The sequence below is a fragment of the Pinus tabuliformis genome, chromosome 1_2, assembly GCF_031772625.1.
Source record: "Pinus tabuliformis cultivar Carrire ecotype Pingquan chromosome 1_2, CPIR1, whole genome shotgun sequence".
In the NCBI taxonomy this organism is placed as follows: Eukaryota; Viridiplantae; Streptophyta; class Pinopsida; order Pinales; family Pinaceae; genus Pinus; species Pinus tabuliformis.
In genome coordinates, this window is record NC_142298.1 from 481,229,051 (window position 1) to 481,373,229 (window position 144,179).

A 144,179-nucleotide genomic window follows, 5' to 3' on the forward strand; every position below is an offset into this window, starting at 1 on the left:
TGATAGATTGGTCCATTGGGTAACGAAACACTTGGGGTCAGATCAATGGAATGCTTGACTTGATAGTGCATAGGCACCCCTGCGGGGGAGGTGAAGATGTCTTTGTACTCCTCCATGACCTTGTCCATCTGTTGTTGTCCTATAGAGGGGAAATGCCTAGAGGTCGTGGCCACCATCTTCTTCTTTCCTTGAGGGCGTATTTTCAAGAAAACAAATCTTCCGATTTTTGAAATGAGCTTACTGCATTGTTTTGCAGTAACCAGAGAGATGGTGGTAGATGGTGCCACCTCTGGTATCTAGTACAAGTTATTTCCCAATGTAACAATAAAAATGTGAGGCCTTGACTCATACACAGCATGTTGCTTCCACAAGTATGGTTGGCCTAATAATACATCACAAAAATCAAGGGGAGAAATGTCACATAATACCTCATCTATGAAGGGCTTGATGCTATATGGAAGGTGACATTGTTGGATCATGCACAGATCATGTCCTTGGTGAAGCCACCCGATGGTGTACTATTGTGGGTGTGTTTTTGTCAGTAAGCCTAGCCACTTCATGACCTCCACTACAATGAGGTTATTTTAGCTCCCATGTCGACAATGAACTATAGCAGGGATCCCCTTACCCACATCTGGGAGTGGAAAATATGCTCTTCCTCTTCTAGATATTTCCGGTTCCTCCTTCTGGATCTTTGTGGTGGCGATGGTAGTGTTGGGCTTTGCATCAATAATCTGCTTTCCTTTTTCATTCCCCTTGTCGGGTTCTGACTCAGAGTCAAAACATGCATCTGATTCTGAAGCCCTCATCTCATTCACCAGTGACTGTTTGGCCTGACACTCACATATGTTGTGGGTGGAGCTCTTATGGAACTCACACCACTTTCTCGTGTCCTTCTTCAGCTTCATAGTGTTGTACTTTTCTTGTGGCCTTGGCAAGTTGTCCTGGGTTGTCTCACCTTGTCTTTGTCCTTTGTTTTGCGGTTTGGGGGCACCTTTCCCTTGCTTTGATTCACAGATACAAAGTCTCGCTTCTTCTGTTTAAACTTCTACTCATTCTTGATGGCATATCGGTATGCCATTCTGAGCGAGGAGAAGTCCAGGAACTCCATCTCTTCCTAGATGTATCTATGTAGGCAGCTGCGGTACTTGAGTACCAAATGTTTCTCAGAATCCTTGATACCCAACTTTGTGCGAAGGGTATAAAAAACATTGGTAAACTCTGGCACATCTTGGTCGCTTCCCTGTCGTAGCATGGTCCACTTTATTTCTTTGTCCTCGTAGCTCCCGACATGGTATTACTGCTCCTTGATGGCATCCCGGAATGAATTCCAAGTGGGTGCAGCTAAAACAATGAGGTTGTACTTTCATCCTTTTGCTCACAATAGGTTTCCCACCAGTCCTTGATGTGGGGAGCGGCTTTGAGAAGAGTAAAAGTAGTCTTTTCTCGGTTGGAAAAGTCATGAATAGAAAAATATCCTTCTAGCAGATTCAACCATTTATCTATGGTGTCTACATCTATTTGGCCCTCATATATGGGAATCTCAAAGTTTACTTGTACGTTAAAAGGTGTGGAGCCTCCAGAGTAGCTGTTGAATGTGGATGCACCACCGGTGGGCAACCGTTGAAGGATTTGGGCAATGTTATCCATCATTGCGTTCCTTTGTTTCTCGACAGCCTCCTTGAGCAATATTTTGATAGGATCTCTAGCTCCCTCATCTTTCTTTTCTTGCCCCATGGGAGGCCATCAGGATTTATGAGGATGGCCTTGAAAAGGTTCGACCAGTTCAAGCCCTAACTCATATCTCGACCTCATTGGGGACATGGAAAGAAAAGCAGAGAAAGAGTAGATCGCTCTAATACCACAGATCAGAATTTAAATAGTAATGAAACAAATTACAGATATAACCATAAATACAGAGATGCAGCGGAAATAACACTTCCTTTAATTAATACCAAATAATGAAGTATGCATACAAACAGAATGGAAATGTGACTAGCTCGGGCGCTGGTAGCTTATCTCTGAGAAGAGATGTGGCGGCTACATGCCTCTGAACTATGTTTCAATGAGGCTCAAGGGATTTTTTGTTATTGAACAATAAGAGAAAACCCTAAACAACCAAAACCCTAACCTCAGGATATGTAACACCAAGAGTTTATGGGCCCTGTTGGGGTTATTTGGGCAGCCAACTTCTAGAGGTCGTAACATGGTCATCTTATCTTATGAGGCTCCGAAAGTTCAAGACCCAAAAAAACTTCCAAAAATAGGAAAATGTGCTACGATTAAGGAAGCTAAAAAAATGAAAGAAAAAATGGTGAGGGTCCAAATGGAATAGGCAGGTGGCCACTAATATCTTCCTGGATCATCAAAATTTCTCCATTTTTGTTATACCCCTCTCTAGACATTCCCTATGCCTTAACGTAAGACAAGACGACATTGTAGTTTCAGTAACTAACAATATACATCAAATTATAGGTATTCTGGTGGGAGCGATAAGGCTCCTCTATGAAGGGATGATATTGTAGTTGGAAAGCAATCTTAAAGAATATGGCATTACTAATGATACCATTGTCCCCTTAGTTGTTCGTCTACGAGGAGGTGTCAGGAGAGGTGGGGTATCTTGTTCTGCTATGCCCATGTCTTTCAAAGAAGCCCTCAAGTTGAATCCCAATCCCCATATTCCCAAGGAGCTTGTTTGTCAGGCTTTTGTGGTGGAACAATCCTCAGAATTCCCAACATAGAAGGTGGATGAGGCCATTAATAAGAAGAGAGAAACTTCTTTTGAAATCCAAGTGATTATATGTCATTTTAATGGCTCTTAGCCTTCAACATTTTCTCCCAAGGATTGGGTCCACTAGAACTAGTCCAAAAATATTGATATGTTATTTTGTATGAAGGGATTCTTTATGGTTTTCTTCAAAGATGTGAAAAACCGAAAGAAGGTTTTCGACCTAGGGCCCTGGTTTTGGGGCTGGGTTGGCCTTTTGATTTAGCCATTGTTTCTAGATTTTAATCCTCTTACCATGAAATCCTTGTCAATTCTTTTTTGGGTTAGGCTTCCTAACTTGCCTCTTCATTGGATCTGACTAGGGATCCTAGAGGATACTAGAGACTCTATAGGAAGCTTAATCAAGGTTGATAGTGACAGATTATCACAGGGTTTTGTAAGTTTCGTCAGCATTTGTGTGGAAGTGGATCTCAACAAAAGGTTACCATATAAACTCATCCTTCAGTGGGAAGACAAGGAATATATCTAGCTATTGGATTACAAAAGCATTGTCTTCAGATGTATAATTTACCAACAACATGGAGACCTTCATAATGTGTGTACCTCTTCCAAAGGGGATTTTAACAACCAAGAGCTGAAAAGAAACCACTATGCTTGGAGAGATCAAAAGGTTGAACCAGAGTCAAATATTCTAGAAACTCAACAGAAGAAAAATCCCCAGAATCAGAAGACATCTCCCAACAATTCAACCTCTTAGGATACTAGGTAGCCCTTAGTTGCATCGACACAACCCTCAACCAAGGTAACTATTTTGGCGTAGTCCAATGAGATATATTTAGTGGTAATTGTGCCTATAATTTGTTGGTGGAAGTGGAAGCATTTGTTTGATCATTCCGATAGCAAGAAAGATCTATCTAATTCGGTCAATCTGGATGCTATGAAACTTTCTCAAAAAAATGAAGAAGTAGCATTATCCTGTGTTGTGAAGGATGACTCGATAGGATGGATTGAATTTCATAGGAGAAATGGTAAAAAATAAAAACCCATGGATCACCTTAGTTTTTAAAACTAGGGTTGTAGTAGATGGTTTTTGAAGTATCTGATTTAATTATGTAGTATCGTTTTTATGGAATTAATAGAATTGCAATTTACAAAATAAAAAAATAACCAACCATGTAAGATGAATGCCAAAGGTCGCTCATTTATATTATATAATTCTATTCTCATTAATGCAATCACATCCAAGTTTGGGACTTACTTTTCCCAGCCTAACATGGTATATGTGCTAAGTTTAGTCATTATCACTCAGCGTAACTCCTAATCTTGACTCTCCTTCTACCCATCAGTTTTTCCATCACTCTAAAATATGTTCTCTTCACATCTAATGATGGTATTTTATAAAAAAATATTTCATATGATACAGTAATGCTCCCCCCTATAACTCTAAAATCGAAGTGGATTTGGTAAACTCACCAGATTCTCCTTGCTTAAAATATCAAGGCATTTAATGGTATTTGGGCTGGTCATTTTGGAAACCTTCCCAAGTTTAATCACTCGCTTTCTATGTTTTTTAATCTTTCTTTGGCATCATCATCTAATCCATCTTTGTTGTCACAAGTAGTTGTGTTCTCGCAATCTATTTAGAGCTTGCTTAGATCATTAGGATCATATGGAGTGCACCTTACCTTTGGGGGTTATGGGCCTATAGTGTTATTGGGATTTATGGATGTTATACTTGAAAAAACATCCCCATAAACTCAAAGTATAAGAACATGTTTTAACTGGAATAAACCCTGATTACAAGCCTATTTTCCATAATTCACCACCCTGAAAGATCTACAAAAATCATGGTAACGCGAGCCAGAGTTTGGTAACCTGTGTTACCCTGGCAATTGACGCTCTAAATCTTCATTAAGGCCGTGTTACTTGAATTTTATGAGCCCACAAGAAAAAATCATGAGTTAACTCACATAATCTTCATTGCTTAATCAAAGTTGACTCTAAAAAGCTGGAAAATATCACCTCAATCCCATCTATGGATGTTGTCTATCCTAATGGAGACTACTAAGCTGGGAGAAAGCAATAAAGCAGAGGAACCATATTCCATCCTCTTGGGTTTTCCCAAAGTGAACTGGTGAAGCAATTGGTAAAATAAGAGCCTCCCAATGCCTATATATTGGAGGCTAGGTTATTGAAATCAATATCGAAATTCATGTGTTGTTATGCTTCCAACATATTGATTGAGAGAGAGGTTGAAGAGTTAGGATTTGGAGGAAGTTATGTTGCAACCATCTATGGTTGTATTCTTTCATCACAAAATGCATAGATTCACTGATGTTTCATACATATCATTGTCTCAAGCTTATGTTCCTTATGTTTATGCTATACTGGTTTAGATTATGATTGTTTTTAATGGTAATATGTTGTTTACTTGCTAATGATTTATATTGGTGAAGTATATATGTTGTGAATATCACGTTTTTCAGTCTTGTGTGTAGTTTTTTCCCTTGGAATTGGCTGAGGAACCTTTCTCAACCACACTGACTATTCCAACTAAGTTGTGCGTAAGGACAGGCAAGTTGTTATTCACCCTTCCATTGTCAATTTTAGTCTAATGATAGTTTAATTGAATGCATCTACTTCTCTTGCAGTAGATCCCTTGATCTGTTTGCCTTAGGTTCTGGGAAACATCAGAGGGTTTTCTAATTTTTCTAACTGAGAAGAAACCCCTATAGCATAATTGGTGACTCCAGTGGGGATTGTTCTAATTCTCGGTTTTGATTCTATCTCTAGAACCTGAACCTATGCCTCCATTTGGTCTTGTCACCTTTGAATTCCTATAATTTGTGTATCTATATGCTATAACTTCTAGTATGAGTCTCTACTATATCCTTGATTTTTATTTCTATGAGAAAAACCATAGTAACAAACCTACTAGTGCCTTCCTGTGTGTGTTAACACAAGCTTCCTTCTTACATAGTGCATTAGTCTAGCTGTTAACGCACTATAAAAGATAGAAACCGCTGCTAGTGCCCTAAAAAGGTTGTTTTCCACCATGAATGTGAATTTTATTGGCTTTTTCCTATTTTCTAGTATTGGGATCCTTTCTGTTTCAACTCTGATCTTTTTAGCCACTTACATATAGTTTTCTTTCAAAAGAGTAGCTTAATTACATTATTTGAAAAGAATATATATATATATATATATATATATATATATATATATATAATTTCATTTTGGCTTATTTTGATTACTTTGATGATGAGTTTTTTATTTTGAGTTCTAGATATCTCCATGTGATGAAATATATTAGAATCTAGACTAGGATTGTTTTCTTTAGAAAAGACAGTATTACTCTCTCTTTGTAAAAACTTTTTCATTGAATTCAATTAAAAAACATTTTTTGATGCATGGTTTGAGTCAGGTCTCATGAACATCATATGTCAACACCCCTCAGAAGACACTAATAAATTTCCTTTAAAATAAGCATAATAAAAGTAATCTATAACTCTTTATTTCAGAAGAACACACATTAGCTTAGGTTAGGGTCTCGGGTTAGGCTGTGAAAGTCAACTCCCTAAGGCTGTAAGACTAAACTACTCAAAACATTTGGGAATGCTCCTTTAAGACAGGAGTTAAATGCAAGAAAACATCATAGTGTGAAAGAAGGTATCCCACCTTTGATTACATTTCAGTGGGTATTCTGTGTATTAGGGATCCCTTTGGGGATATTGGAGCCAAGTTGGGGACTGAGTTATCCTACCTGCACAACATGTTGTCTATTCCCATGCCCCCCCAGTGGTGTCTGTGATTTGAGGTGAACTTAGTGGCCATATTCCTGGGGGATTATAGAATGCGACTAGGGTGAGCTTCCCTGGTACCTAGACAGAAGAACCAACTTCATCTTTGGTTTTTTGGGAGGGTTATTGTCTTCACGAGAGTACTTGGCCCCTTATTATCATGGTTTGGGCACAACTCAGGAGTACTCTAAACTTTCTAATTTTGGCCAACTTTCTCTTATAGTTCTTTGATACCGAGTTTCATCTCTAGCAAGTTGTGACTATCAAAGAAAGTCTGGTTGCTTGTTGATATCATAGAGTTTTTATTTTTTAGGAGTGCATTGTTTTGGTTAGTGAGATGACATAAGAACATCAATTAATAATTTTTTTGTAAAATCTATATCATTCACCATGGATTACACTGGGCCACGTCATCAGTCTTGCCGACTGCAAGGTCTTCCTCCAATTTTTGTGGAGGAATTTTCAAGTGAATTAGATTCTCCTTTTATACAGGGGATTTGGTCTCTAGTTTCTAGTTTTAAATCATTACAGACTGACCTAGATTTTACTCTACTAGAGTACCCTTTCACTGAAGGTTTTTTACCCCTATATAATCCTCCACTAACAGATCCTCATGGGCCTGTTTTGATCTCGGTAACACTTATTCCTACGATTCCTTTTCCTGTTTCCATTCAAAACATCCCAATGACTAATAGTGAGTCATGGTATTTTGTGGACACTTTTGGTCCATTTCCATATGTACCACATGTTTTAGTTTATATACCATTTTTTGGTTATCCCACTATCCAAACCATGTCTAATCCTAGAGCCTTAGCTATGCCAACTATGAGTAGCAGGTTGGAATTTTCCTCTTACCAACCCTTCTCCCTTTGTGTCAGCTCTTAGACCTTCGACTCATACCCCACTAGGTGTGGAAATTACACTAACCTTCAATAATCCTTTCAGTTGGAATGTGCTTCTAAGTTCAACCCCACCTCCACTGCTAGGTGGGGGTCATGTTTGTGGTACTTATATGATAGTTCAGGGCATTCCTGCACCCATACAACCCACGGTACCATAAGGTATTTCTTTGATAAATTATATTCATGTTGGTGGTTATCCTATAAATGTTATTGCAATTATCATAAAACATGGTATTCATATGCCTAACCCACCTTATGTGGCCAGTGGTGTCTTGTATCCTGGGCATGCTACATCTCCTTGGGGCCTTCCAACTCAACCATCAATACCTGTTGGAGGCAACCTCTATTCAAAGGGTAACCAATTTACTAGTAACATCCCTTGGGCTAGGGGCATGCCATATGGCCTAGCACTTTATATGACTCCACCTCCACCACAAGGAAATTACTATCCAACCACACCCATGTACCCTTCTAGAAACCAGTTGATGGATGGACCCTCTAGTCCTTCAATCCACCCTAGTTTACCCTAGTCATATTTTTTGGCGCTTACTCCATTACCATTTTTTGATACTCTTGAAATATCGGATTTGAAAAAGTTGACTAACAACCCCATCAACCACAACTTGTTGTGGCATCCAACCCCACAAAAAACTCCTGCCGACTTTCTAATGTTTTAAGGAAAGCAAGGAGATGACACAATAACAAATGTCACTACATACCATCTTTGGTGTGTTTCCAATTCCATAATTGATGACATTGTCTGGCCCAGTCTCTTCCATCGTACCTTGATTGGTAATTCTACGAAGAGATACATTGATTTGCCACATGCCTCGATTAACAACTTTAACTCCCTTGCCATGGAATTTCTTAAACATTTTCAGTTACCAATCCATTATGAAACTGAAACAGAATTACTAGCTACTCTACGCCAGAATACTTCCACCCATATCTCTGATCATATCCATGAATGGAGAAGATGAGGAAGGTTAGTGAAGGCATCCATTCTAAACTACCTACTTGCTGATTGGTTCTACAATTCACTTTTACCTACCTTCATGAAGGATGTTGCCATGTCTGAAGCAGTCATTAAAGACCAGGTCATTAGAAATTCCCAACATCTCGATATTATCTATTTGTAATCGGGCACTATATATGACTTGATCCTAAATTATTTCCAAACATTGAATGCTCCTACCACTTAGTAGCCTGGTCTACACACCGAAGGGCTTGTTGGTGCTACAAATACAATTGTTTTCAACTAGTTAAGTGGAAATTTTCTCAGTTATCCATTATTGTGGCTCCCACTTCAACTACAACGACCCACCCTATTTCCCCTCCTACTGCTGCGATCATTTTAGTCTAATCTACCCAATCAACCATTAATAAGAAAAAGAAAAATAAGAACAAATATTCTCCTTCTAAGAGGCCGCAAACTGGTCAAAACACCCCAACTTCGAAAGTTACTTCTGCTGCCAAATCTGATAAAGGAAAAGAGAAAGTGGTTAAGTGTACTTTCCAAATTCACGTTGAGGACCATTTAACTTACAATTGTCCTCATTTACAGGAATCCACAGATCTTCTTGCTCAGAAATATTCCAGGACCCCTGTTGTCCTTAATAACCCTTTCCTGTCTTAGCGATAGTAACACCTTATTGCAAACCCACCCCCACCCACACAATGTGGGAATAGTGGTTCTCATCCCCCTCCTTCTAGAGCATGATCATCGATTGTCTATGATTTATGTGATTCACTTAAAAAACAGAGCCAAGAACTTTGTGACTCCTTTCCCTAACTCTATGGACCCCTCGTCAAGCGCCATCCCACCTCCACCTAATGATCTACATATCCAGAGGCCCATTGTAGACCATTTGATTCATCCCCAAAAAGGGACACTTCATTGTACTTTGGAGAATTTGTCTGCTCGTGCTACAAAAAACTACAATATTATAGAATACCTCACATAAGTGCCTTGTGTCATTTCTGCTCTCAAAGTTTTACAAAGTTGTCCTATACAACCAAAGGATTTGCTACAACCATAGGGGGATTTGACCATCAGGATTCCATTTTAGTGGTATTTGAGATGGATAAAATTATACGTCGCCTTTCCCATGAAATTTCATTTCAAGTTTAAGTTACAGATAAGGGAAAATTCATCCACCGCACCATCATTAACAAGGGTGCTTCAACCTGTGTGAGGGCTACTTCTTGTTGAATCGCCTTGGGTTTTCTCATTTTATCCCCGCCATTGAATTCCCTGAAATATTTTTATGGCCACACCTTCACTCCTAAAGGATATCTAACTAGCTTCCCATCACTCTTGGAGGAAAAATTGTATCCATTGATATTGAGGTTGTAAATCGTTTGCTTGACTATAATATTTTTCTTGACTATAGTTAGACTTAATAAACGCGAGCCATTGTCTCATCAGTATTTAGGGTTATCGCTTTCCTTCATCAGGGAAATATTATCACTTTAGATCAGTTATTCCTCTTTACCACCAAGTTTCAACCATTAGCATCCAACAATGTTCCTCTAGTGGGTGGTTCTCCTGACACATTTTTCAGCATCAATATCAATCTGCTGAAGGCATCCTCACTTTTAGGGTGTTTTCCTCTTCTACTGTATTTTGTTCCTCTTAATGTTTCAATGCTATTGACTATTTTTTATGGCCCTACCAATCCTTGGATCTTCTTGACCCCTTCTACCATTAATTTTTTTGGAGACCAGATGCCCTTCTCACCTGCCGTGTTAGCATATAGTTATCCATATGACGTCTGATTCTCCATCTTCCTTGGTGCAAACCAATGATACCACCAACTCTCCAATCATGCCTCCCTCTATTGAATTCCTTAACGACGTATTGCCTTCTAACAAGGATATCATGGAAGTCATGTCTTTATATGAACCACCTTGGGATTAATTTCACCATTGTGCCTTGATGTCTCTCCAAACTAACTTGGGCACTTATCCTTTACAAATCCTTTCTATTGATCACCTTGAGATTGTACCTTCCCCTTTTAAAACCATCCATGAGATCGACACAGAAGGAAATTGAGAGAAAGCGATGCTTATCGATATCTCAATCAAGTCAGTTGTCGTGGAAAACATATAGATTGGAAAAAACTACACTCCCAAGGAGATTGCTAGCTTCACCTATCTCTTCAAAGCGTTTCACGACATTTTTTCTTAGGCTTAAGAGGAAATGCCTGACATAGAAAATTCTATTTTCGAGCATGAGATAAAGACTTATGTTGGAGCCAAACCCATTTGACAACGACTTCGACTAGTCCACCCTCAGAAATATGTTGCTATCAATGCAGAAATTGAAAAACTTCTCAAGGCTAGTTTCATCTACCGCGTAAAATTGATAGAATGGGTATCTAACTTAGTCCCCATAAATAAGAAGCATGGAACCATATGTATGTGTGTTTATTACCATGATTTGAATATCACTTCTCCCAAAGATAACTATCCAACACCTTTCATCGACTAAGTTATCGACAAATGCACTAGTTGTAATGGTTTTTCCTTTATGGACAGTTTCTTGGGCTACAACCAAATCGCTATCAAGCCAGCCAATCAAAACAAAACTACGTTTATCTGTCCCTAGGGTATTCTTTCTTATCGCACACTTCCCTTTGGTCTTAAAAATGTGGGAGAAACTTTTGAGATGGTTATAGACTATGCCTTCCCTGATATCAATCACATTATGCATACCTATTTGGATGACTTCCTTTCTCATTCAAAGCATTGTTCTAATCACCTTGCTCACCTTCGAGCATTTTTGCTTACGTGTCAATTTTATCACATCAGCCTAAATCCACATAAGTGTGTTTTATTCATTGAGTTTAGCTAACTCCTTGGTTTCATAATTTCAAAACATGAGATTTAGGTTGATCCCACTAAAGGAAATCCTAAAATTCCCCCCTCCACAATCCATCCTTTAGCTCCAATGTTTGCAGGGGAAGGAAAACTCCTGTGACATTTTGTTGTTAACTATGCAAAAATTGCGAAGGGTTTTATGCACCTATTAAAGAAAGGAGTTCCATTCTCATGGGATAATTAGGATCAAAGCTCATTTTGATGCCTTGAAAAGGGCTTTGACTTATGCACCATTGTTGAGCCCTTCTGATTACACACCTTTTCATTATATCTTGCGGCATCACCATCCTCTACGGGTATGGTGCTTGTTCAAAAACACGACACTCATAGCGAGCATGTGATTTATTAGCTTTCCAAAGGCCTTACTGGGCCTGAGCTTAGATACTCACATGTGGAGAAGCTTTCACTGGTAGTATTCTTTTCTATTAGTTGAATCTATCACTACATACTCCCACTCCAAATAACTTTCGTTTCTCTGGAGAACCCTATGATACACATCCTATGTTGTCAAATCACTGCAAGAAAGTATTCTAAGTGGATTGTTATACTCCATGAATTTGATTTAGTGTTCACCACCGCAAAATCAAAAAAGTCTTTTCTATTTGTTGAGTTGTTATAGGAGCTTCCTCGATTCGATTTAGATGACATAGACCATGATCCCATTCTAGATGAATTTGTTTATCTGGTCAACTCTTCTGACCTATGGTATGGAGATATCATTGTGTATCTTTGAACTAAAGGTTTATGATATAATATATCAAAAGGAAATCATCGTCGTATTCACCACCATGTGAAGTATTACTTGGTTCTTAACAATATTTTTTATTAGCATGGTGTTGATTCTGTTCTTTGGCGATGTCTCACTCGTGATGAAGTGGAACATGTTATAAATGACTACCATGATGGGGCATGCAACGATCATATTTCATATATGGGTACTGCCCAGAAAACCTTGTGTGCTATATACTATTGGCCATTTCTTTTCAGAGAAAATATTACTACAGCCCAGCAGTGTCATCCTTGCCAAATCTTTACCAAGAAAATGTGCACACCCCCTAGCCCTCTTCACCTGGTAGTTATTGTTGGTCCATTTTCAAAATGGGGAATTGACTTCATCACTTGCAATCCATGGACCCATGAAGCCCAAATGTTAGTGCTATTCTATATTTTGGTCATCTTTCTAGGTAATTTTTGGGATAATTTTGTCTAAAATCCAACAAAGATTTTTGGGAATTGCAAGTTTAACCTATGTGTAGTCTACACAATACAAGTTCCCAGGGTGATTTTAAAGGTGTTTTATCTATTTAATTATTCAAAAATGTGATTATGGGATCAATTCTCTTAAGATGCAAAACATTTTTAAAGTTTTGGACTCTAAATTAGGTTTGCAATTCAAGTGATTTAATCCCTCTTGGCCCTTGATAGAGCCATGGTTAAGATGGATTTACACTAGTCTCTATCTAAAGTTGATATAAAATTATGTTACTTAATATAGACATCAAAATATTTTAATTATGGCAGAGAAAGAAAGTGAAATATTTGTACATCTCATTCATACTAGGTTGTAATATCAACAACGAACTATTAGAATAGAGTAAGAGTGAGATTATTGATGCTTTATGCTTTTAATTAAAACTAACCAAATATGATATTCATTTTCTTTTATTATGGTCGACATTATCTATTTATTTACAAAATATTTTATTTTTATTTTAAAAAGAACATGTTGAAAATGGAAAAAATTACAAATCTCTTTCATATTTAACTATAAAATATATATAAATACAATACGATTTTTTTTATTTGCTCTATATAAATTATAGATATATATTTTTGGTGCTCCTTGTGCAGAAACGTGAAGGAATCGGTCTCTCATCTTTTTATCTCCCAGTCCTACACTCCACATATCTTCTTCATGTGATAAAGTATCCCTGCCAAATTACGTCAGTTACTTCTTATTGAACTTTGTCGCCCGTTATGATACATCCTATCTAGTGGGCAAGAAATTCGACAATGTTTCAAGATAATATTATCCTGGCAACGGTAGTAATACTTGCCATCAATTTCACTACTAGTGCATACAAGGCGGAAGCTAAACATAAGAAGCCAAGAATCTGAAGAATGCATCATTTGAAAGAAAATACTCCATATCTGAAGAATGCATCCTTTGAGAGAAAATACTCCATGGGTATTTTTTTTTGACAGTTGGAGTTAGGGACGTCCACTGATTTGCATGGATGGTGCTTTAATGAGGGGGACGAACAACAAATTTGAGTTCCCATTCCTTTGGGAATTATAGTTCATCCAAAATTACTTTGAAGTACCAAAAAAAATACAGATTTTTGGAAACACATAATTTGTGGTTAATTGGATGCATGACAAGGTAGGCATAGTCTTCCTCACCTGTACCATATCATTCTAAGAAATTGGAGCTGAAGTATACAAATTAGAATGGTTGGAAACCAAACATATTTTGAGAGCTCAACATTGAGGGAGATCTTTTTTGAAGAAGATTTACAAATTTGACTTAAAGGGTTGGAAATTATTGAGTCATTGGACAACTAGGCTATGGAGGAAATAGTCATACAATTTCAAAGTTTAAAAAATGATGGTTTCTTGCTTTTATTTCACATAAGCCTTTATGATAGTAGCATGTCTTTTATGAAGATACCTCAGGTCTATATGTCAAACAAAGGAGACAAGAAAAACAATGCCTTTAAATTATGTCTTTTATGTATCACTAAGATTGTAATTCTTTTAGCAGACCCACTAGTTTTCACATCGTATATTTTCAATATATATATTATAATAAGATTGTAATTCTTTTATAGTTTTCACATCGTATATTTTCAATATATATATATATATATATATATATATATATATATATATAATTGATGGATTTTATTGTTCACATTAAAATATATATATTTTTATTAATATTTTTAAATATAATATATTTATTTTATATTAAATTACACATCTCTTTTTTACTATAAAGTATTTTTTTTTATTGGGATTAACCATTAGAATTATATTTTATATATATATATATAAAAGAATTTAATATACAAAAGTGAAAATATAAAATATTTTTAGTTTAAATGATTTTATCTTTTTTTTTTTAATGTTCTTATAAAATTATTTTATTTTATATGAATGTAGATATATTGATTTTTTTCATATTCATCTTTTTTTTTTAATTATAACATATATTGTCAATTAAAATTTTGAAAACTGTATTCCAAAATAGACTTTTTTATTCATGTAATTAATTTTGCTTATAAACAATAATAATTTATAATTATAGAAAATATTACCGATTAAAATTTTGGAAGTTTAAATAAATATACTTATTTGTGGAATTAATGTATCTTTTTCATATACATTTTTGTTTATAATTATTCATATTCATCTTTGTTTATAATTATTGCAGATATTTTCAATTAAAAATTTGAAAGCTTTGTTAAAAAATGGGCATGCCTATTTGTGTAATCAATAATAATTTTTAATTATAGTAAATATTGTCAATTAAAATTTTGAAATCATATTCCAAAATAGACATGTCTATGCATGTTATTAATTCATTTCCTTTATATTCACTTTTGTTTTTAATTATAAGAGATATTTTCAATTAAAATTAGGAATTTCAAAAGAGACATACCTATTCAGGTAATTAATTTTGTTTATAATCATTAATATTTTTTATTTATAGCAAATTTTGCTAATTAAAATTGTGGACGCCCTATTCCAAAATAAACATGCCTATTTGTGTAATTAGTTCATCTATTTGATCACATATTTTCAATTAAAATTCTGAAAGCTCTATTCCAAAATAGAAATGCTTATTAATGTAATTAATTATACTTATAATCACTATTAATTTTTTATTGTAGAAATCAATAATAATTTAAAATACAATTATAATTTAGTTAATTTTAATATTTTTTTAAAATACCATGAAATAAATATTATAATTATATTATAAATTGTTTCTTAATCATTTAATTTATATAACTATATTAATTTACTTATATTATTTATACACGTTATCATTATATATTCATCAAATCTATACTTATTTTTACTTTTATGGAAACTGATTTTAAATTATTTCAATTATTATATTTTCAAATTCAAATTGGGAATTCCAAAAAAGACTTGTCTATTCATGTAATTAATTTTGTTTATAATTATTAATATTTTTAATTATAAAAAATATTGCTAATTAAAATTATGGAAGTCCTATTCTAGAATAAATATACCTTGTGTAATTAATTCATCTTTTTAATATTCATTTTTGTTTTTAAGTCTAGCACATATTTTCAATTAAAATACTGAAAATTCTATTCCAAAATAGAGATGTCTATGAGTGTAATTAATTCTGCTTATAATCAACAATAACTTTCTATTGTAACAAATATTCTCAATTAAAATCAATAATAATTTAAAATACCATGATAATTTAGTTAATTTTGATGATTTTTAAAATCTTGCAATATAAGATGTACCATGAAATAAATATTTTAATATTTATTATAAATTATTTATTAATCATTTAATTTATATAACTAATTAATTTACTTATATTTCTTTATACAGGTTATCTTTATATATTTATCAAATCTATAGTTTTTTTATACTGGGAAAACCTATTATAACTCAGTCGTCAAATTAGCAATGAAAACAATCATCTCATCATAATTATTCGAAGAAATCAAAAAATGTGCTACATTACATTAACCTTGATGAAGATTAAAAGAAACGATCTTTGATCATTCAATATTATCAGCCACTCATGGATAAAAAATTATTAACTTCTAAAATATTAAAAATATCAGCCACTCATGGACAAAAATTTATCAACCTCAAAAATATCGAAAATATCAGCAACTCATGAACAAAAATTTGTCAACCTCAAAAATATCAAAAAGTATCAACCACTCATAGACAAAAATTTGTTAACCTCAAAAATATAAAAAATAGCAACCACCCATGAACAAAAATTTGTTAACCTCAAAAATAAACATCAACCACTCACGAACAAAAATTTATCAACCTCAAAAAGTAAATTTGTCAACCTCAAAAATCAACCATTCATTGACAAAAATTACCAAAAAATATCAGCCACTCAATTTGTCAACCTCAAAAGTATCAGCAACTCACGGCAAAACTTTATTAACCTCAAAATAGCAAAAGTATCCGTCACTCATGGACAAAAAATTGTCAACCTTAAAAGTATCTGAAGTATCCGTCACTCATGGACAAAAGTTTATAACCTCAAAAATATCAAAAGTTTCAGCGACTCAGGGACAAAAATTTATCAACCTCAAAAATATCAGCGACTCATGCACAAAAGTTTATCAAAGTCAAAAGTATCAGCCACTCACGAACAAAAATTTATCAACCTCAGAAATATCAAAATTATCAGCCACTCATGGACAAAAATTTATTAACCACATGTGTCAATATCTTATCTACATCCAACGTTCGAGGAACTCCGATCGAGACTGCTTCAACACAGCACTCCAAAATTCGCTTACCTTTCAACCAGGCCCTTGTACATAAAGGAAAGGTGGTTCTGAAATTCTTTCAAGTTTTCCGGAGATTGATTTCAATTACAGAATGGCCACCTCCTCCAACATGGTCTGTAATTACAGAGGGGAAATGATTCGCTTCACATTCACCGCAAATTCCCATTTCTGTGTCTCCTTAATGCTTTTTATACTAACATTGCCATTAGTTTTCGATTTCATACACTCAATACCTCCGTCGGATATTTATAGTCTTCTCCGCCCATACCATTGCAGTAACGATAGTATCACGAATGGAAGTGCTCAGCAAAGGAACTTGAACGTGGTTATCAATTCAGTGCTTGACAGTGTTAACAAGACGGGCTTCAGTCATTCAATTCATGGACAGAATAGAGATGAGATTTATGGTGATGCTCTGTGCAGGGGAGATCTGAATGCCTCTGCTTGTCGGGAATGCGTTTCAAAGGCTATAGAGCATTTACGTGTATGTACTGGAAGTCTCAGTTACGCAAGCATTTATCTCAGTGCATGCATGTTCAGATATGCCACTCACGACTTTTATTCAAAATTAAATGTATCGGATGCATCCCACGCTATCTTTACATTGTGCAACAACATTACAATAAACGGCACAGAGGCAAGGGGTGTCACGGAATGGAAAATTATTTCTGTTTTGGAGAGGCTTATCGATAAAGCTGGGTCCAGTAAGTTGGGTTACAGTACACTAAATGATTATGGGGTTTATTCTCTGGCTGAATGTCGCAGGACATCTACTATGAGCGAATGTAGTCAGTGCCTAAACCATATGTACAATTATTTCGGCTACTGTCCAGCTGGTACTAGCCAAGGATTCGTCTTCTTCGATGACTGCATAATTTGCTATGACAGCCACAAGTTTTACGGTGATGGTGTGCCTCTGCTCTCATCCCTAAAGGGAAGTGAAAGTACAAGTGGTCCTTCAATACCACCATCAACGCTAACACAAGGTAATATTGTTACCTTGTCATACATATTTATAGTACCTTTGCAGATTAGTTTAGTGATGCCAATTATTGTTAGCTGCAGGAAAACGTCACGCCAAAGTGTTGGGATTGAGCATTGGTGCTGCGGTTGTTGTGGTGTTCCTGCTTGGGTTGGTTGTATTTTGGAAAAGGAAAGTCACTAATACCGGCAATAGGAAACAGCTTCCAGGTAAGATGAATTTCTTGAAAAAATAAAAATGAAAAACCAAATAATGAAAAATCAATCTCTTTTACCCGATGTTGAAGTAAGCATTTTACGAATTAGGAATATACTCTAGAGTCTATAGTGATGTGTAAGCATTTTACGAATTAGAAATATACTCTAGAGTATATAGTGATGTGTGTTTTAAATATTACTCCCTCATGAAATCCATCTCTACAACCATCTGAGAAAAATGAGAAAATTCAGTAAAGATCATGTTTAGTAAAAATGGCAATCTATCTACCACTTTTTCATTTTCTATGATGGAAGTAAAAGATCCACTTTATACGATGGAAGTAAAAGATCTTTATTGTTAAAAAAGAAACCAATTTGTTACATCTAGTATTCTTATCATTGTTTCACCCCAAAATTAAAGATCCCTATTAGAAATCTGTTTGTTACATTTAGTATTTTCATCATTGTTCAACCTCAAAAATAAAATAGGGCCCTCTTGGGCTCACAAAAAAAAAAAACAATTTGCTACTGATGTTAATCATGACATCTTGTTCAAAAGCGGTGAAGTAGATCTTACGAGGCTCCTTGGAAATACCTCGTTTGGATAGTATATCTGTAGTAAGATTTTGCTCCCTCTAAATATGACAAAATTGAATGTGTTCGAAATTACTTACGATTCCTCTAGTTTGATAAAATGGGTGGATTAAATCGTTTATAATCCTTTACCCAATCAATGATGCCCTTAGTATCACAAAATACCTATAATCTTTCCAACCCCAACCACTTTGCAGTAATAAGTACACCCCACAATGCGATAATCTCTTTGTTATTAGTGTCGAATCCTCCCTCCCACCACGAGTGGTAAAAGTTACCTGGATGAATTACTATAAAAGCCCCACGATGCGATAATATCTCTGTTATTAGTGTCGAATCCTCCCTCCCACCACGAGTGGTAAAAGTTACCTGGAAGAATTACTATAAAAGCTCCACATGTGCATGTTCTCTATATACATGCCCCATCAAAGTATCCCACAGGAAAGTACTTCCATATGTCTTTATACCTCTTTTGTCTTCGTTTTGTGCGCATCTTTTTTGAACCTATCTCACTAAAATATGCCACAACCTTGATCACATCAGAACAGACCGTAGCTATTTTTTTGCTAAAAAAATTAGTGCATTCCTACTACACCAAATGGTCCAAATGATGTAGGATGGAAGCAAGCGATATTACTTTTGATATTTGAACCAATACTAAAGACAAGATCTCAAAGTTTGAAATTGTCAACATGGTGTAATTTTAAGTGCATCTAGAACCTCGTCCCAAATTGCCATAGCATAAGGGCAGCATAGGAGTGAATGATCCATGTCTTCTAGCCCCCTTAAGAACAAATGACAGATGTTAGTACCTACAAATCCCCGGTGCTAAAGGTTCTTCCAGGTTAGCACATGGTGATGTAAAGCCAACTAACTGAAACACTTGAGCTTGTATGGAAACTCTCATTTCCATGCATCCTGGAACCATCTATAGTGGTCGCATTCCTTCTCTAACATAGGCATTCTGTGATAAATTTCCTTGACCACTAGTTGTCCCTTTTTTATCAAACCGTCCCAAACCATATAGTCTTCTTTGCCAGTGATTGTAATGCCAACAAAACATAATTGAGAAAGGTAATACTCCCATTCCTCAGCGTAAGCTCCTTGTAACTCCAACTCCTTCATTGATGTCCAACACTACAAATTGATTTTATTATAGTGAATATAGTAGATCTGGTGAAGGAGGTATGTGCCTTTGTCGTGGATAAAATCGAGCATATGAGATGATAAGGTGTGGTTCCCAATTAATCCCTTCAATGCATCTAGACAATCTTAATCTTCATACCGTCACCAACGTCCCAACGGATGAAACCCATCAACCATTGTAGGTTTTTCATCATGTTGCACCAGATAAAGGACACACTTGTTTTCCTTCTCACACCAATCTTGATCCATGAAGAGAACGATTGGCCATACATGTATTTTTCTCTAATTATGAGAGACCATAGGCCGATACTAGACACAACCCTCCACATGTTTTTGACAATCATTGACTTGTTAAAATTATAAGGATATGTAATCCCCCAACTGCCCTCCTTAATTGGCCTGGCCAGCACTGTCCATCTAACCAAGTGAATCTTCCCCGTATGATTGCTACCTACCCACAAGAATCTGGCCATAATCGATTCTAGCCTATGTATAATTTCCCTTGGTAACATGAATAGCTACATCCATTATACCAATTTTTTTTGCAACACCGACTTCATCAGAATCAGTCGACCTCCCATCAATAACCATCTATGCTACCACCAAGACAATTTTTTTTCAAACCTATCAACCAACTAGTCCAAATCCTTAATATAGTACTTGTTATGTTTAAGTTTGAAACCTAGGTAGACAAGACTAGTGTCAAAATGTTGGGATGTAATATCAAAGTTTTTACAAATGTTCCTAATCTCTCAGTCCTTCCTTTCTCCATAAACCAAAATAGACTTAATTTTTCTCATGTATATACCTGTTGCCTCTCCAAAAGTGTTAATGATCTTATGTATATGAGATCATTCTTCAAGAATTTTCACACCACCAAATAATAAGTCATCCACAAACATTAGACGTGTAACAACAATATGTCTCGTTACAAATACCCCAAAAAGCACTTCCCTATCCCTTGCATCTCCCAATTTGTGACTCATACAATCTGTAACAAGGAGAAAGAGAAGAGGAGACGATGCACACCTCTATCACAAACCCATATATGCCCTGAAAAATTGAGTAGTTAATCCATTAATAATCACTACAAAATTAGCAGTATTGATGCATGTCATTTTCCATTTAATGTTATTAGGGGGCATACCAATTTTGATCAAAACCTAGTTCAGGAACTCCCAATCCACAAAGCCATAGGCTTTGATCAAATCAACTTTAAGAAGACATGCCTTCAATTTCTGAGATTTCATAGAATGTAGGACCTCCTATGCAATGGCAATGGCATCCTATATTTGTCTTCCCTCCACGAAACTGAACTATTCAGGGGTGATGTGTCTCGACAAAACCGGTTTGAGTTTGCAGACACTTAATATAGAAGTCATCTTATAAGTAGAGTTGCTCAGGGAAATGGGTTGATAGTCTGCAAAGGTCCTTGGTTTATCCCTTTTGTATATCAAAGCAATGAAAGTGTCATTAATGGCCCTAGAAATGAATTCTCGTGTCCTAGATTCTTCAACAACTGTGAGAAGGCCCAGAATCATTAGGTCTATGAAAGGAAGAAATAATTCCATCCCCCAACCATCTGGGTCGGGGATCTTCTCCTTCACACAAACATTAAGTACCACTATCAATTCTTCCATGGTAATCGGCATACCCATCATATCATTATCATCCTCAGAAAACATCTGAGAGACATGTGTAATAAATTCCATTTGTGCATAAAAATCTTGGTCTTGTTGCTTATAAATCTTACTAAAGTGTTCGACAACAACCCGTTCTATATCCGATTGCTAGTTATGATGTTGTCCTTCATCATCCTAGATATCCCTAATGGAATTATCCTACATCCTTAGATTGGCATGCATGTAAAAAAATATGGAATTTTTGTCCCTGACTTCAACCTATATAACCCAACTTTTCAAGCGTAAGTCTTCCTCCTGTGACAAGAGAATCTCTTTTTTCTTCTTCCATTTCTAGAATTTTGGATCGATATTGACAAAAAAAAAGAAGAGAGGGTCAATAGGATCATTGTAATTTCGAAGGACATTTTCTATATCTAATGGAGATTTAATTTATGCTTCCCTCTTACCTTTGGACCAAATGAAAACATCCTTTTTCAGGCATTTCAATTTCACATAAATGGAGGACATACAGTCTGACGGGGTAGGATTCAATTCCCAAATCCAAACCTTATGCATCAGTGCCTCAAATTCCTTCAGTTTCAACCATTTAGAGTTAAATTTAAATGGGTAGAATCTTCTCATACCAACCCCTTCCCAGTGTAGCATGATCGATTGATGATCAAAGATAAATGAATGGATGATATGAGATTTGAGCCCCACCAATCCTTTAAACATATATTGTCTCAAGTGAATCCTTCTAGTCTTCGGATATGTCCTCTACACCAGTACGACAATTCCTCTAAGTAGGGGTAATGGCTACCGGAGCGACATCTTTAAGAGTGTTTTCATCCAACGTACCTTGGATATATCCACACAAGATTTCCTCCTTTGCTTTATGTCCCAAAATGTCCCCTTGTCCCATGGAAAAGTTGATATCCCCAACTATAATTAGTGATTTCAGTCCCAACAGGCCCGATCCAGAAACAGGGTCCCAAAACTGTTTACGTCGAACATATGGTGCATAAGAATTGATAATGCATATCCTTTGACACGAGCCCATCAAATGGCCAATCAATATGATGCCTACACATTATATAAATTCCTTCATATCTTTTACTTTAGGGTTTCACATCACCCCCAAACCACCAGAGTAACATGTTGCTTTGGTGGCACATACAAACCAGTCTAGGCAGATCGACAGTAAGGCCTCCTAGGATTTCTCATGGGGGGTCATAGTTTCTTGAATGAGTAACAAAGAGGGAATATGCATACTGATAATACCTCTAAGGGAGCTTATTTGATGGGAAACACCCAAACCCCTTATATTTAGGGATAAAGTAATCATGGAGGCACCAGTCGCTTGGGTTTATCCTCTCTAAGGACCCACATACCATCAAAATCGGAAATGGAACTATGACCAGCATTAAATTATGTGTCAATATTAAAAAGAGACCCTAGGGCATCCATCCTAGGAACATCTGGCCCCGACCTTATCATCATCTTATTTATCATCATCTTTGTCCTATATTTAGAATATAGTAATATTTAACTTTTTAATCTTTATAGGATGTAAACTTTAAGGTATCAAAGTTTGTGTGACTTTAAATGTTTATTTTATTTTGAATTTAGTTATTAGTGGTTAAAATTAAATTTGAAATGTATATTGATATAAGATATTTTGAATTTTAATTTGTTAGAAGGGAGTGTAATTAAGCCTTATTTTTGGGAGATGCATGGAATTAGATGCTCAAATTCAAAGATTTTGAAAGTGCTCAAGATATACAAACAAATATGGGAAAACAAGAAAGATTCAAGGTTAGCTTACATTAAGACAATCCAGAAGAGCAAGAAAATTGGATAACATAACTATTCAAAAATAAATGGAATTAGGAAAGGACTAAAACAAAATGGCATAATTTTTGGAAGGAATTCACCAAGAGAAAGATAAGGTTCATTTCTAGTAATTAGGACCTAAAAAGTTGTGTTAGCGGTAAAAACCTATTTGTAAGTATAACATGAAATAAGATTACAACCTTTCCACTCATGCCAATTCCATTCCAAAGATCCCCTCCTAGATAAACAACTAGAATTAAAATATCTGACCTAAGGTCTCATTATTTCTATGGCTATTAACTCATGGATTTTTTTAAACTTTATATTGTTTACATCGTTAACTTTATATTAACTCAAGGACTGGGGCTTCATCGAATTTATTAAGAAAATTCAGAGGATGCTAATCATTTACTCAAAGTATTTTCTTTTTTTGCTCCCCTTTGAGATAAAGTTGTTGATAATTTCAAACAATGAGATGGATCGAGTAATAACATAGTTCTCACAATAACAAATTGGTAAAGCAAATCATTTTTTCATCCAATCATTAATAGGGCATGACAATTACTTTTGGGGTTAATTGTATGGGATATTTCAAAGGAGAGAAATAAAGAATATTCAAATACCTTTCAACCTTGTAAGATTATTTTTGGAAAAGAATAGAGAAAAGTGTAAAAGACTTGGTGCTCGTGTAAAACTCGTCTACCCAGCACTAGACTTGCAATGCTCAAGAGTTCACACTTCTTCAAGCCCTTAGAATTTCTCCTATAGCTTCTACTCCGATTATTTTTCCCTACCTCTCTTAATGCACTAGCCAAAACCATTAGAAGCCTCCTCCTAGGGGACTCATTAAACATAGTTTTGTGACGACATTTGAAGGAAACCCTCGTCCAACAAGTTTTGGTGGGGTGTTTAGGGATTGCAATGGATAAGTGCTCATATTCTATTCACACATATTAGGAATTTACAATAATAATGATGCATATCTACTTGATTTGGAATTTTTCTTGTAAGTATCCATCAAAAGTCACTTTGGGAATCTTATTATTTAAGTAGATTCTCAATTAACAATAAGGATGATAAAAAATGATGAAATGGATTTTCAATATGTTGGAGGTTGAAGGAAGGTGGAAGGAGGTCTAAAGTGAATTCAAACACTTCTAAAATACCTTTCTACTTCAATAATTAAACATTTGAGAAGGATTGGAAACAAACTTGTCGATAAACTAGCAAATGAAGATAGTAAACATACCAATATCCCTCTAGGCACTTAATGGAATGAAAATATAAGTGATCCACTCAAATCATAATGCCCATCCATTGCACTAGAGGATTAGCCCCTCACAATGGGTGATAATCATATATTTAATGGGATGCGATGGGAAAAGGTGATGAATGTTCAAACAACTAACCACTTCGAATGTTTGACATTCTATGGTTTGATATGGTAGTTAGCTCCACTAGAAAACATCATTTTGTTGAGAAGGTGCTCATCCAGACTATTTTCATGGCATGGATTGTAGGGAAAATTTTAAGGATACAAATTTATTTTAAGTTTAGAAACCTTAGCGAATATTACTAGTCGGTAACATGAAAAGTATAGAATATTTGAATATACCTTTGTGAAAATATTGAAATTTATACTGATTTTATATAGTGTTTGTAAAATTTTGGCAATTTTTAAAGTAAAATAATTTTATAGTATAAAATTTGGGCGAATCATTTTTAGAAAAAATGGAAATTGGCGAATCTTAATTTTTGAAAAAACATGGAAAATTAGCCCACCTGTGAATATTAGCCCCTAAAATTTTCCCTGATGGATTGGAAATCGAAAGAAAGGATAGAAAAATATTGAGAATAATTTGGTAAGACACAGGCCACACTTCTAGATGATTGGTGTCATTTATATATTAATTAGATTCTTGTTGAATATTGATATTCTATTAGTAACATGTAGTTTCAATTTGTTCTTTTTGAGCTTAATTTCATGGGTGAAAGGCATATCTAAGAAGAAGTCTCCCTATATTGATATCATGTACAACAAAAAATCAGAGATAAAAATCAAGGGATGGGCTCTTTGGCCTTCACTGGGAAATCAAATGCAGTTCTCCAAGTGGTCAATTTAGGCTCAGGGTATGGGAGGTACACACAGACACCATGATTTCAGCTTCAAAAGTAATCTAACTCTGTTGTCTAAAACCAAGTAGTTCCCCTCTATTTTCTCTCATCCCTTCATTCTTTTCTTCATCTATTTATCTTTTTCTTTAGTATTTATTCTAAGATTTATATAGAATAAAAAAAATAAAAAATCTATGTCCCTATGTTCAATTCTCTCAATCATATTTCTATGTTTGGCTTATTGTTTCCCTCGGTTTTAGCTTGGTTGAGGCCTCTCCCTTTTACTTGCTAGGGTTTTCTCCTTGGATTCTCTTCATGGATTTTCTTCAAATGAGCATTATACCCTTATTATTTTTGTTATGTTCTCGACACCGTATATCCTCTCAGGGACCTTCATTTTATCATTCCTTGGGTTTTCTAGGCTTTAGCATCTCTCTCTTTTCACTTCCCTTACCTATTGGTTTTCCATTAGTCACAATGGTTCATCCTAGTCATACTCATAATCATAGAGGGAATGAGTTTTGCATCCCCCTTTCCAATTTGAGGGCCTAGCATGTGAGAGAGAGATTCGTTTCTATTTATGTTTATTCGACTCCTCCTTCCCTATGAAAGGAAATTGAATAAGTTGAGTGAAAGGGCATAACTAAATGATGCTTCATCACTGACATAGAATTCAAAGAAGAGGTAGGGAGTTGGGTACTAGATATTGGAAATACCAAAATCAGACAAACAGGGTATATGCGAAAAATGGATATCTATAGGTAGTTGAAAACTATAATGGGGAAAATTTTAGTAAAATGATCATATGCATAACAAGAAATTCTATAATGAATTGAAAAAATGTAGTGCCATATTAAGAAGTTGATGGACAAAGTCTCTATCCCTGCTAAGAATGTGACAAACCTTGAGTTCTCCACCTATGAGGAGAAGGGTGATATACTTGCCACCATTCAAGTCACTTCTCCATTGAAATATATGACTTCTATTTATATTTTTCTTAAATATGTCAGTAACGACTTGGATGGAATAATATATATTGTTAGTTCAAATTTACCTTGAAATTTTTTAAATTGTTTTAGGATAATTTATATTTTTAGTTTTCCTATATAGTTTATATAGTATAAATGGACAAAAGCTCTATTATTATGTTTCTTGTATGGTTTCTCAAGTGGAAGGCTATTGGACATAAAATATCATTTATGCTTTATTTTGTTCAAGTAATATAATCTCTATTTCATATACCCCACCCCACCTCACCCCCCGGAAAAAAATAGATCTTTTGATTCTAACCCTTTAAGGCCTATAACCCTTCTTATGCACGATTACACTTTCACCCCTCACATAGCCATAAAATCTCAATTTGATGTAATCCCTAGATTGTTGAAAAACCATTCAACATAGACCCATCCTTTACTGTTGTTATCGAAGAGTCCTAACCTTCGTTCGACCTAGACCCCTGATATCTTTCCATTTAGTGTACTCACCCTGTTTATTAACAAAACTAAGAAAGACTAAACTTCCACATTCCCTTGTCATATGCATTATTGTCCTCTCAATATACCATCATTGAACCTTCTGAAGTCAATTGGAAATAATTTAAATTATATGACATATTCAACTTAGTGTTGAAAAATGAGAAAACCCACACTCTTCGGCACACATGGAAGTAAGAAATAATGGTCTAAAATTGAGGGATGTGGTCTGGTTAAGGCAGTTTTTTCAACACTGTATCTTTTCCTTGAATTCATTATTTTGTGTGCTCAATATTACAATAAATCTATTAGGTCTAAATATGGGATCCTAATCATGTTTTTATAACCCTAGATCCCCTCAAAAAGATGGTGTGTGTTTCACCAAGTATTGTCCTTATCAACCCAATTGTGCATAGGGACAAATTCTTTGATTTGTCACTCGAACAGAAAAATGATCTATTTTATATATATAAGGAAAGGAAAAGTATTTCCTTAGAATGATCCCTTATTAGGGATTTCTTTTTCTTTTTTCAGAATGAGAAATGGATGCAATTTTTACCATTCAAATCTTGATTTCAAATAACAAAATAAAAGTGCAAATTTAGCATTTTTTGGGTTATTTTGGGACAATTTCTTGCATGTTAGAGAATAGGTCTTCGATTCTTAGGGAAATCACTATGTATGTATGTTTTTATACCACACTATTTCTCTAATTTTGTATAAAACTTCGTCCTCTCTATATACAATACACACTAGTGGTAGTCAACCTAAGTGCACTTCCTCTATTATAAATTTTTTTACCTTGAAAGGGAGTATGGAAATAAATTTTAGAATTCAGTACAATTATAATGGAAAGATGTGGTATTATATATATGAATATACATAGATAAAATTATTGCATATACAAGATATTCTACATATATTATTATCATTTTCTAATATTACATATTTATATAATAAGTTATGAATTAATATAAATTACTTATCTTAAGCAAACATTCTAGTTAATTGAGAGAATATCTCAACTATAGACTAATTTAGGAGCTATCTTAGTTGGAACAAATATCTAAAATCCAGCTAACAAACAATATCCTAAATAATAAAAGAAAACAACTCACATAAATATTTTGTTAGAAAATTATATATTACAGAGCAATGGAACACATAGAATATTGCATAAATATAAACACAGAAAACGCATAAAACCAGAGAGACACAGATATACGTGGTTCACCCAGTTTGGGCTACGTCCACCCCGAACAACCAATCCTTCCTTTCTATTATCCAGCAAAATGAAGAGACACAACCTATAGCAAATCCGCTATAATATCCTCTGTTTTCTCTCACAGTCTCACCTCTCTGTTTCTTGCTCAGAGAATACACATCTATTACACAGCCTCAATACAATGCCCTCATACAAAGAGAGGGGTTGCCTTCTAGGGCAAAAACCCTAAACTAAACATAAGTTCTACCATCAAATCATCTGCCTAATGAACGGCCCAGATTGACTAGAAATTATTATACTTTTACAAGACAATTTTACATCTGTTTTTAGCTTTGGGGGCGCTACCCCCGAAACCCCCACTGGGGGACCGCTGGCCCTTGGACCCCCTAGCTGGGGGGCATTAGCCTCCTTGGACCCCTGCGGGGGGGACAACACCGTGTGGAGGGGTGTACAAACTTCCTGGGCAAAGACCTCTAAATAATCATGCTCCACACCCAACAATCTCACACTTGGACAATGATTGTAGCAACTCCTCCGCTGCTTCATTTTCTAGACAATGAATCCTCTTTAGACCTAGTTGTTTCCCATCTTCATCGTCATCCTTGAAGACCAATTGAAACTGATCATATTCTCAGTTTCTCCCTGGTTACAACTTTTGTTAGCATATCTGTAGGATTCTTGCTAGTGTGTATCTTTTGCAGCTTCAACTCTCCATCTTCCAACACTGATCGTATGAAATGGTACTTGAACTGTATGTGTTTAGTCCTGGAGTGAAATGATGAGTTCTTTTCAAGATGAATGGCACTTTGGCTATCATTGTATAACGTTCCCATATCATGCTTCTTACCCAATTCACCCATAAACATTTGTAACCAAATCATTTCTTTACTAGCCTCTGTAGCAGCAACATACTTTGCTTCTGTTGTTGAAAGTGTGCAACAACACTTTGGATTTTTGAAACCCAACTGACAGCTGTTCCACCTACAGTAAATACATATCCTATAGTGCTCCTCCTGTTATCTCTGTCACCTGCCATATCTGCATCAACATATCCCTGTAGAGAAATGTTTGAACCACCAAAGCATAATGCTTGATTTGTGGTACCTTTCAAATATATGAGAATCCATTTCACTACCATCCAATGTCGCTTTCCTGGATTGTTCAGGTACCTACTTACAACTCCCACTGCATGTGCAATATCAAGCCTTGTGCAGACCATTACATACATTAAGCTTCCAACTGTCGATGCATATGGAACTTTAGACATATAATCCATGTCTTCTTGGGTCTTTGGGCACATTTCCTTACTAAGTTTGAAATGGATAGCAAAAGGTGTACTAACTGGTTTTGCATTGTGCATATTAAATATTTTCAACACCTTTTGTATGTACTCATTCTGAGACAATGTTAATTTGCGATTTTTCCTGTCTTTAGTTATTCTCATACCAAGGATTTTTTTTGCAGCTCCCAAATCCTTCATTGCAAATGAATTTGCCAATTTTCTTTTGAGCACATTTATTTCCTGCATGTTAGACCCTGCAACAAGCATGTCATCCACATACAATTAACAATATAATGTAGTTGCCATCATTTTGCTTTTTCAGATAAACATAATGATCAGAGTGACATCTAGTATAACCTTGTTCAGACATAGACTTGTCAAATTTTAGATACCACAATCTTGGAGCTTGTTTTAAGCCATACAAGCTCTTCTTCAACCTGCACACTAGTTTCTCCTTCCCTTTTACCTCATATCCTTGTGGCTGTTGCATATATATCTCTTCCTCCAGATCCCTATGGAGAAAGGCTATCTTTACATCTAACTTCTCAAGATGAAAATCTTCAACTGCTACTAGACTTAAAATAGTTCTCATTGAAGTCATTTTAATAGTAGGAGAAAATATTTCATCAAAATCAATACCTTTCTTCTGTGCAAACCCCTTCACCACAAGTCTAGCTTTGTACCTCTGTTTCCCTCCATCTTCTTACTTCAGCCTGTAAACCCATTTATTCTGCGATGTAGTTTTACCTGTAGGCAACCTGACTAAGTCCCAAATCTGGTTATGCATTAAAGAGTCCATCTCTTCTTCCATGGCTAGCTCCCACTTCTTCCTGCTTTCAACCTGCATTGCTTCTTCATAACATTCGGGTTCACCAGAATCAGTCAACAATAAATAATATAATGAAGGAGAGTATCGTTCAAGGGGGTATACTTATCCTGGTAGATCTTCTAACACCACTTTTAGGTGTTTGGGGTGCCCGTTGCTGCTGTGGTGGTTGTTGTTGTTGTGGTTGTTGATTATTATTATTTTCAAGAACCTTTACTTTTTCTGTGATCTCATCAAGAACTATGTATTCCTTGTTTTCTTTTCCCTGTTTCTTTTCCCACAAATGATTCTTATACAAGACCTTTTCATTGAATATTACATCTCTGCTCCTAATGATTTTGTGATTTTAATAATCATATAAGCGATAACCAAAATCATTAACACCATATCCAATAAAGGTACATTTATTTGATTTTTCCTCAAGCTTTGTTCTATTTTCCTTATTAATATGGGAAAAAGCCTCACAACCAAAAGGCTATAAAAAGGATTAGTTTACCTTTTTTCCTGTCCATGCTTCCTCTGGAACACCACCATCCAAGGAACTTGAAGGCTCTCTGTTTATTAGATAAACAACAGTATCTACAACATCTCCCCAAAATTGTAAAGGCAATCCTGCATGCAATCTCATTCACCTTGCACACTCCATGATTGTTCTGTTCATCCTTTCTGACACACCATTTTCTTATGGTGTTCTTGGAACTATCTTCTCTTTGCGAATTCCATGCTCTGAACAGCACCTATCAAACTCTTTGCTGGAATATTCACCTCAAATACATCAGATTTATTCTTAATACAATAAATCCAAGTTTTTCTAGTTGCATCATCAATAAAAGTAACATAATAATGAGAGCCACTGAGTGATGATACCTGAGCAGGTCCCCATACATCTGTATGCACAAGCTCTAATTTTTCACTCTTCTTTTCTTTCCCAACTCTAAGAAATCTGACTCTCTTCTGTTTTCCATAAATGCAATTCTCATAGAATTCCAAATCAACATTCTTCAAACCCACAACAAATTCCTTGAGTGAAGAATCTTCATCCCCTTCTCACTCATGTGTCCGAGCCTATGATGCCATAATGTTGCATCTGCTCCTTTGGAAGTTAAAGCATTAACAGAGTTAGAAATACCATTGCATAAATACAATGTACCAACCTTTTTGCCTTTTCCTATTACCAGGGCTCCTTTGGTGACTTTCCAAGCTTTATTTGTGAAAGTTGTCACACAACCTTCACTGCCTAATTGCCCTGTTGAAATCAGATTTTTCTTCAGATCTAGAACATGCCTTACCTCCTTTAGTATCCATTGGTTTCCATTCTGTTGTTTTACAAGAACCTTACCCATTCCGACAATTTTACAGGGTTTATCATCACCCAAACGGACTTGTCCAAAATCTCCTTGAACATAGTCATGAAAGTATTTCTTATCAGGTGTGGCATGGAATGAGGCCCCTGAATCTACCACCCAGGAATTAGTAATATTTTCGAAAGAAAGAATCAAAGCATCTTTTAACACCTCACCTGTCACATTTGCTTCATGATTGTTTTCTTGTTGTGCATCTCCTTCTTTTCCCTTCCAAGATCTACAATCTTTCTTTAGGTGTCCTTTCTTTCCACATTTCCAGCACACTATCCCCGATCTGGACTTGGATCGCCTTTCCTTGATTTACTGTGATATCCTGAGCTCTTTCCTCTTTCCATTTTTCTTCCCCTAGACTCTACACTTAAAGCATTACCCAATGTCTCACCGGAGCTTTTTTGTTGCATTTCCTCGCTAAGGATAGGACCGACAACATCATCAAACTTTAAAGTACTAGATCCAGAAACAAAGTTACTAATGGCCATTACTAAACCATTCCAACTTTCCGGTAATGAGCACAAGAATAACAGAGCTCTAAATTCATCATCAAAGTTTACCCCTACAGAACTTAACTGACTTGTAACAGTATTAAAATCATTTAAATGGTCTGCAACAGATCCACCTTCCGACATCTTCATATTAAATAATCGTTTCACAATAAATACCTTGTTTGAGGCTGAGGGTTTTTCACATAGTTTCGCCAACGCCTTAATCAAACTCTCTGTCATTATTTCCTTCGAAATGTTGAAGGCGACCGATGCTGCGAGGCACAACTGTACTGTTCTGAGTGCCTTTCTATCGAGAAGGTTCCATTCTTCATCTGTCATACCCGTCGGCATCTTTGTTTTTCCACCCAATGGAAGGTATAGATCTTTCTGATACAGATAATCTTCCATATGCATCTTCCACAGCGAGAAGTTTTGGCCGTTAAATTTCTCGACCCTAAAATTACCATCTTCCACCATTGCTCCCACTTGAATGAGGAACCCTTCTTTCCTACAAGTTTATCAGCCAAATAGACCTTCGGCTCTGATACCAGTTGTTAGAAAATTATATATTACAGAGCAATGGAACACATAGAATATTTCATAAATATAAACACAGAAAACACATAAAACCAGAGAGACACAGATATACGTGGTTCACCAAGTTTTTGTTACGTCCACCCCGAACAGCCAGTCCTTCCTTTCTATTATCTAGTAAAATGAAGAGACACAACCTACAACAAATCCGTTGTAATATCCTCTGTTTTCTCTCACAGTCTCACCTCTTTGTTTCTCACTCAGAGAATAGACATCTATTACACAACCTCAATACAATGCCCTCATACAAAGAGAGGGGTTTCCTTCTAGGGAAAAAAACCCCTACTAAACACAAGTTCTACCGTCAGATCATCTGCCTAATGAACGGCCCAGATTGACTAGAAATTATTAAGCTTTTACAAGGAAATTTTACATTTGTTTTTAGCTTCAAGGGCGTTGCCCCCGAAACCCCCGCTAGGGGACCACTGGCCCCCAGACCCCCAGCCAGGGGGGATTAGCCCCCCTGACCCCTGCGGGGGGGACAAGTCCCCCCCGCACCCCCCGCGTGGAGGGGTGCACAAACTTCCTGGAGTATACATCCAGCTGAAACAAAGACCTGTAAATAATCATGCTCCACACCCAACATATTTTATATGATAAACAATATCATATATTAAGCACAAGACGTGTAGGAGTTAATATCTCGAACACTCTTCATGAACAAGTAATTGTCATTGATCTTTGTTTGGTAAATTATTCATCAACATCTCTAATCATTTTGAAATATTGTAGATTGAATTTAATCAAGCTATCTCCTAAACCTCGTAAATGTGTAGTTCCCAATTTGAATTCTCAAGTTCTTGGATTTCCATCTTGTCGAACTCTCAAATCAAGGATCTCCCAAATTTAGTTATTGAACAATGTTGCACATGTGGTCTCATAACCCCACTAGTACATTACAATCCAGATGTCAGTATCTCCAACTAATGAAGGATGTTTCCCTATATACATAACTTCCAAACTAACTAGAAAACCATCCTAATAAGTTGTACTTCCACTTGATTCGTTGAATATACAAATGCTTCAAACCACTAAATCAATTCCATGTTTGTAATGACTAAACTACTAGTCATTTATGGACTTACTTCCATCTACTAAGATAATGGGTGCCATCTATTGTACTTGTAAGTTATCTAGGAAAATAGTCTAGATATTGAATGTATCAGAGTTAGTCTTACACTATAACCTATTTCATCTCATTTTGAAGATTCATCATTATCTCTTTCACAAACAGAAGATAAATGTAACAAAAATTTCCTACTAAAAATATAATATAACTACATAACCAACAAGAAATTTTTAATCGGCCTTCCTCCAACATGATAGAGTAGGTTAGCATATTAAACACATAGTACTATCATAATCTTCATATATCAAAATGCCAATAGAGACTAAATGATATTTTTCAAATCTTGGCAGCTTGCTTCATCTCATGAAAACAATGGACGAAGAAATAGGAGAGTAGGCTTGCATCTACATATACTTTTGAGTTATAATTTGGACACCAAAGATTGAAAATATGAAGAGGCTCTATGGGACTATTCTATGACAGAGGAATATGATGTATGTCTGTAGAATAATAAATAAACAACATTGATCCTTGGATATGATGTCATGTAGTATCTTTACAACAACTAACCAAACCATAAAAAACCAATGACCAAATTGTTACAAATATGTGTATCTAACATTCTCAGCATTCAAGCCTTCTAGATCTTAGCCTCCATGACTTGGACCAGTGGTATTAAAGTGGGCATATCTTATCCTTTTGAATATTTTTGGGGATTTAGTTTCAGCTCTGCATCTAATAGTGGGTAGCACATCCTTGTAGATTCAATTATTTACGTGGATATTTCCACCTTTCGGTTGAATATATGATACTTTATCATCATATAAATGTTTCAAAGAGTGTCCAATTTTATATTTTGTTTTTTCTTATCATCTCTCAAACACATCTCGTATTTTATCTATGAGACGTAGTCCCATAATAGATCATAAGTTTGTTGAAGTGTTGATGCATGCTAACAACAATGAAGGATGAGAGATGCTCAAGTCTAATGAGCACATAATACCAAATATCTTAACATGCTCACTATTGTCGAGGAAACCCATATTGACAACAAGAAAAAAAAATCAAATTTGTGTAGCAATAACTAAGATTCTTGGTTTCGATTCTTCTTTCTCGTTAGACATTAAAATATAGAACATGAAATTTTCTAAACATGTTCTGTGCTGGACTAAAGAAATAATTCCTACCACCAATCCCTACAAGTAAGCAGTGTCCATCATCATTTCTATGTGCATGACATTATCAAAGAACCTTACCTTTGCAAAAATAGATCTGTTACATTCTTAGCCATTCTAGAAGGCTTGGGTTTTTTGAAAAACAAATAAACTTAAAGACAATGAATTAGCGTTTGTGCACGTATAATTCAACAACCATGTGTCACTTTTTGATTATTCAAAGCTCGAATGAAGCACCACCTTTTTTTTAAATAATTCATGGCCAAATCCAACAATGCAGATGGAGACTACATAGAATCCGCCAGTTTCTAGCTCCAGACCCCATTTGGTAGGGTGTGGGGAATGATTGACATTTGGATAAGTGTAGGCTGTAGGTTCAATTTGTAGGGCTTGTATGATTCAAGGTATTAGACTTTGAAAAATGGTATTCCTTTTGAAGATGATGGTGAGCTAGTGACTGCTTATCTGGTGGCTCCCTTGTCAAGAATGTTGTCAGGACACCTAAATAATTTCCTATCACTATATTTCCCTTACACTTACCCTCTCACGAAAACTCTTGCCTTGATTCAGGAATAATTTTAGGGTGTTTCCCATCCTCCTCACAATTCTAATTATCCTCACCCTCCTCTAGTTCAACCTTCAATGAAAAGCTTCACTAGGTTTGTGCTTCGTTTCATCTTTGTGGGTTTGGAAGATGTTATGGAAATTTTCTTTGCCCATATATTTTCAAGAAGAATAATATTAAACCATAGAGAATTTTTAATAACTTGAATGCATAAGAGATAATAGTCTTGTCTTTCATTAAATAAAGCATTGATGTAAACTTCTCTTGATTGACTCATTTTTTGACTTGTGGTCTGGTTCTTGATATGGTTGGGGAGTGATTCTTGCTTGAATTTTACTATGAACAATTTGAAAGAGGAATTTTTTTCTTGTTTAATGTAATTTCCAAGGTAAGGATTTTAAAGGTTTTATATTTTCATAGGTGTCTTCTTACTTTGAGGGGAAAGGAGAAGTATTGGAAGATTTCAAGGATAATATTCAATCTAGCTTGGAAGATTTGGAATAGAAGGAACTCCCATCAATTGTAGGAGCTTTTCGAGGCCCATATATCTCTATGGCAAGTCAAAGTAAAAATGTAAGACATATAAATGTTCTTTAAAATCTCAGTGGAAATAGTGTCAATGCAACTGGTAACCTCTCTTCCACCTCTCACATAGCTAGCATGTCAAAACCTTGGTTTTATGACCTTATGTCTAAAATGAAGGTTCTCATTAAACAAAATGAATAGCAGGCTCGCTAGATTTTGGTTGCAAATGTAGCGATGACAAAAAACCTATTTCAGGCATAAATAATGCTTGGTATAATGCAACCTTCACAAGTGATGCCTAACATCCAACAATCTTTAAGTCAGCCTCCTCAACCAATGCATGTAGGACATCAGGGGAAGATTCAACCCAGACCACAAGGGTAGATGAATTCAATACAAATTCAGTTAACATCTGGGCATCCAACACAAATGAAAGTTGGGAAGGATGGTTAGATGTCGATGACACCATAGTATCGGCCCCAAAGCACTATAATGTAACCATCTATACAAAAACCTTTACTCATACCTCAACCTTAGATGCAAGTTGTCCAACAATCTCAGGCTCATTTTCCTCTTCAACTAGCATCAAAATCAATGCAACAAACATTGCAAGGTCTATTTTTTCCAATAAAACCTCCCATTTATTCTTCTCCCCAAAATAAGAAAATGTAGTGGCAAGTTCCTAATTTCTATCAGGTCAACCTCAATAGTATTTCAACTAAATTCAAAGAATCTAGAAGTGAAAATCTCAAATCAGTTATGAAGGAGTTCCCTATTTGTTTATAATAGTTTTTTCCCAAGGAACAAATTATATTCCTTCTATGCTTCCATAGGTTTCCCATTGGCTATCTAACTGAATGGCTCGTAATTTTTGGACAATTCCCATATTTTTAAGAGATTTTTCCTTTGGCATCAGCATGATTATGTAGGATAACCTGACTTAGGGCATCATCATGCATGATGACTTCTGTCAATAGGATGAAGAAATATAAAACTAGGAATAAATTTTCCTTCTAGTAAAGCATAACTATTGTGTTTTTCACCAATATTCAATTTCCCAAAATAATACCTCCTAATGTAGCTTATTAGAATAACATGACACCATCGGTACTATCATACGATATCTTTGCATCGTGATACCCTCTTTAGTTGGCATCATGAAATAATTGAAGGTGTCAGATCTCAGCTCCAACATGCTAGGTAATTTGACACATGAACTAGGATTTCGATTGGGGTCAAATTTTTGCAACAATATCCAACCTCTTTTTGGCACTTTCATAGTGTTCTAATAAAGACTACACTGAGAGGGGGGGAGGGGCGAAATCAATGTAGTGGAAAATTTTCATTAATTTAAACAATTCACCAATTAATCAAAATTGTATTGATAAACATGCATCATTAAAGAACAAAAGAACAAAAACATAACAAGGCACCAGATGCCTGTGGAAACCCTTGCAAGAGAAAACCGCAAATTATTCTTGTCTTCTTGAATTTGATTCCATAGAATTGTAGCAACCAATCTGTTGGAGGCACCCACCCCTAAAATAAATTTGTAGCCACTAACCTATTGGAGACACCAATCCTTAAAATGTGCAAGCACTGACATGTTATAGGATACAACTTGATTGAGGTACCAACCTTGATGATATGCAAACACTAACTTGTAGAAGGATTCAAACTTATTGAGGCACCAACCTCGACGATATGCAAGCACTGACTTGTAGTAGGATTCAACTTGATCGAGGCACCAACCTCAATGGAGGAACCCACCTCCTTCTTGAACTTTATGTGGAACACTTTTCACAATATTTCAAACTCGATCCATAAGATCACAAAATAGTTCTTCCAAATTTGTTTACTGCATGAGCTTGTTACTCTTACATCAACATTAGCTTATACTGCATTTGCTGCATCACCATATTCCCTAGTAATATTTATAAAAAATACTTTGAAACAACTTCTTGTGCCTCAAAATATAAACTCACATATTTTCATGTTTCTTACGTTGATCAAAAGGTTATTCAATGCATTTACCATTTTTTAATAAATCAAATCACCCATAATTTAACCCAAAAACATTATAAACAATTAATTTTTCTACAATTTGTACATTTTTGGTATGTCACCTACAAATTGATCATTTTTCCATTGTGTTTTCTATGCAATGCCCTTTGCCAATCTATTTAAGTGTTTGATAAAATACATTTTGGCTGAAAAAAACCAGACTCCACTAAATTTGAACCTGTGACCTCTCCTAAATAAAACATTGTTAAAATCAATTCAGTTGCAGAGTTAATTATTAATTTTACGCAAAAAATATATATTTAATGATCTAGACAATGTTTGACAAGGTAAAGGATAATCCTTTGGGCTTAACCATGCATATCATATTTAAGAATACAAAAATTCAACACAAAAAATTTCATGGCCTACACCTTCAAGCCAATGCACCACAACAAACATTGTGACCTATACCTTCTGGCCAATACCCACAACCTACACCTTCGAGCCTGCATAACACAATAGAGCTCTTGATCTTCACTTTAGGTCCAACAAAGTAGAGTTCATGACCTGTGCCTTCAAACCAATAAAAAAAGGTTCATGACCTTTCCCCTTTAGGCCAACACAATAGAGTTGACGACCTTGCACCTTCAGGACAACATAACAGAGCTCACAACTTGTGACTTTCAGCCAACACAACAAATATCACAACCTGCGCCTTCGGGAAATCAACAAAACAAATATCACAACTTGTGCCTTTGATAAATCAACACAAAAAGGATCATGACCTTGTGCCTTTTGGAAATAAATGCAATAAATATCACATATTGTGCCTTCAGAAAGTCAATATAATAGAGTGAACATCCTATGCCTTATGGAAATCAAGACAACAGAGATCATGACCTATGCCTTCATGAAATAAACACAATAGAGAGCATGAATTGTGCCTTTGGGAAATCAACACAACAAAGGGCATGTCTTGTGCCTTCAAGAAATAAAAACAATAAAGAGCACACCCTGTACCTTCAGGAAATCAACACAACATATAACAGATCATGTGCCTTAGGGAAATCAATAAAGATGCACTTCTTGTGTCTTAGGGAAATTAACAAAAAATAGAGCATGTTGTGTGCCTTTGAGAAATCAACACAATATAGAGAAATAATTGTGCATTCGGGAAATCAATACCACAGATAGCGTGACCTATGACTTTGGGAACTAAACACAACAGATAGCATGACCACAATAGAGAGCATGACTGCAAGAAACAACATGATCTTTCACCTTTGTGAAACCAACACAACAGAGAGAAAAACCACACCATAAAGCATGAATACAACAGATAACACTGTTAGGCCCCTATACCAATAGGTGTCATATGTCATGATTGACTTGATGAGCTCTGTAATATGTTCATACCTTTTCTTGTTGCAAAGGTTTTCCATTTTTTCAAAAAAAAAAAATTAAAATGTAAAGAGCGTATACCCTAAAAGAAAAATCAAAGGGTAAAAAGAATAGAAATGGTCGAAAAAATGAAAGAAAATGAATCCCAATCAAAAGAAAGACCAGGAAAGTGTGCAAGTCTGAATGCCACTACTTTTTCACTTTGTGTAATAAACAATTGTGTGCAGCTTGTCACTTATGCCACAATTGTTGAATAGCCAAACAGTTTAAACTTGGCTAATTCATATTTCAATTTCATGTTGTAGAAATAGAGAATAAATATCTAACCAAACAATGTAATCTTGGCAGATAAGTAGATAGGTAGAGTAAATAAAAAAGGAGCACAACAGTTTAATCTGAGCCCTTGGATATAATAAGTGCAGATTTAGATAGGTTTTGCCATGTAAAGAAAATGAAGATTTGATAAGCGTTTTCCAGTCTAAGTGCACCCAAATAAAGAAGTAAAAATGCTAGGATAAAGTAGGTAGGGTAGGTAGTTGATGTTGCAGAATCATATGTGATGAATGATGTCTCTAAATGTGTTTATTTATCACTTTCATCACAAGGCCAAGACATGCAATACATTGAAAGCATTTCAAGCAAAGCAAAGTCAGAATAATTAACTCCCCTTCTCATTTTCCCTAATTATTCACTAATTTCCCCTAAGTGCTAAGGTATTTGCTAAATTGGAGGGGCTCAGAGCATTTCTCTGACTTCTAGAGGGACCGGACCCTCGGCCCAATAATTTAAAAAGCCTAAGTGCTTAAAGCCATCCATAAATCATTTATTCAACTTCATAAGTATTTTCCTAAGTAAAATCCTATTTTACTTATGAAAAATACATAATATCACACACAAACCCCTTTTTTCCATTCAAGCCTAAGCTAAATGCACAACTCTAATGTTTTTTCTTAGCACTTTTTCATTACATTTTTCATATTAATTTCTAACTTATATTACATAAATCCTGCACATATTCACCCTTTTCCCGTATTATTTAATATATTAAAAATCCCCAAAAATCTATATATCCCGCCCCTTTGCTTAGTTATAATCATAAACACATGTTAACCGGGATTAACTAGTTAACCCGTAATTAGTTAACAACCTAATCCTCCCACTGTATGAAAAGGGATTAATTAACCCTCACGGTTAATTAATAACCTCACCATCTATTCACAACAACCCCGATACGATTAATTAATTCGTAATTGTGTTGGGCCCACTGTTGTTAAACCCTGCCGCATCGCTCCTCCCGTCAGCCGTCTGATCGCATATCCCACATCCAATGGCTATTAATGATATCGCACACCACTTTGTGACCGTGCGTTAATGCGCGATCACCAAGTGGCTTTTGCACAGTGCCTCCGCCACGCGTTAAGCATCCTATGGAATCGCTGGTCTGAGGCTAATTATCGCCCATCCCCAAAAGCGGTGCGATACGAAACCGCTTACCACTCCCCCGCATACGACAAAACGTCACTTCACTCCCGCGCACGTCATCTGCTCGAAAACCAAAAAACCCCCGCCAACCTTGTTATCGGGAAAACTAGTGTCCATTCAAAGCTGTTAGTCCCACTAAAATGGGTAGCTATCTTAGAAACAAACAAACTAAAGTTACTTTTGTTTTCCTTTATGAGAGATAGATGAGAGAGAAGCAGAGAGTACCAACCTCAGTCTTTCGCTTGGCTCCTTGCTTGTTTCCTCCCTCCTTTGACAAAGTTTTGCCACTCCTTCCTTACTCGTCTCGCTTCAAAGAACACCTGTAGAGTCAAAGCAGCATAATACCATCAAAGCATAGAGATATAAAACCATAAACATTATAGTATCAGATGTATATTAACCATACAAATTCATATATCAATACAAGATTCAGAGATATACAAAAATATGGAGGAAAACTCGAATAGATTTATTGATAGAAGTAGTAGAAGAGAGGATTACAACCCATTGGTTTGACCCAGCATGAAAGCCCTCTTCACCTCATGAAAAGCTTAGATCACCCAACAATACAATGTTGCACAGAGAAACCAATAGCACTTCCTTACAAAATACAAAATTCCAGCCTCTGGATCTCTAGGATGAGGGATCCATATATAGATGTTTGCAGGTGGGTGAGTCAGCTTCTGGGATTTTTATTAGTGTCATCTCTCTGATAGTTCTTGGTTCCACTTGGAGATTTCATGATCTCTTACTCATCCTTGGGCGAATACAGAGAGGCAAGTGTCAAATGGACAATTTCTAGAAGATTCTCTGGGTTTCCACCTAGCCAACTGCCTCTACCATTTGTCTGCTCTCGCTCATCGCACCCTACAGAAGGGATTTTCAGTATGCATCACAATTTTTGCATGTGGTAGGTGAGATGCATCACACCCTTAGCACTAAGAAGTCTGTATGGTCCTGTTTTGACTAGTTCTGAGTCGTTTTTCAAGGAGAACTTTTGGGAGATGATGTAATCAGCTAACCTTGCTCCTTTAGGGTATGAAACAACACTTTTAGGGGCTTAGAAGCCCTTGGTTTATGGACATATGAGATTGGGGTTGTAGTGCCCAAATATGTCTATAACAAACCTTGACTTTGTTAATAAAACTAACAAACATCATTTTCATTGTTCTGTACTACAAACCTGTTCTCCCATGCAAAGAACGTCCAAGTCATTTTTTCGAGGTTTCCAACCACCACCTTGCTAAGAAACTTGCAGCTGACGCAGCCCGGAACCTGCTAGAACTACTAGCACCTGTTATTTCACTGTTCACTCCCCGAACACGGGTATTTATCTAATTTCCGCCGAAACCCTGCAAGTTCACATTTTACACTGCAATTCCACATAAAAGAACCCAATTTTAGTACAATTCAGTCTTTGTTTCACCATATAAATTCCCACACCTGCTATTTTTCCCATTTCTCAGAGAAAACCTGAAACTTCCTTTCTAAATCCACAAGAACTAGAAATGGAAACCCCTGTGGCTTTGAGTGTTACACCCATGAATGCTCATCACAAAGATTTAGACTATCTGCCTCTTGCGGATAAAGAATTCGAGATAAATGACTTATCCATTGATAAAAACCACCTTAAAGTCTTTTGCCAAAGTAGAGACAACTATCTGAATGGCTCTGACATCTTAGGACTATGGGAATCTAACCTTCACATGTATTTCCTCCCCTCAGTCCATGTTTTCCCTGATATAATTCATCAATGTTAAGACAATTACGACCCTAACCTCAGAGCAGTTATGTCCCCAAGCCAAACAATCCTCTTCCCAATAACTGCTCAATCCATCAACGAAATGTTGCAATTCCACTCTGGTCAAGCTCTGACTCCCATTTCCATGGGATATTTACTTGAGAAATCCACTCAATTATCTCAGTCAGAACTAAACTGCATCTGTCAGACTTTCATGTTACAGAAACATCAGCCCAAGGGCCCACCTCCTTATCTGCAAACCTTCTTTACAAATGTGGGAAGAATTATTGTTGATATGATATCTTTAGTTATGGGTTTCAACACTAGTGAATATGTTGATGAGGTAACCCTAGTGTTATTGTCAATTTTTACTCCTGGACAGCCCCCTGCTATTAAGTATGATCATGCCTCCTACATTGCTAACAAGATTCATGACCAGTTCTTGAGATTGGACAATGAAAGAGTTTTCAAGCATACTACCTTCATATATCATCTCATGCTGTATTATCAGTCAGAAAACTTTCCTTTCCCTGTCATGAAACTTGATACCAAAGGCAATCCAAGGTCTGTTATTTTTTGGAGTCCCATATTCCATGCATCCTTTGAGTCCCCTTATTCCTATAATGAGTTCATTGATTAGTTTGTTCATCCAGCGACCACCTTATTGCCAGGAGTTTCCCCTCCTAGGATTAGTGGCGATATTAAGAAGATCCTTCAGCTTTCCAAATAGTACAGGATAGGTGATTGGTACTTATACAAAAACCATACAGAGATCAGGATATATGGGTGTGAGCTCTGCCCTTTTAAGCTACCAAAGTATGTTCCAATGAGACTCTTTGCATTGGAATATTTCAGGCAAATGATAAATGTAGACCTAGTCCATTTTTATAATGCCAAGAAGAAAGCTCAGCTTAGAATCAAGAATCAGCTAGGCCCTTTTGTCTGCAACACTAGGGAGGCATGGAAAGAAGCAGAAAGAATTTTAGAAGATCATCTTAAGTTACACAAAAGTTTTGGGTGGATACCATATGACCCTAACAGCTTCATCTGTGATAGAAGAATGAAGAACAGATTTTCACCATGCATTCACCATATGATTCCAGAGATTGAACAATTTGCCAATATGGATGAATGGAGGGAAGGGACCCTAGTAGAAAATGATAGTGAACAAGTCAATATTGAGAATGTTATGAGAGATCTTGAGAAAACACTTGACCTGGATTCTTTTGGGCAGGTACAAAGATAAGGAATTGGTGCATTTACTACTGGAACATCTCAGCAACCTTCCCAGGAAACCAGCACACTAGCCACAGGGATAGTAAAAGGTAAGGAACTAGAGACCAGCATTCAAGTCACAGAACAGTCTACAATGTCTAAGCAGCTTGAAACTTCCAAAGAACATGCCCAAATACACACTTCTCCCACTCAGGGCAGTGTGGGAGAAACTCCAATTTTGCAAACTCCCCTAAATGAGGAAAGAAATAAAAAGAGAGACAGGGAAACAACTACCCCTGCCAGTGGACCTTCAGGACAACCTGGTACAAAAAGGAAAAGACTAAATCCCCTTTCAGAGGAGGAAAAAACCAAGAAACAAAAAATTGAACCCAGATCAAAGAAAAACAACCTTTCTAGGAAACACTTGATGGTACTCCCCAACAGATTCACCAATTCTGTTGGCAGGAAACGTTCCCTAGGGAAAGGGTTGAAAGCCTCAATAAAGAAGGATAAGATAATCAACAAAGAGAACTCAGACAAGCATGCAAAACATATAAATTATCAAACATGGAATTAGATACCTACCCAGAGGTTATACATGTGAAGATGTTCCCATAGGGTCCAAACCCTTTGCTTGTTCTAAGATGTGCAGACCTACAAAACAATCATAGAAGCATATACATAATAGATAATTCAATGTGAATACATATTAATATGCTAGATAGTCATATATTGTTATAGATCTGATCTGAAAGTATAAGATAATACCAATAAACCCAGAAATAAGAATATCTAAATATAGAAATGTTTCTTTATTAATCAAACCCTTAAGGTAGGGCAACACCATACATTCACTCCTTAAGGAAGGAGAACACTCCACAAGCCATATGCCTGTTCATACAATATTCCTTGACATCCCTCAATTTGGAGTCTCTAGCCTCTATATAAGCCTCATACATACAATACCATGGGTCATTACCATGGTTCCCTCAATACCATCTATCTAATACCATGGGCCCATTACATTATTACTAACTACTTGTGGTCCCTAACATGATATGGGTTAACCACCTTATTTATTACTATGGCCCATCCCATTATTACATTATTCCCTTAGGTACCTCCCTTTGTACCCCATATTATCCCCCCTAGGTATATCACATTCCACCCCCCTTAACATGTTTTGTCCTCGAAACATGGTAAGAACACAAATAATAAGATCTACTCAAAATAGTCCATTGGTACCATGCACGTGCATCTAGCCATCCAAGATAAAGGTGAACCCTCGATCTCGCTGGTGCCTCACTCGCTTGAGATGGAAGTTGACCGTGGTAGCTCTTCTAAGTTGATGTGTAGTAGGTGGATCTTCACTCCTTGCTATCCGTCATGCAGGGGTTGTTGTCCTTGTGGCTAATTGGTTGCCATATTGTTGGTTGTTTTCTTGCAGGGTGATGTGGGTGATGATATGTTGAAGTTTTAACCCACGGTGTCTTTTTCTTTAATTCACCCTTTACTGGAGCCTGACTGTTATCTGATGCATGTTGTGGTACTTGATGTGGTGTCTTATCTTCCAATATTACTTCAACCACTGAGCCCTCATCTGATGTATCAGCACGTGTAACCTTTTCTGCTTCAGCCTCTGTTTTTGTTTGATTTTCAATCATCACTGGCTCATCATCTGATATGTCAGTCCCTGGAACACCTTCTACTTCATCCTCTATGTACTCTACCTATTTATTGATGGAAATATCCTATAATGTAATTTTCTTCTTTTTATACCAGAGCTTCAGGAATTTCTTCCGCACATTAATATTGATAGTACCCACAGATTCCATCCAAGGATATCCCAAAGCAGCATCCATGTTATCCATATTTGAAGTATAAAAATCACCATGCAACACATACTTATCCATAGAAAGCTTCAAATCCTTATACACTTAAACATCCTCATCGTCAACCTGTGTGTTTTCAATGTGGTTTGCTGGCACTTGCAATTTTTTTGCCAAGTTGACATTTATGAGATTTTGCTTGCAACTCGGATTTATAGACATAATGATTGTCTCCTTCTGAATCAATCCATGAACCTGCAATAAGGAGACACCCATAGAAAATAACCCCTTAGTTGTCTCATTCTCCTTTTTTCTATCCCAAGACCATTTGTCTAAAAGGACTCTTTCAAATTCTACATCTGAAAGTTTGGTCAACTACTTGTGGTCAAGTGATAACCACTATTTGTTAGCCTCATATTTCATATTAAGCACCACTAAAATATTCCAACGTGTCCCATATGTGGACTTTTGTCTCTGTATGAATTCTTCAATAGTAGGACCATTATATTTTCCTGTAAAACATAGCCTCTCCATGAAGATGGTTTGGGAAAAACTCACTTACAATTTTAAATGGTCACAATTCCATCAATATTTCTCAGAATCCCTATTATGACCTATTTTCGGAAATGGAACCATCATTCTGCATCTGCCCATGTGATAGAAATCCCTGATCCAGGCATTGGAATTTCAGATCTGCGTTGCAACTCTCCCGTCGTCACAAAAAATTTCAGAAAAAAGAGCTTATTTTAAATCAGCGATATCTCCCTCATCCGGACTCCGATTCGACTATTTTTTTTTTAATCGGGTATTTTTCCACAAAGAATCCATATCTGTAATTAGATTTTACATATCTTGCACCAGGACGTCCAGATATCTGCCGCAAACTCGCTGCCCCGAAAAATGTCTGCAACACCACTGATTTTTAGATCACCGATATCGTCTTCATCTGGACTCCGATTTGGCCGATTTTTTTTTGAAATAGAGTATTTTTTCACAAATAATCTAGATCTGCAATTAGATTTTTCATATTTTGCCCCAAAACGTATAGATATTATCTACAAACTCATCGCCCCAGAAAGTTCCTGCAAAAAATAAAAATAAAAAATTCTCCACTTTTGCCCAAGAAAGTGCTCTGATACCACTTGTTATAGATATGATCTGAAAGTATAATATAATACCAATAAACCTAGAAATAAGAATATCTAAATATAGAAATGCTTCTTTATTAATCAAACTCTTAAGGTAGGGCAACACCATACATTCACTCCTTAAGGAAGGAGAACACTCCACAAGACATATGCCTGTTCATACAACATTCCTTGACATTCCTCAATGTGGAGTCTCTAGCCTCTATATAGGTGTCATGCATACAATACCATGGGTCATTACCATGGTTCCCTCAATACCATCTATCTAATACCATGGGCCCATTACATTATTACTAACTACTTGTGATCCCTTACATGATACGGGTTAACCACCTTATTTATTACTACGACCCATCCCATTATTACATTATTCCCTTAGGTACCTCCCTTTGTACCCCATATTATCCCCCCTAGGTATATAACATATATAAACATATAAACTATCATTCATAATATGACAACATATATAAGGAATAAGACATGAGCATCTTCATTGATTAACAGGAGTAAGTACAAGAAAGATACAACCTGATCTAGGACAAAGGCACCGACAAAGCCTTCCTCTGGATCTGTCCAACTCAAGTCGCGAAGACAACCTCTCCAATAGGTACAAGTAAATACTAGATAAGGATGATGAGAATCTATGCAAAGGAAGCCAGGGTTTCCTAGATATTGGGAGTGCAGGAGGCAAGGGAAAAGCAGACTTGATCTAGGAGAAATCGAGTGTAATGTTGATATCCTTCTTCTTGTATGAATTAGGCCTACCCAAAGGGTGTATATATACCACCTCAAATTGGTTATTTTAGTTAGGCCACGGGCTACTGCATGCAGCCTCTCGTTAAAACCCGTAAAATGCACCCCAAAAACAACATTTTATTTTATTTTTCCATATTTTAAAAGGTATATGCGGGTATAGTGTTATGGCACCCACGTATGTATGCGATTTAGTATGCGCAAAGTCGTGTATGAAATTTTAGATATATTTCTTTTAGTACAAAGCCAAGTCTACATAGTTTTGGTTGTGGAACCTGATTATCTTCTTTATTCAGAGGTATCACCGCATTGGACCCGAGTTTGCAATGTGGCGGCAATGCTGCCCATAATATTTGCGTGGCAAGGGGGGTCTAGGGGGGGTGGCAACGATATTTAGGAGCCCCCCCCCCTCCCCCTGGTGGGGGATTGGGGGCAACGCTCCCGAAGCTAAATATAGATGTAAAATTTCCTTGTAAAATGTTGTAATTTCGTAGTCAATCTGGGTCGTTCATTAGGCAAAGATCTGATGGTAGAGGTTATGTTTAATTTAGGGCTTTCTTCCCTAGAAGGAAACCCCTCACTATATATGAGGGAATTGTATTGCATCTATGTACATCGATATTTTGAGCGAGAAAGAGAGAGGAGATTGTGTGAGAGCGAAGAGGGAATTACAACGGATCTGTTGTAGGTTGTATCTCTTCATTTTGCTGGATAATATAAAAGGAAGGACTGGCTGTTTCTCTGTGGACATAGCCCAAATTGGGTGAACCACGTATATCTATGTCTCTCTTGTTTTATGCATTTTCTATGTTTGTATTTCTGCAATATATTTTGTGTGTTCCATTGCTATGTAATATATAATTTTCTAACAACTGGTATCAGAGCCGAAGGTCTGTTTGGCTGACAAACTTGTAGGAAAGAAGGGTTCATGGTTTCGAGTGGGAGCAGTGGCGAAAGATGGTAGGTTTAAGGTTGAAAAATTTAACGGCCAAAACTAGCAGTTGTGGAAGATGTAGATGGAAGATTATTTGTATTAGAAATATATGTACCAACCATTGAGCAGAAAGGCAAAGAAGTCGACGAGTATGACAAACACTGAATCAGATATTCTCAACAGGAAGGCACTTGGAACAATATTGTTGTGCCTAGCAACATCGGTAGCGTTTAATATTTCAAAGGAAATGACAACAAAGGGTTTAATGTCGGCATTGGCCAAACTATATGAAAAACCCTTGGCCTCAAATAAGGTATTTCTTATGAAGCACTTATTTAATATGAAAATGTCAGAAGATGGATTTGTTGTTGATCATTTAAATGAATTTAATATAGTTACTAGTTAGTTAAGTTCTGTAGGGGTAACTTTTGATGATGAAGTTAGGGCTCTGTTATTTTTGTGCTCATTGCCAGAAAGTTGGAATGGTTTAGTTATGGCCATTAGTAACTCTATCTTTGGATCTAATACTTTAAAGTTTGATTATGTTGTCAATGCAATCCTTAGCAAGGAAATGCGACATAAAAGCTTCGGTGAGACATCAAGTAATGCTTTGACTGTAGAGACTAGGGGAAGAAAAATGGAATGAAGAAAGAGCCCAAGATATCATAGTAAGTCAAGGAAAGGAAGATCCAAGTCCAGATCAGGGATAGTGTGCTAGAAATGCAGGAAGAAAGGACACCTGAAAAAAGACTACAAGTCTCGGAAGGGAAAATAAGGAGACATGCAACAAGAAAACAATTATGAAGTGAGTGTGATAGGTGATGTGTTGTAAGATGCTTTGATTCTTTCATTAGAAAGTATTATTGATGCCTAGGTGGTAGATTCAGGGGCCTCATTTCATGTCACTTCTTATAGGAAACATTTTGATGATTATGTTCAAGAAGACTTTGGACAGGTTCGATTGGGTGATGATAAACCCTATAAAATCATTGGAATGGGTAAAGTTTTCATAAAAAAGCAGAATGGAAATCAATGGCTATTGAAGGAGGTAAGACATGTTCCAAATCTGAAGAAAAATATAATTTCAACAGGGAAATTGGGAGGCAAAGAATGTGTAACTACTTTTACAGATAAAACCTGGAAGGTCACTAAAGGAGCCCTGGTAATAGAAAAAGGAGAAAAGGTTGGTACATTGTATTTATGCAATGGTATTTCTAATTATGTTAATGCTTAAACCTATACAGGAGAAGATATGAAATTGTGGCATCATAGGCTCGGACACATGAGTGAGAAGGGGATGCATATTCTTCACTGAAGAAATTTGTTGCCAGGTTTGAAGCATGTTGATTTAAAATTCTGTGAGAATTGTTCTTATGGAAAACAGAAGAGAGTCAGATTCCTCCGAGCTGGGAAGTAAAAGAAGAGCGAAAAATTAGAGCGTGTGCATACAAATGTATGGGGACCCACTCATGTATCATCTCTTGGTGGCTCTCGTTATTATGTTACTTTTATTGATGATGCAACCAGAAAAACTTGGATTTATTGTATTTGAAGTAAATCGGATATATTTGATACTTTTAAGAAATCAAAAGCTTTGGTTGAAAATGAGACAGGAAAAAGATTGAAGTGTCTCAGATCAGACAATAGAGGTGAATATCGCAGGAAATAATTTGATAGGTACTGTTCAGAGAATGGAATTTGTAGAGAGAAGATAATTCCAGGAACACCACAGGAAAATGGTGTGTCAGAAAGGATGAACATGACAATCATGGAGCGTGCAATGTGCATGAGATTACCTGCAGGATCGCCTTTCCAATTTTAGGCAGATGATGTAGATATTGTTGTTTATATAATAAATAGAGGGCCTTCAAGTTCCTTGGATGGTGGTATTCCAAAGGAGGCATGGACAGGTAAAAAGGTAAACTACTCATTTTTAAAAACTTTTGGTTGTGAAGCCTTTGTCCATATTAATAAAGAAAATAGAACAAAGCTTGAGGCAAAGTCAAAGAAATGTACCTTTATTGGATATGGTGTTAATGATTTTTGTTATCAATTTTATGATTATGAAAAACACAAAATCATTAGGAGCAGAGATGTCATATTCATTAAAAAGGTTTTTTATAAGGATCAGATGCAGGAAAAGAAATCAAAAAAACAAAATGGAGAATACATAGTGCTTGATGAGATCACAGAAAAAGTGAAGGTGCCTGAAAATCATTATGATCAACAGCTAGAGCAACAACAAAAACAAGCACCTCAAACCCCTGAAAGTGGTGTTAGAATATCTACCAGGATAAGTAGACCCCCTGAACGATACTCTCCTCCATTATATTATGTATTGTTGACTGAGTCTGGTGAATTAGAATGTTATGAAGAAGCAGTGTAGGTAGAAACTAGGGAGAAGTGGTAGCAAGCCATGAAAGAAGAGATGGACTCCTTAGCACATAACTAGACTTAGGACTTAGTCAAGTTTCCTACAAGTAAAATAGAATTGCAAAATAAATGGGTTTATAGGTTGAAGGAAGAAGATGGAGGTAGAAAAAGGTATAAAGCTAGACTTGTGGTGAAGGGGTTTGCATAAAAAAATGGTATAGACTTTGATGAGATATTTTATCCTGTTGTTTAAATTACTTCAATCAGAACTATTTTAAGTCTAGTAGCAGCTGAATATTTTCATCTTGAGCAGTTAGATGTAAAGATAGCCTTTTTCCATGGGGATTTGGAGGAAGATATATATATGCAACAACCACAAGGATATAAGGTAAAAGGGAAGGAGAAACTAGTGTGTAGGTTGCAGAAGATATTTTATGGCTTAAAACAAGCTCCAAGGGAGTGGTATTTAAAATTTGATAGGTTTATGTCTAAACAAGGTTATACTAGATGTCACTCTGATCATTGCGTTTATCTCAAAAGGAAAAATGATGGAAGCTATATTATATTGTTATTGTATGTAGATGATATGCTTGTTGGAGGTTCTAACATGCAAGAAATAAATGTTATCAAAATAAAATTGGCAAACTCATTTGCAATGAAGGATTTGGGTGCTGCAAAACAAATCTTTGGTATGAGAATAACTAGAGATAGGAAAAATAGAAAATTAACATTGTCTTAGAGTGAGTACATAGAAAAGGTGTTGAAAATATTTAATATGCAGAATGCAAAACCAGTTAGTATAACTTTGGCTAGCCATTTCAAACTAAGAAAGGAGGAGTGTCCCAAGACACAGGAAGAAATGGCTTATATGTCTAAAGTTCCATATGCATCAGCAGTTGGAAGCTTAATGTATGTAATGGTTTGCACAAGGCCTAATATTGCACATGCAGTGGGAGTTGTAAGCAGGTACATGAACAATCCAGGAAAAGAACATTGGATGGCGGTGAAGTGTATTCTCAGGTATTTGAGAGGTACCACAAATCAAGCATTATGCTTTGGTGGTTCAAACATTTCTCTACATGGATATGTTGATGCAAATATGGCGCGTGATAGAGATAACAAGAGGAGCACAACAGGGTATGTGTTTACTGTAGGTGGAACAACTGTCAGTTGGGTTTCAAAACTGCAAAGTGTTGTTTCACTCTCAACGATGGAAGCAAAGTATGTTGATGCTACAAAGGCTAGTAAAGAAATGATTTGGTTACAAAGGTTTCTGGATGAATTGGGAAAGAAGTAGGAGTTGGGCAGGTTATATAGTCACAGCCAAAGTGTCGTATATCTTGCAAAGAACTCTGTATTTCATTCCAAGGCTAAACATATGCAGCTCAAGTACCATTTCATACGATCAGTGTTGAAAGATGGACAGTTGAAGCTAGAAAAGATACACACTAGCTAGAATCCTACAGATATGTTAACAAAAGTTGTAACCAGGGATAAACTGAGATTCTGCTCAGTTTCAATTGGTCTTCAAGTATGATCAATAATATGAGAAACAACTACGTCCAAAGTGGAGTCATTGTCCAACAAATGAAGCAACGGTGGAGTTGCTATAATCAGTCTCCAAGTGGGAGATTGTTGGGTGTGGAGCCTGATTATCTTCTTTATTCAGAGGTATCACCACATTGGACCCCAGTTCGTAATGTGGCAGCAACATTGCGTGTAATATTTGTGTTGCAAGGGGGGTCCAGGCGGAGTGGCAACGATCTTTAAGAGACCCCCCTGGTGGGGGATCGGGGGCAATACCCCCAAAGCTAAAAATAGATGTAAAATTGCCTTGTAAAATGTTGTAATTTCGTAGTCAATCTGGGCCATTCATTAGGCAAAGATCTGACGGTAGAGTTTATGTTTAATTTAGGGTTTTTTTCCCTAGAAGGTAACTCCTAACTATATATGGGGGAATTGTATTGCGTCTATGTACATTGATATTCTGAGCAAGAAAGAGAGAGGAGATTATGTGAGAGTGAAGAGGGAATTACAATGGATCTATTGTAGGTTGTATCTCTTCATTTTGATGGATAATATAAAATGAAGGACTAGCTATTTCTCCATGGACGTAGCCCAAATTGGGTGAACCATGTATATCTGTGTCCCTCTTGTTTTATGCATTTTCTATGTTTATATTTCTGCAACATATTTTATGTGTTCCATTTCTCTGTAATATATATTTTTCTAACACATGGGGAAAGGGACTACACGGGGCCATAAAAGTGCATCAGGTCTAAAGGAGTGTTGAATGATGATATAACACATCCCCTTATCTTGTCATACTGGTCTTCAAAATCGCACATTTTCCTCCCTCGGCCTAGCCTGGACTGTACATTGAACAGTCTCAAGGCTTAAGGCTCACCCCTGACTACTTGAATTGTGCAATTATGCAGTCACTGAGCCCCTCTCCCAGCTTGTCACCCATTTCCAGCTTAGTCACTGGATCAATATGCACTATCTTAGACTATGGGTTATTTTTCAGACTGATGTCGTCTCGTCATCAGTGAATTACAGATGCAGGTACCTTATCATGGCATGGAAAGATGATGAAGAAGGAGATTAAGAAGGGAAACATGCTAAAATACCTCTTTGTAACTGAGTACGCAAGATGATCAACCGAGAGAAAGAAAAGGGGCCCCACTTTGTGACCACAACTCAAGACATGAGATCATTCAAAACTCATTATCAAGTCATACGGAGGTGGATAGAAGAACACTCTCACACAGACACATAACAAGGAGCAGCAATAGTAGCTTGACATTGCCATATCATTAAGAAGTCCATGTCAGTAGTCATGTCATGTCATGTCATGAGTTTTCACTTTCCATACCATATTTTGGATGATTTAAATTATCTATTTAAAATGTACTGTAAAGTAGAAGTCTAAAGGACACATTCAGAATATGAAGAGCCATGTAAAGTCGAAAATTCATAGGAAGTAAAAGAGTCATGAGGGTAGTGAAAGAGCCACAAGGAAGGTGAAGTATCACCTCATTGGTTATATCTACACCCTCATTGTATGAGCAAAGGACTTTTCACCTTGGCTCCTTCTATAAAGCATTAGAGAGACAAGCTAGTTCTTTTGAGGAGCAAGTAGTGGCTCCAATGCTCTGCTATTAGAGCTAGTGATGTTTATTATATACATGTGTCTTTGAATTTTTTTTTAATATCAGAACCTTATGGCCAACACATTCTTCATGCATGGATTATGGATATTTGTAAGACTAGTATGTGAATGTTTGTAATTTATGTTTGCTTTCATCTGTGCTAAAGTAGTTGAACTATTTCAGTTATTTTGGTACTTATCATAATATTGAGAATGTGTTGTAATTGTTATTATCGATGTTGCATCCTCCTGGAATATTTCGCTGGATGTTAGACAAGTCGTCCTTGTTACATTGGTTGGAATGATCATCATATCTCCGTGGACTATATGGCTTGATGTTGAATGGATCCTTCTTTTTTATGTGTCTCTACTATGGTGGTACTATTACCTCTCTCTTAGAGGCTTGATTCTCCTCCCTCTCCACAATAAAATAAATTTGACACACATTCAACTTAACACTCACTAGGCACACCCCCTTACTTTTTGAAGGCACATTTTCACTCATCTTGCTTTCCAATAGTTAGATCCAAGGAATATCCTTAAGACAACTGGCAACCAGGTCATATTCTGGATGGGGCTCCTATTCCAAATGGTGTGAAGTATAATTGGGACCACATATTAGGGAGACCCCTTGAATGTTTGGGTCCAACAACATCAACATTTCTGGTGCTAAAAGGAGGGAAACCATACTTTTATGGTTAATAACCTCACCCACCCAAACCTTACTTCCTCTGGTCAAGGCACTAATATCCCTAGCACCTCCCCTATGCATAGTCCTCAAGTTGCAAATCCTTCTCATCTTGAGACTATACAAACTTGTGAGATATCTTACGACTAGATCCAGGCCATTCTCCCTATCAACCGTAAGTTTTCTAGAGCTATTCGATTAATACCCGGAGTACATAATCTTCCATACTTTCCAAATAGGAACCAAACCACCCCATTCAAGACAGTGGTTTAACATTTGAATATTTGATTCTCGACACCCTTGAAGAGTTAGTAGACTTTGTAGAGAACACAGAAAAGACACATTAGCCTCCATCCTTCAACAGTGGTGACAGTGATAATGTGGTACTCTCGGACGATACTTTCTGCAGGTTAGGCGGTGAAGAAGAGGAAGAAGACCAATTATATTCTATCAAAGAAGGGGAAACAATGATGAAGACATGGCAGACCAAGATCTAGACTGGATGACTCAGGGCCCAATTGCATTGTTGGGTGTGTTACACATGATGTCAAGGCACCTGGAGAAGAGGTTAATGAAGTATCACCCTGACAAAGCAATGAAGGCAGAGGATCATCTAGATAATGTTTACCAGCATATGCAAATGCTTGAGATATGTTACGATGATGTTGCATGTAGAATTTTTTATGTACATTAGATGGAAGAGTAGTTGTATGGTATCACTACCTTCCTCCAAATTCGATCCATAATTTTAGGGGTTTTAAGAAACTGCTTCTTGATAAATTCATTGATGATAAAACACCTGTAATGATTTTAAGAGAGTTGGGAAGTATCAATATGGAGCTAAAAGAGAAAGTGAAATATTTCGATCAGAGACCTTGAATAGATTTCTGATAGACACGACACCTCATGACTACATATCTATCGATTATTTCAAATCTACCTTACCAAAAATAATTCCTTAATTCATCAAAAGAACTGTGAAGCCAACTTTGGCTAAGAATTTCAAAGAGGTAATTGCAATTGAAAATGACTTGCATGCTATTAGATTCATTGTAGATGACGAATCAACAAAGGACTCCAAAGTCACAAGGAAAATTTCATAGGACTCCGTAAGCAAGGCCAAGGAGAAAGAAGCAACTGATATTGAGAGCTTGACTTACACTATCAGGTCTCTATCGAATGAGTTGGAAGAATTGAAACAAAGGTCAAGCGAGACCACCGTGAGTAACAATCCTCCTAGATTCAACATTTTGAGAAGGGCTACTAACTCTAGCAGCAACAACAACCGATCAGCAAAGTATGCACAAATCTCGAACATTGTGCTAAATGTTGAGAGTATGGGCATGGATCAATATTGTTCGTTTCATCAAGAGTATCATTCAGAAAAGACATGCCTGCAATGGAACCTATTGATGCTATTGGACCTGCTAACATTCAGGAGATGTCCCCAATATGAATTCCCAACTAGACCTCACACCCTTTCGAGTAGGGGTCCTAGCAGTGGGTGGTAATGTAATTCCTTGACCATGGAAATGTGGAGAAGAAAGTACGATGACTTTGGGTGATAGTAAGTGTGTGACCCTACAAAGAGTCAAGTGTGATGCATGAAGGTTTTAACACATAGAGGGGAAAAGGAAGTGTGCCCCTTGGATTCTTGTAATAGTACGAAACTTGAAAGGAACACATGAGCGAAATGACATCATAGGCTAAAATACAGAATACTCCACAAGTTAAAGTGATGAGTTAATCCAACAACACACATTCAACAAGATTCTTACAAATTCATATAAAGTATTTCATAAGCACATGCGTAAGTTAAATAACATACATTTCCAATACAATAATAATAGTCCTACTACATTAACAACATATGCATGAAAGTGTGTTGGCTCTGATTTTATTATTAGAAGTGAAAGTTCCATCCATACATACACCATTGATGACCACTAGCCCCAATAATGGAACATTAAAGTTAAGAACACCTGCTCCTCCAAAGAAGTATTCTCACTCTATGCTATGGAGAATCCAAGGCTCGTCACGATACTCCAAATCTCTTTCTAAGCCTAACCCTAGCCAAAATCTTAGCTCCCAAGAGCTCTTTACATGAGTTATGATGTTCTATTTATAATAAGAGGGGGTGACTCTTCAACTCCCCTTTGTGACCTTTGGACTACCCTCATGACTCTTCAAATTCTTCACTAAATAACATATTAAATTACATGATGACTTTTCATATTCCAATATTGAGACTTGGATTTTCACTTACAACATAACTACAAATAAGATTACATTTTCCACATGTGCCCATGTAAGACAAAACAGGGAAGAGATGGCCTAACAAGACACAACATGATTATGGAGTTTGGGGGAAGTCCATTTCAACAACCTCCATTTGTTGCTTCTCGGTCACTTATTGGTGCTAGGCTTGGTACTGTGTGATTGTGTCCCTAAACTGCTTAACGATGTCTTTCTGGAAGTGGACTCTAGCCTCCATGGAATTCGGGTAGATTATCTTGGAGCCTATATCCAACTCATTTTGAAGCATAAGTAGCATTGTCTTGATCTTGATAGGACCACCGATGTACTTTTTCATGTTGTGTGGATTCAACTCCAAGTATTCCCTAGTGGCTTCTTGTCTTTGCTGCTCCAAGTACTCATCAATCTCTAGCTAGACTTGGTTCTTAGCTTTAGCATCGGTAAGGGAACCAATTGATTGGATCTGGTGTTTTCTCACCAAGACATCCAAACTACTATAGAACCACACATATGAGGCTTGAATACTCCCAATCAGAGGCGAGCTACTCATTGTTCTGAATCAACATTCAAACCTTCGCTTTCTCCATCTCTACCTGTGGCTTCATCTTCTTCACTAAGTCAAGTGGGGCCCCTTTGTACCACACTTTCCACTCTTGTACATGGGAAATGACAGCATGTATTTTTTTGAGAGTTTGAACAAACTCTTTTCTCCTCTATTGTAGGTCATGCAAAGGGACAACTACTTTATGCATGGTGACAAATTCTTCATAAAGCTTCCGCGTGGTATCTCCAAGTGTTGATACTTCAGCAAGTTCCGTTGTTCCCATCTCCCCCAATGCAAAAACAGCATTCTGCGCCGATGCTCAGAGTTGTTCAACCTCTTTCTTGGAAGCCTATAAGTTCTTTGCCATTTGTTCATTTGCTACCATAAGATACTGAACATTTAATCTTGTTGCTCCTACATAGACCAAGTTGACTTCGGAAATGGAAGTTGGATGCTTCCTGGTCTTTGACACTATCACCCTTTCCTTGATGAATGTAGGTGATGTGTGATCATCCAAAAAGTGCTTCCTTCACCCCTGTACAATCCTCTTCTAGAACTCATTTAATGGTATATTTTACACATCCATGACCGGATCATCATCAAGGAGAACAACATCTCCTTACTCACTTGGGGCTCGCTTCGCTACTGGAGATGATGGAAACTGAGGGATGACTTGTGATTCTTTTTTAATTATGTCAGTGTCCTCATGCTCTGACTCTTGTTCCAACTTCATGTTTGTCACATCAATCAATTTCTCAATCTGCTAAGTAAGATCCTGATCCTGCATATGTTCACCTTCCTCCTCAACTACTAGTTATTCTAGCTCATCAACGTATATCAACGTTGTTTCCTTTGTCATCAAACCTTGCCTTAGTTATTCTTCCTCCTTTCACTTCTCTTATCGTTCTCTCCTACTCAACTTATGTTCTTCCCTCAGCTTCTTCTTCATCTCCTGCAGCTTCAATTATGATTCCCGCAACCTCTGCTTTTCTCTCTTCCTCAGTTATGCTATCTTCATCCTTTGCTCCCTTTTTTCTTCTACTACCAAAGTTTCCTTCATGATAATAGCATTTATCATCATTTTGCAATGTTCCTCTCCCTCTAGATCATCATCAATCTTCCTCTTTCCTTTGTCCTGCACTGGATTGTTTCCTTCTATTGTTATTGTTCTTACTTACGGAGTTGAAATTGTCTGTTGAGCCACCTTCCAGTTTATTGCTATACTGACTGGCTCATTGAGTTTGGAGGCATTGTACCAACACCTCCAAGGATCCTCCTCTGGCTAATGAAATGTCTTGTTGATCCATGGAAAGTAAAATCTCATAAATTCGTCCTTGCAAATATTGTGGGGATCATACGAATTAAATTCCTTGGTGTCGAACTCAAATTTCACTATGTCATTAGCTTAACATTGTCCCTAGCACCGACCAGAGTGGCTGAGCTATGTTTTAGTCGCATCGATCCTCTTTTGGAATGTTTTTTAAATAAGGAGCCGAAGCTTCCAGCTCTAGAAGCTTCGTAACGGAAGTCTAGTAAATGGTTGAGCCGTATGGAGTCGAGGATGTCAGTTTGGGCTCCTTTCCCCTATAAGCATGGAACTACCTCAAGAGATAAGACCTTCTCCCATTAGAAGAGGAACCATATCCCATCCATTCATGCTATATAAACCTCCATTTTTCCCAAGCACAAGCTAGTATTAATGTTGGTGTGCTAGTGCTAATTAAGTTTGGAGTAAACAACAAGTTATTCATAGTTGTAGCTCTCTAGTTGTGCGAGAGAGAAGTTTATTGTGAAGCCTAAAGGGAAGAGCCTTAAAACTATCATTGTTGAGGCCATCATGGAATGCTAATGGAAGTGTGTGGGAACCTGGTTTTGTCGAAGGAGAACGGAAACATCAAGACAATGGTTGTAATCACTTCTTTATTCAATATATATGCAACTATCGATTGATTTCCTACATAATGTGTCATCTCACATGTTTATGGCTTAATGTTTCTTGACTTGTTAAGTAGTTTGAATTAAAATTTTTCTATTATCAAGATTGTTGTTTACTTGTTTTGGGTGTTCGAAGAAGGAAACGGGAGATAGATAGAGCGAGAAAGCAAAGTCATCACCAAACAGGATAAGCGTACTAAGTGGTAGGCCCTCTTAATTGGTTCTAACCTAAGGAAATCTTCCATAGAATGTATCGATTATGGCTAGACCAATTATCAGGCTAGAGGAATTGTTTGTGTCCACACTCATAATTTTACTTCACCACAAATTGGCGACTCCACTGGCAACTCCACGAATGATCCAATCCTTCATTTTCCATACTGGACTCTAGTTCCATCCAAGATCCCGAGTGATTGTCCTAAGTTCAATGGGAAAGAAAAAGAATATCATCAAGCCCATGTGATGACACATCAACTCTGGTGCTCTTCGAATTCTTACCTTGATGATTCTATTCATCTATGTCTCTTCCAATGAACCCTCATAGGTGCTACAGCCAAATGGTACAGTGAGCTTCCTCGAAGTACTTAACATGACTTCAACTCTTTAGCCATGGATTTCCTCACATATTTCCAGTTGCCGGTTCACTATGAAACTGCCACCTATTTTCTCACATCACTTAAGCAAGATACTGCGACACACATCTCCGATCATATCCATGAATGGAGACGTAGATGTTGCCTCATCAAATTTGATATTGTTGATCAGTTGCTCACTGAATGGTTTACTACGTCATTCGTAGCTCCAATTGGTCACGATATAGCTATGGGTGGATATGTTACCAAAGAACAAGCCATTGCTCATGCCTAGTACTTAGATCTTTTTTATTCTCAGTCTGGCACTTTCTATGAGTTATTACCCGATGCTTTGTGGCCATCATCCTATCCCATGGCATCGAAGTCACAGGCTACACCTCATGTTGATGGAGTAGGTGGTTCAATGTCCCAGACCCCTACTAAATCTTCTTCCAAATAGAAGTCAATCTTAAACACTACTTCCAATAGTTCCTCCCGAAATCCACCTGGCCCTGGTAAAACCTCAGAGGTCCATGTTGTTCAGTCTACCATAGCAGACAAATCCTCGAAAGGTAAGAAGAAAGGCAAAGGCAAGGGTAAAGCTGATGCCCCAAAATAGGGTCCTCCTAAGTCGTCTGCTAGTGATTCTTCACAACGGAAGCCTAAGTATCCATGCCTCATCTGCAAGGAGGATCACTATAACAAGGATTGTCCCCGATGATCCAAAGTTATTCATTTGCTCAAAGGGACCCCGACTATCCTGAAAGAGTCATTTTCATCTCAGCAAACTCAAATGGTAGACCACCCTCAATCATCTGCTTCCTCAGGATCTCAAGTGTTCATGATGAGTACACCTATTAATGTGGCTACTAGATCAAAATATTACCAAACTCCTGCTCTGACATTCGAGAAAGAGAAAGAGGCCACTATTTCTGGGAAAACTAGTATTCCTAAAGAATGCTAGCCCTCTAGGTTTGGCAACTACCCTAGAAACAACAGTTTAAATCAATTCAATGATTTTTCCTATGTTAAACATATAAGATAAAGATTACGGAACCAACCTGGAACTTCTTCTTAATCCCTTGCTTGATCTCTCTCCCCTTTGACAGATCCTACAACTCCTCCCCGTACTTAACATGCTTGGAGAGTACCTGCACAAGTACAGCAACAAAGAACCGTCAAAGCCTCATGATCTATTACAACATAAACATTACAGAATCAAATATATAATGAACAAATGATAGCATTCAAAAATGATAACATTCACAATTGCACAATCATATGGGAGAAAACTTGAAGAGCTTTATTAATAGAAAGGAGAATTACAACCCAGTTTTCTGATCCAGCGCCATCTTCCCAGCTTCAATCCTTCTTTACCTCATGAAATAGCAAGATCACTCCAACAAGAATACAATACTCTCTCCTCAATTACAAACTATCAACACTTACTTGCAATTCACAACCTTTCAGCCTCTAGATCTCTTAGATGAGGGATCCATTTATAGATGTGTGCAAGGGTGTGAGTCATCAATGGGGTTTGATTAGTGTCATTCCACTTGTTACAATTGGTTCCATAAGAGAACGGATTGGAGATTTTCTTAGATCCCTTATTCATCCTTCGGCAAATTCAGAGAGGCAAGTGGCACAAGAGAAGTTTCTAGAAGATTCCATGAGAAACCACTTAGCAAACTATCCCGGATATTTGTCCATCCTTGCCCATCACACCCTATAGAAGGCCTAAATAGTATGCAACACACCATGGCAGTGTACCGCTTAGTATGCATCGCACTTTGCCAGTAGAGTAGTCAGTATGGTTCAATTTAGGCAATTTATGGATGGTTTCTCAGATGAAACTTTTGGGGAATGATGTATTCAGATGACTATGTTCCTTTAGGGTATAAAACAACTCTTTTAGGGGTTGATGAGCCCTAATACATCGACATATAAGTTTGGGGTTGATGTACCTAAATTTGTCCATAACAGTTTCCCCCTAAAGCATGAGGTCGTAAATATTCATGTTGGGTGAAATGCTTTATCACGAGGATCCGAAGTTTCAAACTGGAAGGTGACCTGCATAAGTTACTATATAATACATCATCATAATATGATTTTTATGATCTAGTTGAGGGAGGCATTCCCATGCGCAGCTTTATAGATTTCATTTCATTTACATAGATCAGATAGTCGTCTGCAGATACAGACTGGTGATTCTTCAGATATAGAGTCATCATCCATGATTAGGATGACCATTTGTGCAGAGCCTTTGTACATTTTATGTTTTTATATCCCTGAATATATCACAGCCCGGATGGATGAAACTAGATCTGGGGTCTTCAAACTTGTTCAATCTTCGCTCGATGTACAAGTCAATCCATGTGAAGACATGTTCTAAAGTCGAACATGAAAAGACATCGCCTGATTACCAGCCAATGATGTGAGCTGTTAACAGATGCGAGAGGAATCACCGATAATGATAATGATTCTCATGGTACTACAATACAATTCACGTGGTGTGAATACATGATCCAATGTCGAAAACCACGCAAAATATTTTGGTCGAAGGCCATTGATGTCAACCTATCGCCGGAAGTGAGAAACTTTCCATTGATGTATGCAAGCTTCAAAGCACTAAAAGGGTTGTTTCTAAGTAAACTTCTTGGATAATGAGCTGATTTCGACAAGAAGCGACTTGTCATAGGAGGGCCTTGATGTATCCCACATCTATGACACAAAACAAAGCAAATGATTTTTGGAGGTGAAAAATGAACTGACGACACAAGGTTCAGGAATGGTGGTCATGAAAAAATGAAGGTTGGAGGTATTGCAATGTATGAGACATTAATTGGATGGTGATTTCTCAACTGAATGAATTCTCTTGAACATGTCGGTGACACTGAGATGAATTGGTAGCATTAACCCCAAAATATGGATGGTATGAAAGACCAATGGTATTATGACCGGTGAATGGAATAACCCAACCCAACTCAATAATCGAGATGAAGTGAGAGTGTCATGTTCAAGAGCAACTTGCTACCATAAATTCTTCAAGTTTTTTCCCTTTTTCCCCAGTCATTACTGACCAGTACCTCTTTATTTTTTTCAAGCTTGAGGAGGATAACATATGCTTCTTCTATAATTTGCCCTTTAGGCAAACCTGTCGCTATTTTAATGTTTTAACGAGTCTAGCGACAGTGAAACTCGATCTCATCTACATGGACAAGTTTGTCGCTATTGTTTTAACGAGTTTAACGATGTTTAGAGAGTTTGAAAAGGAACGAAAAGAAAACTCCATAAGTTCTTTTTCGTAAAGTAATCTCTCAGGTCCGAAAAAGGATAAAATAATACAGGAGGGATGACATTTCCAATACTTTAATGAGCTAGAAAAGACAAGCGCTCGACTTGGAACTTGGGACCTTGTTTCATTTTTAAAAGAGCTTGACACAAGATATGGAATTATGCTCGTACTCCTTGGTTTCATTTTTTAACGAGGTTGACACAAGGCAAGGACTATCCTTGAGCTCCCCGATCACAACTCGTAAGAGGTCATGAAGGAGACATCTGGTTCTAATGCCCCTAGTACATGATATATAACATCACTGAATTGATCGCCAGTTGGTGTAGGTATGGAACAGGTTGCCACATAATTAACCCGTGGTGGGGATGATACCATTGATATAAGTGGACCATTTAGGGACGATGATTGACTAGGAGCTATATTTGGATCAGGAAATGAAAGTTGGTCAATGGTGACAATCTTACCTTCATGCGGGAAACACATCACGCGAAAGAGTGTTGAAACAATAGCTTCCATGTTATAAACATAGTCACGCCCAAGAAGTAAATTGTAGTCTAAAGGTCCTGAGACTACCATCACGTTCAGATAAACGGTCTTTCCTCCCAAAGTAATAGGTAACTTAGGAAGGATCCCTAACGGTCAACTAGTTCCTCTGTTAAAGACCAACAAATTCTATGTAACAGGCACAAGCGGTGGCGAATCAAGTGCTTTCCAAGTAGTTGAAGAAGGATACTCACTGATGCACCTTCATCTATAATAATGCCAAATACAATCATTTTACAAACTTGTACTATGATCTAGAAAGGCACATAAGAAGGAAGGCGGGATCACGTTAGTCAATTCCAATCAAAGGAAATGACTAGACTACTTGGAGAGGGTACCGTAGAAACGGGAGAATTAACCCCTTGAGTTACAAGAACTGGAGGATTTTTCTCCTATCTTGATGGAAAAGGTGGATTGCCCCCAAGCTCATTAGAATCCGAAGTAACAAAAAGAACTTGAGCGGTATCATTTTCACTCTCTTTGGAAAACGTACGATTCGTTGAAGATGAAATTAAGTCAACTTTTGTTTCGACTTGTTGATTTGGGTTGGGTATAGACTCATTGGATTCACTTTCAAAGAGAGTGATTTTGACCGATGGTTGATTTTGGCCATTCGGTTCATCAACTAGTGAAGGATTTAGGGAGAGTTTCCTGTAACGAGATGGAAGTCACTGCAGTGAAGCAAGATAGTTATCCAACACTCTTTTGGCTTCATCTAAAAATGGACAAACGTGAAGGGAATGATTACCTTCACATAACCTACATGGAATCCCAACCTTTCCCTTCTGTCCATGAACTTTACTATCACTAGTTGATGGTGTGTTACCAACATTATCTCCAGAGGTTGATGACACAAGATGGTGTGAATGGGAAGACCATTCTTTCAAGATCCGAGGAAAGTAAGGACAATTTCGATGAAAGTGGTTTCCTGCACAAATTATGCATGGGTATTTGGCTTTGTGAAGCTTAATGGACGGATTTTCATCAGATGTTGCATTCAGAGCAATGGTTGCTTGGTTGCCCCCCTTTGCTGAATTGGCTTCTTCTTCTTCTCCTGCCCTTTCTTCTTCTTCTTAGCCACCTGGTTATTAGTATCAATACTTTCACCAAGCGAAGAGGAGGAGGGGGAGGAAGAAACAAACAAGGAAGAATGCAAAGGGTCAACTTTAGGATCAACTGGAGGTTGATTTTTTCTAGTTGAAGGTGTCTTGTTTTGAACCAAAGAGGTTGAAAATAGCCATATTGGCAGGCCAATGGTAAATCCCGGTGTTATAGACATATTTGGGCACTGCAACCCCAATCACATATGTCCATAAACCAAGGGCTTCTAAGTCCCTAAAAGAGTTGTTTCATACCCTAAAGGAACAAGGTCAGCTGATTAAATCATCTCCTAGAAGTTCTCCATGAAAAACTACTCAAAACTAGTCAAAACTGGACCATCTCACCTGCTCCATGGTCAAAGTGCAATGCATCCCACCTAATGCACACGGGGGGTGCAATGCATACTGAAAAGCCCTTTTATGGGGTGCGATGGGTGAGAGTAGATAAATTGCAGAGACATTTTGCAAGGTGGATGATCATGGAATCTTCCAGAAACTTCTCTTGTGACACTTGCCTCTCTGAATTCGCCCAGGGATGAGTAAGAGATCATGAAATCTCCAAGTGGAATTGAGAACTATCATAGAAATGACACTAATCAAAAACCCAAACGCTGACTCACCCACCTGCAAACATCTATATATGGATCCCTCATCCTAAAGATCGAGAGGCTGGAATTTTGCATCTTGTAAGGAAGTGTTGTTGGTTTCTTTGTGGAACATCATAATGTTGGGTGTTCTAGCATTTCATGAGGCGAAGAAGGGATTTCATGCTGGGAGGATGGCACTGGGTCAGATCAATGGGTTGTAATCCTCTCTTCTACTACTTTTATCATAAATCTATTTGAGTTTTCCTCCATATTCTTGTATGTCTGAGTTGATATATGCATTGGTATGGTCAATATACATCTGATCCTATATTGCTTATGATTGTAGATCTCTATGCTTTGATGGTATTATGCTGCTTTGACTCTACAGGTGTTCTTTGAAGCGGGACAAGCGAGGAAGGAGTGGCAAAGATCTATCAAAGGGGAGAGGAAACAAGCAAGGATCCAAGAAAAAGACTGAGGTTGGTACTCCCTACTTCTCTCTCATCTACTTCTCATAAAGGAAAACGCAAGTAACTTTAGTTTGTTTATTTCTAAGATAGCTACCCATCTTAGTGGGACTAGCAGCTCTGAATGGAAACTAGTTTTCTCGATAACACCCGGAAGGGATAATGTAGCCATATAAGGAGCACCAATATTTCTGAGAGAAGGAAAAGGACTAGGATTCCCATCAAAAGGGATTCCTTGATCAGTGGACTCTGGATTTGTCACCATATGTCTCAACCTAAGATCAACTAAGGAATAGGGATGTTATTCCGAATTCAATTAATTTTAATGACACTTGGACACAAATTTTCTTTTTCAGTTTTTAAGAGTCGAGAAAAAGCTAAAGATGACTCTAGTCTCCTTCGATTTTTAATGAGCCTGAAATGACAAGTGCTCAAATGGACCTTTTCTTTTAAAGAGTCGAAAAAGAACGAAAGTGACTACTTTGGAGAATCTAGACAAAGGGATTACCAAACCAATCACAAAACTACAATATACACCTTGGTGATAAATTAAAAATAAATTACCAAGGACTTATGTACGACAGTCAATCTTCCTGAATGTTGTGTTCAGTGCATTGCGATCAATAAGGCGGCAGACTCAGTTTCCTATGGATAAAGGATTTAAGCCTATTGTGGTCTCCCAATATATACACGACAGTACGAGGAGCACAAGTCCATGCTAGCACTTGTCGTATCAAGGAGGAAAAATCACCCAACCTTCAATGAAATCGATAGCCACTAGTGTTAATGACGCCGGAACACGTCACTAGCCTACACCTCTAGATATGTTGCGTTAAGTTCCAAAGCATTGTTAGGTTCATTTAAATTCATTTAAATTTGATCTTGTTTAGAGTTTTCCTTTCAATGGTTCACCATGTGATGATGATCTGAAATTCCTAAGATGCAATCTACAATGAAAAACAATCTTTGTTTATTTGAGTAATGAAAATCCTAGCTACTAGGGAAAGAAGATATTAGTGATTTTAAGCAAAGAGCAAAGAGCACAAACTAGTGCATTTCCCTAAATCATCTTTCCGCACACAAATCAAAAAATTCTAAATGCAAATTCATGTATTTGTTTTTGCCTTCCTTAATGTGAAAAATGCCAAAAGGAAAACTAAATGCAGCAAAGATCTGAAATATTTCACTCAAAATGACATTTTCGACAATTTCTTCCTCCAAAGAGAAAGGAAGACTAAAAAACGACACTTTCAATTTTGAACCAAAATGCTTTCAACACTTTGAATGCAAATAAATCAAATCAAATGCATCAAGAAAAGTTCAATTGATTATCAAGGGAAGGAAGAATTTACGACACTTCTCTTTTTGACAAAAAATGACAATTACGACACTTTTTGTACCAAAGCGATAAATCAACTAAAACAACTTTTCGACAAAGGATTGTAAATGAGGAACAAATACACAAAAACATTCACTAATCCTAATGTAATTGAGGCTGATCTAAGTGATGCAAGTAAGCTTCAGTAAAGAGGCATTGTTCATTTGCAACAAAACAACCAAAAAAAACTGAAAACAGGTCAAAGACCCTCAATTTCTAGATGGAAAAAGAGTTCAGTCAATCATCACACCTGAGCTTCACATAAATTGAGATGCATCGCACTTACTACACGTAGGAGGTGCTATGCATACTGAGTCATAGTGGAAGACAGTGTGATGGTCCAGGGAGCGCAACTGAAATGGGTTTTGGCTCAAATGTGGAGTTGTTTTCAATGAATTAAGCTGGGTTTTGATGAACAATAATGAGCAAATTATGATGGAATGTCTTGAGAAGTTATTGAGCTACCAAAAGGGTATCTAGATGTGCTTTCAAGTCAAATTTTTAATTCATAAACTAAACCAGAGATTGACTGAAGCAGCATTCATCTACTATGCAATTACAGAGCAAGAGCAGTTCGAAGGCTACCTGGCTGACTTTAGACTCTGTCTATATTTTATCAAATTGAACATAAAACAAACAATAAAAAACAAACATCTGTTCATTCCCCAATGGAGTCACCAATTTGTTTATGGGAAAACTAGTATTCCTAAAGAATGCTAGCCCTCTAGGTTTGGCAGCTACCCTAGAAACAACAGTTTAAATCAATTCAATGATTTTTCCTACGTTAAATAGATAAGAGAAAGATAATGGAACCAACCTGGAACTTTTGCTTAATCCCTTGCTTGATCTCTCTCCCCTTTGATAGATCCTGCAACTCCTCCCCGTACTTAATACGCTTGGAGAGTACCTGCACAAGTACAACAACAAAGAACCGTCAAAGCCTCTTGATCTATTACAACATAAACATTACAGAATCAGATATATAATGAACAAATGATAGCATTCACAAATGATAACATTCACAATTGCACAATCATATGGGAGAAAACTTGAAGAGCTTTATTAATAGAAAGGGGAATTACAACCCAGTTGTCTGATCCAGTGCCATCCTCCCAGCTTCAATCCTTCTTCACCTCATGAAATAGCAAGATCACTGCAACAAGAATACAATACTCTCTCCTTAATTACAAACTATCGGCACTTACTTGCAATTCACAACCTTTCAGCCTCTAGATCTCTTGGAGGAGGGATCCATTTATAGATGTGTACAAGGGTGTGAGTCATCCACGGTGTTTGATTAGTGTCATTCCACTTGTTACAATTGGTTCCACAAGAGAAGGGATTGGAGATTTTCTTAGATCCCTTATTCATCCTTGGGCGAATTCAAAGAGGCAAGCGACACAGGAGAAGTTTCTAGAAGATTCCATGAGCAACCACTTAGAAAACTGTCCCAAACATTTGTCCATCCTCGCCCATCGCACCCTACAGAAGGCATAAACAGTATGCATCACACCCTGGCAGTGGAGCAATTAGTATAATTCAATTTAGGCAATTTCTGGATGGTTTCTCAGATGGAACTTTTGGGGAATGATGTATTCAGATGACTATGTTCCTTTAGGGTATGAAACAACTCTTTTAAGGGTTGATGAGCCCTAATACATTGACATATGAATTTGGGGTTGATGTGCCCAAATATTTCCATAATAGCCACCCCTTCTTCTTCTACCCCGAGTTCTGGCCCTCCTCATATTGAGTGCCCTAACCTTGATTCTGCTATCCGGCCACCCTCTCGAGGTGTGCTAAGGAAATCCTCGTACAACCCCAACACTCGAGCCACTTAGCGCTATAATATTGTTGAACATTTGGCTCAAGCGTCGTCAGTTATGTCAACTATTGGGGGTATTGGTCCTATCGATTCCAATTTGATATGTTTTGATCTAGAGAACCACGTTCCATGCCTGCCTCATAAAATTGCATTTCTCATTCAGGTAATCATCAATGAGAAAACCATTCATAGGAATGTCATCAATGAAGGTGCTTCCACCTACATCATGTCAATCACATGCTGGAAGGCCATTGGTTCCCCTACTTTGAACCAATCCCCAAACACTTTGGAAGCTTTCGATGGGCACAATTCATGACCCTTCGGTGTCTTACCTAACCTTGCCATTACTTTAGAGGGCAAGATAGTACAAGTCAAGGTAGAGATTGTTGATGCTAATCTCAATTATAATCTTCTACTTAGAAGGAGCTGGACCCATGCCATGCATGTTGTAGCCTCCTCCCTATTCCACATGATTCGTTTTCCCCATCAAAGGAAGATCGTCACTATCAACCAGTTGTCCTTCTTTGCCTCTTCCTCCTCAGATGGAAATGTCCCGTATGTCAAGCACACTGGTGCTCCATATGAGAGTGTTGGGGCAGGTATTTTTAAAGATTCTACCTTGATGAGAATTTTTCCACTCCCACCTCCTCATGTTGCCTCTGTCAACATGATCTCGGTCAAATCTGATCCTTGGTTCGTACCTTCACTGGATCTTGTTGATACCTGGGGTGAGGTTATGCCACTTTGCCTATCGAAATCAATTATGTTGAGATTGTTTCGGACTCAAGTTCTGTATCCTCTGATTCTCCTGTTTTGGAGACTTCTCTTGATATGTATTCTCAATCCCCATGGCTTGGCACTTTGGCATCTCCTGATCCCTTAGCCAATACTTTTCTTGCTGATGAAAGTATCATGGAAGTAATGTCTCTTGAGGAACCACCTTGTAACGATACTCATCATCATTCCTCATTCCTGCCTCACCCGGTGATCATGTCTATCGGTCTCGAAGAGTTCTCTTCGTAGTTTCCTTCCTTCCCACTTCTGGCATCGATCCTGACTCGTGAAGTGTGGTCAGAAGGAAATTTGGGTAATATTACCCAAGCGATGCCAATTGATATTTCTATCAAGCCTAGTATCGTTGAACATGTACACATCAGGGTAACTTGTTGTCCGGATGAGATCAAGACTTATACTCGTCTGTTTCAAGAATTCTGTGATATGTTTGCATGATCATATGAAGAAATTCCTGACATTGATCCTAGCATCATTGTGCATGAAATACCAACTTATCCTCACATGAAGCCCGTTCACCAACAACTCTGCCTAGTGTACCCTGGGAAAGCTGCCACTATTAAGGGTGAAGTTGAAAAACTTCTGAAAGCTAGATTCATCTATTTGATCCCTATTACGAATTATGTGTCAAATATTGTCCCAGTGACAAAGAAACAAGGCACGATCCGTGTTTGCGTTGATTACTGTGATCTCAACTGTGCCTGTCCTAAAGATAACTACCCTAATCCCTTCATTGATCAGATCATCGATGAATGTGCTGGGAGTGAAATGTTTTCCTTTATGGATGTTTTTTCTCGTTACAACCAGATTAAAATTGCACAGGCCAATCAAGAAAAGACATCTTTTATCTATCCATGGGGTACTTTCATGTACAAAAAGCTCCCTTTTGGCCTCAAGAATGCTGGGGCTAAATTTTAGCAGGCGATGTCCTATGTGTTTCACAATATCTTAAACTTCGTTCAACCTTACTTGGATGACCTTCCCACTCATTCTCATAAGCGCCAGGATCACCCCGCCCATCTTTGATATATTTTTCTTCATTGTAGACACTACAACATTCGGTTAAACCCACATAAATGTGTTTTCTGCGTAGAATTTGGATGACTCCTTAGCTTTATCATTTCTAAGGACGATATTCGCCTTGATCCGCTTAAAGTCGAGGCCATTGTAAATTTACCCCCTCCATCTTCATTGCACCAACTCCAGAGCCTACAAGGAAAGGCAAAGTTCCTCTGTTGTTTCATACCCAATTATGTTTGGCTAGCTACAAAATTTACCCGATTTCTCAAAAAAGGAACGCCCTTTGTCTGGGATGAGGTTACCCAAATGTCTTTTGATGACCTCAAGGTTATCCTCATAAATGCTCCTTCACTACATCCCCCGGATTACCATCAAGATTTCTTCCTTTACCTAGCTGAAACACCTAGCACCATTGCTATGGTATTGGTCCAAGATGACGATGAATTCAGCAAACACGTTATCTACTCCCTCAGTCGTAATCTCCTCGACACCGAAACACGTTATGCCCATGACAAGAAGTTGGCTTTGGCTTCCGTATAGGCTATTCAGCACTTTCGGAACTACATTCTATTACACACTACTATTGTGATTCCTGAATGCAACCCATTGACCTACATCTTGACTCATCAGTTACTGGGGGACAAGTATTCTAAATGGATCGTCATCCTGCAAGAATTTGATTTGGTGTTTACCACCGCCAAATCTAATAAGTCACTAGTTTTTGCTGAGTTGATTTGTTCCCTTCCTTCTACATCTCTCCCCATTGGTGCAAATGAACAGCTTCTGGACGAGAATCGTTTCCTGATCAGCACCCTTGGCCCATGGTATGGCTCCAAACATCCACGTTCTGGTCCGCATTGACTAAGGATGGTCGTCGAGGGATTTGACATCACTCCCAACACTACCTTATTATTGGCGATACTTTATATCGTGTCGGTGTTGATTCAGTTCTTCGTCAATGCCTTACTCTCGAGGAGGTAGAGAGATTTCTCAATGACTGATATTCTGGGGCATGTGGTAGTCATATGTCTGGCTATGCTACCGCTCAAAAAATCCTTCGCGCTAGTTATTTCTAGTCGTCCATTTTCAAGGATTGCATCCTTTCTATTCGCAAGTGCCATGAATGAAAATTTACCAAAGCAAGATGCACGCCACACCTACTCACCTACACCCCGTCATTAATTTTGGTCCTTTAGCCAAATAGGGCATTAATTATATGACATGTAACCCTTGTTCAGTCAGGGGGAAGAGGAAAAGAAGGACAGCTGGTTGATAGTGACGATCTTCCTTTGATGGGGAAAACGAATCACGTGGAATAGGGAGGAGGCTACAACATGCATGGGAGGAGCCTTCTTTGCCTTATCTTCTCAACAATTTTTTCAGTCCTCAGGGAATCCCCTGTAAGATCCTCTCTCATTCCTCCTTGCTAACCATACGCATGATCCAATGGCGAAGGCAACAAATATACAAAAAAAGTTTCAAATGGGGACTTATAAGTGGAAGTGTGGATAACTTTGTTATAAGATTTTTGTATATATACTAGATTTTAATCCTAGATCTTCATATGCTTCTAGTTGTATCCCCTTAGAAGCTGCACCAAATTATTGTTAACTACTTCTATCTGCCCATCTATGTAAGGATGGAATGATGCAGACCTCCTCAACTTTGAGTTTGTATTCTCCCAAAATTTAGTCCAAAATTCATTGACAAATATCTTGTCCCTGTCTGAAATGATGCTCCTTGGTATCCCAAAGTTCACCCATAAATATCCAAAGAATAAGTTTTTTTCTTCTTCCCCACTTAAGGTATTTTCACAGGGCATCAGAATATGCATCTTGTTGAACCTATCAACTACCACGAATAGATAGTCATGTCCCTTCCTGGTTGTTGGTAAAACTCCAAAAAAATCCATGGAAATTTGTTGGGTCCCTATAATACTAGTGATTACCCCATTACTATTGTAGTTATACCCCTTATTTATATTTTTGTGCCCCTATTACCCCCATATTGTTATTTCTGTGCCCCATAGAATCCCTCTATTGTTATTTTTGTGGCTTTATATCATTATTTTTAGGTCCGCTGGATTATATTGTGACTCCTTAGACTCCTATATATAGAAAGGAGGTTTTGTCATTTGAATCATCCAAGAATTGTTCATTTATGTAATGTAAAGGAGGTTTCCCCCTCGAAGAGGCTGAATTCTAAGGCGTTGATCTATCTTTTCTATCTTTTCTTGAGCTGGTTTCATAACATTTGGTATCAGAGCTTTGGATTCTAGGGTTTCGCTGCTCCAAACAAGTCATCGTGGCATTTTCTCTATAAATTTTTTTCTGTGACATTTCAGAAGTCGCAAAAAAAAAACCCATTTGAGAAGAAATCGCGCTGAACCTTGGGTCCGAATTTCAGATCTTTTCGCGCAATATTTTCGGAGATATGATCTGAGGAAGTTGGTCTTTTTGCAGACTCCTGAATTACATTCAAAACAAGTGACCTGGGGAAAATCGTCATAACTTTCTCTCTGAGGATCAGATTGAAATTTTGTAAGAAGGTATAGAAAGAGGAAAGATTGTAGTTTCTTGTATGCATTTTGCAGATCCATAGGTCGAAACAATGACTCGTGGCACGTCGTACAAGTTTGCTCTACTGAACTAGTCTATAAGCAAGTCACTGTGGGAGATTTCACATAACTCTTCCTTGGAGAAACCAATTTGGGTCAGACTTGTGGCATTGGAAAGAGGACTCAGAAGGCTACTACAGGTCAAAGTTTTAGAACTGAATGATCCGAAATTACAGAGATACATCAGATTCAATATCAGGCTTCTACAAAGTGAAAAAAGGTGTGTAGTTTTTTTAAAATTTTTGCATAAGCTTGGTTTGAAGGAATTCAAAGGGCATAGTAAAGCATTATTATAGGTAACTGATGCCCCAAGGAAATAAAATGCAAACACCTAGTAAGGAACCTGAAAGCTCTAGCATGACTCATGAAGAAGAGGAAGAAATGCTACATGATATATCAAAATTACAAGAACAAGTGCAACTAATGTCACGCTCACAAAAGCTAACAGAAGCTAAGATAAATGGCGTGGAATCTAAGATAAAGGGCATGGAAGCTAAGATGGATGATTTGAAGACAAATTTGAAGACAGACATGGACGAATTGAAGATAAATATGAATAAGTTGCTACAAGAAATGGGCACTAAGGATGAAAGGGTACTAAAGGAAACTCATGATGAGAATAAAAGAAATGTTAATCATGATTCCATAGATGCTAATGTTGGATCGAAGACTCACCATATTCCAAAAATCGATATGAGGAAGTTTGATGGCAAGGATCCTGCCACATGGGTACTACAGATGGAGCAATTATTTGATTTCAATAATGTGCAAAACACACAAAAGGTACGTATGGCAACTGTATATTTGGAACCAAATCAGTTTGTATGGTATCAATGGCTTTGCTCTCGTAAACAATTTATCACTTGGGCAATTTTTACGGAATAACTGATAGCACATTATGAAGATACAAAAAGCAACACTTTTTTTAGCCAATTGATAAGTCTCAAACAAAAGGGTTCAGTAATGGAGCACATTGAGGAGTTCCAAAAATTGAACATAAGGGTAAAAGATATTCCAGAGGAGCATAGGGTTGATGTGTTCATAGGGTCTTTAAAGGATAATATCCAACATGATGTTCGCCTTTGGGAACCTGATTCATTAGAGAAGGCATTCAGGTTAGCAAGAAAAATGGAAAGCAAAATTATGGCAACTAGGAAGCATACCACTCACAACTATAAAGATGGAAGTGTTGTTGCCCCTAGTCTTCCACAACCTATAAGGTTGACACCACAACAATTGGAAGAAAAAAGTGCAAAAGGGCTTTGTTACAATTGTGATAGCAAATACACTAAAGGTCATAAGTGTGCTGAGAAGAAATTATTCTACATAGATTGTGAAGAGGAAGAAGAAAAGGAGAAAGAAAGGTCAAAAGAAGAGGATATACTCCAGGAACAAAGCCTAGATGAAGAACAATTAAATCCGACCATATCTTGTAATGCATTGGCGGGAATTACCACTCCTCAAACCATAAATATAGAAGGACAAATCTAGAAGAAAAAGGTAATAGTGTTGATTGATTCAGGAAGCACCCACAATTTTATTCATTGTAGGGTAGCAAAAGAATTGAATTGCTTCCTATATCCAGCACCAGAGTGTCAAGTGATGATTGCAAATGGAGGAACAATAAATTGCTCTAGAAGGTGCCATAATATCAAGCTATCCATGGGAGAATATGTATTGACTAGCCCAATGCTTTCCATTCCAATGGGAGGTGCTGATGTTGTACTAGGAGTCCAATGGCTACAATCCTTGGGTACAATAGCTTTTAAATTTCAAGAACTTTTCATCAAATTTTCTACGAAAGGAAAGGAAGTTGAATTAAGGGGTATTGTATAGAAACCAGGAAAGATAATCAGCTCTAATGGTATGACAAAGCTTCTAAAAAAGGAGAAAAGAGGTGTAATTGCACAATTATGTTCGCTAGATGTTTCCACATCGGAATCATCTATTTCTCCAGATCTCCAAAAAGTCCTGGACAATCATTCCAGGGTATTTGAGACTCCCAAAGGTCTCCCACCTATGCGTGATCATGATCATGCTATTCATCTGATTCCAAGAAGTGTTCCTCCAAACATCAGGCCGTACAGATATCGCTATGTCCAAAAAAGTGAAATTGAACGTATGGTTGCAGAAATGCTAGAGGCTGGTATAATTCAAATGAGTCAAAGTTCTTTCTCTGCTCCAGTAGTATTGGTGCACAAGAAGGATGGATCATGGCGCATGTGTCCAGATTATAGGGAGCTCAACAAGCTCACTATTAAAGATAAGTTCCCCATTCCTGTCATTGATGAATTACTGAATGAATTGCATGGATCAATTTACTTCACCAAGTTGGATCTTCATTTGGGATATCATCAAATCAGAATGAAGATTGAAGACATTCCGAAAACAACATTTAGAACTCATGAGGGTCATTATGAATTTTTGGTCATGCCTTTTGGCCTTACCAATGCACCTTCAACATTTCAAGGTTTGATGAATTCAATTTTCAAACCATTCCTTAGAAAATTTGTGTTAGTATTTTTTGATGATATACTAATCTACAACAAGTCCTGGAAGGATAATGTTGAACATGTTGACAAGGTGCTACAATTATTGGAGGAGAAATAATTATATGCAAAAAGATCCAAATGTTTCTTTGGAGTCCAGGAGGTGGAATATTTGGGTCATATTGTATCTCATGAAGGAGTTAAGGTAGACCCTAGCAAAATTAAAGCCATTAAGGAATGGAAAATCCCCACATCCATAAAGCATCTGCGAGGATTTCTTGGGTTGACAGGGTATTATCACAAGTTTGTTAAGAATTATGGGAGAATAGCAGCACCTCTAACAACATTATTGAAGAAAGATGCATTTCATGGACTCCGGAAGCAACAAAGGCCTTTGAACATTTTAAAGAGGCAATGTGCCAAGCACCAGTCTTAGCTACACCGGACTTCACAAAAACCTTTATTGTGGAATGTGATGCTTCAGGAAATGGAATTGGTGCTGTTCTAATGCAAGATGAAAGACCCATTGCTTTTGAAAGTCGTCCAATCAAGGGAAAGTTTTTAAGCAAAGCTATTTATGAGAAGGAAATGTTGGCAATACTCCATGCACTTAAGAAATGGCGACCCTACCTAATGGGAAGACACTTCAAGGTAAAAATGGATCATGATAGCCTTAAATACTTTTTAGAACAAAGATTATCCTCTGAAGAGCAACAAAAGTGGGTCACAAAGATGTTGGGTTATGACTTTGAAATCATCTACAAAAAAGGGAAGCAAAATGTGGTGGCAGATGCACTCTCAAGAAAGGATGAGGATGTGGAAGCATTGTTGTGCGCCATTTCTATTATCCAACTAGATTGGGTAAATGAAGCAAGGGAGGAATGGAAGAATGACGAAGAAGTTTGGGCACTTATTCGAAAGCTACAACAAGATTCAAGTACGTCTGATACATTTAGCTCGCAAAATGATTCGTTATGGTACAAGGATCGCTTATACCTCTGTAAGAATTCCCATCTAAAACAAAAGATTCTTATGGAATTGCACACTTCTCCCTTAGGAGGGCACTCAGGATTTTTAAAAACTTACCACAGGGTTAAGAAGGAATTTTTTTGGGATGGCCTTAAATCAGATATTCAAAAGTTTGTGGCGGAATGTTAGGTTTGCCAACAAAATAAAGTTGAAACAATTAAGACACCGGGTCTACTACAACCTTTATCCATTCCTAGCCAACGTTGGGAGGAGGTTTCAACGGATTTTATCACAGGTTTACCCAAGTCTGGGGGAAAAAGTGTCATCATGGTGGTAGTTGATAGACTTACCAAGTATGCACACTTTTGTGCATTATCACATCCATTTAAAGCCAGTACAGTTTCTACTGCATTTATGGAAACAATTCAAAAGCTACATGGAAACCCAAAGATTATTATAAGTGACAGAGACCCCATTTTCACTGGAAGTTTTTGGACATAATTATTTTCTTGTCTTGGTACTCAGTTAGCTCATAGCTCATCTTATCATCCTCAATCTGATGGGCAAACTGAGATAGTAAACAAATGTTTGGAAGGATATCTTCGTTGCTTTGTATCTGATAAACAGACACAATGGGTCAAATGGTTGCCTCTGGCTGAATGGTGGTATAACACTTCCTTCCATACAACAACAAAAATGACCCCATTTATGGCATTTTATGGGTATCAACCACCATCCATCACATCATATTTAAGAGAAAATTCTAAGGTTCAGGCAGTGGAACATCACATCGAACATCAACAACAAGTCCTCCAACTCTTAAAGGATAACCTCGTGTTGGCACAAAATAGAATGAAACAACATGCAGATAAACATCGTAGTGAAAGAAGTTTTGTTGTAGGTGATTGGGTATTCCTACCGCTACAACCATATAAGAAAATATCCCTAAAACAAGCTAAGAAGGATAATAAATTATCACCAAAGTATTATGGTCCATACAAGGTGTTGCAAAAGATTGGTACTATGGCATACAAATTGGAGCTTCCTGTAGCTTCTCGATTGCACCCAATTTTCCATGTTTCATGTTTAAAGAAGGTTATAGGTGACAAGCTCCCAGTTCAAACAATATTGCCAGAACTTGACGAGGAAGGAAAAATTATATTGGAACCGGAAGCATTCACAGAAACAAGAACTCGATAGCTACGAAATCGATCAATTTCAGAGTATCTTATCAAGTGGAAGAACTTATCCGCTGAAGATTCCACATGGGAGGATGGGAATTTTATGCAGAAGTATCCAGAACTACTCAAGCGTTGAGGACAACACTTTTTTGAAGGAGAGAGGCATGTTGGGTCCCTATAATACTAGTGATTACCCCATTACTATTATAGTTATACCCCTTATTTATATTGTTGTGCCCCTATTACCCCCATATTGTTATTTCTGTGCCCCATAGAATCCCTCTATTGTTATTTTTGTGGCTTTATATTATTACTGTTAGGTCAGCCGGATTATATTGTGACTCCTTAGACTCCTATATATAGAAAGAAGGTTTTGTCATTTGAATCATCCAAGAATTGTTCATTTATGTAATGTAAAGGAGGTTGCCCCCTCGAAGAGGCTAAATTCTAAGGCGTTGATCTATCTTTTCTATCTTTTCTTGAGCTGGTTTCATAACAAAATTATTTCCCAAGGAAGAGTGGGTATAGGTAAGAGATGATATAGACCTTATTTCATGTTGCTAGGCTTGTTGGTACAATAAAGCATGCAACCTCTTATGAACCTAGCTACATGTTCTTGCATCTTGGGCCAATACACATAGGTCCTTTGCAAGTTGGCCATTGTCTTCCCTACACTGAAGTGCCCTACAAACTTGGAGGTATGAGCCTCTCTAATAATCTAAAATCACTCACCTTTAGGAACACATAGCTTATCTAGTTTGTAGAGAAACTCGTCCGGAGGTGTTAGTCAATAGTGTTGTTGACATCATGCACATGATTCTAGTTCTACAACTGCTGAAACACCTCCTTGAAGTCCTCATCCTCTGAATATGCCTTTTTATATGAATCATGGGTTAATGGCTCCATGTGCATCAAATGTCCCAAAGATGTAATCATTCATGTGGGTGGCCTTGAAAGCATGTCAGCTAATTTATTTATGTTTCCCTTCTTATACTTTATCACTAAATGAAACTATTGTAGAAACCCCATCCACTTGTAATGGCTAACCTTTTGAAGCTTACTTTGGGCCTGCAAGTACTATAGTGGCTGGTGATGTGTGTGGATTATCAACTCCTTTCGCATTATATAATGCTTCCACTTCTTCACATCTTGCACTAGGGAATAGAGCTCTTTATCCTAGTTAGGATAGTTAAGAACTACCCCATGAAATACTTCATAATGGTAGCATATAGACCTTCCTCCCTATATCAATACCACTTCCATAGTATACCCACTTGCATATTTCTCCACGTCAAAGGGTTGTTGCAAGTTCAGTAATTCCAGAATTGGTGCTTGAATAATCTTATTCTTTAACTCCTCAAAGGCCCTCTACTCACCCTTCTTCATTGGAAATTCTTGCAACTTGTTGTTATGGCATGGAATGGCATTGTTATCATTGAAAATGAAGCTATAAATTTCCTTCGGTATTGTGTTTCCCTAACGAAACTCCTAACCTCATAAACATTACTAGGCACCAACCATTTCATGATGGGCTCCATATTGGAAAGATCTATCTTTAGCTCTCCTCCACCTATCAAATACCCTAGATACACCAAAGACTATTGTGCAAACTCTCATTCTTGAGATTTTCTAGCAGTGGGTTCTTATTTAATGTCTCTAATACCTACTTCAAATGTGAGATGTTCTCCTCCTAGGTATCATTGTATACCCATATATCATCGAAATAGACAATAAAAAATGAATCTATAAAAGGGAATAATATATCATTAATCAACCTCATAAATGTAATCGGTGCATTTCATAGGCCAAATTGCATTACTAACCACTCATACAAACCTCTCCTAGTTTTGAATTTGGTGTGCCATGTATCTTCTTCTTTGAAATGAATCAGCATGGTGAAGTATTTCACTTGTTGCAACTAATCCAACAAATCATATATCCTAGGTAGGGATACTTATTATTGGGTGTGATTTTGTTCAACACCTTGTAATCAACACACATCCTCCATGTCCCATCCTTCGTTGGCACAATGATGATGGGTGATCCACATGGTGATGTACTTAGTCAAATGACACCATGTTCCAGTAATTATTGCAGCTATTTCTACACCTTAATTGCTTCTATAACATATTTCCTAAACAATTGAATGTTTAGCTACGGGGAGTCCAACAATAGCTGAATCTGACTCTCCACTTCCCTCTTATGTGGTAATCCTTTCGGCTCCCTAAACACATCCCTTTATGCTTGTAGAAAATCTTCCAGTTTTTTCTGTTGCTACATACACCCCTACAAGGATACCTTTCTTCTCTCTAACTCTTCTACATACTAACTTTATCTTAAAAATAATAATACATACTTCTTGTTGGAACTGATCAATTTCTTGGCTTGGTTGGCACTACCCAGTGAATTTTTTTACTTGCCTTTGTGCACGTTGATGGTGAATGATTTTCCATCCTTGACGAGTTCGTGCTAGTTGTCTATTTGCATGAATATTTAATATTGCATGTACATCTAGGTACTTCCAAACATGACTCCACAGACATGAAAGGGAACTACATCTATTTATACTTCATCAATGAAATAGCACTTATGGCAAATCTAATTTTGCATTGTTTTGTTACCTTCAACTTTGCATCTTTATTTACCAATCCCATTGGATATGGGCTTAAATGACCATGAACTTCCAATCCCCTTTTGTTGTATCTCGGTTGCAATGAGATTCTCTTGCAATCCTTAGTCAAACAGAGCATCCATCTTTCTCTTCTTGGCCTATATCTATATATGGAAGAATTTGGTCATTTATTTCTCTTCTTGTTGTTAAAGGCTACTCAAATTCACCTCCTTTTGCACTGACATACATACAATATTCTCATCTACATCTAAGTTTCTTTCAACACGGTTTCTTAAATCAATGGCTATGAGATTCTTCTTCTTATTGTCTTTATTTATTTATTTTGTTTTAAGATCTGGAGGCAACTTCCATCAATTCTCCTTTGTATGGTCATCATTGTTGCAGTGGTTGTAGTGGTTGTTGGGATAGTTTCACTGGTGTATTGTGGTTGCATACTTTTATCTTTCCTCCATTTCATCTTCTTCATCCCTTCCTTAGAAGTATCTTATTTATCCTTATTCTTTGATCCACTTTATTTCCCATTCTTCAATCTGATGTTCTCCAGGTACCATGCCTGTACATAAGCCTTGTCCACTAATTTGGGCTGGAATAAATCACTTTCTTTTGCAGATGGCTTTGTATACCCCCCAAATACTTAAATAGTGAATCTAGGTCCTTTAGGGAGATACCAAGACTTATGGCCATCTTTTTGAACTTTGTGGTGTATTGTTGTATGCTCTTCCCTGACTTTTGTGTGAAGTAGTTCCACCAAATCCATTGTTCATCTACATACCCAATAGGGTAAAATTGTGAACTTATGAGGCTTTTGAATTCCTCACACTTGGTCACTGAAGGATCTCCCTCCAACCTCAAGGTCTCTATGTGGTTTTGCCACCAAGTCAGTGCATGACCCTCTAATTTTAACCGCGCAAACGAAATCTTTTGTTTTTCCTCAATATGATGGACATTGAAATAAACTTCTAATTCCTACAACCACTGATTTAGATTCAGAGTGTCGATCTCACCTCGTCATGGATTTATATCGAATTTCACTTCCTTTTTAAATAGGTACTATGAATTATTCATGACACTTGAACTAGGTTGATCTTTTTCAGGTCATTTCTTCGACTAATTATTTGCTTATTTGTCATGTTTTCATCTCCCCAATGATATGTCCTCTACATTAGAACCCCCATCTTCTCCAAGTAGCTCGATCTTATTATTTAGGGCCGACATGATGAGATTCAAATTATGTCGTATATCTACAACTTGTGCTTCTAGCCACAAAAACCTCTCCTCTACAGGATTAGGAGGTTATTCACAAATTCATTAATAATGATTAGGGTTTATGAATTTTTGCTCAGCCCATATAGATACCCTGAAAATATCCACAATATACCCAAAGGAACCTTCTCTGAAACCAATATGGTATGTAAACTATGATGGATATTCCATTGGACATTTTGTCAAAATAGATCTGATATAACTATATTTAAAAATATGTAATCTAAACTATTAAGGTATTATTTCTCTTTACATTTTTGGATCTGTGGATTAAAATTAATTATGTATGAATACAAATTACAATCATGCAAAAAATAAAGAACAATGAAATAAAGACTCACAAACACATTTTGCACAAGATATGACCTAGGAAACCCTTTCGAGAGAAAACCTAGCTAGAAGGTGTGGTTGCTTTGCTCTCATTCTCTAAATGGAAAATGATTTTCAGTACAAAGAAGTATGGCTAGTGTCTTGTGGGATACTAAAGTGCACAAATCCTCTCTATGTTTTCTATCTCCTATCCCTCTCATCTATGGAACAAATTCACTCGAAAAGAATGGAACCCCTTTACCTCCTAGTGGCTCGATTATAACATGTCCAAATAGCCTAATAGTGGTTAGGTTTGAATACCTCAACTCTTAACCAGAGTTACAATATGGACTCTTCTATAGTATTATTTTTCATAATCATGTGGCTCGTCCATTTTTCATGAACAATGGGGTCCAACATGGCATCCTCTTGAATTATGGTGGTGAAAACATGAAAATGAACTTCTCAGTGGCATATAACTTTAGCATACAGACTCTGATTGATGGAATTATTGTGCCATTATAAAGGTCTCTATGTTTAGAATATGAAAAAGGTGTCACACTAAAGCATAAAATTTGTTCCCACAAAAATCATCATTCGATGCCTCAAAATTCTCTCAGAAGGTTTCATACCCAAATTCACAAAATTGGGTCCTGCCGATAAATATGGTCTTATGAGTTGATTCCTCCACTTTTTCCACTCTCAAATCATCGATATGGATGAAAAACAATATAATGATCCTGGATCAATTTACTTCATCAAAGTTGTCATATTCTTGTACTAAGGCATGTAAAACCATTGTCCATGAGTGCCTTTACCAATTTGTTTTTCCAAGCCCCCATATTTCTCCTTTTCTTCTGTTAATATGGCTTGTTTAACATGCTTCATTGATTTATTATGTAATAATATTGATATAATCCCCCTTTAATGATGGGTAATTTATCACTTCATCGAGTTTTGAATTTTCATTGAGTGTTTACTTTCTTGTGATAGGTGTAATATGCATGGACACTCTTAGGGGAGAGTGGCTATATAAGATGGGGTAGATCTCAAGCTATAATTAGATTTTGATTTGGATTTGGATTATTTTTTTGGATTTCTTATAGTTGCATCAACCTCGTGTATTTTAAACCGATTATTCTCATATGGAAAGGCCAGTACGAAACTAGTATGGGCAACTAACAACAATCAATCAAAATGCGTGATAACAAACATCATGGAATCATGAAAAGTGCTAAGTATGAGTAACATGGATCTCTACCATCATTAGAGTCATCATTAGAACGTTCTATTTGTGCCCAACCTAGAAATTAAAAGAGAGACCCTAAGGAAGGTCACACTGAACCAGGGACACATTATAACCAACAAGGTAAAGTGAGGCAACAAGTACACAACCAATAATGGTATATAATCCAGTTTCAACTTATGATCCACACTATAATGCCTTAAATATTAAATGAAGGACATGAATGAAAAAATGGATGAAGCTATTCACAATATATGATGCACCTTCATTGAATGAGTATGCTAGATCAATGAGAATAATGACTAGAGAATGGGTGAGAGGAAAATAATGTTGGTTATTTGTGGATCATAGTCGTGGTTATTGGCTAGCAAGTTGCATCATAAGAGAAAAAAAGTATTCTAGGGTTAATAATTAATATGGATGGGTAACAGGATTCATTGATTTCCCATCACTAAAATTAACCAAGGGTGTAGAATAGAAATTATTTGGATTGAGCTATCCACCATTAAGCATTTGTGATATGTCATAAAAACCTCTTACATTCAAACATACTTAGTGTATATATCATTAACTTCTCAACAAAGCATAATAATCTATAGATCATCCATCAATAATGTCCAATAATTGATCCGAATGGAAAATGGCATCAACCCATGGTACTCATCCACCCATATTATTCATCGACCCATTGAATTTACCCATGGTATTGTAAATGGCATCCGCCCGTGGTATTGTAAAATCCACTGATGGTACTCATCCACCCATATTATTCATCGACCCATGGAATTTACCCATGGTATTGTAAATGGCATCCACCCGTGGTATTGTAAAATCCACCCATGGTATTCATTCACCCATGGTATTGTAAATGGCATCCGCCCGTGGTATTGTAAAATCCACCCATGGTATTCATTCACCCATGGAATTGACCCGTGGTATTGTAACTGAAAAATACTATAAGTAACAAGTCACATTTTGTAAAAGGACAGATTGTCCGCCATAATGTAGCCTTTACAGTTCAGAGGCATGTAGCGACCACATCTCTTCTCAGAGATAAGCTACCATCGCCCTAGCTGGTTTATTTCCATTACTATTTTAAATAAAAAGTTCCTTTGTGGTTTTGTTTATTGGGCATTCTCCTTATTTTTCTTCTAGCAATGCAAGTTTTCAGATCTTGGGGGTCTCTCCCCCCAAGATCCATTTCAATCTTTTAGATCTTGGGGGCCTCCTCCCAAGATCCAGATTAGTGGTATCAGAGCAGGTTATGATTCCATGGGAATGAGGGTTTGATGCATATTTCAGTTTCAAATTTTGCAGCAATATTCAACAAACTTCAGGCATGTGCTACAACCTCCACAGAGCACTTTCTTGGGTCAAGCAGGAAGAATTTTTCTTTTTTCATTTTTTTGCAGGAATTTTTTTTGGGCGGCGACTTTGCAGATCAGATCTGAAACATTTGGTACAAAATTTACAAAAAAAAATACCAGATATGGATTCCTCTTGCAAAATCACCCAATTTCAAAAACAAAATGGGTCGAATCGGAGTTCGGATGTGGGAGATATCGCTGATTTAAAATCAGCTATTTTATCATAATTTTTGTGACGGTAGAATTGTTGCAGCGCGAATATGAGATCTCAGAGTGCCCAGATAAGGATTTCCAACTCATGGGAAGATGCAAAGTGATCCTTTTGCTTCCAAAAATAGGCTATAATAAATATTCTGTTGGCCAAGTTATGTTCATTTTAATTCTGGAGTAGCATTCAGAGTGGGTTCCCATTGGAGATGTGCCCTCCCACCCCATTTTAGTAGGCACCTGCTTCACATTCATCAGTTTCAACATAGCAGCATTCGGCTTGGGTTATTTGGAGATGTGCCCTCCCACCCCAGGCTATGTAGGCACCTGCTACTTCATCAACAACCAACATCATGGTTATGGGTCAACCGCATAAAATCCTTGTCATCGAAGTCCATTTGTTAGGCTGCACACTGTTAGAATCACAGTTGGTCACAAGCATTACAGGGTATCTCTATCCTTGGATCTTCGTTATCAGGGTTTTGGGTTAACCACATAAAACCCTTATCTTTAGTGGCTCTTCATATTCAACAAAGGCTTTGCAGGAGGGAACTTTACGCAATGGGGACCATTGCTTCTTAAGGAGGGAGGAATGATCCGAATGGAAAATGGCATCAACCCATGGTACTCATCCACCCATATTATTCATCGACCCATGGAATTTACCCATGGTATTGTAAATGGCATCCACCCATGGTATTGTAAAATGCACCGATGGCACTCATCCGCCCATATTATTCATCGACTCATGGAATTTACCCATGGTATTGTAAATGGCATCCGCCCGTGGTATTGTAAAATCCACCCATGGTATTCATTTACCCATGGAATTTACCCATGGTATTGTAAATGGCATCTGCCCGTGGTATTGTAAAATCCACCCATGGTATTCATTCACCCATGGAATTGACTCGTGGTATTGTAACTGAAAAATACTATAAGTAACAAGTCACATTTTGTAAAAGGACAGATTGTCCACCATAATGTAGCCTTTACAGTTCAGAGGCATGTAGCGACCACATCTCTTCTCAGAGATAAGCTACCATTGCTCTAGCTGGTTTATTTCCATTACTATTTTAAATAAAATTTTCTTTGTGGTTTTGTTTATTGGGCATTCTCCTTATTTTTCTTCTAGCAATGCAAGTTTTCAGATCTTGGGGGTCTCTCCCCCCAAGATCCATTTCAATCTCTTAGATCTTGGGGGCCTCCTCCCAAGATCCAGATTAGTGGCTCTGATACAACTAATCCAGATCTTGGGAGGAGGCCCCCAAGATCTAAAAGATTGAAATGGATCTTGGGGGGAGAGACCCCCAAGATCTGAAAACATGCATTGCTAGAAGAAAAATAAGGAGAATTCCCAATAAACAAAACCACAAAGAAACTTTTTATTTAAAATAGTAATGGAAATAAACCAGCTAGGGTGATGGTAGCTTATCTCTGAGAAGAGATGTGGTCGCTACATGCCTCTGAACTGTAAAGGCTACATTATGGCGGACAATCTGTCCTTTTACAAAATGTGACTTGTTACTTATAGTATTTTGGGTGAATGAATACCATGGATAGATTTTACAATACCACGGGCGGATGCCATTTACAATACCATGGGTAAATTCCATGGGTGAATGAACACCATGGGTGGATTTTACAATACCATGGGCGGATGCCATTTACAATACCATGGGTAAATTCCATGGGTCGATGAATAATATGGGTGGATGAGTACCATGGGTTGATGCCATTTTCCATTCGGATCAATAATTTTAATGAACCGCAATGCAGGGTCAATACTACACATTACTCCATATATAGAAGAAAATAATACACCTGGAGACATGATTTACCTTAAAATCCAAAATGGGAAAACTAAATTTGAATGTAGGCTCGATATTTCATTTTTGGAAATATTTGGTTACAATGCAACTAATGTTCTCTATGTATGTTCTTCTTCTCCACTAAAAATGAGATTGAAAGAGGAAATATGGATATTTGGGCCAATGGGGAGGCCCAATAGCCATGATCATGTGTTTCCTCTTCCTCATACTTCTCTCCTATTTTTTTTCTTAGTACATATTTCCTCTCACATTCTCACATTTTTCTTACTCAAATTTGCATCAGCATTGGTTTACAATCTTTTCAAACCTTTGTTACTGGTTGAATTAATTTTTTATTGAATCTTACACCAATTAATCAATTAATATCCATTTTGGATTAATTCATTCACTCTATTTTAGGGGAAATTTGAGAAACTAAGAAGAGAGATAAATGAAAGAATAGATGAATTCCACTATATTAATTACATTGTTTTAATCTATAAAAGTAGTTTAATTAGGTTCATTTGTTTAGGTATTAACAATAATCAAGTAAAAACAATAGATTAGAAATGAAAGTAAAAAAATATGGTTAATTCATTGCAATTCGTTTAATGAGTTAATCAGCTTAATTAATGAAGTTGAAAGAAAAGAAGGAATGAAATAACTCACCTAGATGAGCCTAAATGTAGGTGTTGAACCTTTTTGGACTAAACCTGCATTAGAAGTTCCATGGAAAACTAATATAGGGTAAGAAATGCAAATAGAAGAGTAGCAAGAAGAGAAGTGGGAGGAGCAACACATGGACTAACAAACACAGAATGAAATAGGTCAGCATACATGAAGATCAACAGGGCAAGAAGATGGATAGGTTGCTCAGAGGTTGAGAAATAGTTTCAGTGGGGGGGTATGATGGGCCTCTAAATTAGACACAAAGTAAGGCCCAAATAACCTTTCTTAGACACCTGAAGGCTATATTAAACCTCTCCTTCTACACTTAATAATGTTTTTCTTTTAATATGTTCTTAGGAAGGTTTAGTGATGATTGCATATTATGTGCCTAATATTATTTATTTTTGAAGAATATTGTGAGAATATTTGGCAGATTATGAATATTTGGAGGAGGATATAATCTAGGGACTTTCTCCTTACTACAGGAGGATCAATATTGGATAATAAATCAACAGGATATTATGAAATTATTGCATAAATGTTGGAGCTCCAGTGATTGAGAAAATCTAGAATTGTGTTCCCTGTCATTTAATGCAAATTTCTAGTGTTGGGAACCGGATCCACTATTTGAGGGATATTGGAGGGGAAATCTTCCTCCTTTAAATGAGAATGATTCCCTCATAATTTTTTATAAGTACCAATTCGAATTTTCCTCTAGAGGCATGTTTTTCTTAGTCTTCTTGTCGAGAAAACTTGTATTTTTGCAGTTCCACTTTCATTTCTAGCAAGGATGTACCTGGATTGATTCAAATAATGAAGTTTGGTACCATTTTTAGCTTCTAAATCTTTGTATCCTTCATAGGAATCTAATTGTCCTTGGGCTTGGCCATCCCAAGAGCCTCAAAACCCTTTTTTATAATTGTTTTTTCTTCTTTTCACTTCTTTTTTTTAACATAAACAATTATTTTTATTGAAGGTAAAAAGGTTGGGTCGGTGCCTAATCAGCCCCTATTACATAAAACTTTTCCAAGTCCCGGAAGGCCAAGAATCTATTCTTGAATGGTTGGGATAGTAGCTACCAGTATAAGGGATAGGGAGTCATACGGGTGCTTCGTCATTCCTTGTAAATTCTCCTTGGGCTAAGTGATTCCCTTTCGTCCGCTTCCTTGTTTAGACTTCTAAGGATATGGTAGAAGGAGATGGAGGTGAAGTTCTGCATCACTTTGCGAAGTCTCTACAAGGTCTTGTTTAGTGCCGAGTTGTTGAAGTAGTCTTCCTTGTGTAAGGTTTTTATCAAAATCTCTGAGTCTCTGGAGACTTGAATGTCTTCGTCGTCGTTCTCCTAAGAAAACTGGCAAGCTTTGAGTAGTGTTAAGATTTCTGTTTGGTTTTCGGTGTTCTGCCCTAGGCCCCAACTAAAGTTGAGTTTACTGTGATTGTCCCGGGCATAGATTTCTCCCCCTGCTTCTGAGATCCCCAGGTTTCCTTTGGACGCACCATCAAAGAAAATCATGGATTTACCCTGGTTCTTCCACCACTTTTGGAATTCTGCTTCAGTGCTCCGAAGTCACCACTCTAGATCAGGGCTAGGTCGAGGGGGGTTCTTTTTGTTTTTGGCTTGTTTCAGAGGCGATCCGAGCCAAATGATCTCTTCAGGGAGAAGCGATATGTCTGGATTGAAGGGATGATTCTCCATTGTCTCCAACAACAAGGCTTTGGATTTGGCAGCAACAACTGTGGATGAGGGCAAGTTGTTTTGAAATATGAAATGATTTCTGGGTAACCAGACTTCCCAACAAATGTATTTTGGTATTGCATACCAGATTTTGGACCAAGAATATTTTCTCTTCATCATATAGGTGTATCAGTCTTTCCATGTGACGAACAAATTGACTATTGTGATTTTCAAAGGAGTTTGGGAATTGAGCCCCTAGAGTGCCTGCATCCAGACTTATTGAGTGAAGTGGCAGCCAATAAACAGATGATCCATTGTTTCCTGAGCCACGTAGCTGAGAGGGCGTCTATGTGACCTGGTGATTCCTCATTTTTCTAAGTTATCCCCAGTCACGACTCTTCTATGCATGAGGGTCCAGCTAAAAAAGTTGATCTTTGGGAGACCAAACGGATCCCAAATTTGCTTCCACAATGTGAGGGTGTGAATCTGGAGGGGTTGGGCTTGAAGAGATATGAATCCCATCATTGTTGTGTAAACACTAGATTTCCCCCAACCCGACTTATCCCTTGTACACAGATGCACCGGCGCCAAGCCTGAGAGCGCAGCCAAAAGAGAATTTTGTTGTGCTTGAAATCTATCTGGAGGGTGTGGGAGTGCCCAAGCAAGCCAGTTTCCACCAGGACCCTAAGAAAAGATATTTTCCAGCTTGTGGATGCCACGTTGAATAAGACATGTGCGAAGATCAGCGAAATCAGAAGAGTTTTTGAGGGGTTGAAGGCCCATGATTTTATCCTCCCATAGCATGATTCTTTTCCCATTTCCAAGAATTCCGTACAGTTTCTCTTTGAAGGACTCCCATGCTCGACTACAAAGCTTCCATAGAGTGGTTCCTTTTATGGAAGTACCTTCCTCCATATTGTTTATTGAAAGCCCGTGTAGATATTTTCTCATGAGCATTTGGCTTACTGGATGTCAGTGATTTGAGAAAATATTTCATAAGATCTTTCCTCCCAAGGCCAGATTGGCCAACCCAGGGTCTCTTACCTAAAGACTCCCTTCTGATAAAGGCCTTTTCAAAATATCCTAGATTACCAAGTGAACTTTTTTTTGGTTCCCATTTCCTCCTTGCAACAAGAAATTTCGAATCAATTTAGAGAGTTTCTTAGTGATCATCTTTGGGGCCAAAAGGAACGAGGCTTGATATATAAGCAGGGAAGAGATTACAGATTTAATTAGAGTAAGCTTCCCGACTATGGTGAGCCACTAGCCACCCCACCATGTTACTTTTGCCTTAATTTTACTGATGATTTCCAACTAGTGAGAGGCCTTGCTAGTTCCCAGCATTAATGGCAGCCCTAAGTACTTGATTTTTTCCTAGGTGGCAAAGCCTGTGAACCCTAAGAAATGGGACATCTAGTGGATGGTTTGTTGGTCTACCTTCCAACTGTACACCACACTTTTCTTTTTATTAACAAGAGCTCCAGAGACTCTACAAAAGCTTTGCATGACTTCGTTGATGGCCCTTGCAATTTTAAGGGAAGTGCCTCCCAGAAGAAGAGAGTCATCTATGAATAGAGCATGGTTGATTGGATCTATTCCTCTCATCACCCTAATGCCTGGAAGTGTCCCGGCTAAGAGAGTCTTCCATCAGAATGTATAGGAAGGGGGGCAGAGGGCAACCTTGCCTTATGCCCCTCGAAGCTTGGAAATAGATGGCCAGCTTGCCATTTACTAGAGGGGTGATCCACAAATTTCCTATGCAAGCTTTAATCAACCTTACAAAATCAGAGCTGAAACTAAAATAAGAAAGAACTTGGAAAAGAAAGGAGTGCCTTACCTGATCAAAGGCATTAGCCATATCTAGCTTTATAAGCATCCCTTGCTCTTGGCATTGGTGGCTATAGTGAATGGTTTCTTGCACTAGAATCATGTTATCCAAGATGTGCTTGCCTTTAACAAACCCTCCTTGACTGGGAGAGATGATATTTTCCACCAAAGGCAAGGAGTTTGGTGAGTATTTTATAAGAGGAATTGCAGAGCGAAATAGGCCTGATGCGATCAAAAGACCTTGGGTTCGCCTCTTTTGGAATTAGTGCTAGGAAAGTGGAGTTTGTGCTCCCTCCCACTTTGGATTTTTGGAGGAAACCTTTGATCATTCGAAACAGATCAGCCTTGATGATATCCCAACAAATTCTGTAGAAGTGGATGGAGAAACCATTGAGCCCTGGAGCTTTTTCTGGCTCCATCCCCCAGATGACATTTTTGATTTCTTCTTCAGCGAAAGGTTTTAGGAGACTTGAGTTATCCTCCTTGTTTACCATGCTTGGGATGTGAGTGAGGAGTTTTGTAGATTCCTCCTCAGAGTCCAGTCCATCTTCTTTGTAGAGCTGTTGAAAGTGAGAGGTTGCAACCTCTTTTAATTGAGCCATTCCTTTGTGGACAGTCCCATCGGGGGAGGTAATTTCAGCAATATAGTTTCGAGAGAGACGAGCTCTAAATTGCTTGTGGAAGAAGGAGGTGTTTTTGTCTCCGGATTCCAGCCAAAGGTTATGGGATTTGAGCCTCAAATGTTCTTCCTCTATTCTGAAAGAGAGAAAGGTGATGAGTTGGGCTTCTTGCTCCTTCTGAATTTTTGTATAGGTAATGTTTTGTTGTTCCAAGTCCAATTGCAGATCTAGGAGCTGCTCGGTGGTCTGCTTTCTATAGCAAGAGGGGGAGTGTGAAGGATTTTTTATCCACTCTTTCAGGGTTGTTTTGGTGGCCTTTAATTTATGTTCCCACAAAAATATGGGTGAACCATTGACCGGGGTGGACCAGGCATTCGAGATTGTTTCCATAAAGCCTTCCCTTTCTGTCCAGAGGGGGCTGAACTGAAAGGGGATGGGCCCCAGTCTTTCCTCTTCTTCAAACTGCAGCAAAATGGGCTTGTGGTCTAAAGTCATATTTGGCAGAATTCTAGTGGTGATAATCTTCTTTTCTAATAGGAAGGTACTTTGTAGAAGAAATCTGTCCAGGCAGGCCGAAATATGATCCTCCCTGGCTTTGTTGTTTGTCCAAGTGTAGAGCCCTTTTTTTGGCTTAAAATCCAATAAATCCCACTGTTGAATTAAATCTTCAACGAAGGGAAGAAAAGGGTCTCTACTGATGATGCCTCCTATTTTTTCCTTTGGTTCAAAGACAAAATTTAGGTCACCTACTAGAATTATGTTCTTGGGGGAGTATGCATCTAGAAAATCAGACAGAGTTTGCCAACAGTCTTTCTTTTCCGCAAAGAGGACTGGGACATAGAGATTGAAGAGAGTGAAGGTGATCTTACTTGCATTGTGTCGGAGTTCGGTGTAAATCCAGTGCTGCGTATCGAAGGAGCTTTCGAGGTGGAATTTGTCTTCCTCCCAGAGTGTGGCAAGCCCTCCAGATGTGCCCCTCGCACTTACTACTTTCCCGACATTTTTTTCCATTTCGCTTTGCTGAGGTCGAGAAGGGTGTCCCCTTCTATTTTTGTCTCTTGGAGCATGAGGATCTCAGGGGATTCAGATTTCAGTAGGTTCTTTACAGCTTTGACTTTTAGCGGGTTCCCCAAGCCTCTGCAATTCCAAGAGACTAATCGCATTATTTACTAGCAAGGGGGTGGGCAGACCCTCCCTTAGGAGGCCTGGTTCTAGTATTCCTGTTGATGGACATCTCGATCGTGGGCTGGCTGCCTTGCATTTTTTGTCTCTCTGCTTCTTCTTCCCTTGCCTCCCTGTGAGATTTTCTGCCAACTCTTTTCGATGGCCTCTCGAATGTCTCATCTTCCGAGGAGCCCGATATCTCTAGGGACTATTTCCTTGTCATTTCTACATAGGAGAGAGGGCTAGAAGATCCTCTTGGATATATGGCTTGAAGAGGGGCTGCCTCTTCTGGAGATTGATCTTCTATAGTGGTAATAGGTTGTTGTTCTACCTCTTCCACTGTTGTTGTTGAGGGTTCTTCAATTGCTATTGTTGGGGGTTCTTCATGGGTACTAATTATTTCAAAAGGGTTATTGGGTGACTCTACTCTTGGTAGGACAGAGCTCCCTTCCCCTTGTAACTGTACTAAGGGTGGGGCTTCAGTTCTCGAAGGTGTGTCTTTCCCTTTGGTTCAATTATTATGTTTTGCTTAAGCTGGTTTCTGAAAATGAGTCTATTGATCTCACTTTGTAGTCTTTACCTCCTCCTCTACTTTCTTTTTGCAGTGCTTAGCGAAGTGCTTGTAGCCATGGCAATGTCACCATTTAAACGGGAGCTACTCGTAGTCTAGCTCTTGAATGTATGACCAGTCTGCCACCGTGAGCTTTATAGCTTCAGGGAGGCCTTCCTCCAGGTCCACCTCTACGTAGATTCTCACGCAGGAGTATTGATCCTTTCTTTCAGCTCGATCTATGTATTTTCCTAGCTTATTGCCTATGGTTTCTAGTGATTTTGGGTTCCAGTAGTGCAAAGGTAGATGAGGCAGGCGTACCCAAACGGGAACAGCCGAAGGCACATCCTGAGAAGTATCGAAATCTGGGTTCCATTGATTCAAATAAAGGATGTGGGGGGCCATGAAATATGGACCATTTCTGAAGATGAGATTCCTATCCTCTACCAAATCAAAGATGAAAACGAAAAATCCCTCACCGACTAAATAACTTCTTATTCCTTCTTTAGTTAGAGATCTCCAGTTCCTTTTCACCCAGGCGTCGATGGCTTTGGGTGAGGGCTAGAGCCCGGTGAACTTCCCAATGAGTCCTTGTCCAGCTAGATTTAGGGTTGATCTGCAAGGTTCTTTAGATGGCAGGGCGATAGTGGGTATGGAATTCAACCATTTTATGAACTTTTGTTGTTGCATGCTTGTTGGGTGTTTATTGCAAGTTGCGGCCAGCTTCTTAAACATTGATAGTTCGGGAGGAAGAGGAGGGGAGGCCTTAGGGCCCCTTCCTGGGGCCATGGCACGATGGAATAGCTCACAGGGATCTCTCAGAGGCGTGGGGATCTTTCAGATGCACCACACACACTTTTTACGATTCTCTCTTCTTTTCACTTCTTAATCACATGCATCTCCTATTATTGTTTTTCATATTTCTGCATTTAGTATTGATGCTTCTTTAGTTGTAGGATTGGGTTAAATGATTAAATTAAGTTATTTTATAGCTTATTTATAGAGTCACAAGCATGATGCATCCTTAAAATAACTGTTAAAATTCATCTTCATTGGTTTACTAGTTCACAAACTTAGAATTTATGGAAGTCCCTTGTAGCAAAAAGTACTAATTTTCAGTTATTTTTTAGAACATTTTAAAGAGATTCAATTGAGTTTATTCCACCTCGATTAGGTCATAAAAACATTCAAGTTAATAAAAAAAATTACCCCAATGCATTTTCACTTGATTAAGTTAGGCATTTGATAGATTAACTAGTTCACTAGCTCTTGAATTTCTAGTTTTTAGAGTAGTAATTTTTTGCTATTTTGTTTGCACGTGTTAACAGGGATATTTTGTAGTGATTCCATTTGGAATGGAGTACTAAGACATCCTACTTAATAACAATATTTTTCCCATCCCATTTTCATTTGGTTTACTTGGACATTTAGTGAATTATCTCCTCTTGTAGCAATTTTGTTTTGTTTGTAGCAATTATGTTTTGCTTGTAGCAACCTCCTGTAGCACATGTAAACTTGACCAGATTTGCTCCAAAAGCTTGGTTTTTGTCTCTTAGGCTTGAATCATAACCCCTAGGCTCTAAATCCATGATTGAGGAAGAATAAACACCAATTAGGACATGCATTTTTACAAAGTAGATTAGGCCTATTTATTTGAATTCATGCTCTTAGGATTTCAATTACAAATTATTGTTCTTGCCTAGGATTAATTTCTTTTCAAAGTAACATTTCCATTTCTTCAATTAGTTTAGGCTTTGATTTCATTACATTCACTCCATTAAATTGGATCAACGAAATAAGTACACATTGTATGTTGCACATATATTGGCAACACCTCTTAAGTTTGTATGAACCCCAGGTTGATAATTTAAGTTGGTAGCATTAGGAGTTGAAACATCCTTGTTGCAATACCAGGGCTCATCAAAAATGTTAGAAGAGGATATTTTTGACTATTCAAATATTAATGATAGTTCGAGCTCGTCATTTCATTAGTTAATGATCCCCAAGTTTTTCTAGAATTCACTATCATAAAGATGTTTCGGTGCAAGGTAAACATGAGGTAAGAAAATTATTTTAAGTATCTCTAATGTATTTAAAATGGGAACCAATAACAAGATAGACTCGGTCCAATGAAATGACAAAGCATATATTATCCTTTTCAAATATTATAATTTTATTTTATTTTCTCTACCACCTTATATAATCATTGATTGTCATGGTTGATTTACAAGAGTAGCAATTCCAACACTTAAATCTAATGATGACCTCCTTAGTACCCTGTCAAGCACCATCATTACTTGTTAAGGGTTTAACCCAGAATTATCCTAAATACTATGTAACATAATTCAAATACCATACAATCATTTCAAGTAATTCGTATTAACTCTAACCATCACTCCCACTTTGAACTATCTCCCTATTCCAGCAAAGTTCAGCTAGTATCAGAAGTTAGGAGAAAAAACCTTTAGTGTCAAACCATTGAAGAGTATGGGGAAACCGGGAGCAGTTAGACAAGAACCTGTATCTTTGACATTCTTGGATGGTTCCCTGGAATACAATGCATTTAATCACATTTTTAAGGTCATAGGATGGCTCCCTTTCTTGAAAAAGTTTAGGGATGTGATAATACTGCAACAATGTCACTTGTGTAGGGATTTAATGGTGAAGTAACCCATGTGTGCAGATTGGTCATGGCATTGATAAACGAGTCTTTCGCTCAGGCCATGGGACTCCCATGAATAGGGGACCACTAATTTAAAAATAAGCATGTAGAAAAAGGGGTATAGATGAGATTTCTCAACTCCAAAAAGCTGAAGCTAGACTAGGGGTGAGGTGTACCTTAGTCTTGGATCATAGATATATGGAGAAACCTGCTCTTCATTCTACAAAAATTCATAACATGTAATGGTACGTATGCTATCAAATTTCTTTACCATATTGATTTCTCCTCCACTTTGAAGTAAATATTCATATCAATTTACCTTACTTTCTCTAGAAACTCTTGGGTCACATGAAAAATGAGTGCAGAATAATCCTAAAAATGTCAAGCATAGTATCTACACCATTGCCTTATTAAAATGATAATTAGGGAAGAACTTCAGAAAAGGGGACATAATTTGGATTCTTTCTTGGTTTGGAACAGGTTTGGTAATCTTCTTTGGGGGTTATTGAAATTAGCACCATAAGAACCTACTAAAACGACACCTGAGGGAGTTCGCAATGAAATGATAAAGCAATTGGGCATAAAAATGCAAGTAACATTGGGGATGTCAGTTTTGAAGACGTTGAGGACCTCACTCCTCATAATAAAGTCTCTAAGAAAGCTAAGAAATCATAAGGATAACCTCTTATTACACCAAGAAGGTTAACAATATGTATGGTGAAAAAAAAGTTACTAGAAGTAGTTGAGACTATCCCCCTACCTCCTCAAGAATCTCTTGGGAAGGTTGCATCCCTATCCCCTCACTCTCCTAACAAATCTACTCCCATGTTTTATAATTTATTTGAGGAAGCTACTCCTAGCCAAATTGTCATTTTCTATAACCATGAAAAAGGGAGAGAGTTTGTAACCTCTTCATTTAAAAAACCAAGAACAAAATTTTCAGCATTCCAGGAAAAAATCCCTGAATGTTAGTATTTCGTTGGCCCATTAGCTCCAAATGATTTCAACCACTTTAATTACTTTTATGAGCATGAAAACCCTATTGCACCCTTTGTTGTTTAGACTAAACACTCAACCTCGAATTTGAAGAAGAAATATAGAAAAATTGAAAGATTGAAGACTAAAATTGAGGAGTTTAAAGTTTTGGATCAATATGTTAAAAACGACAAAGACATCTTGAAAAATAAAAATGAGTAGCTGAGAGAAGAAAATTCCAAATTGTCAAAAGAAAACATTAAATTCCTCAAGATGGTTGGGAAATGGTATATGTAAAATTATTATATGGAAATATGTAACAGGGTCCTGCAAAAGAAGCTATAGACAATAAGAAAGAATAGTGGAGCCAATGTAAACGTTAACATTGTCAATCAATAAAGCTCCAGAACCCTCCCATTTTCATCAATTTTTGCTCAGGAGATGTCCAATAGTAATTATGCTTGTGTGATTTATGTTTTGATTGTGTGAGGACACACAAAGATTCAAGGTTGGGGGAGATGTTTCGATTTGAGCCAACACTCTTCTTGTTATCAAACAAACCCTTTTTCATCCCTATAAATTGTATTTTTTCCTAGTACATCCTTCCTTTATTTTGCATTATTAAAAGTGAAATGATGCAAACATGGACCATGAGATAAATAGTGTTGTTTATAAAAATTTCAATGTGTTAATGCATTAGAGGAAGCTTAATCTATAATATTTCCATTGATGATGGTTTATGAAGGTAGGTCTTGTAACTTATACAAGTTCATGTAACCCAATTCCTTGGCTCGCATATTTGTGCACCTCTAAATGGAAATAAAAAATGGGTTCTTTCCCTTATGCCCTTAAGGAGATCTCTCTTCTATTTAACTAAACCGATTGTTATTGAAGAATGAATAATTGTATCAACTCAATAGTCAACCTTGGACATGGTTTAGGAGGGAAAAGAATTTGCCAAATTACGAACATGTACAATATAATCACCAAATTTGTGCACAGTTATCAGATCTAGATAAGACAAATTGTGCTAATTATAAAAATTGAAAGGGGATCCATTTGGATCACCTATTTATTGTTGGCCTATACATATGGTGATGGACCCTATGGCCATCATAATGTAAATTGTAAATTATATAAATTAATCTGGTCCCTATAAATAGGGGTCAATGATCTTCTTATCATATAGTTTTAATTGTAAAGTGTATCAAGTAAGATCATTGGGCATCTTTGCACACGATATAACCCAAGACTGTGATATGAATCCATTGTTTGTATTTATTTGATTTGAAACTATGTGTTATTGCATTTTATTTAAATTTTTTCATACAATGTGTGTTGGCTGGGAAGTGCCTACCAATGCAGCCATGTTTCCTTTTGTATTATATCTTGTGTGATGCATTTCTAGTGCAGATCATTTCTCGATTGAGTTATTTGATGAATTAGGTGTTTACAGTTCTTGGTATTCATATCTCTTGTGGATGTCACAAATGACTAACCAAAGTTTGTGTGGTTGATACATTATACTTGGATTGATATCATGCACAATATATTCACATAGTTTAGAAGTTGTATAACTGAAGCTAACCCTCCAACCATGGAAAACCATAGTTCATTACTTTCCCTAGAAAAACTGTGTGTGTCAACTTTATGGTTATATGTAATTTTATTTTACACTTCCTTGCTTTGTTTCAAACTTGGGTTTATGTTTTCAGAAGTGGAACTAATCCTTGAAGGAGAGTACTGGCACACTGCAACCTTTTGTGGTTATAGGAACTCACCAATCTTGAGGTGTGAGAAAATATGATCCAATCAGGAAGGGACCTGTAACTATGCCCAGTGGTCCCTATAGTTAACGATTTACTATTTTGATTATTTTCTTCTTGAGATGATCACTGGAAGGTGTTAGGTTGCACTACAACTCTGCTTAGGCCACCAAAGGCATTCCACGAAGAGACCTCACACAAGAAATTCCCTAAATACTAGGGGCTTTTCCATAAACACCCTAGAGAGAAGATACTTTGTATAATTTTCCTTTGAATGTAGTGTTCTTTGCTCACAATTCCAACAAGTGAAATTCGTTGAAGGTAAGACTTGGAGGAAATCCACATAAACCCTTAGCTCATAGCTAAATAAAGAAAATGGTTCTTATTATGGTTTTTGGTCAACTAATAGGTTTGTTACCCAATGACCTGATCCCCTAACTTCTTGCTATTAAGTTGATTGATCTACATTATTTGTTGTAGCATAGGCTCCTTAATGTCTTAAAATTTTCAACCAACATCCTCAATGTTGTAACCATGGCTCTAATATCACTTTGTAACATACCAAACCACTCTTGTTTTTGGTGCAATGGCATAAATCAAATTCCTCTCATATATATTAAAATATTTTTGTAATGTCTATTATAATTTTCATAGTCATCTAAAAATCTTGTTATCTACCTTTTAAGCTATGACACCATGAGTCCTATGAAATGACTTATGTATGCAATATAGGGAATGCAAGTCATGTATACATAACTAATTCATGCATGATTATAAATGTGTATCTATACATACAAGAAACACCATTCCACTTTATATTATACACAATATTCAATTAATAATATTACAAAAATTAAATTCAACATAATAACTAATTTACCATGACACTTTTATTTATGAAAATAAGACACCAATTGACTATAAATGTTGGACGTTCTACCCAACCATAGGCTTTGTTTCACTTAATCTCTCTACAAAAAGTAACCCTTAAGATGGGGTTATGAGCCCACATAGATAAATTTCTCGTATGTCTAGTTTGATCCCCTCACTCTACTCAATTCATGGAATTTTCACTTTGTTCACTCTTAGACAATCCAAACTCACTGGCTATTTTTCCTCTTTATCCTACACAACCCAAAGAAGGGGATCTCCTTATCTGCCACGCAATCCCTTGGGCTATCCCACTTTCTTCTCTGCTCCAACATAGATTGGACTAAAAACCTCATTTCTAAAACTAAAGGGATTCTTTGTTATCATTAATTTTTCTCACTTGCATTAGTTTTCCTTCCACGTAGGTAGATTTTCTCACATAACTCTCATAATAGGAATAACTAGCAATCTATTATAGTCATAGCAATGTAGGATTTTCCCCAAGGCTTCCCATAGAATAAAGGGATAATTCTTATGCATAACCGATTCATTGAATACGTATGCATGCTCACAACTCACCACATGGCCCATAAGAACCTCACAAAACTCACTTGCAACTCATTCCAAATATGGTTTGTATGACATAGGATGACATAAGAAAAGAATTTAGACTAGAAATAATATAATAATTTGGCTTTGGTCCATTTAAGCACTCTTAAGCTACCTTTCTTTTCTCTCCTGTGGATTCATAGTCCCTAATGTTTTTGTTCTTCCTTGCTTGTCATGGGTGATGCATTTTTATTATTAACTTTCATTGTATAATAGTTACATATTAGATTTGTTGCACTTGGCCATTTATTGTATACACAAATATGCATTGCTAATCCAAATATCAAAACTAAGGTGTTACATCTCCCATCTCCAATAATGCTTTAAGGATGGAGTATGTGTTATGTTTTGAAAATAAACACAACCAATTCTAGGGTTTCAATCATCCACCACTCAATATCCACCAAGTTGTAACTATTGAAATAATGTTAACATTGATAATGAAAGTATATCACAATCCTACTAATATCAAAAATTGCCAATGATCATAATTTATAAGGGTGTTAAAGACTCAATTTGTATTACATGATAAAGTACTGAATGTTTTCATTGCATTTTTTTATGTTTATTAGAAAATCAAACATCTAATAGAGAAAAATGCATAGACCTCATAAAATAAAACTGTGTAGTAATTGATAACATGGTTATACTATATTTCTAAAATCATTAACATGTTATACTCTTTTATGCAGGCTGTTACAAACCATCAAGTCAACTTTCAATGGAAATATCCAAATCAAAACTAAATTACAAATTCAAAACTTTACAAACCGCGACTAAAAAATTTGACCCCACAAATAAAATTGGTCAAGGAGGATTCGGTTCAGTCTATAAGGTGATTTCCCTATCCATTTTATATCATTGAATTTTTAAATACATTGATGACTTTACAACATCATTGACAAAAAAGATTGGACATGTTGGCAGGGAGTTACGCTAGATGGCAGACATATCGCTGTGAAGAGATTAATTGCTAATAGAGAAGATAGTGTGAGTGAGTTCTTCAATGAAGTGAATTTGATAAGTTGTGTTCAACATAAAAACCTCGTCAAACTTCTTGGTTGTAGTGTGGATGGCCCAGAAAAACTCTTGGTCTATGAATACCTTCCCAACAAAAGCCTTGATCACTTTCTATTTGGTAATATTTCTTCTCTATAAATTTATTTTCCTTCCAGTCAATATTCAAATTTTAGGAATTATTAATTTTTGGAGTTATATTTAAGTTATTTGAGATAAAATTGCACTTTGCAACAGATGAAAACATGGGAAATGTACTAGATTGGAAGAGGAGGTTTGACATTATATTAGGAACTGCCAATGGGCTAGCATACCTCCACCAGGAATCAAATATACGTATCATCCATCGAGACATAAAAGCCAGCAATATTCTTCTAGACCACCTTTTCAAGCCTAAAATTGCAGATTTTGGATTGGTTAGATACTTCTCAGAGGATCAAACTCATCTTAGTACGGGAATCATTGGAACCCGGTGAGAATAATTTTAATCATTGTAAAAAAGTACTCTTCATAGAAAATGTGTATAATGCTTATTTTTTCTTTTGCAGAGCTTACATGGCCCCAGAATATCTCGTTCATGGCCATTTAACAGAAAAGGTTGATGTTTATGCTTTCGGGGTGCTAGTCCTTGAGATTATTAGTGGCAGAAGGAATAAAACCTCTATGCACACAAATGACATGCCATCTCTCTTAACAATGGTAATGGCCTCATCATATTCATAATATTCATTTCTTCTTAAAATAAAATAGTAATAATATTCAAATCTATAATATATGTTTGGTGCAGGTTTGGAATTGTCATCTGTCAAACACTATTTCAAACATAATTGATCCCAATATCCAAGAAAAGTACCACGAGGAAGTACTACAAGTTGTTCACGTAGCGCTTCTTTGCACACAAGCATCTGCAACACTACGCCCTTCAATGTCTAACGTTATTATGTTCCTCTCTAGTAAAGACCAAAATCTTCTAGAACCTAATCCACCGCCCTTTATAGATGTCATCAATTTGCAACCAAACGTTAATACTAGTGTTGCATCAACCACCAATGTTTCATCAAACCATTCAAACTCAAATACTAACACATCAAAAACACATAATTTAGTTTCAAACATTGCTTCATCTTCCCATGCTCCAAATTCATTAAACGCAATTTCAATGAACTCTTTTGGTCCAAGATGAAGGAAAAAATGTTTCCGTGAGAAAATTAGATAATCCTACATGGATGGGATTATTATATTTTATAAATATTAGGAACATATATTAACCTTCTTGAGAGAAGGGTACAAATTATTTTTTATTAGATTGAAATTATTCCAGTAAAAACGTATTTGATGTTCTTCTATTAGAATGGATTGAAAAAAAGGACATGTATTTGACATACAGTGTATTCAAATTAGAATACGCACAACAATGTTGAATTGGTACAAGAAATCTATGGATTTAATACACTACTGAAATGTGGCAATATATGGATTTCCTATATTGAATTACAATAAGTGCAACGTTATTAATGTAGATTTATTTCAAAAATATTAATGTGGATTTATTTCAAAAAGAGTGTAGATTTTTTTTTATGAGAACATGATTGTATGAGTAAATATGTTGGCTTTCTTCCTCCCTTGTACCCTGCAATTGTAGATCGAGTGGCAGATGTTATTTTCTTCAGTTTTTGTCCATTTCTTTTTAAGCTTGTTTTCGGCTTTTAGCATTTAGTAGGAAAAATCCTTGAAATTGGATTTCAACTCCCACTGTTGTGGAAATTTACCCAAATCTAAGGATTTAGTGTTCTAACGTAATCTAGATAAATAACGAGATGCCGAGGTTCCCCCTCGCAAGAGTTTTTTAATTTTACAATGAAAAAATGGATTCTATATTAGATGGAACTAGCAGGAAGATTTGTTTATTATTTTTTAACATCAAATGTCCCATTCGTGGTTCTGTTATGTTCTACAACCTTTGCTTCTCTTAAAATTTTGAGGCTGAGGCTAGTCTTATGATCATGTTAAAGTAACCCATCTCTTAGATAGATGATGCAGTTCTGGCTATCTGCGAATAGATGATGGATTGTGCTTCTTCCCAAATAATTTCATATCCTTGCAAATGCACAGCCTAAGTTATATGCATCCTTTGAATTTTTTTTTTTTCAGATAACCTCCCTCCATACGTTGGGGTTCTAATGATAGAAAGTGCTCCTAAAAAGAAAGTTCTTTCATTTCTGGCCGTTAAAAGACATTCCAAAGCATGGATATAGACTTCGTAGCGTTTATTTGGAAATGTTACAAAATAATAAATAAAAAGAGCATTAGCAATAAGGAAAAATATAAAATCAAATTAAAAAGCAAAAAAAAACCATTCTATATTTTAAAAATTATAAAATTAAAATCAAATTAAAAAGCAAAAAAAAAATATTCTATATTTTAAAAATTATAAAAGAATTTTTGCAAAAATTCTTAATAGGTATAAAAAAATATTAAATATGTTTAGAAAAACCTTCAATCACAAATTGGGTTTCAATTAGGATCATGAATATAGTATGGAATTTTTGCAAAAAGATTTTAATAGATATAAAAAAATATTAAATATGTTTAAAAAAACCTTCAATCACAAATTGGGTTTCAATTAGGATCATGAATATAGTATGATATTTTCATAAATTTTATTTGTATAAAATATTGTGAATAGCTTAATGTTCATAAGCTATGAGTTTTGTGGATAATATGTGAATGTGAGTGCATCAAGCTAGGACTAATAGTGGATGTCCTATAATATTGGGACCACATCTAGGTATGAAACTTGGTTAAACCGCTTATCCGGGCTTGTGGAAGGTTTCATTAGGTTTAGGTGTTGAGGTTTGCAATTACATCATAACTTCTAGATATTAGTAAATTTCCAAACCTTTACCATTACCTAGAGTGGTAGGTTATTCCACATGAGGTGCGGTGATCAATCACCATCCCCCCTCCGACATAACTCTAGGGAATAATACCTAAGTCGTGGTTGGAAAGAGATTTGGATCTTTTCAACAAGGATCTTGAATCATCAAGGGTCTTGGCAGTGGAGAAATATTGTCAGTTAAATGATTTACAATACTGCTTTCACACCTTGGCAATGCAAAAAGGTGCCTCCATGATGAAAGCAACTCTTTAAGGACTGAATTGAACAATTGTACAATGACTTTAGAGAAAATTCTCCAGCGTTCGAACAAGACAAGGGAATTGGAGAGTGCTTTAGAATCTATCAACAAGGATCTTGATTCCAAAGATGTGCAGTTCTAGCAGTTGGTGGCAAAACATCAGCATTTGCTTGAACATGTGCATGAAAAATGAAAATCAGACAGTGTGGATAATAATGGAATTATTGACAGTGGGCATGGAAAGAAGAACACTAACAAAGTCCATGAAAATTGAGAATCAAAAGGTGTGTACACGAATGGAAAGCCTAGCAATGTTGTTGAAAAGCAACCGCTAAAGCAGCGATGAGGAAAGGGAAAATCTAGAAGGTGAAAAAAACAATTTTGTTGAACAAAATATTTTCCGTATAACCAACATTGAGGAAATTTCATACAAATTTATGTATCAAGTAACATTTAGGTTTTTTTAAAAGGTTGTTATTTCTGAATTTAGGATTTTTTGAAAGGTTGATATTTCTGAATTTATAGTGTTAGGTTGTCTAATTATGTTCATATAGATCAAAATCAATGGTTGTTCGAGTAAATTTGTTGTTACAATTACCACAAAGCCACCCCACTGGTGGTAAAACTAGGTTGTTTTCAAAACCTATATCAATTATATTCCATGTATTTTTATTTACTTTAAAACTATGAGACTTTTGTTTCTTAAGTGTATCCTTACTGTTTTGGATTGCACCTGTGTTATGAATACATGTGGAATAAATATGTTGATATGAATTGGGTGCATTTATTTTCGATTTGTGAAATTGAAATCTAGATGTATGAATGGAATGATAAATTATCGTGATAAGAATTTCAGTTTCATTTCATAGTGACATTAGGTTAATGAGGATATATTTGACCAGCACATAGTTGCGATTATATCCATGTATAACTCGTATGAAAACCCATCTAAAAAAACGCAATTTAACGTATGCTTTAGTTTTGCTTGAAACAATTTATAGTTTAGGTTTTAATGTGCATGTGGGAAGTTGCCTGTTTCATATTTCTTTTAGTTTTTAAGTTGATATCTCATCAAATTTGTTTGTTCACTAAGCTTATTCCATATTTATTTGAGATTGTATTGATATGCATCAATCAAACATAGTTTAGTTTCTTTAGTCAATGAAATATTAAATATTAACTTTTTGGTAAGAATTTTCCATATCCACTTTTGGTACCATTTGGTGATCCTAGATTTTTGGTAAGCATTTTCCATGTAAATTTTTGGTATTATTGGTGATCCTACCTGTATTTTCTTTTAGTATTTAAGCCTATATGTTTTTATTAAATGTATTAAATTTTTTGGATGGTTAGTTTCATGTGTAAATTAGTTAAATATTTTCTATTTGATATTATTTGATGATCCAATGAGCTATCAACATTCAAAATTTACAATGTAAGGTTCAATTTTAGCATATGAACCTGAGTAAATGTTTCATTTTGGGAATGTGTTATATTATTTATATAGTTAGTCTCATGTGAAAATTAGGTGATTGCATGTTATATGTAAGAATGTATTGATGATTAAAAAAAAAAAAATAGGATTTCCAACATATATAAATATTAGATTAGATATAATAAATAATTCAACAGGGACCCTTTGTTTTCTCAATTTCTTTGACCAGTCCCAATCCATGTGTGGCAGCTCAAACCACAAGAACAATGCCTAATATTTGCTTTAGATGGCTTGTGGGAAAATAGTCAGTTTGAAGATGGTGATATTATCTTCTTTCAGAGGGCTTTCGCAATAGATGATGAAGTCTTCCTAGGGCCTATCGACCCTCTCATTGAACATCCAGTTGATGTCATCAGAGCACACTCAAACTTCGAGGTAGGTCAATGCTAGGGTCAGGGAGATAATCGAACGCTCGATCATGATAAAGACAAATAAATTGCAATAGGCGTGAACACTTTGGAAAGAACAGAATTAGGTATTACATCTCCAACTTTAGTCTTTGAGGAAACATATTTCATCTTAAGATAAAGATATTTTTATAACATTTTTACTGGGGTTTATATAGCATGAAAAATAAGGTCCAATAAAATTATCAATGCTATGGGAAGAAAAATTGAAATTTATATTACATTGTTGCTCATATTCAATTGACTTTCAAGGTATAGAAGTTGATCATCATATACAATTTTCTATGTTACAGAAAAATAAACTAGGCCTATGACATGTATTTCTTGTAGCACTAAAAGAAGTTACAAGGAATGTAGTACCAAAGTTTATATTTCTGTCTAATCGATGATTCCCATTGTTTCGTACTCAAAATCAATGAAATCAAAGTTTAATTAATGGAGAGTCCCGAAAGACAGTTTAAATATATTCAAATTGGTCAATACTGTTAACCTATTACTTTATAACAGAAAATACTTTGATAAAAAATTACAAATAAAAAATAGTTTTGTGTTACACCCAAAATTACATCGAAATGGGGTAAATCATTATAATGGAAAATTTATCATTTCAAAACTATTTCATCATTAATTGAACATTTGGCAGTAAATCATAACAATGAACGAAATTGTGCATCAAGAAACCATATCACATCAACACATAATAACACCAGCTTTTATGTGGAAACCTTTGCAGGAGAAAACCACAAATTCTTTTTGTCTTCTTCAATTTGATTACATAGATTTGTAGGCACCAACTTGTTTGGAAGCACCAACCCCTAAAATGTGCAAACACCTACTTGCAATAGGCTACAATATGATTGAGGCACTAACCTTAAAAATGTGCAAGCTTTGACTTGTTGTATGCTTTAATCTGATTGAGGTACCAACCTCTATGGAGGAATCCAACTCCTTCTTCAACCTAGTGTGGACCACCTTTCACAATATTCCATACTAGATCCACAAGCTCAAATCATAACCAAACCAACTTTACTTTTGTTCAAATGTCAAAAAATTGTTCACGTGCTCATATTTCCAGTTTAAACCATGACCTCCTGATCTCAACAATTGTTTATGGCTTCTCTTTATCAAATCACAAATAATTTCAACTAGTAAATCATTTTGCACTCAATTTGACCCCCAAAACATTAGAAAATACTAGTTGTTCTACAAAATAGTTATTTATATCCCACATTCTACAAATGCAAAGGATATGGTGTTTGTTATACAAAATGGTTACCTCTGGTTGGCTTAAATGTTCAACAAAATTATTATCCATCGAAAATTAAAAAATAATAATAATAATCAACCCTCTGCCAAGCTCAAACCCTCGACTTCATGAATGAGCGACTATACACGAACCAAATGTGCTACACATCCCTTATACAAGATCGAACCATCGAATTCATTTGAATGTTCCATGTCAAGGCAACCAATTGGTGCTTTTCCTCATCAAAGCAGCCAACCAACTTGTGCTTGCGGTGCTTTCCACATTATGGTGACCATCCAAAGTGTTCTCTCAATGCTTTCAACGTTAGGGAAACTTGCCAACTTGTGCTCTCGGTATTCTCCGTGTTAGGCCAACCAATTGAAGTGTGCTCTAGGCACTCTCCATGTCATACTAGAATGGACCAATCAACGTAACCATGCTCACGACACTCTTCGTGTCATATTATAATGAACCAATCATCATAATCATGCTCTCATCACTCTCCATGTCACACCAGAATAACCTATCAAGAGAACTGTGCTCACAACACTTGTTGTGTCACACTAGAATGAGCCAATCAATAGAATCATGCTCTCGACACTCTGAATGTCACACTAGAACAACCAATCAACAGAACCATTATCTAGACTCTCCACATCAACCAAAATGAGAAAAATTATGGAACCAATCAATAAGATTGTACTCTACAGGTTCTTCATGTCACTGCTAATAAAAATAATTATTCTCTTGGCACTCTCCACGTTAACCAAAACGAGCTAATCTTAAAAAATAATCAATAGGATTGTGCTCTCATGGTTCTCCATGTCATGCTAATAAAAAGAATTGTTCTCTGGGCACTCTCCACATCAACTTGAACCAACTAAAAAAAATGTTCGCTCGGCACTCTATACCACATGGCTTCAACCCTACAATTATCCAAAACATGATGCCTCAGAGTAGCCACGAAGGATAGGTCTTAACCTTGTTCTCCAAGCTCTCATTCAATGCTCATAAGTCACAAACCATTCATCAATTGTTGATTTTATTAGTGTGATTAGGATTAGCACAATATTTCTAAAATTTTGATAATTAATTTTTACGTAGATCTTCTTTTAACTTATTCCAATATATAATTTAGCAATTATACTTCAAAAATTCAACCATAAAGAACAATGGAATAGTAGAGATCACAACACACAGAATAAGACAAGATTTATCTTGGGAAAACCCACAAAGGGGAAAAACCCAATAACCTTTTTCAATAGAGAAATTATTCGTGTTCAATGAAAGACACACCTAGACCTATGGTCGAACCTAGCCTTATCCTCCAAGTCAAGTCACCTAATGTGATCATGCACTTCACTCTGCTTGTTTGACCCATAATTTTGGCCCTCCTATAATAGCCAGTTGCCCAAAAATTTCATTCGTGCAATAGTTGCCCTAGTAACCCAAAATGTTTGGCTCCCTACAACATTTACCCTAGCAAATGGTGAACCATAGAAACAAAGATACTAAACCACATGTGTGAGTTTTCAAGAGAGAGAGAGATATTTCGGCCGCCTTCTTTGTCCTACTTCATCCTTCTTATCCTTTGGTTGCTTGCCATAGAAACTGTATTGTATGAGAGAATGTGAATGTCCAAATGGAGGAGGTTGAGTTGCCTTTAGATAGTAATATGTCTTGGGTGAATGGATGTGTCTCTTGGATAATGATGACTTAACTTGGAGGGAAGTTGACTTGTCACTTTTGGAGCTAAAATTCACATTTCGAAAATTGAAATTTTCATCTTTAAAAAATCGCAATGGGACTTTGACTTAAAATAAAATTTCCTTTGACTCATTCATTTATAAATATGCTTTACATTGGTAAATACAATTATATCAAGTGATAAAATGTACATTATGGAAGCTAACCATGGTTACAAATTCAACACTCTCTCACTAGGGAGGTATTCATAATCAGTGTCATAGGTGATCTTAGATTGAACAAATTTATCTAAATAAAAAGGTTATCCATCATTACCGTCATCATCATTTATCATCAACATTCACTAGCGACCATATCTAGGGCAATACCAAACCCATGGAAATGTTATCATCATATCAGGACTCACTCCTCTAGACTGATTAGTCTTTGAAATCCATGGCCTCTACTTAGGCCAAAATGCTGAGACCATCAACTAGAAAGCATTCACTCACCATTCCCGTTGAAAACTTTGGGTCAAGACCTCACTCAACCCCTTCCTAGTTGGTGATCGTGTCTAGATGTTAAGATGACCTCACTCCACCCTACCCTATGTGTGATCAGGGTCCAAGACCTCACTCCACCCTTCTTGATGTGTGATCAAGGTCCTAATGTTGAAGGACATCACACCACCATGTTTGGTGTGTGATCAAGGTCTACAGCCTCATTCCACCCTTCCCGATGTGTGATTAGGGTCCAAATGTTGAATGACCTCACTCCACAGTGCGTAGTATGTGATCAGGGTCTTGTACCTCACTCCACCATTCCTAGTGTGTGATCAAGGTCCTCCTCCAAGAGAGACTCACTCAACACTGCCTATTGAGCCCTCTATGTCTTTTGGACCCATTCTCCCTTCCGGAAAAATATGCGTCTGTGCTACAGACATATTAGCACTTCCTCTCAATGATAGGGGTAATCTGCACAAGGTCCATCTTGTATCTCGACAACGGCTTCATTAGAAAATCATTTGGCTCATTGATGGAGATGTAATCAAGCCTTATTACTCTCCTCTGCACCATGTCACAGATGTAGTGGTACTTAATCTTAAATTTGCTTTGACCTCTCATGGAACAAAGGATTCTTGGAAAGCTTCACACAACTTTTATTATTGTAGTGTATCACCATCAGTTCCAACTCTTAGCTGAACAATCATGTAAACAACTTTCAGAGTCATACTACTTTTGTACAAGCCTCATTAGTTGTGATGTACTCTACATCAGCAGTGCTGAGTGAAATCGACCTTTTCTTCCTACTCATTTGTTATCCTCCACAATATCCCAAGGCTGAAAGGAGATCGATGGAGGTAAACTCAAACCACTTAGGGTTCAATAGCTAGCCTTGCCAAACTAGAGAGGGATCTCTCTATGAGCTCACAGCCAATGATGACTGGAGTGGGGAAAGGTGTTAGGCTAGTTATTACAGTACTAGGGTTTAAATATTTTAGGGTTTTGTTGGATCAGAAGTGAAAATCATGGAACTAGGTCAAAAGATCATAGGTTTAAGCTTCAAGAGATATAAAGGAGAAGGGTAGGTATGCCTTTGTGATACTTTGGGGTTTCGTCAATGTAGTGTACAGTGGAAAGACAAAGATCAAAATGAGCATGGAAAGCATGAATTCATTTATCAGAAGATAGGTGACATAAACATGAAATTCCTAACAAAGCATAGCTTAAACTTAAGAATTATTTTTAAAACCTCTTAGGAAAGTCACTGAAAAGCATAAGTATGGAAAGAAGATGAAATTATCATTCATATAAAACTATAATGAAGAGAAAACATTATCACAAACTCAAAACACAAGAATTCATGAATAATAGCTGCAATTGTCCTTTGATTCCCTGTGAAAAAGATAATGAAATACAAGCTCCAAAAGTTCTACTAACTGATGTCCAACCTTGAATCTGATTGAAAACTAGATACATATAGACCACAAAACCATCTTCTCCTCTCTCAAGGGTTGAATTCCTCAATATAGAATCGGTTTACACAAATTCCTCCAACCAATTCTAATGACTAGGGAGGTTAAAACAAATTCCCAAATTAGCCTTAAACGGATTCATTTGGCCATAAACATTATTAAAAGCATGAATCTACTCATTTCTTACCCTAACAAACATAATTACATCTCAAAACATCTTTATCACATCAAAAATGAATAATTACATCAAGGAAACTCGAAACTGACTTGAGAAAAATGGAAAAAAGTTATTTCCAAGCAAAAACATAGTGAATCTGCAGAAAATGTAACGAGCCTGCGGAAAACGTACCGTGTTGCTTGTAAGTGACTTTTGGAGGGGTTCTCGAGCTCTAAATCATGATCTGAAAAATGATGGAGAAATATCTATTTGTCTTCTACACCATAGAATCTTCAAGCAATAAAAAATACTTCTTCCAGACCTCAAAAAACCATTTCTCCCATAGCTACTCCAAAAACATAACATGGCTCTGAAAAACATGGCATAAAGGTGTTTATTAGTACTTATTTTGACTTTTTAACTTAGAAAAAGTTGTTGACATGGATCTCATGTTACATAAATTGAATTTTCAGGTCATAAGGAATACAAAAATGTAAACCTTTTGTCAAATGGAGGCCCCCAACAAAAGCATAGCATGGGGCACGCTATCTTTTTGGACAAACAACTGTGTAAATTTCTTGGGTTTTCTGCAAAATAGGCCTCAAATATGGAGAAATATCTCTCTAAAAATGAAACTTTTTATAAAACTGGGAGAGGTTTTAGTAGATAATGATTTTTTGAAGAAAAACCTCAGTTTCTGGAAATTGATTTTCATTTTCTCGGAATACGTGCCAAAACATCATGACTAAAACAAGAAATTAACTTGGAAACTTTTTATTTTCTAAAATATGTCTCCACAAATGTTGAATATATCCCAATATATGATACCTGTGTAAAAACTTAAGGAGGTTTTTGTTATTTGTTCTATTATTGACAAAATCCTCTTTCACTTTTGTGAAATTCATCTTCCTTACTTCAGAAACTAATTTTGACGTAAGACTTTCCCTATGTGTGGCAAATGACCTCAAAACCCCAAAAATTATGCCAATCACCTCTGCTAATATGATGAAGTTTATCCCTAATATTGTGGATTTTCCTCTTTTCAAGTCAATGGCAAAGAGTCTTATCAACTTGGCATGGTATCCCACTTGTTGAATTTGCTCCCAAAACCCTAAACAACCCGCCTTTTGAAAACATTGTCTCGCAAACGCTGAAGACCTCAATTCTTTGGTGTCAAGTGGCTCAAACCTTGAAACCTAACCTCCTTTGTTATATGTCTTCTTTCCTCCCTCTATTGTTCAAAATTGCAAAGCAAAAACCCCAACCACAGAGATGGGAAAACAAAGTTTTTAGAGGAAGCAGGGGATTGGGATTAGTATATTTAGGTAAGGGATTGAAGGGTTTAGGGAAGAGATATGTCGGTAATAAAAATTGGGGAGGTAGGGAGATGTGTTAGGAATTTTAGGGAGGTGGAAAATGATGAAAATATTGAGAGATTGTTGTAGGGAATTTAAACACAATCCTAACCCTAAGACTGCCAAAAATGCAGCGTGGAGACTAGGGTTAGGGAAATGAGTGAGGAAGGGTAATGAGGGTTGTGGGGAGTGTATTTGGGTGTGGAGAAGGGTATAATAGGTATTGAACTAGGTATATTTTCTTTCAACCCAAACTATGGAGCTCACCCACCAAAAACGTAGTGTGGGGACTGTGGGAGGATTTCTCCACTAAAAAGATGAAATAAATGTTGATAGGAGGTGGCAAGAGCTTTAAATTACTTTTCAATAGGATGATGGAACCTTCATTGGCCACAGAAAATCTCTGGATATGTATTATTTGCCTCTAGAAGTGAGAACGTAGCGAAGGGTCAAAAACGCAAAGTGGTTGGCTGAAAATGCAATGTGGAGCTTTGGAGGGGGCGCTAATCACCTTTTGAGGGTGTCCTCGATGCTTGCTATACTGATGGAATTTTCTAGTGAATTAGTGCTCAATTCCAATGGAATGAGTGAAAGAAATGCTTTTATGGTCTCTTATAAGAGTTAATATCACTTTTTTTCATATGTCATGACATGACATCATCCTTCATTTTGTAACCAAAAGTGAGGTGTTTTGCAATAATACCTTTATGAACTGAAGTATTACCTTTACCTTTATTACATATGCCTCCTAAGATGATAGCTCCCTTATGTGTGGACTCAAGACCATAAACATGGCTTTTTTTAGTTTAAAACTGATATAATGATGACAATTACAAGTGATGACCAAGACCAAGACCTATATGATTATTTGACTAATCCATGACCTGTAACACTTGAAAAATGACATGGCCATGATGAATAATGATAACCATGAATGCTAAAGGGAGTAGCACTAACCTATACACACCAACCAATGATCAAAGTTTTTTATTTGAAGACCTACTGAAACCATAAAAAACTTGACCTAGGACCCTAACAAAAACTTTGAAAGAGCACATTTGATCACTGGTGACTGGTAGGTCTGACAAAAAATAACATTGCCCACAATATCATAGTAGATCTGAAACTAAAGCATAATCTCGAGGTACTGTTCCTATCCTCAAAACTTCTTTCCCAATTAGCATCTGTGTATCCCTTATGTTGTGCATCCTTGTATGTAAAAAATATCAAGCCACAATTTATTGTACCATGCAAATATCTTAAAATGTGCTTTGCTACAATCCAATGGTCATGTCTCAGTTCAACCTAGAACTGGCTCAAAGTCTTCACAACAAAGCATATGTTTGGCCTGGTGTTAACCAAATACATCAACGAACCAATCAACTCTTGGTACATAGATGGATCTACCAATATGGAGACACAACCTCTTAACTTCTTCAAGTTAGTCACCATAGGAGTCGCCATATATTTTCAATCCATCATACCAAATCTCTAAAGGATCGCTAACACATATTTTCCTTGACCAAGGAAGACTTCACCAAATTTCTACCTAATCCCAAATGATAGTGCATCAACCCAAGATCCTTCATGTCGAACTCAAAATCCAACTGCTTCTTACATTGAATGATAAGAGGCTCGAAACTTGTCAGAAACAGTTCATCGACATATAATAATAAGATGATAGGTGCATTCTTCACAACCTTAAAGTAAAGGTTTGGATCAACTTCACTCTTGGTAAATCCTAGTCTCATCAAATAGTTGTCAACACAAGCATACTAAGCTCTTGGAGGTTCCTTGAGCCCATACAAGGCCTTCTTCTATTTGCAAACATGAGATTCCTTTCCGTATATCTCAAAGCCTTGAGGTTTTTTTATGTTCACCTCTTCCTCAATCACATCGTTGAGGAATGTAGTCTTCACATCCATCTGGTGAAATTTCCATCCCAACGAAGTGGAAAGAGAAATGATGGATCTAACAGATGTGTACCTAACAATTGGAGAAAAGGTATCATCATAGTCTTCTCCCTCTTTCTAGGAAATCCTCTAGCCATGAGCCACCCCTTGTATTTTTCAATACTACCATCTACAACATGATTAATCTTGTATATCCACTTCTAAGTCACCATTGACTTCCCTTCAGGCCTTGGAACAATCTCCCAGACATCATTTTTCATGATTGATTGGTACCCTTCATTCATTACTTCCTTCCACACATGTTGGCTAGTTGCTTCTTTATATGTGGAAGGTTATGCATCAATTATTTTTGTCACAAGAGCTACATAGATTGAGAACCTCTTAGATTTCTTCAATTCTCTAGATGTGCCATTAGGAGTTGCATGTCCTTTTGCCTCTTCTTATGTGGATCTAAACCATGTTATTCTCGTCTTGATCTTTGGAACTATGACTGGTTTTGTTGGATCTTGAGGCCCTTCTGGCCTTTCGATACATTATGTAGAAATCGAATGTTCCTCCCTTGAGATATCCTACTTCACTTCATATAAGAAATCTATGAAGAATTCCTTAGATTTTCAATATGCCACTTTCACATGAAAGGTGATATCTCGACTGAACTCAATCCATTGTTGCTATGGAATGTATACTCTGTAAGCCTTCGATGATTTGTTGTATCCAAAAAATATGTCTTTCTTTCCCGAAGGCTCAAGTTTGTTCCTCTTATCCTTAGGAACATGAATATATACATGACAACCAAATATCCTCATGTGGCTAACCTTTGGCTTCCTTTTATATAAGGCTTCTTTTGAAGTCATACCTTCCATAGATTTATGAGGATTTGTATTTTGAATGTACACAGTTATATGTGATTTTCCCCCCATAAGAACATTGGCAAGTCCAAATCATGCATTGTGGCCTTAACATATTCTTCAATGGACTTGTTCTTTCATTCTGCTACACCATTATATTTTGGATTATATGGGATAATTAGCTCCCTCTTAATCCCATCTTGATTATAGAAAACAACAAGCTCCTTCAAGGTGTATTCTCCTCCATTGTCAGATCTTAGTATCTTGATCTTCCTACCTATCAAGTTTTCCACTTTAGCTTTGAATTCCTAGAACTTGTCGAATACCTCATCTTTAATCTTCAAGAGAAATACCCATGTCTTATGGGAGAAGTCATCAATAAATGTCACATAGTACAACAAACTACCAAGCGATTTCATGGGCATCGTACCACATACATCAAAATGAATCAATTCCAAAGCTTCCTTAAATCTATTGCCAATGTTTGGAAATGGTTTCTTTATGTTCTTCCCAATAGAACAACCTTTGCATACACCATCGTTATTTATTTGTAGTTTAGGAACCCCTGACACTATTTGACTCAACTCAGGAAATGCTATAAAATGGAGATGTCCATACCTTTTGTTCCATAATCCACTTGGATTTATTTCATCATGTACTAGTGCTTGAGCTTGTTGACTTATGAGTTTATACATTCTTCCATCATGAATCCCAATAACCCTAGAATCATCTATACTTGGGTCTTTGGACCAAAGAAGTACTTTACCAAAGCAACTCTATCTCATTTATCTTATAAAAGAGAAATCGAGACAAGATTCTTTTTCAAATCTTATACATAAAGAACATTTTTGAGATGTACATGGTTACCAAATTATAGCTCTATGGATGCATGTCCAACTCCTTTGACTGCATAGTTGTTATTGTCTCCCAGTTCAACCCTTTGAGGCAAATTTTTTTATGTCATGCTTGAAAGATTCCCACACTCCCTGTTCATGAGCATTGATGCTCCACTATCTACTAGCCACATGTCATCATCATCTACAAAGGAACCTATCAAGGTGGAATAGTAAAAGAAATCCTTTTTCAGCTTTGACCTTATTTTGTTTTCAATCTTCAACATCTATTGCAGAAGCATGTTGTTTCCCTTTTCTCTTCTTGTTATTGGCCATATTAGGACGATGTCTCTTGAAATTTCCATATTCCTAACAACCATAACATTGGATATTTGATAATTATTTCCTCTTCTAATAGGATGAAGATCCCTTTCCCGACTTCTTATGTTGAGGTCCAAACTTCTTCTTTCCCTTATTCTTGAAATGAGCTACAAGGGCTTGAAATTCCTCATCTTGACAATATGTGGTCATCAATATTTCTTCTTCTTGAGCATAGGATGTCCAAAGTTTTTCAAATGTAGGATCTTCCTTCCAATTGCTTATACATGCTATAAAAGCATCTCATGATCTAGGAAGACCATTGAGTGTTGTAATCACTACTTCTTGATCAGGAATGGATTCTCCAATTTCTTGGATCTAGTCTATTATTTGAGAAATCCTTACAAAGTAAGAAGCCACAATGTCATAATTAGTCATCCTTGTATTTCCAAGTTCATTCTTCAAGTTCATTGATTGAACAAAATTCTTGATAGTGTAGAGATTCATTAGGGAATCATACATCTTCTTTGAAGTATCAAGTTTTGCAAAGTAGGGAACCAAATGATCCCTAATGGCATTTATTATAAGAATCATAGCATTAATTTCATCCTCCTTGAAAATTTCTTTCCCTACTTCATCAAGCAGTTCAATAACCTTCCCTATTACGATATCCAAAACCTTGTTCTTGGAAAGAAGAATATCTATTCTAATTGTCCAAGATTCTAAAGTTATATTCTCCCTAGAACTTGTTTTCAAATTTCATGAAAGAATCCATCTATAAGGACTTAAATAATATTCTCTCTAGGGTGTTTTCAAGGTGATCTCAATGTTCCCTTTTTCCTTCACCGGAGCTTTGATTCCATGTTGATTTTCTTAGTGCAATTAGGGTTAACACAATATTTCTAAAATTCTGATAAATACTTTTGATGTAGTGTTATCGGGAAATCTAGTGTCTATGTAGAGCTGCTAGTCCCACTAAGGCTGGTAGCTACCTTAGAAACAAACAAACTAAAACCACTTTAGTTTTCCTTTATGAGAAGTAGATAAGAGAGGAAAGAAGGAGACAAACCTCTATCTTGCGCTTGGTTCCTTGCTTGATTCCTCTCCCTTCTGATAGATCTTTGCCACTCGCTTCCTCGTCTACCCAGCTTCAAAGAGCACCTGTAGAATCAAAGCAGCATAACACTATCCAAGAACAGAGATCTACTATCATAAACAATATAGGACCGGATATATATTGACCACACAAATGCATATGTCATCAATCATACAAGAATGTGGAGGAAAACTTGAATAGCTTTATTAATAATCAAGAATAGCAAAGAGGATTACAACCCATTGTTCTGACCCAGCGTCATCCTCTCAGCAAGAAAGCCCTTCTTCACCTCATGAAAAGCTTAGATCACGCAACAGTATGATGTTACACCAAGAAACCAGCAGCACTTCCTTACAAGATAAAAAATTCCAGCCTCTGGATCTCTGGGATGAGGGATCCATATATAGATGTTTGCAAGGGGGGTGAGTCAGCTTTTGAGATTTGATTAGTTTCCTCTCTCTGATATTTCTTGATTCCACTTGGAGATTGATGATCTCTTACTCATCCCTGGGCAAATGCACAGAGGCAAGTGTCACAGGAGAAGTTTCTGGAAGATTCCATGATCCTCCACCTTGCAGATTGACCCTAGCATTTATCCACTCTCACCCATCGTACCCCATAGAAGGGCTTTTCAGTATGCATCGCACCTCCCATGTGCATTTAGGTGGGATACAGCGCACTTTGACCATGGAGCAGGTGAGATGGTCCAATTTTGACCAGTTCTAAGTAGTTTTTCATGGAGAACTTCTGGGAGATGATGTAATCGGCTGACCTTGTTCTTTTATGGGTTGGAACAACACTTTTAGGGACTTAAGAGCCCTTGGTTTATGGACATTTATGATTGGGGTTGCAGTGCCCAAAAATTTCTATAACAGTTGCCCCGTAAAGCATGAGGTTGTTAATCTTTTTTGATGTCGGGTGAGATGCTTTATCATGAGGATCTGAAGTTTTTTCAAGCTGGAAGGCGACCTGTAATAAGATACAATACAACACATTATATTCATAACATTTTCATGATCTAGCTGAGGTGGGCATTCCCATGCTCATCTTTATAAATTCATTTTCATGTACATAAGACAGACAATCGTCTGTGTGCAGACTGATGATTCTGGTAGAGCCATCATCCCTTGGGTTGGATGATTATCTGTGCAACAATGATGTACATTTGATGTCTTTATTTTCCTGAATATATATCGCAGCCTGGATGGATGAAACTAGATCTTGGGTCTTCAATCTCGTTCGATCTTCACTCAAAGTACAAGTCGATCCATGTGAGAGATGTTCTGGAGTCGAACATGGAAAGACATCGCCTGATTACCAGCCAATGATGTAAGCTGTTAACAGGCGCGAGAGGAATCACCGATAATGATGATGACCCTCAAGATACTACAATACAATTCACGTGGTGTGAATAAGGGACTTGGCGTCGAACACCATGCAAAATCTTTCGGTCGAAGGCCATTGATGTAAACCTATCGCCGAAAGTGAGAAACTTGCCATTGAGGCATGCAAGCTTCAAAGTACTGAAAGGGTTGTTCCTAGATTGACTTCTTGGATAATGAGCTGATGTCGACAAGAAGCGATCTGTCATAGGAGGGCCTTAGTGAATCCCACATCAATGACACGGAACGGAGAAAATGATTTTAATGGAGGTGAAAACGATCTGATGACATAAGGTTCAGGGTGGCGGTCATGAAAGAATAAAGCGTAAATGTATTGCAGTGGATGAGACACAGGTGAATTCTCTGAGCGACTTCTCTTGAACATATCGGCGACACTGACATGATGGATTGGTAGCGTTAACCCCAAATATGGATGGTGTGACAGACCAATGGTGATATGACCAGTGAACAGAACAACCCAACCCGACTCGGATGCAGAGTGAAAGTGTCATGTTCAAGAGCGACTTGCTACCAATAAAGTTTCTTCAAGTTTTCTTCCCAATTTTTCCCTAGTCATTGCTGACCAGTACCTCTTTATTTTTGTCAAGCTTGAGGAGGATAACATATGCTTGTTCTATAATCTGCCCTTCGGGCAAACCCATCGTTATGTTTTAACGAGCCTAGTGATAGTGAAACTCGTTCTTGTCTGTATGGACAAGTTTGTCGCTATTTAGTTTTAACGAGTTTAACGACAAAGATAACTCGGTCCTTTTCAATTTTAGAGAGTCTGAAAAAGGGACGTAAAGAAAACTCCAATAATCCTTTTTCGTCATATAATCCCTTGAGTCCGAAAAAGTATAAAACAATACAAAAGGGATGAATTTTCGGTACTTTTAACGAGCCGAACAAAACAAGCGCTCGATCTTTTTGTGTAATAATCCCTCAGGTCCAAAAAGATTACTAGCATTTGCACCTTATGTTGCAAAGGAAACGCCGTAAGGCATAGAGTGGTAAGGCATAGAGTGGGGAAGAATAGCGATATGTGAATGGGCATTGTTGAAAGCAAGGGTGGACGATAATGTGTATTCTGAAAATGGATATTTTGTTATGGTCAACCTAAAGCATTCATTAATTAGATGACAACAAAAAAGTTTCGAGCCCAGGTTGAACCAACACAAATCTTTTCTACAAGACTGAAATTGCCTAAATGATTCCTCAATTAATGGAAATAACCATTTCCCTCCTCTAATACCTAAAATACATTGTAGGAGACCGATTTTTCAAGTAACTTAATATAACTAGCAATTGCCCCAAAAAGTGCAAAGAGAGGTCGATTACAAACAAGTTTTTTTATGTATAAAGTGTTGAGAATGGAGGATCTCGGATTAGACTTTAGTTGGACTCCGTTGGTTTGGGAGATGTATCATGTGTTACCATTTGTGCATATTATGGGCATAAAGTTGGTTATGATGATGGAGATTATTTTCAACCAGTTGTGGGTTGGCAACAACTTTTGTGAATACCTTGGGTAAGATTCGATCTTCTGGATAACGGAAATTCCAGTGTCCATTTAGTCTATACTAGAGTACAATGATTGTTGGCAAAGCTAAAGAAACCGCCATCAATGTATAGAGCCAATGTAACTCGTAGTCATCATTTTTATCCATACAGGGCTATGATTATAGGTACCAACCATTTGAGCAGGCAGGGGGTGTATTTGCTAAATAGGGATCATGTTATCCTCGTGGAGTTATTGGTTGCACTTAGAAAATATAAAGTAGGATTGAGCATCGACTATCTGGCTGGATGGAATTTTTGATAAGCGCTGGCCAATTTTATCTATTGTGTAATCATTTCCCTGATTTAAAGGCTGCTCTGAGTTACTAATAGAGACGGTTCTAAAAGATAAGGCTTCGAGAACCTTACTTTAGTTGGTGGAGGCTTAGTACATTTTCTTCTGAAGGTTTGGCCTCAAACTCGAAAGCTACTTGTAAAGCATTCTCCAAAGCATTTATACTAAGCAGATCCATTTTTCTTTGGATATTTTGGTTGAGAGTCCTCTGAGAAGTGAGTCGAGGAACTTCCAATTCGTCACCATGGACTTGAAGCCATCAAAAATATTGTTTGATGCCTTTGACTAGGTACTTGCCTTACATGAATCCATTGCTTCATGATTTCCTCTGCTTTCCCCTTCAGGTATAACCTATCTTGCATTTCTTGCTTGAAGCATATCAAAGTTTGTGTAGGAGGTGAATTTGAGTTGAGTAAGTCTCGTACAAGAGCCCACCGCCATGTTAAGGGTTGGTCGCTCCATACTGACTTCTTTTAGCATCAACTTATGTGCATCATTCAGTTGTTATATTTGAAAGAAGGCTTCTCGTACAAGAGCCCACCACCATGTTATGGGTTGGTCACTCCATACGGACTTCTATTAGCATCAACTTCTGTGCATCATCCAATTGTTACATTTGAAAGAAGACTTCTAGGCTTTGTAATGAAGCATCCATCACTTATATTTTAGGATTAAAAGCTTGATATATAGTTCATATATCAGTGATGTTATTGTCCCATAATACCATAAGACTGAAAGATTCATATCTGGTTGGAATTTCAATGATAATGATGGCCTCACATTCTGCTAGACTCCACATTTTCTGAAAGGCCGGGAACATATTTTTCATTTTAGATGCAATTGTTGGTTGTCAAATATGTCTTATACATTATTTTTATTGGACTTCATGCCTGTAGAGATATTTACTCTTGGCTACTTCCCCAGCCATGATAGAGAAAAGGAGCCCAAACACTTGTGAAGCTTCTTCCTCTGCATAGGTGGTGTGTCAAAATGGGTTCTCTTTTTGGTAGACATTTGAGTAACGGTCTTCCGCCAATATAAGATTCTGGTATGCAAGTATAATTTCAACATAGAATTGCCTACATGAACTTAGACCTGAACATTGCCTGAGAATAGAGACTTCAAAGCTAGTTCTTCAAGCGCATGTAATATAGATTCATTTAGAAAAAGGATGCGTGAAGACAATTGTAATGTTGAAGACAGACTTTGATCACCATATTGAGGAACTAACATTGTACCTGAGCCCTACTGGCTTGAGAGTTTTGACAGGGTTTGTGTTCGACTAATATAGTCAACGAAGGTGAGTATTGAATAGGTTCTGATTGGACCACAAAACCATGATGAGTCTCAATGATTCCTCAGCAAGGCATCAACCAAAACAAAGCAGGAATTACACAATCCTTTCGGGATGCTCTCTAAAGAAGCATGAAACTTCTCATTGTGTTCAACAACATTTCTATTGAAGGTCAAGTTGGCTCATGTAAAGCAAGGGAAGTTTTCCATCTTCCACAACTTCACATTGTCAAAGACAGCCGTATTGCACCCTTTTATCTTTTTCATGGGCCCAGAGGTACAGGGAAGACATCTGCTGCAAGAATATTTGGTTTTTCTTTGAATTGCATGGCTGATTGCAATGCAAAGCCCTGTGGAAATTGCAAGGGGGGAAAGAATAAGAATAAAGAATAAGAAAGCTTTCGCCAACAGAGAACGAGAATGCTGAGGAGCCATGAAATGAGTGACCACAAAGTAGAGCGATCAAGTGAAGAACTGGTGTGAACTGGTGTGAATATTCGGTTGACTGTGTACCATGGCTTTTCTGTCACCTTCTTCACCGCCGAATGGATGGACGGCTCTCCTCACCACACCCTGCCATCTTCGTCAAGGGACATGATCCGCTTCATAGAGCTCCCTGATGTTCAGATCGAAGGGGATCGAGGCGCCTCAGATTGCTGTTCTCTCTCATCCATCCACAGATGCTTGGCCTCTCTTCGCTGACGCATGGTTTCTAAAAAGGCCGATGATCTAATGGTTGGAGTTTATTCCATCGTCTAACAATCGATCTAAGGGCCCATAACGAGACACCGCGGCACGGAGGGGAGTTCCTCTCAGAGGGAACGCCTTACGGCGTAATTAATAATAAAAAAAAAAATTATAATAAATTTTATATAAATTTTTAATTTAAATTATATTCTCTATAAATACAAGCCCAAAGAAAGATACTAACCTGTCCAACCCAAATGATGTTAAAAACTATGCTCATAATGTCACCCACTCTTTTGCAAAATCAACATTAAAAAACATAAATTTAACAAAAACACACCCACTTAAGGTGATTGGGATTTACTTTTTAGAAGCCATGTCAACCTCAAGCCCAAACTATAGATCCTTCTCCAAAACTTTTCTGGTGTAAATCCAAATTTGGAAAAAAAAAAAACAATTTTAAAATTAAAAGATTTTGATCTATCTGGTCAGATTAAATTTAAATTTGGAAGAAAAAAACAGTTTTAAAATTGAAAGATTTTGATCCACCTAATCAGATTAAATTTAAATTTGGAAAAAAAAAACAACTCGAAAGATTTTGGTCCACCTAGTCAGATTAAAGATTGATGGCATCAGAAATTGAATATGTAATAAAATTAAGAATGTGTAGTAGGTAGTCTTAAGTTAGTTATTTTTTTTAACTATCTCAATGGTAAGACTGGATTGACCTCCAACTTCTTAATGGTATAGAGTTTGAGTAGGCTTAATGGTTAAGAGTAGGCTTAATGGTTAAGAGCATGTGTTTACTATTAGATACCATTCGATTTAGAATTTTCTTATACTCGTTCATATTTTGCATTCACTACTCTTTTATCGTGCTATTCATAGAAACATCCAATCAACCTATCAAATACCATCATGGACGAAGAAATTTAAAGGCTCATGAAGCAAATTGACCTCCAAAATCTTGATTTTAGAGTTCCACAGAGGTCATACAAAGCCCTTTCCTATGGCTTCAGAAGAGTTGGGGAAGAAATCAACTACTATAACAAGAAGTACACCCAGTTATAAGGAGTGAAATACATTAGAACTGGCTTCAGCCTTCAAAAAAAACAAAAACATGAATATGTAATAGATTATCACAATGCTCTGGACCTCATGGAGAGGCCAGTAAGGACACCTATACTGATTCATCTAACCATTGAAGCCCTAATTCTAACTTCTCTCCCTCATTATGCCACATGGAAAATTTTTGGTTAAAGACAGTGCCTCTTCCTTAATTGCTATTCTCTAAAATGAAAGAGTCATAGTAAATAGGCCGCAAAAGTAGGTTGCAAAATGCTCTCTAACTTATTTTTTCCAAAATGTCTACAGGGATAGCTGGTTGCTTGTACCATTTTGTAATTTCTTATAGGATCTTTTGTTGATATTAAACTCTTTCATATCTAGCCATGCCTTCCTATCCGTGGCCTGTGGGTAAGATCAACAAACTTGTAAAAGCCTTGGTAGCAAAACATGCCATTTCAGCCAGAGATATATCATTATAACTCAACATTAGAGAATACGTCATTAAAATTTGGGCTTATCTGAGGGAATATCATTCTTTTGCATTTTGGGCTGAATGACCTCTGAGGCTTTCCAAATGCTCTCAACTACAAAGTGCTTTTGATTTCCACATCAGTTGAGTTCTGATAAAAAGATGTTTTTAGTTAAGATTTCTCCAAGAGATTTTCCCGAGGGGAGGTCCTATAGTTATGAGAGAAGATGCATTGTAACCAATAAGAGATTGGCACAGCAGGAGTACCTTCATAGGATTTCTTATGTGTCCCTACTGTACGAAGAATTTGTTCTTCTGCAATAGAAACTGTCTCAGTTACTCTACATATCTTTGGTCATTATATGATTTTAATGCTTGTTCCTTTCAACTGGTTCATTTTTTTTCCTCTAGTTTATGGATATGTACTTTTCCTTATTGTACTCTGTTACATATCTCTACTCTATTTATTTTCAACATACAATAAGATAATATTTGTAGTTCAAGATATTGAATTCAATCATAGTTGAGTGTAGAAAAATCCATGGATGTAGGTATATGTAGATAAACTTGTTACTTCCTTTTAAGGGTTACTAAACTGGGCAACCTTTCTGCAAACATTACCTGGTTCAAATGGACACCAGACATATGTGCTAGAGGCGAGCTCCCAATAAATTATGAAAAGCCATTAAAATGAAAATCAAGAACAAAATATGCTCCACTGAAATCCCAGGAATCACAGAACTTGAATGTATCTCTAAAAATGGGTACATCTAAAACTTAGATGGTGTTCAGGCTCTTGCTGTGACTGCAAAATAATTTATAAGATGAAAAATATGTTCCCTTGGCAACAAAATCCATGCACTAAAAACCATATTAATATCTACCCTTCAGATCAGTGGAGAATGTCTCCAGGAAAGGTATAACAGTCATAATATGCATGAAAATGTTGTTAAATGTAACATTAAAGGAGCTATGAATCATTGATCAGAAATCAAAATTGACCAATAAACATAATAAGCCAAGAATTTAAAGGAGAAATTACCAGGAATTACCTAAATTCAAAGTAGTTTTATGATAATTCCTATCACAAACTTGATAAATGTAATTACAAACACCGAGTATACCTGTAACGTTTGAAGACAATTTTCACTGCTCCAAAAATGGCTGACATAACCCTCTTCGTGTCGAATGAGGGTAGCAAGAGGATCGATTCACCAATAAAACCTCAGAGAGAGGATTTATTCCATAAATCCTTCCCTGATTTAGCATATGCAGGCGAAATAATTCCTATTCAAAGGTTATAAATGTAATTACAATTACCGAGTATACCTGTAACGTTTGAAAACAATTTTCACTGCTCCAAAAATGGCTGACATAACCCTCTTCTCGCCGAATGAGGGTAGCAAGAGGATCGATTCACCAATAAAACCTCAGAGAGAAGATTTATTCCATAAATCCTTTACTATTAGATACCATTCGATTCAGAATTTTCTTATACTCGTTCATATTTTGCATTCACTACTCTTTTATCGTGCTATTCATAGAAACATCCAATCAACCTATCAAATACCATCATGGACGAAGAAATTTAAAGGCTCATGAAGCAAATTGACCTCCAAAATCTTGATTTTAGAGTTCCACAGAGGTCATACGAAGCCCTTTCCTATGGCTTCAGAAGAGTTGGGGAAGAAATCAACTATTATAACAAGAAGTACACCCAGTTATAAGGAGTGAAATACATTAGAACTGGCTTCAGCCTTCAAAAAAAACAAAAACATGAATATGTAATAGATTATGACAATGCTCTGGACCTCATGGAGAGGCCAGTAAGGACACCTATACTGATTCATCTAACCATTGAAGCCCTAATTCTAACTTCTCTCCCTCATTATGCCACATGGAAAATTTTTGGTTAAAGACAGTGCCTCTTCCTTAATTGCTATTCTCTAAAATGAAAGAGTCATAGTAAATAGGCCGCAGAAGTAGGTTGCAAAATGCTCTCTAACTTATTTTTTCCAAAATGTCTACAGGGATAGCTGGTTGCTTGTACCATTTTGTAATTTCTTATAGGATCTTTTGTTGATATTAAACTCTTTCATATCTAGCCATGCCTTCCTATCCATGGCCTGTGGGTAAGATCAAGAAACTTGTAAAAGCCTTGGTAGCAAAACATGCCATTTCAGCCAGAGATATATCATTATAACTCAACATTAGAGAATACGTCATTAAAATTTGGGCTTATCTGAGGGAATATCATTCTTTTGCATTTTGGGCTGAATGACCTCTGAGGCTTTCCAAATGCTCTCAACTACAAAGTGCTTTTGATTTCCACATCAGTTGAGTTCTGATAAAAAGATGTTTTTAGTTAAGATTTCTCCAAGAGATTTTCCCGAGGGGAGGTCCTATAGTTATGAGAGAAGATGCATTGTAACCAATAAGAGATTGGCACAGCAGGAGTACCTTCATAGGATTTCTTATGTGTCCCTATTGTACGAAGAATTTGTTCTTCTGCAATAGAAACTGTCTCAGTTACTCTACATATCTTTGGTCATTACATGATTTTAATGCTTGTTCCTTTCAACTGGTTCATTTTTTTTCCTCTAGTTTATGGATATGTACTTTTCCTTATTGTACTCTGTTACATATCTCTACTCTATTTCTTTTCAACATACAATAAGATAAAATTTGTAGTTCAAGATATTGAATTCAATCATAGTTAAGTGTAGAAAAATCCATGGATGTAGGTATATGTAGATAAACTTGTTACTTCCTTTTAAGGGTTACTAAACTGGGCAACCTTTCTGCAAACATTACCTGGTTCAAATGGACACCAGACATATGTGCTAGAGGCGAGCTCTCAATAAATTATGAAAAGCCATTAAAATGAAAATCAAGAACAAAATATGCTCCACTGAAATCCCAGGAATCACAGAACTTGAATGTATCTCTAAAAATGGGTACATCTAAAACTTAGATGGTGTTCAGGCTCTTGCTGTGACTGCAAAATAATTTGCAAGATGAAAAATATGTTCCCCTGGCAACAAAATCCATGCACTAAAAACCATATTAATATCTACCCTTCAGATCAGTGGAGAATGTCTCCAGGAAAGGTATAACAGTCATAATATGCATGAAAATGTTGTTAAATGTAACATTAAAGGAGCTATGAATCACTGATCAGAAATCAAAATTGACCAATAAACATAATAAGCCAAGAATTTAAAGGAGAAATTACCAGGAATTACCTAAATTCAAAGTAGTTTTATGATAATTCCTATCACAAACTTGATAAATGTAATTACAAACACCGAGTATACCTGTAACGTTTGAAGACAATTTTCACTGCTCCAAAAATGGCTGACATAACCCTCTTCGTGTCGAATAAGGGTAGCAAGAGGATCGATTCGCCAATAAAACCTCAGAGAGAGGATTTATTCCATAAATCCTTCCCTGGTTTAGCATATGCAGGCGAAATAATTCCTATTCAAAGGTTATAAATGTAATTACAATTACCGAGTATACCTGTAACGTTTGAAAACAATTTTCACTGCTCCAAAAATGGCTGACATAACCCTCTTCTCGCCGAATGAGGGTAGCAAGAGGATCGATTCACCAATAAAACCTCAGAGAGAGGATTTATTCCATAAATCCTTTACTATTAGATACCATTCGATTCAAAATTTTCTTATACTCGTTCATATTTTGCATTCACTACTCTTTTATCGTGCTATTCATAGAAACATCCAATCAACCTATCAAATACCATCATGGACGAAGAAATTTAAAGGCTCATGAAGCAAATTGACCTCCAAAATCTTGATTTTAGAGTTCCACAGAGGTCATACGAAGCCCTTTCCTATGGCTTCAGAAGAGTTGGGGAAGAAATCAACTACTATAACAAGAAGTACACCCAGTTATAAGGAGTGAAATACATTAGAACTGGCTTCAGCCTTCAAAAAAAACAAAAACATGAATATGTAATAGATTATGACAATGCTCTGGACCTCATGGAGAGGCCAGTAAGGACACCTATACTGATTCATCTAACCATTGAAGCCCTAATTCTAACTTCTCTCCCTCATTATGCCACATGGAAAATTTTTGGTTAAAGACAGTGCCTCTTCCTTAATTGCTATTCTCTAAAATGAAAGAGTCATAGTAAATAGGCCGCAGAAGTAGGTTGCAAAATGCTCTCTAACTTATTTTTTCCAAAATGTCTACAGGGATAGCTGGTTGCTTGTACCATTTTGTAATTTCTTATAGGATCTTTTGTTGATATTAAACTCTTTCATATCTAGCCATGCCTTCCTATCCGTGGCCTGTGGGTAAGATCAACAAACTTGTAAAAGCCTTGGTAGCAAAACATGCCATTTCAGCCAGAGATATATCATTATAACTCAACATTAGAGAATACGTCATTAAAATTTGGGCTTATTTGAGGGAATATCATTCTTTTGCATTTTGGGCTGAATGACCTCTGAGGCTTTCCAAATGCTCTCAACTACAAAGTGCTTTTGATTTCCACATCAGTTGAGTTCTGATAAAAAGATGTTTTTAGTTAAGATTTCTCCAAGAGATTTTCCCAAGGGGAGGTCCTATAGTTATGAGAGAAGATGCATTGTAACCAATAAGAGATTGGCACAGCAGGAGTACCTTCATAGGATTTCTTATGTGTCCCTATTGTACGAAGAATTTGTTCTTCTGCAATAGAAACTGTCTCAGTTACTCTACATATCTTTGGTCATTATATGATTTTAATGCTTGTTCCTTTCAACTGGTTCATTTTTTTTCCTCTAGTTTATGGATATGTACTTTTCCTTATTGTACTCTGTTACATATCTCTACTCTATTTCTTTTCAACATACAATAAGATAAAATTTGTAGTTCAAGATATTGAATTCAATCATAGTTAAGTGTAGAAAAATCCATGGATGTAGGTATATGTAGATAAACTTGTTACTTCCTTTTAAGGGTTACTAAACTGGGCAACCTTTCTGCAAACATTACCTGGTTCAAATGGACACCAGACATATGTGCTAGAGGCGAGCTCTCAATAAATTATGAAAAGCCATTAAAATGAAAATCAAGAACAAAATATGCTCCACTGAAATCCCAGGAATCACAAAACTTGAATGTATCTCTAAAAATGGGTACATCTAAAACTTAGATGGTGTTCAGGCTCTTGCTGTGACTGCAAAATAATTTGCAAGATGAAAAATATGTTCCCCTGGCAACAAAATCCATGCACTAAAAACCATATTAATATCTACCCTTCAGATCAGTGGAGAATGTCTCCAGGAAAGGTATAACAGTCATAATATGCATGAAAATGTTGTTAAATGTAACATTAAAGGAGCTATGAATCACTGATCAGAAATCAAAATTGACCAATAAACATAATAAGCCAAGAATTTAAAGGAGAAATTACCAGGAATTACCTAAATTCAAAGTAGTTTTATGATAATTCCTATCACAAACTTGATAAATGTAATTACAAACACCGAGTATACCTGTAACGTTTGAAGACAATTTTCACTGCTCCAAAAATGGCTGACATAACCCTCTTCGTGTCGAATGAGGGTAGCAAGAGGATCGATTCACCAATAAAACCTCAGAGAGAGGATTTATTCCATAAATCCTTCCCTGATTTAGCATATGCAGGCGAAATAATTCCTATTCAAAGGTTATAAATGTAATTACAATTACCGAGTATACCTGTAACGTTTGAAAACAATTTTCACTGCTCCAAAAATGGCTGACATAACCCTCTTCTCGCCAAATGAGGGTAGCAAGAGGATCGATTCACCAATAAAACCTCAAAGAGAGGATTTATTCCATAAATCCTTTACTATTAGATACCATTCGATTCAGAATTTTCTTATACTGGTTCATATTTTGCATTCACTACTCTTTTATCGTGCTATTCATAGAAACATCCAATCAACCTATCAAATACCATCATGGACGAAGAAATTTAAAGGCTCATGAAGCAAATTGACCTCCAAAATCTTGATTTTAGAGTTCCACAGAGGTCATACGAAGCCCTTTCCTATGGCTTCAGAAGAGTTGGGGAAGAAATCAACTACTATAACAAGAAGTACACCCAGTTATAAGGAGTGAAATACATTAGAACTGGATTCAGCCTTCAAAAAAAACAAAAACATGAATATGTAATAGATTATGACAATGCTCTGGACCTCATGGAGAGGCCAGTAAGGACACCTATACTGATTCATCTAACCATTGAAGCCCTAATTCTAACTTCTCTCCCTCATTATGCCACATGGAAAATTTTTGGTTAAAGACAGTGCCTCTTCCTTAATTGCTATTCTCTAAAATGAAAGAGTCATAGTAAATAGGCCGCAGAAGTAGGTTGCAAAATGCTCTCTAACTTATTTTTTCCAAAATGTCTACAGGGATAGCTGGTTGCTTGTACCATTTTGTAATTTCTTATAGGATCTTTTGTTGATATTAAACTCTTTCATATCTAGCCATGCCTTCCTATCCGTGGCCTGTGGGTAAGATCAACAAACTTGTAAAAGCCTTGGTAGCAAAACATGCCATTTCAGCCAGAGATATATCATTATAACTCAACATTAGAGAATACGTCATTAAAATTTGGGCTTATCTGAGGGAATATCATTCTTTTGCATTTTGGGCTGAATGACCTCTGAGGCTTTCCAAATGCTCTCAACTACAAAGTGCTTTTGATTTCCACATCAGTTGAGTTCTGATAAAAAGATGTTTTTAGTTAAGATTTCTCCAAGAGATTTTCCCGAGGGGAGGTCCTATAGTTATGAGAGAAGATGCATTGTAACCAATAAGAGATTGGCACAACAAGAGTACCTTCATAGGATTTCTTATGTGTCCCTATTGTACGAAGAATTTGTTCTTCTGCAATAGAAACTGTCTCAGTTACTCTACATATCTTTGGTCATTATATGATTTTAATGCTTGTTCCTTTCAACTGGTTCATTTTTTTTCCTCTAGTTTATGGATATGTACTTTTCCTTATTGTACTCTGTTACATATCTCTACTCTATTTCTTTTCAACATACAATAAGATAAAATTTGTAGTTCAAGATATTGAATTCAATCATAGTTAAGTGTAGAAAAATCCATGGATGTAGGTATATGTAGATAAACTTGTTACTTCCTTTTCAGGGTTACTAAACTGGGCAACCTTTCTGCAAACATTACCTGGTTCAAATGGACACCAGACATATGTGCTAGAGGCGAGCTCTCAATAAATTATGAAAAGCCATTAAAATGAAAATCAAGAACAAAATATGCTCCACTGAAATCCCAGGAATCACAGAACTTGAATGTATCTCTAAAAATGGGTACATCTAAAACTTAGATGGTGTTCAGGCTCTTGCTGTGACTGCAAAATAATTTGCAAGATGAAAAATATGTTCCCCTGGCAACAAAATCCATGCACTAAAAACCATATTAATATCTACCCTTCAGATCAGTGGAGAATGTCTCCAGGAAAGGTATAACAGTCATAATATGCATGAAAATGTTGTTAAATGTAACATTAAAGGAGCTATGAATCACTGATCAGAAATCAAAATTGACCAATAAACATAATAAGCCAAGAATTTAAAGGAGAAATTACCAGGAATTACCTAAATTCAAAGTAGTTTTATGATAATTCCTATCACAAACTTGATAAATGTAATTACAAACACCGAGTATACCTGTAACATTTGAAGACAATTTTCACTGCTCCAAAAATGGCTGACATAACCCTCTTCGTGTCGAATGAGGGTAGCAAGAGGATCGATTCACCAATAAAACCTCAGAGAGAGGATTTATTCCATAAATCCTTCCCTGATTTAGCATATGCAGGCGAAATAATTCCTATTCAAAGGTTATAAATGTAATTACAATTACCGAGTATACCTGTAACATTTGAAAACAATTTTCACTGCTCCAAAAATGGCTGACATAACCCTCTTCTCACCGAATGAGGGTAGCAAGAGGATCGATTCACCAATAAAACCTCAGAGAGAGGATTTATTCCATAAATCCTTCCCTGATTTAGGATATGCAGGCGAAATAATTCCTCTTCAAAGGTTATAAATGTAATTACAAACACCGAGTATACCTGTAACATTTGAAGACAATTTTCACTGATCCAAAAATGGCTGACATAACCCTCTTCTCGTCGAATGAGGGTAGCAAGAGGATCGATTCACCAATAAAACCTCAGAGAGAGGATTTATTCCATAAATCCTTCCCTCATTTAGGATATGCAGTCGAAATAATTCCTATTCAAAGGTTATAAATTCAATTACAAACACCGGTTATGAAAAATTTCACTGCTCCAAAAGTGTCTGAGATTGAGTGAGCTATACTCCATCGTTCGTGGGGAGGAAGTATGTGAATGAAAGAAGTTAAGTCATAGCGTTCCAACTGTGCCTTGGATTGTGACAGTTTGTCAAGGAGCCTAGCAAGTCTAGCAGGACAACGTGCCTGAAACCAAGGTAAAGTTGAAAAGCTCCCTGATGTTCAGATCGAAGGGGATCGAGGCGCCTCAGATTGCTGTCCTCTCTCATCCATCCACAGACGCTTGGCCTCTCTTCGCTGACGCTTGGTTTCTAAAAAGGCCGATGATCTAATGGTTGGAGTTTATTCTATCGTCTAACAATCGATCTAAGGGCCCATAACGAGACACCGCGGCATGGAGGGGAGTTCCTCTCAGAGGGAACGCCTTACGGCGTAAAAATCTAAAGGAGGGATAGCAGTTCTGGTCACTTTAACGAGCTGGAGAGGCCAATTGCTCAGCAATCTTTTCATATTTTACGAGTCAGATGAAAAGAGCTTAAAGGAGACTCGTTTTTCGAGGAACGAGTGATAAATTCGGGTAGCAACTAATTCTAGGTAAGGTTTGGAATTTTCCTATCATGGTAGTGTCACAAGGATGGCTAACAGGATCACTCTTCGCAGTTGTTCCTCAAAAAGGGTTAACAATCAAATGGAGGTGAATGATCGGCCAAAATAGAGTGGAGGTGATGATGAGAACATGACCAAGGCTTCAAAGGCTGATGATAATGCATTCACGATGGTTATTTACTAGAAATTGGTTCATTTTTTAATGAGCTTAAACTCTGGGGGAACGTTTGCTCATTGCTTATGTTTATTTTTTAACGAGCTTGAATTCCGCGTTAAAACTACTCAAGGCGGGTTTATTTTTTAACGAGCTTGAACCTTGCAGTAACATTGCTCATGATAAGTTTGCATGCCCCCAGCATAATAACGCAAATCGAGGTGCATGCCCCCCAAGCTTCAATGCATTCAACTCGGTGGTTGGAATGAAGGTTTACCTTTGAGATTTGCAAAGGGATTTGTTTCATTTTTTTAATGAGGTTGACACAGTAAAAGAACTATCCTCATGACTCCTTGTTTCATTTTTTAACGAGGTCAACACGAGATAAGAACCATCCTCGAAATCCACCGTATTTACAGTATTTGATAGAAAATCAAAAACTGAAGGATGATTAAGGTTGTTGGAATAATCTTTGTGGTAATTCGGAAGATGGGAGTGATGGTGGTAATCTTCCCATGGTGCCTCTCCTATCATCATTGATTGAATGATTCCTTTGTCTGTAGAATGTACATGCGACCAAGGATCTGAAGAGGTGCCATATTCCTTAGACCTATCTATCCAAACACTCGATGAGCGTTGATTTGGGTTTGCCCCCCAGGCCAAGAAAATTGATTGCTACAATATTTCTAAAATGGCGATGATCCATGCTAACAAAATGTTTAGGAATCTTCCGAATCCATTAGATATAGAAGATTTCATATTGTAGGTTTCCACTGTGGCCACTTCTACCAGATTACTCGGAGGCAGTAGGGAAAAAGTACCCATTAAGGCAGGGTCTTTTAGGAGGCCTACTCCAATATTTTGTAGCGAATGATTGCTTCCATGGATCATTGGAATGCTTCCCGTAACTTGTGAACTATTGGGGAGAAATGTTTGTTGGTCGAAGATTGTAATTCCTCCTTGGAAGGGAAATGAAATATTCCTGAAGTAGGTCGACACAACTGCGGCCATGGCATATATCCAGGGCCTTCCCAGTAGGATGTTGTAATCGAGGTTTTCGTCGATTACTTCAACATCAATTTCTACTTTTTTTCCCCCCAGTTCAACTTGCAAGTTACTTAAAATCCCGTATGGAGTGTATGATCGTCCATCAAATGCTTTTAACATCGTTGACGATCGCGACAAGGGTGGTGAACCTAAATTTTTCTAGCAACTCATCGACATAATACATGTAGATGCCCCCTCATCAATAATTGTTCGATGAACAGTTTTTTTGAGGGCTTTCACTTGAATAAGGAAAGCTAGTTGAGCTGGTAACTGAGGGTCATATCTTTTGTGATTAAAGGATACAAGATTGGAATCCGTTGGCTCAATCCCACCCATTACTGATAATAGAGCCTGCTTTTGGGAGGGACAATTTTTTGGTACCTCAAGTGTCGACATAGAGGACGGCGATTGGGCCAGGTCCTCTACTATATTATAATTATGTGCTACTTTAGCACGAGGATTAAATGTCGATTTGTGTACTACTCCCTTTTGCGGCTTTATCGTTAGCTCAGGAATGATGGGTGGCACAACTTCGGTTGAATTTGTTGTTGAACTACTCAGTTGATCAGTAGCCTTGTTGTTCGACAGCTATGGATTCCCGTAATCTTTATTCCTTGTCGATATCAAAGAATCATTTTGTTGTTTTGAAATGGACAACATAAGCACTTGGGATCGGGAAGCATTTTGATTAGCAACCAGTTTGTTTCCCGGGTTTGGAAACGGATCAGTCAATACCACTGAGGTTTTTGAAATCTTAAAGAGTTTCTTAACTTCAGCTTTATGTGGACAATCTCTCATCCGATGATCCTCATCGCATATCTGACACCCCGCAAGGGTTTTCCTTTTCCCAGAAGGGTTTGCAGAAGGTTTTTCAGGAGATGACTCATCCTGCTTCTTTTTTCTCCCTTTCTTTTTCTTCTTTCCCCCTGGTTGCTTCAGTTGTTTGCCCTTGTCGATCGACACGACATTTACCTCCAAGGTGAGAAGTTCTTCATTTGCATTTTGATCAGAAATTTTACGGGCTTTCTTAGATGTAGCCTTTGTTGATTTCGTGCTTGTCGTACCTATCATGCCATTGCCGGCATGAGCATCTTTGTTTGATTTAGGAGGGGGAGGAACGAAAAATTCCGGTCTAGGAGCATCAGGTATTTTATCATAGAGCGTGCCAGACTGAGTATAGATCAAGTCTAGACATTGTGCACAAGCAATAACTTGCTCTTCAGTGATGACTCCTCCCTTTGCCACATCTTCTGTGATAGAAGGTAATAATGACTTAATAAACCATTCAGCGAGCAGCTGATCAGGAATGTATGTTTTTACCATTCTGCGACGACGTAGCCACTCATAAATATGAATATGTGAGTAGCCGTCGTTTGTTTGAAATTGGTAAGGAGTTCTATTCCCGTTTCGTACCTTATGGGTAACTGAAAATGGGTTAAAAAGGTTGTGGCTAGGGTACTGAAGTTATCAAACGAAGCTCTAGGAAATTCGATATACCATTTTGCTGCCGAACCAGTTAACGTTCTCTGAAAAAGGCGAAGCCTAATTGAATCATCATTTAGGGTGTTTGATGAACACCACAGATGAAAGGTCATCACATGATTCGACGGGTCTTCACCCGGATTTCCATTAAATTTAGGAATATCTGACGGAAGTTTATGCGGAATCGCTGGCCACCAAGGGGCGTAAGCAATTGGATCGTTCATTAAAAGATTTTGATCTGGTAACTCTAAAGTCGCCACGAAGGGTAACTGTTGATTCATGTTTGGCGAAGCATACCCAGGATAAGTGTGGAGTACTAAAAAAGGTATGTTTTTGATGATTATTTCAGTATCCTTTCAGTAGAACTTGCAAACATTTTTGCATCATGAACTTGGAAAAAGATAAAGAATTATAACAAAACATGTGAGATTAATATGCAAGACTAAAACACTGGCAGTTGTCATTTCCTTATGCAGGAAGGAGTGAAAACGAGAAGTTGTCGTTCCAAAGGAAAGGACAACGGTGGGTTAACCATTGTCCCTTTGACGGGAGACCGAATGCAAATAGGGCAAAGCAAATAAAAGCGAATCAACCTAGAAAAGGAGGTGGAGATATCAGCCCGGCGCAGGAGAGAAAAGAAGTGACTGAGGACTAATGGTTCGGTGAATCCCTCAGGATCCTTGATCCTGAGGGATCGCTGTTTTATCTATTTTTGCACTTAGACATCTCCGTCGTCACCCTTATAAAAGGGACAACACTGTTAAGATCGAAAGAAGGAGATTTAGACATGATTATGCTTTTATATAATTTCTTTTAAGATCAAAACTTTGATCATCGAGTCTTGATAAGAACTGGTTTATTGTAATTCTGCTTTATGCATTAATACAAACGTGGTTATTGCTTCATCTCTGAGTCTGGATTAACTTCAAGCGGTGTACCCCTGGAGGCTAAGGGCCCGGCCCTGGAGGACACTTGCTCCTGTATTATTACGTTGGTTTATGCGTGGTTTGCCTATCGTCGTTATTTGGTAATCTGATGTGTTTTATAAGTTTACATCACATGCTCTGTTATGTTTAATTCATTAAGGTTTCCACAGACAGAACTATTGTATTGACTCTGCATCATATTACCGTTCTTTTCAGAGTTGATCTAATATTACTAGTCTTAACATAATACTATTACTATTCCATTACAGAGCTTTTGTGCTGTGCACCTATTCATTCACATTACAGAATTCATCTTGGGAGTGATGTTCTTTACGATTGTTGGATTTATAAACAATGTTGTTCTATTTTGAAACGCAGTCGTATTCCTTCTAACTGAGATTGATACTTAGATCAAATTACTATTTAAGTGTGCTATGTGTATATATGGTTTTCAAGCACTGTTCCATAGTTCATTAGTAATCAGTGTTGTTCCATTGGTGTGTGTTGTTCGATCTGCCTTAAGAGTGAAAGATTGCCAGATGATTACGATTAATGCATTCGATTTGATAGTTTAAGATTGTTACTGCTTGTGAGACTTAGTTGTTGTTCTATTTCTTAGCTGTTGTCCTATTTCGGAATTGTTGTTCCATTACAGACTTGCTGTTCGATTTCTTATTTGCTGATCCATTTTCTTATCTGCCGTTCCATTTCCTGGCATTTGTTATTTTGGTGTGGGAGACGATCTAAGGCTGTAGTGAGCATTGGCATTTACTGTCCGGCTCCCAGATCCACGATCTGTTCTCTGATTTCCTTTTCCATCAGTTTCCAAAGGGATGGGTTATTGCTACTGAACCCTTGACTGATAAGTTGCTTAGTCTTTGTGTGATTTACTCTTTTGAAGAAGTTAAGCTGTAGACAAGCATCCATTTACTCTTGTATTTCTGAACACTGTACTACTAGCATTACTCTGGCAAATGATAGCCTCAGACTGAGACACTCTTTGAAATAACAAAACGCTCCCGAATTGACATATTAATGTGAGGTAATTAGAGGTGAAAGAGACCCTTTTTATAGCTCTACATTTTGGCGTCGTTGCCGGGGAAAGAGTTTAGCCATTTGTTTTTTTTTCAGAGTAGTGTACGAACTTGCTAGGGAAGAGTTGGATTTTAAAAACGGAAGGTAAGAAACTACGTACGGAGCATGTAAAAGCCCTGCTCCTCTGTCTGTTTTCCTAACAGATTTAATATAATTTAGTAGTTACTTTGAGTGCATGACTAAGCAGAAAAAACCAGAAAAAAATACCAAACCTCTACCCAAGCCAGAAAAAGCTAAGGGGCCGGTGACCCTTGGCCGAACGACCTTCATAGATGAAATCTACAAGAAAGCAGAATCTCAGCCATTAGTAGGACCCAGGAAAATCATTTCTAAACAGCCTACTAGTTCCCTTCAGGCCACAAGATCACCATCTATAGCCTTTGCTAAGGTGCATAGTCAAACTGAAGAGCAGGACTTTCAAGAAATTGAAAATTCTACTCGAGAACTATTGCAGGAAGGGAATTTCAACAATCTTTGTGAAGGAGAAGGAGAGGGGAAACTGAGGAACCAAGATATCCTATTGGAACAACTCAGCCATTAAATAGCCCAGACAAGGGAAGTGCTGCAAAAATCATTGTTGAAGAAACTCAATCTCCTCAGACATTAGGCACTCTCATTATCCCAGATAGAGGAAGTGTTATTAAAACTGTCCCTGTTAAAGCCATTCCATCTCAACCTAGGAATACCCTCCTAGATATCCCAGAAGGTTATTGGCATATATTTGACCCTATGGCTCAAAATCAGCCAAACACCCAAACCTCTACATTACAATACCCTATAGTGGATTCTGCAGCAAATGCGCCTATGAAAGCAATCCCTCTTCAACATATCCCTACATTTCACGGTCTTACATCAGAAGATCCGGATGCATTTTTATTTAAATTTGATGTGTTGTGCAGGGATATGATTACACAACCGACCCCCAGAAACTGAAACTATTTCCCTCTACATTAAAAGGGGTTGCTTTAAGATGGTTTATGGGATTAGGTGGCGGGGTTATAAATAACTGGGATCAAATGAAAGAATCTTTTCTAAAAAATATCAGGATTATTGTAGGTCTAGAGAACTAAAGGACAAAATATTCCAGATGACAACTAGACCGAATGAAACATTAGAGGAGTATGTGGAATGTTTCCAGTATAATCTACAAAGATCTCCTTATGCATCACTACCTTTACCTGATAATGTGTTAAAAACAGCATTGATAAGGGGCATGAAGGAACAATGGATCGAAACATTAAACATTATGGGAAAAGGGGATATTTATCAAAAAAAAATTCTGACATTATTGATTTATGTATCAAGAGCTTGAGAGGCAGCACAAGAGTAAAACCGACAGAACATGATCGGTTTGTAAGAGATAATAAAATTTCGACAGAAGGAGTAACACGTGTAGAAATTGGAAATTTATTGGAAAATTTTAAAACTGATTTACTAGGGACATTGACTACACAACTTGATATTATGCAGGCCAAACAGAAGCAAATGGAGGCAGAACAGAATTTGGCGATCTTCTGTCCCCGATGCAGGAAAAAGCATAGCCACAAGGAGTGTCCACTGGATACATTCCAAACATACGCCATCTGTACAAAAGATCACCTTATGGAGAGTTGTCCCTCACTTCCTGGATTGAAAGTGGTATATAAGGAAGCGGAAGAAGAGCCAGAATCGGTGTATTTGCTCAACCAGTGCCATCAGTGGCAGCCGAGACAATCTAGTATGTTTCCAGACCCAACTTCTTCTTTTCAGCCTCCACAGTACAATGCTCAACAATATAGTATGTGGCAAAGTTAATCCCAACCCCCGTTTCCAAACTGGTCACCATAGTCGTTTCCTTCTTCAAACTCGTGGCTGAATCAGGCAAGCCAATCTGGTTGGCTGAATTTTCCTTATACTCCAACATATTGGCAAGGTAACTCATATCCTCCACAATGGACTCCCCCTACTTCACAAAGTTTAGCCTAGCAGACAAACTGGCAGAGACCGATGCATCAACTAGTAGGAACTATTCCGCTCCCCCAACTTACACTGCCAGCCTTACAATGAAATCCTTAGTCTAATCTGAGACCGCAACTCCCAACCCAACCCAACCCCAATCCAAATAACAGACCGGTCCAATCTCTCCAAATTATAGAAACACCAGAAATAGGAGCCGATCTGAGGGAGTGTAATGATCTTCAGTTGAGATCTGGGCGTATTATTGAAACCGAGGGAGATAAGATAGTTCAGATTGAAGATCAGTTACCCAGAGAACATCTATCACAACAAGAGGATGTGAATAAACAACAAACTCATAATCAAGCAACCACATCCTCTCCTCCGTTCCCAGAACGATCAGTCATACCTCGACCTATACAATATCCTGATTTTGACATTCTGGGAGAATTACAAAATCTGTACATAAAAATTTCATTCCTCCAAGCCATTCAAGACATCCCGATATACACAAAAACTATCAAAGAATTGTGCATAAAGAAACCAAGGAGGAATATAACAAATAATCCAAGAGTCCAAGAAGTCAGCACTTTATCTGACTTACTATAAGGGAAAGAAACACCCATTAAATATGAAGACCTAGGAAATCCAATTGTAACTGTCCAAATTTATGGTCAGACCCTGTCCAATGCCTTAGTTGATCTAGGAGCTGCAATTAATATCTTAACCACCACTACTTTCCAAAATCTAGGCATTACATCTGTAGAACCCACCTCTACCTTGTTAGAATTGGCTGACCGATCTGTGGTTAGGCCGGAGGGTACTCTACATGATGTCATGGTCTCTATTGATTCCTGGGAATATCCAACCGATTTCTTGATAATAAATCCTAAAACCCGACTTGATGGATATCCACTGATTTTAGGTAGACCTTGGCTTGCCACTACTGATGCTTATATTGGCTGTCGGCAAGGAAATATGACCATAACCAAAGGACCAAATATCAAGAATTTAGTTCTATATCCTCCAGCGCAGCCAAGTGTCACAATAATCAAAACTAATAAGCACCCTGTATCATACCTTACTGATAACATTAGATCTCCATTAACTATACAAGAGGCACTTGATTTTAAAGACCAAACAGAAGATGATGCCATTAATAATTTCATTAGTCAAACTGAATCTAGATTCGGCACACAGTGTCACACGATAGAAGCAGCATTTGATAATGAATTAGAAGAAGATCCTCTGAAAGATACACATGATCAAACAATACATGTTACTTCTGTTGCAAATAGTAAAATTGTGGAAATTGAACCAGGGAAAACCTTAAATATCAATGCCAACCTCACACCTGAACAAGAAATGAAGCTCATCCATTTGTTAAGGAAATATAAAGAAACATTTTCATGGGATTACCCTAATATGAAAGGAATTGACCCCCAATTATGTACACACCACATTTATATAGAAAAGAATGCGAGACCTGTTCGCCAACCTCAAAGGAGACTTAATCCTCATCTAAAAGATGTGGTAAAAGCTGAACTTCAAAAACTTTTAGATGTCAATTTTATCTATCCTATCTCTGATAGTAAATGGGTCTCTCCGCTTGTGGTGGTACCAAAAAAGAATGGGAAATGGAGAATCTGTGTGGACTACAGGGAGCTAAATAAAGCAACACAAAAAGACCACTTTCCTCTACTATTCATCGACCAAGTATTAGATACTTTAGCAGGAAAGAAATTATTTTCTTTCCTGGATGGCTTCAGTGGATACAATCAGATTCAGATTGCCCCTGAAGACCAAGACAAAACTACTTTTACTTGTCCTTGGGGAACATTTTCCTACCGAGTTCTACCTTTTGGCTTATGCAATGCTCCTGCCACATTCCAAAGGGCTATCCTTAGCATTTTTGCAGATTTAATAAATGACAGACTTGAAGTATACATGGATGACTTTACACCATATGGAGATGATTTCGATCCAGCATTGGATACCCTAGAAAAAGTCCTACAACACTGCATTGCTACCAGGCTTTGTTTATGCCACGAAAAATGTTATATGATGATGACTGAAGGACTTATCCTAGGACACTATATTTCAGCAAATGGCATTCAAGTAGACCCAGCCAAAATCCAAATACTTTTGCTTATTCCCACTCCTACCACTCAAACAGAGGTATGCAGTTTTCTTGGATTTTCTGGTTATTATAGGCGATTTATAGAACATTATTCGCACATTGTTGCACCTCTATATGCACTAACTGGTAACGTTGATTTTCTCTTGACAGAAAAATGTGAACGTGCTTTCAAGGATCTGAAGAAGCTTGTGTCCACAGCCCCGCTCCTTCGAGGACCAAATTGGGATTTGCCATTCCAGATATCATCTGATGCCTCAGATACAGCCATTTGAGCGGTCCTTGGGCAGGAGGAGGATAAAAAACCATATGCAATTTATTACATCAGCAAAAATTTATCCCCTGCTGAATTAAATTACACTGTTACTGAAAAAGAATTCCTAGTTGTAATACATGTTATCAATAAGTTTAGACATTACATTAATGGATATCCTGTTATCTTGTATATAGATCATTCTGTCATAAAATATCTAGCAAATAAGCCTGTCACAAATGGCAGAATAACTAGATGGCTGATTTTATTGCAGTAATTTGATATCGCAATCAAGGATCAACCTGGAAAGGAAAATCATGTAGCCGATTTTCTCTCAAGAATGCCAAAGCCAATCGATGCAGCAGCAGTTGAAGATCAATTTCCGGACGAGCATCTGTTTGTTGTTGTTGTTCAAACACCATGGTATGCTGATGTTGCCAATTACCTAGCAGTCGTTAAACTACCGAAACATCTAACCCCTAATGAGCGGAAACAGATTATTCAGAAGAGTGCTCGATTCTCGTGGATTGGGGGCTATTTGTTTCACACAGGGGCAGACATGCATATCAGGAGATGCGTTCGAGAAGATGAAATCTTTGACATTTTAAAAGCCTGTCATGATGGACCATGCGGTGGACATTTTGCTGAGCGCAGAACTAGACATAAAGTGCTACAGACAGGGTATTATTGGCCCACGATTTTCAAAGATGCAAAGAAATTTGTCCAAGCCTGTGACAGTTGCCAGCGAGCAGGATGCCCTGGTCAGTCTGATGAGATGCCTCTGAAACCACAGTTAGTCATTGAACCATTCGAGCGATGGGCTCTTGATTTCGTTGGACCTATTAACCCATCATCAAACCAGAAAACATATATTTTGGTGGCAACAGAATATGTCACCAAGTGGGTTGAAGCAGAAGCATTGCCTAGAGCTACAGAGGACTCTGTCATACAGTTCCTGTTCCATCTATTTGTACGCTATGGCCTTCCAAGAGAAATAATTACAGACGGTGGACCATAGTTTGCTGGGAACAGAATAGCTGCAACACTCAACAACTATCATGTCCAGCATAAAATCACTACTCCATACCACCCACAGGCGAATGGATAGGTAGAAAGCAGCAATAAAATAATAGAAGCAATTCTAACGAAAACCATTGCATCACATAGACGTGATTGGGCTGCCAGATTACCTGAAGCACTGTGGGCTTACAGAACAACATGGAGAAGCACCACTGGTTACTCACCTTATCAATTAGTGTTTGGAAAACAACCCATTTTCCCCATAGAATTCGAAATCCAAAAATTACGGACAGCACAGGGAGTTGGCTTAGATCTAACCGAGGCACAGATTAATCGATTGCAGCAAATCAATGAGTTGGACGAAATTTGGCTCTCTGCACTTCAAAACACTGCCCTGATCCAACAGCAGCGAGCTAAATGGCATGAGGCTCTCATTAAAAATAAAGTCTTCCACGAGTGAGATTGAGCTCTGTTGTACGACTCTAGGTTTCAGTACTTCCCTGGGAAACTCCAGACTCGTTGGTTGGGACCATACGAAATCCAGAAGGTACATGACAATGGGACCCTTAC

At 37.1% G+C, this 144,179-nt stretch overlaps 1 protein-coding gene across 2 annotated transcripts; it reads left to right on the plus strand.

The window, feature by feature from the left end:
* Window positions 1-16,899: 16,899 nt before the first annotated feature.
* Window positions 16,900-103,007, plus strand: LOC149206427 (cysteine-rich receptor-like protein kinase 1). Of its 2 annotated transcripts, none has more exons than XM_089393724.1 (7): window positions 16,900-17,832; window positions 17,906-18,037; window positions 101,118-101,260; window positions 101,353-101,563; window positions 101,680-101,914; window positions 101,991-102,141; window positions 102,230-103,007. In XM_089393724.1, exons 1-7 carry the CDS (start codon window positions 16,938-16,940, stop codon window positions 102,623-102,625), a joined length of 2,163 nt encoding a protein of 720 aa, XP_089249850.1. In that variant the 5' UTR covers window positions 16,900-16,937; the 3' UTR covers window positions 102,626-103,007. The 2 variants fall into 2 exon arrangements, with proteins under 2 accessions (XP_089249850.1, XP_089249851.1); XM_089393725.1 differs by having other exon boundaries at window positions 17,912-18,037; window positions 102,230-103,006.
* The last annotated feature ends 41,172 nt before the right edge of the window (window positions 103,008-144,179 follow it).

Excerpts from the sequence above, each read along its gene's own strand:
- LOC149206427 (XM_089393724.1), top strand. The coding sequence starts at position 16,938 with ATGGCCACCTCCTCCAACATGGTCTGTAATTACAGAGGGGAAATGATT. Across the intron at positions 17,833-17,905 it reads ACCATCAACGCTAACACAAG|CTGCAGGAAAACGTCACGCC; the intron begins GTAATATTGTTA and ends AATTATTGTTAG. Across the intron at positions 102,142-102,229 it reads TGCCATCTCTCTTAACAATG|GTTTGGAATTGTCATCTGTC; the intron begins GTAATGGCCTCA and ends TGTTTGGTGCAG.